General features: G+C 34.7%; 13 protein-coding genes and 5 long non-coding RNA genes across 48 annotated transcripts in view; 7 read left to right on the top strand and 11 right to left on the bottom strand.

Moving 5' to 3' along the window:
- Nucleotides 1–965: 965 nt before the first annotated feature.
- LOC122528600 (synaptic vesicle glycoprotein 2B-like) lies at nt 966–8,050 on the bottom strand. The gene is made up of 7 exons (XM_043653910.1): nt 7,694–8,050; nt 5,608–5,664; nt 4,062–4,223; nt 2,690–2,852; nt 2,429–2,550; nt 1,531–1,769; nt 966–1,334 (listed from the first exon to the last, which is right to left on the bottom strand). The coding sequence occupies exons 1-7, from the start codon at nt 7,695–7,697 to the stop codon at nt 981–983; spliced, it is 1,101 nt and encodes a 366-aa protein (XP_043509845.1). The 5' UTR covers nt 7,698–8,050; the 3' UTR covers nt 966–980.
- A 12,293-nt stretch (nt 8,051–20,343) lies between these two features.
- On the bottom strand, nt 20,344–24,024 carry LOC122528609. Its single transcript, XR_006306616.1, has 2 exons — nt 23,979–24,024; nt 20,344–23,788 (listed from the first exon to the last, which is right to left on the bottom strand). It is a non-coding gene; the product is annotated as an uncharacterized LOC122528609 (long non-coding RNA).
- A 1,947-nt stretch (nt 24,025–25,971) lies between these two features.
- LOC122528591 (synaptic vesicle glycoprotein 2B-like) lies at nt 25,972–29,359 on the top strand. Its single transcript, XM_043653881.1, has 4 exons — nt 25,972–26,209; nt 26,868–27,027; nt 27,651–27,778; nt 28,288–29,359. The coding sequence occupies exons 1-4, from the start codon at nt 25,972–25,974 to the stop codon at nt 28,341–28,343; spliced, it is 582 nt and encodes a 193-aa protein (XP_043509816.1). The 3' UTR covers nt 28,344–29,359.
- Nucleotides 29,360–29,796: 437 nt separating this feature from the next.
- On the top strand, nt 29,797–31,884 carry LOC122528603 (ubiquitin thioesterase OTU1). The gene is made up of 3 exons (XM_043653917.1): nt 29,797–30,504; nt 30,610–30,926; nt 31,002–31,884. Exons 1-3 carry the CDS (start codon nt 30,108–30,110, stop codon nt 31,218–31,220), a joined length of 933 nt encoding a protein of 310 aa, XP_043509852.1. The 5' UTR covers nt 29,797–30,107; the 3' UTR covers nt 31,221–31,884.
- Nucleotides 31,885–33,962: 2,078 nt separating this feature from the next.
- LOC122528610 lies at nt 33,963–34,505 on the bottom strand. Its single transcript, XR_006306617.1, has 2 exons — nt 34,281–34,505; nt 33,963–34,183 (listed from the first exon to the last, which is right to left on the bottom strand). It is a non-coding gene; the product is annotated as an uncharacterized LOC122528610 (long non-coding RNA).
- Nucleotides 34,506–34,873: 368 nt separating this feature from the next.
- LOC122528598 (protein Lilipod) lies at nt 34,874–43,505 on the top strand. Its single transcript, XM_043653905.1, has 9 exons — nt 34,874–35,275; nt 40,313–40,577; nt 40,934–41,037; nt 41,122–41,248; nt 41,315–41,383; nt 41,657–41,786; nt 41,872–42,220; nt 42,321–42,552; nt 42,857–43,505. Exons 1-9 carry the CDS (start codon nt 35,090–35,092, stop codon nt 43,093–43,095), a joined length of 1,701 nt encoding a protein of 566 aa, XP_043509840.1. The 5' UTR covers nt 34,874–35,089; the 3' UTR covers nt 43,096–43,505.
- A 441-nt stretch (nt 43,506–43,946) lies between these two features.
- Nucleotides 43,947–46,571, bottom strand: LOC122528605 (yrdC domain-containing protein, mitochondrial). The gene is made up of 2 exons (XM_043653919.1): nt 46,437–46,571; nt 43,947–46,159 (listed from the first exon to the last, which is right to left on the bottom strand). Exons 1-2 carry the CDS (start codon nt 46,476–46,478, stop codon nt 45,395–45,397), a joined length of 807 nt encoding a protein of 268 aa, XP_043509854.1. The 5' UTR covers nt 46,479–46,571; the 3' UTR covers nt 43,947–45,394.
- On the bottom strand, nt 46,439–46,834 carry LOC122528607 (DNA-directed RNA polymerase III subunit RPC10). The gene has a single exon (XM_043653920.1). It carries the CDS (start codon nt 46,763–46,765, stop codon nt 46,439–46,441), a length of 327 nt encoding a protein of 108 aa, XP_043509855.1. The 5' UTR covers nt 46,766–46,834.
- Nucleotides 46,835–47,286: 452 nt separating this feature from the next.
- LOC122528601 (39S ribosomal protein L39, mitochondrial) lies at nt 47,287–49,054 on the top strand. 2 transcript variants are annotated; one of them, XM_043653912.1, is made up of 3 exons: nt 47,287–47,502; nt 47,678–47,849; nt 47,970–49,054. In XM_043653912.1, the coding sequence occupies exons 2-3, from the start codon at nt 47,839–47,841 to the stop codon at nt 48,943–48,945; spliced, it is 987 nt and encodes a 328-aa protein (XP_043509847.1). In that variant the 5' UTR covers nt 47,287–47,502; nt 47,678–47,838; the 3' UTR covers nt 48,946–49,054. The 2 variants fall into 2 exon arrangements, with proteins under 2 accessions (XP_043509847.1, XP_043509848.1); XM_043653913.1 differs by lacking the exon at nt 47,287–47,502 and adding an exon at nt 47,571–47,588.
- Nucleotides 49,055–49,338: 284 nt separating this feature from the next.
- Nucleotides 49,339–52,891, bottom strand: LOC122528608. Its single transcript, XM_043653922.1, has 4 exons — nt 52,394–52,891; nt 51,282–51,701; nt 50,747–51,050; nt 49,339–50,127 (listed from the first exon to the last, which is right to left on the bottom strand). Exons 1-4 carry the CDS (start codon nt 52,594–52,596, stop codon nt 49,705–49,707), a joined length of 1,350 nt encoding a protein of 449 aa, XP_043509857.1. The 5' UTR covers nt 52,597–52,891; the 3' UTR covers nt 49,339–49,704.
- On the top strand, nt 50,109–51,717 carry LOC122528612. Its single transcript, XR_006306623.1, has 3 exons — nt 50,109–50,228; nt 51,336–51,526; nt 51,601–51,717. It is a non-coding gene; the product is annotated as an uncharacterized LOC122528612 (long non-coding RNA).
- Nucleotides 52,892–53,162: 271 nt separating the features above from the next.
- Nucleotides 53,163–57,008, bottom strand: LOC122528599 (zinc finger protein 567-like). Of its 4 annotated transcripts, none has more exons than XM_043653908.1 (4): nt 56,280–57,008; nt 55,230–55,477; nt 54,607–55,155; nt 53,163–54,120 (listed from the first exon to the last, which is right to left on the bottom strand). In XM_043653908.1, exons 3-4 carry the CDS (start codon nt 55,147–55,149, stop codon nt 53,521–53,523), a joined length of 1,143 nt encoding a protein of 380 aa, XP_043509843.1. In that variant the 5' UTR covers nt 55,150–55,155; nt 55,230–55,477; nt 56,280–57,008; the 3' UTR covers nt 53,163–53,520. The 4 variants fall into 4 exon arrangements, with proteins under 4 accessions (XP_043509843.1, XP_043509844.1, XP_043509841.1 ...); XM_043653909.1 differs by having other exon boundaries at nt 56,303–57,008; XM_043653906.1 differs by lacking the exon at nt 55,230–55,477.
- Nucleotides 57,009–60,963: 3,955 nt separating this feature from the next.
- On the bottom strand, nt 60,964–65,074 carry LOC122528602 (chymotrypsin-like elastase family member 2A). Of its 3 annotated transcripts, none has more exons than XM_043653916.1 (5): nt 64,947–65,074; nt 64,100–64,346; nt 63,346–63,491; nt 62,525–62,796; nt 60,964–61,233 (listed from the first exon to the last, which is right to left on the bottom strand). In XM_043653916.1, the coding sequence occupies exons 1-5, from the start codon at nt 65,035–65,037 to the stop codon at nt 61,051–61,053; spliced, it is 939 nt and encodes a 312-aa protein (XP_043509851.1). In that variant the 5' UTR covers nt 65,038–65,074; the 3' UTR covers nt 60,964–61,050. The 3 variants fall into 3 exon arrangements, with proteins under 3 accessions (XP_043509851.1, XP_043509850.1, XP_043509849.1); XM_043653915.1 differs by having other exon boundaries at nt 64,100–64,349; nt 64,947–65,070; XM_043653914.1 differs by having other exon boundaries at nt 64,100–64,364; nt 64,947–65,056.
- Nucleotides 61,122–82,197, top strand: LOC122528611. Of its 5 annotated transcripts, XR_006306622.1 has the most exons (14): nt 61,122–61,243; nt 61,651–62,049; nt 62,162–62,327; nt 62,465–62,736; nt 63,400–63,474; nt 64,020–64,540; nt 64,704–64,833; nt 64,949–66,341; nt 66,434–66,529; nt 66,628–66,885; nt 67,536–67,714; nt 67,855–68,760; nt 72,769–72,936; nt 81,652–82,197. It is a non-coding gene; the product is annotated as an uncharacterized LOC122528611 (long non-coding RNA). The 5 variants fall into 5 exon arrangements; XR_006306621.1 differs by lacking the exons at nt 72,769–72,936; nt 81,652–82,197 and having other exon boundaries at nt 61,651–61,691; nt 61,782–62,049; nt 67,855–70,246; XR_006306618.1 differs by lacking the exons at nt 72,769–72,936; nt 81,652–82,197 and having other exon boundaries at nt 67,855–70,246.
- Nucleotides 75,232–89,622, bottom strand: LOC122528596 (transient receptor potential cation channel trpm). 8 transcript variants are annotated; one of them, XM_043653896.1, is made up of 22 exons: nt 89,069–89,622; nt 88,059–88,223; nt 87,155–87,262; nt 86,912–86,994; nt 86,260–86,316; nt 85,114–85,300; nt 84,825–85,038; nt 84,567–84,726; nt 84,359–84,495; nt 84,127–84,283; nt 83,878–84,040; nt 83,490–83,798; nt 82,750–83,296; nt 82,470–82,681; nt 82,191–82,358; nt 81,224–81,283; nt 81,083–81,130; nt 79,750–79,962; nt 79,324–79,672; nt 79,088–79,233; nt 78,245–78,835; nt 75,232–78,171 (listed from the first exon to the last, which is right to left on the bottom strand). In XM_043653896.1, exons 3-22 carry the CDS (start codon nt 87,233–87,235, stop codon nt 76,924–76,926), a joined length of 5,130 nt encoding a protein of 1,709 aa, XP_043509831.1. In that variant the 5' UTR covers nt 87,236–87,262; nt 88,059–88,223; nt 89,069–89,622; the 3' UTR covers nt 75,232–76,923. The 8 variants fall into 8 exon arrangements, with proteins under 8 accessions (XP_043509831.1, XP_043509832.1, XP_043509833.1 ...); XM_043653897.1 differs by having other exon boundaries at nt 87,155–87,258; XM_043653898.1 differs by having other exon boundaries at nt 87,155–87,239.
- Nucleotides 89,623–90,262: 640 nt separating this feature from the next.
- On the bottom strand, nt 90,263–92,719 carry LOC122528604 (polyglutamine-binding protein 1). Its single transcript, XM_043653918.1, has 6 exons — nt 92,208–92,719; nt 91,798–91,907; nt 91,483–91,658; nt 91,217–91,397; nt 90,967–91,130; nt 90,263–90,885 (listed from the first exon to the last, which is right to left on the bottom strand). Exons 1-6 carry the CDS (start codon nt 92,275–92,277, stop codon nt 90,693–90,695), a joined length of 894 nt encoding a protein of 297 aa, XP_043509853.1. The 5' UTR covers nt 92,278–92,719; the 3' UTR covers nt 90,263–90,692.
- Nucleotides 92,720–100,710: 7,991 nt separating this feature from the next.
- LOC122528613 lies at nt 100,711–104,760 on the top strand. Of its 2 annotated transcripts, none has more exons than XR_006306624.1 (2): nt 100,711–101,243; nt 103,416–104,760. It is a non-coding gene; the product is annotated as an uncharacterized LOC122528613 (long non-coding RNA). The 2 variants fall into 2 exon arrangements; XR_006306625.1 differs by lacking the exon at nt 100,711–101,243 and adding an exon at nt 103,148–103,280.
- Nucleotides 104,761–106,074: 1,314 nt separating this feature from the next.
- The window catches only part of LOC122528592 (myocyte-specific enhancer factor 2), a 39,279-nt gene continuing 14,158 nt past the window's right edge, over nt 106,075–131,195 (bottom strand). For 3 of the 13 annotated variants that reach the window (XM_043653883.1, XM_043653889.1, XM_043653890.1), the window contains exons 2-8: nt 116,881–116,994; nt 116,138–116,341; nt 112,873–113,031; nt 110,520–110,655; nt 110,067–110,323; nt 109,443–109,627; nt 106,075–108,696 (exon numbers count right to left, since the gene is read on the bottom strand). In XM_043653883.1, coding sequence (XP_043509818.1) covers nt 108,246–108,696; nt 109,443–109,627; nt 110,067–110,323; nt 110,520–110,655; nt 112,873–113,031; nt 116,138–116,341; nt 116,881–116,934 — 1,446 coding nt within the window. In that variant the 5' untranslated portion in view covers nt 116,935–116,994 and the 3' untranslated portion in view covers nt 106,075–108,245. Of the gene's footprint in view, nt 108,697–109,442; nt 109,628–110,066; nt 110,324–110,519; nt 110,656–112,872; nt 113,032–116,137; nt 116,342–116,880; nt 116,995–117,112; nt 117,134–123,601; nt 123,836–124,294; nt 124,754–131,195 lie in introns of those variants that run through there. The other 10 variants (XM_043653893.1, XM_043653894.1, XM_043653891.1 and 7 more) reach the window with 10 other exon arrangements.

Raw genomic sequence — 131,195 nt, 5'->3', positions numbered from 1 at the left:
CTCTATTTTTGCTTTCTTTCTTTTCGTTGTTTTTCTTTTTTTTTTTTTTTTATGTAGAATACTGCGTTTTATGTTTTTACAATGTCCCTAATTATATCGCCATTATTACAATTTTATAGTGTCCCTATTATAGAATGCTATGGAAATTTCACAAAATAATCATAAACTTTCGAACGTAGGAATGACACTATCAAAATTCATTCATTGATTCATAATCAATTATCTGCACCAGTTTTCAATGCAATGGTTAAATATTTCTTGTACGCAATAAAATTAATATCTCATAAATTCATATTTTTCAATGTAAATCAAGTGTGCTTTCCAGACGATGTAAGAAAAGCAAAGTGCAATAATATGGCATTTATAAAATGTTCATGCTTTTACGACGCTTATCATCCTAGACATTATAATGTTCTTTTGCAAAATATTAGTTATTAAAAATTGTAACGTTCGACGTTGTATTTTATATTGAAATTTTCTGTGACATTTTAAATAAATTAATAATTAGGAATACTATAAAAATGTAAAACACAGTATTCTACATAAAAAGACAAAGAAACTTGAAAGAAAAAAAAAAAAGAAAACAAAAGTAGAGATGGTACAAAACAACCCTGGAACCTCCGGATATGAATCCACTACACTATCAGTTTCGCTGCTACGTTACTGCTTGCAGATTAAGAAAAGAGTTACATCTCTAGAGTATATCTGTAGAAGATTGAAACATTAAATATCTCTGTAAACAATGACTATTGACTGAAATGCTCGGACATAGTCAAATTATATTTGCTTTGGAATCGACAGACCAAATTTCATTAAAATCGACGACCCAATAGCTGTGACTTCTTCTTGTTAACTGATCGCTAGTACCACTCCCTCCACTGCATTGATCTCCCCACTACATTGAATCGTAGCGGTAGTGCTAGCGATCAGGAGAGTGGGGCCAAGGACCGCCAGTTAGCCGGCTCTGATTTAGGTAATAATCAAAATTCCAAAGAAAATTTAATCTCCTTTATCCAAACCGTGAAATTTATTTTCTCCGTGTATATCTTCTGAATGAAAAGGAGCGAATGAAAAGCAGTCGTGCTGAAAGTACGTACATATGTGTGTACGTACCTGGTGAATAATTCTGGAAACCAAACCATGAGTGTGTAATAACTGCTGGTAAGACCAAATTGAATTCCGCAAGCGAGCAGTGTGTTTCTTAGGTACGGTGATTTGCAGAGAGCGGTCGTTAGATCTCGTACCTCCTTCAAAAGTACCTTTAGATCCTTTCGTTTGTGCAACTTCAACGACCTCGTGCTCTTGTCTTTCGTTTTCTCTTGCAGCGTCTTCACCTTTGAATGGAAAGAGGCAAATCAACGATTTTCGACGATTTTCAATGCTAGAATTATACCAAGCTGCGGACTTACGTGCTACGTTTGTAAACAATTTGTCTCTAACGAGCAAAAGCAAATGTTTGAAATTCGAATTCCGTGTAATTAATCTCAGCGATTGGAGAAACGCGAAATGGAAAAGTAAAAGGGGGTTTACCGGGTAAGAGTCGGGGTCTTGGCCAGTGTTCTGCGCGTAGATCCATTTAAATACCTCGAGGGCGGCCTCCGTTTCCCCGCATTCCAAGAGAAATTTCGGACTCTCTGGGAACGCGAACAGCCACAGACCCAACATTATCGAGGGTAGGGCGCACAGCGCCACGAAGAGATTCCACGACTTGAAGTAAAACGTGTCCGAGACGTACATGAAATTCATCGGTATGATCAGCCATGCGATCACTGAATAATAAAAACGGAAAGAAAGAGAGCCAATTAGTAAAGCAATTCAGATTTCAGATTCAAACGCAGATTCGAATTTCAGTTCCAATTCAAATTCGAGTTTGAGTTTAAATTCAAATTGAAGGTCAAATTTTTCTTCCACGCCCCGTGTCACATTGGGCTGGTTATATTACGGGATCGTTGAACACTTTCACTTGTTATTTAATCGGATAGATATACATGATACACTTTTCATTTTATTCCCGATATTATGTCAAAACTTGTCAAATAACGAATATAGCAGACTTTGCACGATATGTTTATTACCGTACATATCACTTATATTAGCAAGGAAATCAGTATAATTTGAATTATATTCTGATGATTTCAACCCTATCTGTACAAACTTAACAAGACATTAATATTAATAGATGGATACTCGCACGAAACAAATATGCAAAAGCTAGTCTTTTAACTTTTTGATTTGAATTCAGTTCACCAAAAATAATAATCGCGAGTCTTCCATATTTCAATTGTTAATTAAATATCTCGATCGATATCTCGCAGGTGAAGTTAAACCGATCGAGCTTTCGAATTTGAATTATGTCCGCGAATTACATCCTCTTTAGAGCATTCGCTTGGAAACACTTTGAACAGAGAAAGAAGAATATGAAACTTACGTGGCAACACTATGACTCCGACTGTCCAGAACATTTCCATCCAACAAAGGCATCTCTCGCGATACTTTGTCGGCTGAAATTCCCCTAAATACGGAAAACAAATTCCCATAGCTCCCGTAACGCTGTATGTATAAAATAAAACGAAACGATCAAAATAAAAACAAAAACGGAAAGAAAAAAAGAAAAGTAAAGTAAAGAAAAGAAAAGTCTAAGGACGAGTTGGAAACGCGTGATAGAGAATACACACGCGTGTATACTTACGCAAATCCGTTCAAGAAACGGAACACCAGGAAGATCGAGAAATATTGGACAAATGAGGAAACGACGCCCACGAGGCCGTCCATTAATAAAGTAGCGATTAACACGACTTTTCTTCCTTTGGTATCAGCCAGGCACCCCCATATGTAAGAACCAATCACCATCCCTATATAATAATACATACATACAATTACAATTATATAATTATAAAACTGCAAAATTATTATAAAATTACAAAATTATTATAAAATTACAATTATAATTATACAATTACATATAATATTTCTATTAATATTATTCACAGTTGTACAGTTGCATATAATATTTCTATTAATATTATTCACAGTTGTACAGTTGCATATAATATTTATATTAATATTATTCACAGTTGTACAATTGCATATAATATTTATATTATTATTTATTATTATTAATATTATTATAGTTATATAATTACATATAATATTTATATTAATATTATTTATAATTGAATATAATTATATATATAATTATATTTAATTATAAAATTACAATTGTAATTATATAATAGGATAATCGTGATTAAATATAATTGTAATTATTCCATTAGGATGAACTTGAAATGCATGGTTTTCGATTTTCAAGTTTCTAAAGTTTCCATTTGGCCAAACATTTGGTCTTATTGACCAATTGACAATTCAAGTTTTGTTCATGGTGTAGGTAAGGTACTGGCGAAAGAATTACGGAAATTAAAAGTGGCACTCGATTTCGACTTGAAGCGCTCATTGTCAGCGATAAAGATTCGAGTAGAAGAGCGCGATATGAGTCAGACAGTTTCATTCGTCAAGAGATATACCGGACGAACAGATATTTTTCCTAAAGTGTAATTATAACAATAAATCTAATCAACGTGCTCCCTCGTGCTTTAAGAGTCCGTTTATTTATGTATTATGTCTATTTGAAGAGTCTCGTTCGATAAAAATTTTAACTAAATTTTATCAATCATTTTCTGGAAAGGCAATTAACTAATCGAGATTGAAAACACCGCGATAAAGCATTTCCTTTCTTGCGGAAACAGAAAATTAAATATTCAGAAACGATTTTCCACCAAAGAAAAAATTTCTGTTTCCTTCGAACAAATTTAATAGTTGTTTGATTTGACTGACGTAAAAAAAAAATAAAAAAAAAAAGACAAACTTTTTCAAAAGATGGATGGGAAATTTACAAAAGGAGGGACCACTATTTACAAATGAAAAGTCTGATCAAGGAGTACGGGAGAGAAAAAAGATTGGGAAACCGCTGCTCTAGAGAGAGTTGTAAATAAATTTTTCAAACGAAAAAAAAAAAAAAAATCGAGACAGATTTGGTAGAAAGATTAGCTTTTGAAAAATCTCACCCAGCATTGGAGACGCTGTCAGCCAGCCCTTCGCGGTGGAATCCATTTCCAGATCGCATTGTGCTGCTGGTAACACGAACGAAAGTATCGTGACTCCAATGGCGGTGTCCATATAAATTAAACCGCAAATTGTCAGCAGCATGTAATGAAACTTCCCGAATCCTGACCGGTAAAATACAATCTCGTAAATGTTTGTTCAGAGTTTGAAGAAATTGCAAGGAATTATTTGATCATTTTATTGTTGCAATTAAGAAATTAGCTGATCTCTGATTCACGCTCTAAGCCCTCCCTCCGTTGTAAATCTTTCAAGAGTCAACAAATACCCGCTGAAAATGTCTTTCATTCCTTTTTTCTTTTTCTCTCTCTCTCTCTTATGCGCGTTCATGATGACACTACGAATGATAAGGCGATTGTTTGCAAGATTTTTACGGCACGTAATTTTAACGTTACGATTACATCTGGCTCGAAGTAAGCCTATTTTCGCGAATAATTTACGGTTTGAAACTCGCGTGTCGCGCACAGTCAAACACACGTATTAAAATTTTTTTTGCGACCGTTTCATTACGAGTGCTTCGTTGTTACTATAAAAGGAAAGAAAAGAATCTCCCTGACTTTCTGGTGTGTATGGAAGTGTCAACGTCTTGCGAAATGATTAATTCAGTTGTTAGTTCAATGATTAATTTACTTGATTCTTCTTCTCGAAAACACTTTGGACAAATGTTTACACAATTTTGGTCATACAAATCGAGCCAGGGGTATCTTTCCAACGCATCAGACAACAATCGTGTCTTTGAATTTTGAATTCAATCTTTCCTCTTGTATTTCGTTCGTCGAGAAGAAACGGGCGCTAACTGGCGGCCTGCGAGCCCTTGCCCCACTTGAATTAATGCAATGGAGGGGGAAGCGCTAGCGATCAGGAAGGTAAGAAGGGGGGGGGGGGGAGGGGAGGGGCCCGCGAGCCGCCAGTTAGTCCTAAAACTTTTCTTTGCTTTCGACACGAAGAAATTGGGGGAAATAAAACACGGACTCTTCTTCATCTTCGTATTTTACGATCTTGTCATTGAACTGTGCCATCGGCGTGTTTAATCGCGATTAATACTAGAATTATCAACTATCAATGTAGCAGATACGTATGTGCACAGTGTATTTTAACGATTTCATGAAAATCATTTTGTACTAGTAAGGTAGTATCAAGTAAGTACAACTGGTAGCACAATAGGCTTGACTCAGCTGGCTCAGATTAAATTAAATTGTAATTAAATTCAGACAGAAGATTCAACGGGAAGTTAATTCGGTTTTCAGTTCGAGTCGTAATAATCATTCGCAACGGAATATTGCCGATTCAGATAGAGAGAGAGAGAGAGAGACTAGAAATCAGACAGACTTGTTTTCGTGTGACGGTGATATATTAATCAAGATCGAAGGTGCGTATTTATGACCGAGCTTTCAACAACTCGATGATTAATAACTCTTTCTTATATCTCGAGATAATAACGCGGGTGCAAGCGCGTATTAGCGTGTTGCCGTGCAAGACGTGGGGATTTACCTGTTACGGTGATTGCATGCTCGAAATCGGCACCTCCGTCTGCCAAGAAGTCGAGCCCTGTCAAAAACCAAAAGATTTATTATCGTCTTGAAACGCCTCTTGTTTTCTATCGTTATACGCGCCGAGAGATCGCGATAGTATATCAGCGTTGTTTCATCTGTTTCGGGCACGTGTTTGCCATGGAATTTTTACCGTCAATCAGACGATACGAAATATACCGAAGTTACAATTTTTCATGCTATATACGGCACGCTAGGAGATACATACGTAGCACGAAAATCGCAACTTTCTAAAAACCATCAGATTTTATATAGAAAATTGATACTGCAACCATCGTCGAAGTAACTTTTGAAATATAGTTGGCAATCTCTGCCAAATAACATTGTCGCGTGAATCACCCGATATAGTGGAACGATTTTCTTTTCTCTTTCTTTCTTTATTTTTTTTTTCTTTTTTTGTTTTTTGGAACAATTCTGATTCATATTTTTATTTACAATTCGAACGTCTGACTTGTTATCTTGACGACGATGTAAACATTTATATCCCAATGCAGGAAACTATTTGCAACAGAATCTTCTTGCAAGATTTTCATTTTATTCCTACGATCGCGGATACGTTGTGAGGAAAAAAAATCTTATCTAGCGAATAAATGTAGCGTTTCGTACAACGTGATTGGTCGTTAATGTTACTTTGACAGAGATCGCCAACTATATTTCAAAAGTTACTTCGACAATGGTCGCAGTATTATATTTCTATATAAAATCTGGCATGAAAAATTGTAATTTCTGTAGTATACATAGTATCCAACATCGTCGCGTACAATTTCCGAAATAAATTTCCAAAGAATTCATACGAAAGATCGAAAACGAGAAAAAAGGGCGAAGTGATTGTTCAACGTTTCTTCGATGGAGACCTAGAAATAATACGTAAAATCGGCGACAGCCCAAGAATTCCATTGCAGGACACGTGGCTCCTAATTGAAACACCAATTAGTTTGTTATCTTTATCATAGCGAATATCAAATCGATACGATCGAAGCGAATTCGATTCATTTGATCGAGTGATTTTATATTAATAGCAACAACGATATCGATCGGCGTCGATGATATCGTAATGACAAAAACAACGATAGCAAATGTACAATGTATCGATAGTATTAATAGATACCGATCCATCTGTTCTATAATACGCGGATACCGACGATTATACATGGATCGAAAGATACTCGTAGATTTAAGGGGGTATTCTAGTGTGAAGTGCAAGTTTTTTAACTTTGTCTGGAAATTTTTTGCAAAGAAACTATTATATGCACCTTTTTGCAGTGAAATTGACAGGGATTATTTGCACGTGTTTCAACGACGTTTTAAAATTTTTTGGAACAAAAAAAAGTTAAAATTAATGGTACTGAAATATAGTCAATTTTAGAAAAAGATTGTCTCACGGTGTCCATGATTCCGGCCATTCTGGTTGTCTAAAATAAAAAAACGTGATAGTTTCTTAATTAGTATGGATTTGGCTATAGCCGAAACTAGAACAAAAGAAAAATGTCGGTAATTAAAAAATTGGCGATACTTTGAAGTTCGATTATCGATTTTTGCACGTTTTTGTTAAACTTCGGAGGCCTAAAAAAAATATAAAAAATAAAATTTTTTGGTTGATTCTGGCAGGGGCTATAGTCACACGTATACTAAATGCGTACTTAAAATTTTGAGACAATTGGTCAAGTAGATTTCGAGATCTCATGGACACTATTCTGAAAAACAGTTTCCTGAAAAATGCCTGTACTTAAAGTTTAGTATTTGCGGTAACAATGACGCTGGTCGTCGCGTCCTTCAATAATAATTTCGTTAATTTTAAGAATTCACGTGTAAGTTTCCACAGATGTATCTTTGAAATTATATCCTTTAAGAATATGCAAAAAAAAAAAAAAAGAAAAAAAGAAAATCGATTTTTTTAAAATTTCACACTATAATACACCATTAATCTACAAGGAATCGAAAATAGTCTACGTAGAATCGAAAGTAAATGTGTAGTAAATTGTCGGCGTGTATCGCGGATATTTGGAATGATTCGGTGGAAAATGTACCCATGATTGAGGATTACGTTGCGAAGGTAATGCGGGTCGGTCTCGCGCGAGGTGATGAAGTCAGGTGGCGTCGGTGAGAATTCGGGACTGTGGGGGACCCCGGTCGCCAAAGTGCAGCACCCTCTGTTCCTCGTGCGTGTTCCACGGTTTTGTCCTCGCCTGCAACCACCGTACGCCACGCTCATTGGTGAACACTCGGTGGTATTTGATCGCCGTTTTTATCGCCCCGTGCGAATATCGACGATGCCCTTTTTTTTTTACTTTTTTCCCTTTTTCTCTTCACCGAGGGACGAACTCTGTTCCTCCTCAAAACTTCTTCCTCCTCACTTTTAACTTTTTCTCTTCGCTTCTCTTCTCTTCTCTTCTTTCTTTTTCTTTTCTTTTCTTTTCTTTTCTTTTCTTTTCTTTTCCTTTCGTTTCTTTCGATCGAACGATCAATCGATCAATGCGGATTTCTTCGATGAAAATTTCTGCTAATTTCTGGAACGAAAGAAACGACAAAACATTTCACTTAGGGTTGTTTCTTACGATCTTCGTGACCGATTGTCCGCGACGTGTTCAAAACAACACGATTGACTTGGCGGAGAGTCAAGGAAACGACTGTCCAAAAAATCGATCGCGCCTCGGCATATATGTCTCTCCTCTCGTTTTGGTTGTTGGTCTTCTCTTCAGATAAGATACAAAGCTCCCTCTCCTCTCTCTCTCTCTCTCTCTCTCTCTCTCTCTCTCTCTCTCTCTCTCTCTCCATCTCTTACCTGTCCGATAGTACATATCTCGCTCTTTGTTTCCTTTTCTCTCTCCCCCCCCCCCCACCACTCCATCTGCCAGAAAAGAAACCTGAAAATTTTCATCTTTGACAATTGCACGCAACGAGGAGAAAGAGAGATTTTTAAAACGTTTTCTTCGCAAAGTCCATTTCGTGGTTCTGTTTACGCAGGGATTACTATCCAAGCATGCAATTACACACATGTATGCGCGTATGCACGTGTAGACGTTGCGTTTAGAGGAATTTTGCAATATAATTGTTCCCGCCACGTTACGATGATCGCGCGACATTCTACTCGATAAGACAGTTGAAACAGGTATCAACTTGGCGTTCCTTTAATTGCTTTAGATTAAAATGGTTAGCTGGTTTACTCTTACGACTCTTGCTTCGTCACGTATGTAGTATGTAAAATTTTTGCTGTCAAAACTCCGACCTACTCTCAATTTTTTTTCTCCAACCCCTGGCGCAGCCGGCAACTGATTCACGCGTGACCAAACCGTGTACAGTAATAAATTTATTGCTCGCTTTGCCCTGGTTGTAATATGTTTTAAACATGTTATAAATTATTAGAATTATAACGTTAATTTTATATGATAATTTTTGTAATATAAAATTACTTTATTATCTACTATATTTTAAAATTATATTACATATATATAATTTTATAATATAAAACGTATTATAAATTGTAATATAATTATAATATTAATCTTATATTATAATTTTTACAATATAAAATTATATTTTAAAATCATATTACACCAAAAATATATATAATTTTATAATATAAAATATATTATAAATTATTAATTTTATATACTATAATTTTTGTAACATAAAATTATATTATAAAATTATTTTATCATCTATTATTATATTTTTAAATTACATTGTATATGTAATTTTATAATATAAAATATATTATAAATTGTAATATTAATTTTATATTATAATTTCTATAATATAAAATAATATAATTTATAATATATTTTATATTTTAAAATTATGTTTAATTTTATATTTAAAAATATTTTTTTACATTGTATTAGAAAAGACCTTCAATCTCAATAACTATGTACTTTAGACTCTATTTGGTGTAATACCTTTTTAGAATTCAACGCTTTATCCGAATTCCGGGAAGAAATATTAACTATTCTATTTAAAAAACGTGACCTTTATATCTTGATAAAAAAGCAAAATAACATACAACTGATTACAATACTCTATGTCCACCTGGAAGCCATGCAACTTCTGTCTGAAACATTTTCTCGTACAACGAATATTTTATGAGTCATTTGATGTCGCCACGTTACGAGACTCACCCAGTATAATTTATAGTTTCGAGCTGACGATAAAAAAAAAAAAAGAGATTGTGCACGTGCATGAATGTACCCAGATTGCATCGATATTGCATTTCAACGTTTGCCAAATTTAGTCGATCCTAAATGGATAAAGGATAAGAATTTGACGAAACGGTTAATTGGAAGTTCCACCTCGGATCGTTCACTCCTCGCATTATTGTACATAATCGGTTGTAGTCGGTTGCGATCGGTTGTAGTTGGTTGTAATCGGTTGTTCTAGGAGACTTCAAAGTTCAGATTTACGACATATACGACACGCGCGAGAGCTACCGCCTTTGCACTCCTACAGATATTGTCCGATACAAAGTGGCTTGCTTCGGTAATTGGAGATTTCGAGAGTCTGAGATTACCAATCATTCGGCAGCCGTGTGCTTTTCCCACAAGCACGACTCGTACGTAGCTGGTCCCCTTGCGTCGTTGAAAGAGATAAACATACACACACTTCGAAGTAGGACAATGTCGTCTCAAAAATTGTAAGATTCAAAACACTACTCAACGTACGTCCGTCTGTGTTTGTAAAAGATGACACTTCTTCCGAATGAAATTCCCAAATAAAAGGCACAACAACTTTTCGGCCAACCAAAAGTGTTTTTAAAAATTGATTTCTTTTTAAAAAAGAAAATCAATGCACGCAACAGAAGCCGAGAAATCTCGTACGCATGGAAGGATGAATCGTTATTTACAACGATACGGTATTATTTAAAACGGCAAACAACAATATCTTCAGGGTCTGTACGCGCGATTTTGTCCAAACAGCAAGATTTGCAATAGTTCAACAAAATGTTTGCAGTCGCGAGATTCGGTTAGATGTTAGGCGAATTAACGTGTTTGCCACGCTGGCAACCTATCGTATATATCACCCTTGAAGCATTACATATGTATATATGTGTATATATACGATTACTTTGCATTCTTTCTTGCCTAATGGTACTTCTCACAGCTTTGATTTAATGCTGTATTTTACGCCGAGATTAAAATTATTTATGGCGTTTGTCGCGTGGAAATGAATATCACACGTATCATGTATCTCGATATAGTTACATAATAACCTGATTCGAAAACGAAATTTTGGAAAACTATTCAAAACTATGATTCTATTCGACCACGTGACGCTGTCGAGTTTTAGTTAGCTAATGAAATGAAACACAAATTCCCTTTTTCCTAAAAGTTGGTTTCCTTAATCAAATTTTATCTTTTTTATCAATTGCTAATGTGAGAGCAAACTACCAAATCTGCAATTCACTTGGACTCAATTTTAGTTTTAGTTAGCTAATGAAATGAAACACAAATTCCCTTTTTTCTAAAAATTGGTCTCCTTAATCAAATTTTATCTTCTGTATCAATTATTAATGTGAGAGAAAACTACCAAATCTGCAATTCACTTGGACTCAATTTTAGTTTTAGTTAGCTAATGAAATAAAACACAAATTTCCTTTTTCCTAAAAGTTGGTCTCCTTAATCAAATTTTATCTTCTATATCAATTATTAATGTGAGAGCAAACTACCAAATCTGCAATTCACTTGGACACAATTTTAGTTTTAGTTAGCTAATGAAATGAAACACAAATTCCCTTTTTTCTAAAAATTGGTCTCCTTAATCAAATTTTATCTTCCACATCAATTGCTAATGTGAGAGCAAACTGCCGAATTTGTATTTCACTTGAATTCAATTTTAGTTTTAGTTAGCTAATGAAATGAAACAGAAATTACCTTTTTTTTTCTAAAAAGTTGGTCTTCTTAATCAAATTTTATCTTCCACGTCAATTGCTAATATGAGAGCAAACTACCGAATTTGTATTTCACTTGGACTCAATTTTAGTTTTAGTTAGCTAATGAAATGAAACAGAAATTACCTTTTCTTCCAAAAATTGGTCTCCTTAATCAAATTTTATCTTCCACATCAATTGCTAATGTGAGAGCAAACTGCCGAATTTGTATTTCACTTGAATTCAATTTTAGTTTTAGTTAGCTAATGAAATGAAACAGAAATTACCTTTTTTTTTCTAAAAAGTTGATCTTCTTAATCAAATTTTATCTTCCACATCAATTGCTAATATGAGAGCAAACTACCGAATTTGTATTTCACTTGGACTCAATTTCAATTTCAGTTTTAGTTAGCAATTTGTAAATTTGCAAAGTCGAGTCTTTAGTATTCTCGTCATTCGCGAACTTGATGATTTATACTTTGTTTTCACAAAAGGAAAAAGAAAAGAAAAGAAATTGAGATCGTTATCGCCAGATCGTCCCGAGCAAAGTCCTCGAATTGGAGAGATTTGTTCAGACTGTTATCGAACTGAAATACATACGCTAACGAAAGTATTTAAACAATACGTACAATAGACATGGACACAAGAATCTCCATAATATTTGTTCGCGCGCGTGTCGAGCGGTACGAGATCTGAGAATGTTTTGAGTTGTGAACTGTACATCTTTGACGCGCGCTTGTATATTAGGGTTTTTCCCTCGGTGTTAATTGTAAATATCGCGAGACAACTACGCAACTTGGACGTCGGACTAATTCTGATTCGTAAACCGAAGGAAAGCTCTCTCTGTTCCCTTTCCATCGACTTTTGGAAATCGCGGGCCCAAGGTGGGGCACAAAGGGCGGATGGTCTTGTCTCCAGTGTCTTCACACATGTTCGGGAAAGCTGATTCTATACTTCAGTCCACGGTTGAGGGCTTTGTCTGACGTAAGACAAAGCTCAGCCAGAAGGACAAGCGTTAATGGCGATAGTGGTATGGGCCTGCTAGGAGACTCAGGTCATTCAAAATATTAGGTCGAGTCATAAATAACTTTCGTTTTTTTTTATCAGACATTTATTTTGCTTTCATTAAATAACAAAGTTATATTAATTTATTATGTATTCACCACTATTACGTATGACCTTCTCCCATCTTCCTGGCAGCTTATCAATTCCTTCCTTGTAAAATGTGGTTGGTTTGAACTGGAAGAAATTTTCGACAGTCCGACTAACTTGTTCTTCAGAATTGAAGGTTTTCCCATTCAAAAAGTTTTGCAAAGAACAGAAAAGGTGATAGTCTATTTGGGGCAAGGTGGGTGTAGTAAAACTGACCATCCAAGTTCGAGAATTTTTTCTTGAGTCACCGTTGCTGTATGTGGTCGCGCGTTGGCGTGTAAAAGAATGATGTTATGGCGATTGACGAGTGCAGGACGCTTTTCATGGAGTTTTTCTTTCACTCTTTACAGCTGCTGAACACATGTATCCGCAGTAAAATCGTTAAATTTGTGATTTAAAAAACTCGTGATGAATTATACCTCGACACTTCCACCAATGAAATCTTCTCTCGACAATTACACACAATGAAATCTTTTTTCCATGGATGTTTGCTTTCGGATCTAGTAGGGGTGGTTGATCCTTATCAAGCCACTGTCTTTTACGGACGATATTGTCATGGGTAACTCATTTTTTATTGCTTGTTACAATCCTGCCTAAAAAAGGCTCGATTTTTACCCGTGATAGCAAAGCGATAGTGAGTAAATACGAACATAGATTCTACCTAGCTGCATCGGAAGTTATTTATGACTCGACCTATAGATAAACTTTCTCCGGCGAGCATGCACCCAGACCGTGGGCACTGTGGGATGAAAACTCTCCCGAACAATAATATTAGAGATGCTCATAAGTGACCAATTTTTGTTACAAAGCTCACTTGTTAGTTTTGCATTGATCGTACAAGCGAGAGAAAACGTTTCTCTTTATACTATCCATAGAAGCACCCTGTTGCTTCTAATTATTGCGAAAATTTCTTTATTATCCTGCGGTAAGCATAAAATGGCGGACATTATGCTACTCTCGAGAGTCATCTTCGTAATCGCGTATTTTTTCATTTTCACGTGGTTGTTTCATTAGTGCTGCAAATGATTGAGTTTCGCAGATACATTTGTTGTTAGCCGAGTATAGACCGATGATTGGATCTTATCTGTGTCTATTATATTAATATAAAAAATATTTTTACAATTAAACGTTAAATCATTAAAATAAAGTAATATGGCGGCCTTTTAATCTTTTTGAGGGAAATTTGTTGTTTAATTTGACAATTCACGATAAGAAATACTTAAATTATATTTATGTATTGTTATTATAATTTATGATGTATAAAAATTATATAATTAAAAATTACATTTTAAATCAAAATGCAGTATATTTAAGAATAAATCAATTATAGAAAATTTAATTTTTGAATAATCAATTTTTAATATTAATTTGAAAGGGGATTTAATAGTAACTTAATTTAATTATTTTAATTGAATTAAGTATTAATTGGTGTACAAATTGCCCGTCAATTTCTATAATCTTGACTGTGTATCATTATGTATAAAAAATCAGCTCTCAAAGTGAGTCCCACAAATTACGAAACACCCTGTATATAAAATCATTCTCTTCCAAGTTGTTCGATTTTAATGAAATTGAAAAACCTACATGCAGAACCTACTTAAAAAATTTAAAAGTATTTGTCGTCCTAGAGATTCTGTGCCCATTTCCATTGTATCAAGTGTATCATTTGTTTTGAATACTTTCACGGAGCAGTGTATGTATGTACGTACGTACGTACGTACATACGTAGATATGTATCCATTCGGTTCGATAGACAGAAACGAACGAACTCGTTCTGATTTTTGATAAACGAAGGCCGTCCGCTCGAGACGTGATCAAGAAAAAAAAACTTGTCAAGTTCGAGTTCACTCGAGTCGATACGTACACTCGAGAAGAAATTGTTGTTTTGGGAATGGAGTGGCAGGAACAATCGAGGAGATATTGGTCAAGTGGCAATACAATCGTTGATACGTATTTGTTATTTTTGAATCGTCTCTCGTACGATATATTGTGTAACACTTGTGTCATTCCACTCATTGTGTGTACATACGTATGTGTATCTTATATAGACAGGGTGTCACTGATCTGACGGTAACAGCCGAAAGTAGGTGAATCTACATATGTGTGTACGTATTTACGAGTGAATGTACGTATTTTTTCGTGATCGGGGATTCCCGATTGTAATTTTTAAGAACGAGAAGCTAAAAATTACCTCAAGGGGGTATTCTAGTGTGAAATTTTGAAAAAAATCACGATTTTTTTTGGCATATTCTTAAAGGACATAGTTTCAAAAATACATCTCTACTAACCATACGTGTGAACTCCTAAAATTAACAAAGTTATGGTTGTTTGAAGGACGCGACGACCAGCGTCACTGTTACCGCAAATACTAAACTTTAAGTACAGGCATTTTTCAGGAAACTGTTTTTCAGAATAGTGTTCATGATATCTCGAAATCTACTTCACCAATTGACTCAAAATTTTAAGTACGCATTTAGTACACGTGTGACTACAGCTCCTACCAGAATCAACCAAATATGTTTATTTTTTATATTTTTTTTTAGCCCTCCGAAGTTTAACGAAAACGTGCAAAAATCGATAATCGTACTTCAAAGTATCGCCACTTTTTTAATTGCCGACTTTTTTTCTTTTGTTCTGGTACCTGCTGTAGCCAAACTCATATTAGTTAAGGAACATTCACGGTTTTTTTATTTTCGACGAGCAGAATGGCCGGAATTATGGACACCGTGAGACAATCTTTTTTTAAAATTGACTATGTTTCAGAGTATGCAGTACCATTAATTTTGACCTTTTTCTGTCCCAAAAAATTTCAAAACGTCGTTGAAACACGTACAAATAAATCTTGTCAATTTAACTGCGAAAGGTGTAATAGTTTCTTTGCAAAAAATTCTCTAACAAAGTTAAAAAAAAACACGCACCTCACACTAGAATATCTCCTCAAACGATAAAAATCGGAAATCGAATATCTCCTTCTTGGGTATGTCCGAAATGTAACGTGTGTTCCCTCCTCGAAAGGAAAAGACAAAAATTCGCGATACAATTTGTACCAAACGAGAAAAAGGAAAAAAAAGGAAAAAAAAAGCACCGAGAAAGAAAAGAACGGTGTTGGAACGGAGATAATGAAATTGGAACGATGACAATTTCCACTTCTCGCATTGTCAACTTTGACATTTTCCTTCGAAATTAGCGATCATCCTTGCCGTCAATCGTAACTCGTCTGTTCGAGTTTCTTCTTCTGTTCTTTTTTTTTTTTTTTTTTTCTTCTTTTCGTTGCTGCTAGAACAATACTCACGACGGAATTAAACTCGCGACCGATTTGTTGACTCGATTATCGCGGCCAACCGGCCAGTGAATGAAAACTGTGGCCATTTGTCTCGGACGGTGGCCAAGACTCTCGGGTTATGTAATCGGGACGACGATTTCAACGTAATCAACGTCTGTTTTTGTCAGATGCACGTGCACATGTTGTCGCCATGAGAAAACGATCCAAAAGATCGAATCGAAGCGGGGGTTTTTCGCGATTTCTTCGCGAAAGTACGGGAAAACTCGTCCGAACTCTCAAGACAAATTTATCCATTTGTAGAAACGACGTTGAAATTAATATTTCTATTATTAGCAGACGAACATGCGCACCTGTTTTCTTTTTTTCTAAATCAATTACATCCTTATCAAGTCTAAAAAGTAGGAAACAATTTTATCTGTCGCGAGAATTACGATCTGTAATCCTACGATCGACTATCTTCGACAATGTTTATACTCGTTAAAAATTCCATCGATTATCGCGCTTAAAAGTAAGATAAGCCAATAAAGTAAGATAAAAAGTCTCGATTCTGATTGAGAAAAATTTCAATTCGTGTAAATGTACGATATATTCTAAAAAAAGTCAGGATAACAATGAAAACAGTGCTTCGTTCTGCATGCCTGTTACATTTTTACGAAAAATTTGTAAGAAAAATTTAAAATACAAGCACTTTTTCTCCAAAAGATATTTAACACAATACAATTCCGTCAAATTTAATTTCTACAATAAACTCTGTATTTGTTTAGCAAACTCTTAAACTCTTAAACTCTTAAACTCTTAAAATCTTAAAATTTTAAACTTTTAACACTCTTAAACTCTTGAGCTCTTGAACCCTTAAAATCTTAAAATCTTAAAATTTTAAACTTTCAAACGCTTTTAAACTCTCAAATCTCTGCACATTTACAATTAAATCCTCTATTCTGCATCTGTTATCTGTATCTTGTGTGGAATTCTTCTCCTCACTATACTATCAAATCCACAAGCTTATTATTAAAAAAAAAAGACAAAAGAAACAAATGTGCAATCCAAACTACATACGCGTATCACGCATTGTCGAGATTAATTACCGTGATAGTACGAAATCGTTGCGTTATTCCCTCTCCTCGTAACACGAAGCGAACGCAGACGTCCAAGATGCGTGCATGCGTGTGCGTGTGCGTAGTATCGTATCGAAGGGGAAATGAACAAGAAGAAGGTGGAACTTCGCGCGGAGAAGTAATGGCCGCGTCAGGTATAAAAACGAAACTAAGCGTTTAAATCGCGGATCGACAAAGCGGGCCTGTAATTTTCCTTAAGTTTGTATATCGTGCACACGCGCGATCATTATGTTGGCACGCTGGTCTGGTCGATGGGTTCGCGCCAAAAATCCGCACCGCTATCGCAATATTTCCGTCATCGACGCGCCCGCCGAATAATTGCCAATTATTCCATCGTCCAAACATTTGATTTCACGTTTTCAATTCGTGAGAGAACGAAAGCGCAAAGACAGAAAGGGCGACTTCGTTGGCCTTTCCAACGTGTTGTTTTTGTTGATATTGACACGGTCGATCGAAGAAACGAAGGAGACGCGTCTTCGTTCGAAAATGGACGTGGTCCAAAGAGCAAAACCAGCCACTTAGGCCTCTTTTCAATGTCAACAACGCCGAGTGGACACGCAGTACGGACGGTGAAACACTGTCGCGAAAATAGTAGTTTTTCGTACAACGAGTAGACTTCTTCTTTTTTTTTTTTTTTTTTTTTTTTTTTTTTTTTTTTTGAGATGAGGTTTATGGGCTGCAAGTGGCGCATGTGGAGCATGTTTCGTAAGAAAGATTTATGCAAAATTCTGTGTGAAATATCAATATAGCAGTAATAAAAATGTTAATTACAAATTCCAAGCGATCAAAATATTTAGTTCATTGTATTGGTTTAATTAAGTACAGTAATTCATCTATAGTAGTATAGTATAGTAAACTTTGTTAATTCGCGACTTGTTCGTGTTCAATATAAAGTTATCGTTCCAAGACAGAGTGGGCTAACTGGCGGCCCGCGAGCCCTTGTCTCTACTTGTCTTGCTAGCGTTAGCCCCCTCCACTGCATCCATCCCCTCCATTTGCTCAGTAGAGATTGAAAAAGTGGAGCTCATGCACGGCGAGGAAATTTCAATGTAGTGGTTATATACATATATATAAATATGTAAATATATTTATGTGGCTAACGATCAAATGAGCAAGGTTTGTTCTCTTCGTTCTAGATCGGATCGAATCGGGGACACGATTGCACGAAACAGAACAGACACTCTAGATAGATCAGGGTTTCTCAAACTTTTCCACTTCGTCCGAGTGAATATTCTCACGATTCTGGATCTAGAGCAGTGACGGCGAACCTTTTTGAGAAGTAGGTCAAATTTTGTTCATTATTTTTTTAATACTGGCTCGTGGGTCACTAAGTCAGTGGCGTCCCACTTGGAAAGGGGGAGAGGAGGATGATTAAAAACTACTTTTTTCTGATTCTCATTTTTATAATCCTCTAAAAAGTTTACGTTTCCTTTTTGTTTTACAACTTTTACGTTTGCAAGTGAAGAGCGAAAAATAAATGTCGACGTCAAAAAATTGATATAAAAGGGGTGACATCGTGCCCAGTCACCCCTGCACTATACGTTAGATATATATACTTTATTTCTTGATATTTTTTATTGTCTGTTCTCTCTTTTATTATATAAAAAACTAGCAAAGCTACCCATTTTGAGAATGGGATCTAGTGTGTTTTTTAGTGTTTATTGCATCTGTTTGATCGTAAATTTTTTGGATACAACTGACTCGTATAACATTTTAAAAGACTTAAAATACCTATATGTATACACACAACCAAGTCGTAAATTCTCCATAAAACACAATTATGCATTTATTTCTCACTTTTAAGCTCTTTTTAACCGAACACTTGTAATTTTCTCAACATGTTTTGAAAAGAGGGGCTCGAAAAGTAATTAAAATTCTTTTATATATATGATGATAAGTTTATAAAAATCAACGCGCGGGTCATTTAAAAAGGTCAGTGTCTGACCGTCGGGTCATAAGTTCGCCATCATTGGTCCAGAGGTATATAAATTACGGTACGGTACGGAGTCAAAACACTTGCTGATAATAAATCGTAAAGGAAATTTATTCGAAGAACAATTCTTTGACAAACTGGCTTTACGAATTAATTTTCGGTCCAGAAATTGTTTCATTTTGCCAAAGCAGGGGTCGCCCACATTTTGAGAACCCTCGCTCTAGATGCAGGTTTAAAATTTACTTGCCAATTCCATAGTGTTACAACGTTGTAAATAGGTGCGTTTCAATCGGGTCAATATACCAAGATGTTTTTGATCCTGACTGAAAATGAGATGTCTTAGTCGTCACATTTGTTGTGTAAATATTGTTCCAGAATGATTGTCACGTATGTAAAAAAGAATAAAATGAAAACGAAATTCGGTGAAAATGCAAAACTTTATCTACTTGAATGAAAACCTTTTTAACCTTGAATAATTTCTCATCTAAATAAACAGTTTCATCTTAAATAAATCTAAACGGTTTTCAGCCTCAGATTTATTTATAGTTTCTCTTTGTTCGCGTGCCTTTTATTACCTCGTAGTTTCTGGATGACATCATTACGTTTTTCATACGAGTTCGCAGTGTTCGGAAATCTAACACTTTAATCGCCTTTCTCTCCTTGGAGATTCTACCAAAGATGGAATCACAATGTAAGGTTCTATTCGTATCTCAAGCCTTTTGACTTTAACTCTCAAATGATGGTCTACTATCCAACATCAATTTCTTCAGCGCTTTTAAAATGACAGCAGGTGTGCAGTTTTGAAAATGTCATACAACAATGATCGTTGTTTTGACACCAGCCTACTTTGATAAACGAATGATCGGATAATTTTGTTTAGCTGGTTAATAAACACAGTAATTTACTATCTTGAAACCAAATATTTAGACATCAAGTAAATAAATAAGAACCGTATCAATAGTCGGATTAAAAACGTGACAACCAGTTTGGCACAAATTATCATCTACCTGCTTTGATAAATAAATAAGAATCGAACGATTTTGTTTAGTCGGTTACTAAACATACTAACCTGCTATCTTTGCCAAATATTTAGATATCTAGTAAATAAACAAAAAACCGGTTATCAGTGATCGGACGAGAAAAGAACCTACAAACGTGACAATTAATTATCATCCTGCAATTTTACACGAAATATAATTACGATCTTGCAAAGACCAAGAGGGCCGAGGTCGATTGGTGTTGCAGTTTTATTACGGCATAAAATTTTCTCGTTAGGTTTATGACGCGGATGATAACTGTTTCGTAGAAACGTTAGGAAGGGAAAATTAGCAATCGATTTGGTAAGAGTACGTCTTTTATTGTACTTGAATGGCCGGCGTATAAACAGTCTACAATGTTATAAAAGTCTCGTGCATAGAAAAATAGAAGAGTAACGCGACAGTTGCGTTTGACATTCCGTTTTGTATCTACATGTTTATCCATATAAATTTATATATAGTCTGTATAATCCATATATATATAGATATATGCATATGTAGATGTCGAGACTGATCGATCAAATTAAGTTTCGTAAGAAGATGCCCGCACACGATCGATGCCCATGGATCGCGCATGAGCCTCTTAAACGTTGCAACTGCATCGTCAAAGCGATGTCGTAGCACTGCGTTAACAATACAAAAGATCGTCGCGTTTATCGTTTGTATTTATACAATTGAGCATTTGCTTCCTCTTCGGCTTCTTTTCAACTAAATATCAAATACTAAATACATTCGTCGATCTCTACTGATTCGTTTGGAATCTTCTTCTCTCGTTGCGCGTAATATAATGCGTTTCAGAATGTGAGGAGAATTATCTAAGAACGAGTGTAAAAATTTTCAAAATACATACTCTCTCAACAATTGTCCGTGTATAAAGTATATCCTATCGTCGATAGAAAAATAACATTTATGTGGTATACAAAACATCAGCCAACACGAGCGTGGTATACAAAAGTGACGAAAGTCGGAAACTGTTTGAACTGGATGTAAGTTGAAGAACTGTATAACTGAGGCATAAGTATTATTAGCGAATATAGTATATAGTATTGGTATAATTTACGAATTATCGTTCCGTGACGGTAACAAGTTTGGTAGTAAAGCAAATTCAATTTTGCAAATTGCGAGTCACCTGTAAGCCATGAGAAATACTAAAAAATTCTTCAACTTGTACAATTTGCAAATGTCGTCGATATTGGCAAATAATCGTCTTCGAAACTTTTCCACGTGCCTTCTCACAGTACCGTGTGTATTCGAATTTTGAAAAATAGGACAACAGCCATTTTCCTTCAACTAACTGATTCGTTGAAATTAGAAGAATCAAGTACAATATTACAAATACGCTACATACGTGTTACAGAGACTGCGACTAAACAAGAAATTTATCGTAGCTACTTTCTGAATTAGTCGGAAGGAATTGCCGCATAAGTACGATTGATGACATTGACATTCTAGAAACGTAGAAAAATATCCCGTATACATATACGCATCGTACGTACATAGGTATATACTTTCGTCGTTGTTAATCTTTCGATCCTTTGAGTATTTCGCTCGTTACACGAAGCAATCGCGCACAATTTTTCGTATCAATCGCAAGTACACTACCACCCAAAAGTCAAAAGTATCTGGATACTTGCTTACTTTTGACAAGGCAATTTGACAATCAAAGATAAACTTAATCAGAGTCAGAGTCGGGGCTAGCTGGCGGCCCTTGCCCCCACTTTCCTGATCGCTAGCGCCTATCCCCTCCACTGCATCGATCTCTCCACTTGCTTGGTGGGGGAAATTCAATGTAGTAGTAGTAGTGGAGGGGGTAGCGCTAGCGATGGGCGAAACTAGGGACAACGGTTCGCGGGCCGCCAGTTAGCCCCGATTTTGAATGACAAAGTCACAAGTAAAAAATAATGCGTTGTCAAATGACGAATGTACCTACATTCTGTATTGTACAATTCAAATCACGGATTTTACGTACGTATTCGTGCAATTATGGAAAGTTGAAAGACGTAAATACACACGCACAGAGTGTACGAGTATAAACACCTGAGAAATATCTAAAATATAGTATTCTTTTATGAAAATTTATCGCGTCGAGTCGGTCCAATTTTCTTCAGAGTTCTTCAACAGGAAAATAGAAATTTGCGCAAATAAAAATTTACGATCAGGTTAACGACCTAATATAATAAAGACGATTTTTCTTTTGTTTTAAATCTAATGAAATATTGCTGTCTGTGAAACGAGTTATGGCACAATTTTTGAACAAAATTTCCAACAAAATAATTTTCTAACGAAAACCGGTTGATTACCATCGATGATCAATTATCGATCAATCATCGAATGTCGACATTAAACGAGCAATTAAAAGTTTGTTATTTAATGATTTTATAAGCGGACGATTGCACGTTTTATCAATAACCGTGTGTTCGTTGCTATGTATTCGTTCGAGTGTCCAGATATTTGTGATTTATGAGTCACGTCGCAAAATATATACACTCGATCAACAAGCATTCTCTCAAAGTACAGGTATAGCACATATAAGTACATGTACCTATTAAGTTATTCAAGTTTGTATTAATTCCGACTTTGATTAATATTAGCTAGTATTTCCGCCACGCGGAAAGTACACAGGCACCATACTTTCATAATTAGAAGATCGTGTCTCTATATACAGATGTATAGATAAGTACATACATTCGTTGTGTACATAATTCATTATGAGAAAGAAATACTGTAAATTTAACGCTAACATTTTTCTTCTAAGTTCCTCTAACTGTAATATTACGTCGTATGTTATATCTATCTATCTATCTATCTATCTATATATATATATTTATAAGTATAATATTCTTTTTCATACCTAACATAACGAAACTCATACGGAAGAGTGCAAATGTTTTAACACTAGAAGCACCATGATTTCCATTTGACTTCTCCAAGCCTACGTATATCTTGAAAGTAAAGTTACAAATTAATTTAAACTTGTTATAATATTACACTGTACATGCACATATTTATCTGTAATATCTTTCCTTGAAATACTCGTTACAAGAATCGTTGTAATTTTTTGTGGAATTTAACAATACTTGTTCACGTTGACCACCACAATTAATCATTGCTAATTACAATCAAAGTCAATCGAAATTGTAATTTTAAGGAAATGTCGATTCGTTTCAAAAGTTTCGGCAGCTGAAAGATTTTAACTTATTCCCGCGTTAATGTACAACAGTAATATCTTTTTCAGTATACGTAGTCACTCGGTATAACGTTAACGGAATTATATTTGTAAGTACTTGCATCGTTGTATCGTTAGGTTAAAAATCAATTTGCTATGTGAATACTATGTAACTATATCTCGAAATTCGCAGCGAAACATTCCAGATTCTCGAAAATTTCAATTACGCTATAACCTAACTATTGATCTAGGAATTCTCATTTCCATCGATTCTATCAACTTTGTTTACTCGATCATTCTGCTGACTGGACATTTCTAGTGTTAAAGAGGAGATCCTCTCGTTATCAGTTTCCTTATACTCCTTGCTTCCAAACGAAATGCAATTTCACGATGAAAAAAGCAAACTAGGGTTGCTTTTTACAAGTATAAAAATGTTTCTGTAAAAATTTTTTTTCTTTTTCCTTTTCCATTTGTCTTACTTGCTTTATTCTAATCCATACTTTCGTTAAGATTTCTCAACGTCTGCCGCCTTCGGTCTCTTCCTTCCCGGCGTGAACAGGGCAAGTAAACCACTCACTGCAACGTAAAAACGTAATTGTGAAAAAAAAAAAGAAAAAAGAAATGACAGATGGTAGTTTAAAGATCAAGTTTAAACATCTCCTTCAATGAAAATTCCTTTCAAAGTTCAAAGATTAAATTTCGATCAATCGGATTATTAACGAGCTAGTTTCTCTGTTACATCTCACCACCAAAACACAGGTAATACATATACACATGTGTATTACAGTCAAACACGTTGATAAAAAATTTTTATAGAGATATTTAAAAAACATTGAAAACTGAATTATGCGTATGAAGAAAATGAAAAATGACATCTATGTAATAATACAAGCGTGAAAAATTAGAAAGTAGAAAGTAGAACGAATATGAATAAATTGATAGTCTACTGCATAATAACTGCAAAGTGTAACAAATATTGTCACGAAATGTTATCGCTGTTTCAACACGACGAATCAAACAAATCAAATGTACGCGATACGAAACATATGTATCGAGATAACTCTAAATCAAAGCCGGAGCTAACTGGCGGCCCACGAGCCTTTGCCCCCACTCTCTTTGCTCTCCCCACCACCGTTGAATCGATGCAATGGAGGGGGTAGCGCTCACAAGGAGAGCTGTTGCGTCATTGATTTTAATGAAATTTGATCTGTCGATTCTAAATCGAATATAATATACATATATATATAATTTGACTATATATATCCGAGCATTTCGGTCAATACTCATTGTTTACAGAGATATTTAATGTTTTAATCTTCTACGGATATACTCTAGAGATGTAACTCTTTTCTTGATCTGCAAGCAGTAACGTAGCAGCGAAACTGATAGCGTAGTGGATTCATATCCGGAGGTGACGTCAAATCTTTCTAGAGAAGAATATTATTGTATCATCTCTATTTTTGTTTTCTTTTTTTTCTTTCAAGTTTTCTTGTCTTTTTATGTAGAATACTGTGTTTTACATTTTTATAGTATCCCTAATTATTAATTTATTTAAAATGTCACAGAAAATTTCAATATAAAATACAACGTCGAACGTTACAATTTTTAATAACTAATATTTTGCAAAAGAACATTACACTGTCTAGGATGATAAGCGTCGTAAAAGCATGAAAAGCATAAACTATATCTGGCAGTATGAACATTTTATAAATGCCATATTATTGCACCAATACTTTGCGTTTCTTACATCGTCTGAAAAGCACACTTGGTTTACATTGAAAAATATGGATTTATGAGATATTAATTTTGTTGCGTACCAAAAATATTTAACCATTGCATTGAAAACTGGTGGCAGATAATTGATTATGAATCAATGAATGAATTTTGATAGCGTCTTCCCTACGTGAAAATTTATGATTATTTTGTGAAATTTCCATAGCATTCTATAATAGGGGCACTATAAAATTGTAATAATGGCGATGTAACTAGGGACATTGTAAAAATATAAAACGCAGTATTCTACATAAAAAAAAAAAAGAAAACAAAGAAAAGAAAGAAAGCAAAAATAGAGCTAATAGAAAAAAAGTTCTTCTGTGGGAGGATTCGAGAACCCTAAAACTTCCGGGTATGAATACATTACACTACAGCTTCGCTACTACATCACTACATCCAACTTTAAGAAAAAAAGTATGTATAGCTGTGATAGAAGATTAAAACATTAAATATCTCCGTAAATAATGAGTATTGACGGAAATGCCTGGACATATATATTAGTCAAATTATTTTTACTTTAGAATCGACCAAATTTCATTAAAATCGACGACCCAATAGCTAAGACCTCTCCTTGTAAGACCTAAAACGTACATAAATCGTATAGGTAGAAACAGCACAAATTTAACGAAGTGATTTCAAAATAAATAGCTTGTTAATAATAATTAAGTAATCAGAAGGAAAATTGTGTAGGTCCAAACACGGCGATGAGAAAAGATGATTACTTGCACGCTCTCACGACTCGCTACTATAATTTATAATTTCCCACGAGGTCATGTATCCCCTCGTCTGCGCCGAAATTATTACCCTCAAAACTTTCGTCTTCGCCCACGTATATAGACACAATCATACTGTCAGATTTTACGTCCTAAGACTTGCGCGGCCAAAACAGTCCCAAGGCTGTGACAATCTTCACAAAATTGATTTGACTCACTAGAGACTTTCTCAATCCCCACAATAGTTGATTGATTGTACGATTGATTATTCGAATGTTTCGTTGCCTAAATAGGTTCGAGCAATTTGAACACGAGAATCCTGGCGAAACCACGTCGGTTTGCATAGTGTCGTCCTTACCAAACAACGGAACCGTAGTCGACGCTTACGGATGCGACACGGTAATAGCGCCTTCCGTTTATCTGCACACGGTGTATATAGGACTCGCCTGTATCCCTGGCTCTATCATTCTACCGATTTTCGTACACAAACTTGGAGCCAAGTTCTTTTTGAGTAAGTATATGTATCTTACACTTACTTGTTACACGCGATGGTGTAATTAAGTGCCCACTTACTACTTATGCACATATACCGCTTGTAAACAGCTAAGAATAATAAAATAATTTCTTGTCTGGTTTTGTCATATATCGTGGAATGAACTTTAGTATAAAATTAAGAAGACACGTATGCACATGTGTATGTGAGTTGGGATGCAACGCAATGGAAACGATTAAAATAGACGCGAAATATGTGCGTGGATGAGGGTTTTAATGCCAGCGGCTAATGGTTTAAAAAACCATTTTGTGAAAACTATTTATACACGTGGTTTAGATTTAATTGGAAAGAAAGTCTCCCCTTAGGAGAGGAAACTTTAGTACGATTGACGCTATAGTCGAAACCGAAGCCCATTGTACAGGATGGAAAGAAAAGTTTGTCTGTGGCTGATCATAGATGAATTTTACATCTTCGATTTGATGGAAATACATATGAAGAACCTGCAGGATCAATTTTGTAGCAGGTTCTTCCTTCTCTGTACATACGTTGAGCACCAATGGCGACCAAACGCTGTGGCACTAAAACTATTTCGACTCGAAAGCTATCGCGCTGCATGGCACTTGATTCCATTGTCGTGCAATTGATGAAAAATGATAATTCTGTACTGTGTTTTCAGTCGTGTCGTTATTGGTATCCGGCGCCGTGACAGTCGCCTTCTATTTTGTGATCAATTCAACGCAGAACCTGATATTGTCGTGCGTGTTCGAGGCGCTGACGTCTCTCGGTATCTCGCTGGTCTATTGCGTAATCGTCGACATGTTCCCGACGAATCTCAGGTAAGCAACCACGCTCACCTTTGCCTGCAAGCTTTGATTTACTGTCACTTCTAATCCTAATCTAATTGTTAAAGCTGCATTCGTAACTTGTTGTATTAGATGCTCGTAGCAACGTGTGAAAATAATGCACGCGTCAAATGCTATTTGTTCGTTCACACTGTCGAATCGTTATCACATAACAGATATAACCAATGTAAAGAAAGCCGGTGGTATATAAAATTCAAAAGAGCAGACAGAAGAAAAGATAGATGAGCAGACAGAAAGGATCCTTGGACCTTCTGGGAACTGCGAGACGCCTAGAAAGCATAAGGATGCTACCTAAAGAGTATGAATGATACTCAGAAGTAGACGAAAGGAAATGCAACTCTGTGCAAGCTATGGAACCAGTCGAACGAACTAAAGCTTAATCAAATAATCACAAGATTTGTCTTTCCACTCTGTAGCCCTTCTAGTTTAATATTAATGTGCACATCTTCCCTTTATTTTCATTTTTATGGAAAATCATGCAACACACCCTGCACGAGTATCTTTTTTATATTTATTCTTGGAAAAGCTTTATTTCTTAAACAACTTTATTTCTCTTTCGCGGGTAATTGCAAATATACGAATTGTTAAATTTTCAGAGTAATGGCTGCGGCTCTATCTCTTACCATGGGTCGATTAGGCGCGCTGGTTGGCAACTTAGTGTTTGGCTACCTGATTGATTTAGCCTGCGTGATTCCAATAATTTTATTCGCAGTATTTTTATTCAGTAAGTGGATATTTCTCTTAATCGCATCTCTATAAAAATCATCCAGGAAAGAAAAATTCGAAAATTGGAATACGATTTGGGTCAGATATGGCAAAAATCGTATCAATCTCTTTTTTTTTTTTAACTTTTACGTCGCTTGATATTCAAAAAGATATTGAAAAAATTCGAAGACATACTTCTAAAGTGTACCTTTAGAAAATAAACGATACATATAAGATGTTTTTTTTTCAAACAAGTATATAAATATGTATGTACTTTGATCGATATTTATTAACATTATGAATATTATTTCAATGTTCTTGCATATTTAATTGCAAGATTGAATCGAAACTCTTTTACTGCTATTTGTTTAACCTAGAATAAATTTTCAGCGTGCGAAAGATTATTAAATTTTAAAATTGTATAAGTATATTCTATAAAAGCACATTTTATTTTCACCATAAACATCAGGACGCATATCTACATGAATAACAAATATACTAATTAATTTTCTACTATTTTCCTTTCAGTGTGCGGACTTATGTCTTTCTTGTTGCCGAAAACAGGGAAAGAGACACTCGCATAATCGAAGAACGACTCACCTCTGGAAGTGAATCGCGCGATAAAAACAAAAATATGTATTTCCGGAAGTGGAAAGATAATCGAAACGCCTTTCGATTGTCAAGAATCGCGCTCCTGCAAAAGAAGCTCGAGCTATAATCTTGACAAACATCAGCGTGTATATCATAAGAATAAACCACAAACACTTTGGTTTTCATAGGATCATGAAATTTTCAACAACGAAAATACGTTTTTACCTCGAGCAGCGTGTAAATTCGTGTAAATATGTAATATTTATTTTATTTTGTTTTACCTTGCGTATCATCTTGAAGATGAATAGATATTATAATTATAAATTATACAGGATAACTTATAGATGTTGTTAACCAAGGTTTGAATTGCGCGGCAAATAAATCGATTGAATAGTCGATAAGATGTCTTGCTTGCAACAGATTGTAAGACTCTAGTAACAAGAGGCTAAAAGATGAATTTATAATTCCTTTGTTCGACTTAAAACGAATAGATGTAATTTTAGATTATACGTGTTCAATTTTGAGGTTATATTATACATGTTCAATTTTACTAATTTTGAGGTTATGTTATACACGTTTAATCTTACTGCATGCATCTGAGTACATATATGAATATGTGTACTTATATATGTATGTACTTCAAACTATGTACTTATTAGTTGCCAATCGTTCTCCCTCGTCAAATTTGCAAGAAATATGTGAAAGGATAAAATTTCACTGATTTTGTTTAAATTGTATAACGCAATAGTCCGAATATGTATATTTTTTTAAATTCGTCTATTTAATCAATAAGACTGTAAATTGAGAAAGTCTGTAAATTGAGAAATAATTTCTTTTTTATATGACAGCGAATATTGAGATGGATTGAACAGTTCAAAGTTATTGATAGATGCAGAAATTGAATTGAGTTGATACTTTAGAGATTTTGCAACGTTAAATTTATAAATATTTGAAGGGTGTGAATCACAAACTCTTTCATACGAAGCGAAATAAATTGCAGATATCAATGCGAGGAACTGTTACGTAAGACCAGCAATATTTTAAATAAATCTATTTATACTTCGAATCGCGTTTAAAAAGAGCATCGTGAATAGCGACCCTGTATTCTGTATAATGTATATTATAATACGTACGAAACGTTCTTAACGCTGATGTCGAATAAATAATTTTCCCTATTAACCGATTGTCAAATGTATTATGTAATCCATCTATGTAACGAATACCCATAAATAAAAAAAAAAGTCACAAAAAAAATTTTAAACTCTCACTTTCAGGTTGCAGAAATTTGATAAAACGAGTCTCGACTGAAATTACGCGTCGGTAATGTCAAATCCACTCGTCTGGACCAGAAACGTAATTCATTCTTTATTGCCGGAATTATTAGACAGAAAAAGAAGAAACACTGCCAACGTGACAACACGAAAGTCCCTACATTCGCGAAAATTATAACCAACAAGCAGCTACGCTGTTCGTACGGTGGTGGAAATTACGATACGTGCCTGGTTGTGTGTCAAGTGCAACGATGAATCGCAAAAGATAGTCGATATTGGAGAGAGAGAAAAAAAAAAGGAGGAAAAAATACGCGACGTATGTGATCGCGAGTGATCAACGCCGCGTTCCGTCCTATGATATAATTCTCAAGTGAGAAACTCGAGGGAAATCATCCTGTCGCTCAGTGTTCCAACAGCCGATCCGATTGGCACGATCCTCCAGGCGAAATTCTCGTTTCTAGTCAGTTAAGTGGTCCGCGATAAACGATGGCCGGATATGTTTTGAGAGTGAAAACGAAATCAGGCCAGAAGGTCGTGAATGGACTGCTCCCGCAGGATAAACTAGGCAAATTGCGGTCGAAACTAGTTGAAATAACAGGAATACCAGCTGAAGCGCTTCACGTCCTCGGTGGTTTCCCACCGAGTCCGATCAATCTGAACGACGAGACGAGCTCCCTCGAGGCTTGTGGCATCATCTCGGGCGACACATTGATCGTCGAGGAAAAACCACTTTACAATGGGAAACAACAGTCCGATGAAGATATCGGACGATCTCATATTATCGACGAGAGAGATTTCACGAATACGCCTGGCGTACTGATGAAGAAGGTCGTACCTGCAGATAATTCTTGCTTGTTTACCAGCGTTGGTTATGTGCTTAATGGTACATAATGTAAATTGTATTAATATACTCTATACTATATATGTGTGTATATATATATATATATATGTATATATAAATCACAATATACTCAGAGGATATTTTCAGGCAAAGTTGATCCTAGCTGTGCAAGCTTTATGAGGGAGATCATAGCGAACGCTGTAGCATCTGATCCTGTAGAGTATTCTGAAGCTTTTCTAGGACGGCCGAACTTTGAATATTGTAAATGGATCTTAAAACCAGAATCGTGGGGTGGAGCAATAGAACTGTCGATATTATCTAAATTCTATGGATTAGAAATAGCAGTGATAGACAGTATTAATGCTATAATTAATAGATTCGGAGAAGATCAACATTATGCTCAAAGAGTCTTTCTAATATTTGACGGAATACATTATGATCCTCTATATTTGGAACCACTCGATGTAAGTACAGTATTAGTTGGTATTTAGTTTCACTGCCCTTGGTTTGAGTTCTTAATTTTCTGTGCTTGCGTTCAGGGTGGCAGTATTCAAACAATCTTCCCCGCAGAAGATGAGAAGATATTATTCGAAGCGGCTGAACTAGCGAAGGAAGTAAAATCTAGTCGTCAATTCACAGACATTCAAAAGTTTATGTTAATGTGCAATGATTGTAAGATCAAATTGAATGGTGAAATGGAAGCTCGGCAACACGCCAAGGAGACAGGTCATAAGAACTTCGGTGAAGTAGCCGTGTAGCAAATTAATAAAAATCAATCCCTCGGCAACTATTGGTCATCTTTCGAAGAGGACTGCTGTTTGAGAATCCTATTAAATTCAAGTCTCAAGCAGAATTTTCTACTTAAGCGAGGCTTGTAAGCAGATTAGCTATTTAATACTGATACATTGTTGTTAATGTAAGATTGTATGCAGTGCACTATGAGGATTGTTTAGACATGTAATATACACAGATTTTTAATTTTGACTAAAGACCCTTAAAACTCTTTTTTTTTTGACTAAAATCAAAATTCATGTAATCGCTTTCGTTTAACTCTAAATACAATGCAACCAGCTATCGTTTAATGTAATCGAGCATGATTTGTCTTTACCCAGTATATTTTTGTGTTTATTTTATTAATAACTACAAATAAATTTATTGAATTTCAAATCAACCCAAAATTCTGTGTATTTTGTTTAAAGTAGTACGATTGCGGAAAGAAAAATTAATAATTGTACGATCTTACCGCTCATTTTGATTTACGATTTAAGGGACTCGTTTAATGTAAATTTGTTGTTATTGATAATACGTCAAAGACTTGCACTCTTTGGCAGGATTAAGAATCTGTGATACTTGGTTAAATTTGCCTAAGCGGAATTCATAGCCTTACTGGCGGTAAATGTGTTCCACATCGCAAATATACATATATATATATGTATAAATATATATATATATATTTAAAAAAAAAAGGAAAAAAGTAATAATAATGAATAAATCGTAAAGTTGACTATATATAAGGCGAAATGGAGTTTTACTTAGTTTCGCTTTTAATGGCAGATCAATTTAGTACCGTTAATAGCGAATTTTATATGAGTAAACTACTGATCCCAGAAGGAAAAAGAAAACAAAAAAACGAAACGCTAATGTTAAATGCTAAGTGACATCCCATTTTATTAATAAAGAGATGTTGTTCGATGAAAAAGCTACAAAATATTATCGTAACGAATTTGATCTCTATTGCGCGTTTAATTTACAGTCTAAGTAATACAACAGAGAAATGAAACTGTATAGTTGTATAACAGTCTATTAAGCTTATATATAATTATGTATATGACGTATATATAACATTAGGATAGTACAATTATTTTTGTTATTGCGATTTTTACATGAATAAATATGCACTGTACAAAAAAAAGGAATATACAAATTTCGGTCGGTGAGAGGAAAAATGAAATTTAATTTCTTTTAATAACTATGTATGACATTTATCGAATATTTCTAGCACAACTTTTTTTTTTTACTTTTAAATAATTTACTATAAATTTACTATATCATCGTATTATATCATTAAATAATCTATAACAAACAAATTCGGAAATAAAAAAAAAAAGAATTTCATAATTACTTATACATACTACTTAAAAAAGAAATTCATGATTCAGATTTAAATTTATACATTACGTATTTTGTAAGTTCTATCTATCGTTTGAAAAAACTGAAATAAATCGGCTATTTATATTTCGTATCTTTCTCATGTAATTTTTGTTGCGTTTCAAATAACGGAAAAACTGAGATTGCAATGGCCGCCATTCAAAGCCATTATTGAGAAACAATTTGAACGAGATCTTTAAAGTTCGAAATCAAATTACTCACCAAGTCAGCAAGATGAATCAGCGTAAAATTATCATTGCTGCACACTGAATCCAAATTAGAAGAAATTAACTTTGTAACAACACATTTTCAAACGCATTTTGATAAAAGAATATGCGAAGTTCCACGCGCGTCGCGTTAGTTATACTGGAACTACCACACTGGTCAAATTCAAAATCTTTTATTGAAATTTTTGACTTGCAACGATGTAATTTTTGCAAGTTTGAATCAAACTATATGGAAAAAACATGTATCTTCTCATAAATAACTTTAACTCTTTTTAGTATGAGTTTTATATTTACTATTAGCATGCAGTAATTTATTACAACGTTATAAATGCAATTTTTTACGCGCGTCACGCTAGTAATACTGGAACTACCACGTTAGTCAAATTCAAAATTTTTCATCGACATTTTAGACTTGCAATGGTGTCTATTTGAATTTGAACAAAGTGCAAAGTATGTACATATGTAGCGACGACTTTACATTTACACAAGCAAATAATTTTGCATTCTTTGGATGTACATTTTAAAGTCAGTATTTACGCTGAATTTTGATCTAAACTTTCAATAATTTACGAAAAACTAAATATTTCTCAAACGGTCTATTGAAAAATGTCTACATCGATTTATAACGAGGAAAATTTGTTTTTATACTTGTTTGTGATTTAAATAGAACATAAGAAAACAGCTGAGAATCTAAAAACAAAGATGCAAACTGCAAAATTTCATAAATTAATATCCCTAATTAGTTTTTTTTCTTATAAATGAAAATTTGATTAATATTTTTTTTTATTTAATAACTTGAGGTCTATGCTTAACCTGTATGTTACATAGTATGTTACATACTATGTATCAGTAAGCTACATATTGTTACATACTATATAACACGTAGTTCTGAAACATATACATACATACAAGAAATAAATATGTGAATTAATACGAAAAATTAATATAATTTAAATATAAAAAATAGCTTGTTACAAAAATAAATACATTTTTGATATGTCGTGTCATACATCAAAATTATGTAGCAACTCTTTGGTTAATAATCCATACAATCCATGTTTAGATATTTTTTTGTTGTAAATGTGTTGGATATTTTGCAGTAACGTTGAAAATAATTGCCACCTGTTATTCTAGTTTGTGTTTTGAATTTATTTTCAACTTGTGATTGTATTTTTTTTATTTTATTACTTGTAGCAATTGGTATATGAATAAGTGTACGTTGAGCATTTATTTTTGCAGCCGTTGCCTTGGCTTCTTTATCTGTCCATTTCCTCCAGCATAAGAAGAAACTCACAATGTCAAGATACTGCATTTGCCCTTTTTCTGTTGTTTATTATGTATTTGTCCTAGATTAAAGAGACAAGGTTCTTAAATTTTGGACAAACAAAGTTCTATGTTTAAAGTTTAGTCATTATTGATGTAATTTATTGCCAATTCAACTACCAAACATTCTGTTGTAGAGATAGAGGCCATTGAAATTGTAATGTTTTGCTTGTTCTTTGGAATAACGCAGGTTGCAAATTGATCAATTTATAGCATCGAAATGTGTATTAGCTACAAGTTGCGGCAAGATGGCGATGACTATGGACATAGACAAGGTATATGAATAGACCTAACGTGCAATGTATTTTTTTGTGCCTTGTTATTTTCATGTCACATCCTGTCGTAGCGTCGCAGCGCTACTAGTGATGAAAATTAAAATCAAAAAGTATGGACACTGTTGCCATGTCTGCTCCGAGAATTATTGAATTGACGATATTCCATCAATAAAAAAGTACAATGATTTTGAACAGCGATTATTTGGAAATTGAGACGAAGAATTTATTATACATTTGATTATTTACGTCTAATTTATTACGCTATATTTTTATTAATAACGTAATTCGATATGAATTAAATATAGCGTTTTCTTTCTATTTATTTCAGTGTTAGCTAGGGAATTGGGAAACAGTCGGTAAGCGTGAGTATTGGCGTGGCGTGTGGCCAGAGCACATGTCTAGATGGCAGGGTGCGATTAAAACAGATACAAGGTACGACGCACCGTATTTAGTAGGCTGCCAGACTGCCAGAGTGCCAACTGCATTCGGGGATCGGTGATCAGTGATTGTATATTTCATTGTCGCACGAGAAGCAACGAGTTAGGAAATGTGATCCGTTTCGCAGGGGGATGGCAATGGTAGTTTCCTGCTTTTAATTTATAGGGGAAAAAGAGAAAAAACAGAAGCTCTTGTCCCAAGACGAGAGTACGTCCTATGTCAGTCGTGAAAATCTGGGCATGGTGTGTTACGGGAAAAGATTATCGGTATAAAAAAAATGTCGTTATTGCTGCTGACAACGATACGTTCAGCCAAAAGGAATTCACTGACAAACAGGTGAAGATGGAAGATGAAGCGGACATTAGAGAGCAATTATTTCACAATACAGTACGGGAGAATATCGTGAGTAAAAATCAAACAGATGTTTATAGTCGTAGTGAGCCTTGTTTATTGACTACATAGTAGGTTCTTGAAGTTTCTTGCAACGTTCCTGGCAAATAGACAATTGCCACGTTCCCCGCGATTAAATTCAACGTTTCTTTCTGTTAACCAATATTTCAACGTATGAAATTGAATTTTAGAAACGATACAATAAATCCTGATCATTTGTTTCCTTATCTAAGTGAAATTCTTTCGTTCTCACTTTGTAACTGTGCGTTTTGTAGAATTCGAGAAGTAGAAGAAATAAAATTAAAGATAGATTCTTCGTTATACGTGAGATAACAAGTGAGAATTAAATACACACATTGCGTTATTTATTAATTTTATGTAACAAACATTTCGTACAGTAAAGTGATAGTGTGATGACTCTAGCATGCTTATCTTGGAATTTTTATTTTTATGTCGAAGTTAAAAGGAATTCGCATGAAAATGCGAAAAGAAAAGGAACAAAGAAATCTGCAGTTGCAGATGCATGTGCATATATAGCCTATTATAGTTGACAGTAAAAAGTAAAAAATATAACTCTAAGACCTCTCTGTCCAATTAGTATATCCAATATTTATAAATTTTTTAAAAAATACTACTACATGTGTCCATGTTTAATTGACTATTAATGTTGAGACTGTCGTATATATTTACATGAAAATTAATGGATTTTAATTGTTTCTAATTTCCATAGTTGATACTAATCACGCATGCATCTGTTTTTCGATGATCTGTTTTGCATATCAGGTTGTGTAACAAAGATAGAATGAGATTTTAATTTATTTCGTTTATTGGTATATGAACATTTATGGAAACTTTTTCTTTGTCATATATTTTTTTATACAAAATTATACAAAATGTTAAAATTTCATTAACACTTTAACGAGATTCGGTTTTCTTCATTATTATATTAGTAAAACTTGAAATAGATCTAAAAATGTAACAAGTAAATATAGGGTTATAAAAATATTTGTAATCTTTAATATTCAGTGGATTTAACAGGTATTATATGCTAGAAATAGCTATTCATGTTGTATATTAAACCTATACACCTATGTTCGCAATAAGTTTACATTAAAATGTTTTGTATAACACATAATGCACAAAGTGAAGTTTAAATACTTTCGTGGGCCGTTATATGTACAGGGTGTTCCAAACTTAAACAGACAAACTGCAAGGGCTTGATCTATACATAAAAGGAAGAAAAAATACGATATAAAGTTTGTTGGGAAACACTTTGTTACAGAGTTAGAAGCAAAAATGTATCTATGAATTTTTTACCATTTAATTTTTATTTATGAAAACTTTAAACCAAAAAATTTATTCAACAGAAGTAACGCACACATGGAGAACCAGTGCAGGGATCACAAGTATGTAATGCGTGGTCAACGACTCGGCGAGAAAGTATCGAGAAAGAAAATATAAATTAAGAATGAGAAAATTAGCAGAAAATTAAAATGTAATTTTTTATTGAATGGAAATTCAGCAAAATTCTCAGAAACTTCTTATTCTTAAATAATTTTATTATTCACCGAAGCTTGATGGAGTTAAAAATTATTTTTCATTCTAATTATTGTGTTTTATTACAATTAATGGATACGAAATTGTCATGAGAAAAAACATATACTCAACGACGCCATCTCTGTACCGTAATGAAAAATGCATTGCTACTTATATATTTCATGTATACAATATTTCTTCATAACTCTTTAATGTCGAATTTTATGTACTTTTCTTCTTCTCTTTATGTGTAGATTAAGTCTTTGTTTAAGTTCGGAACAGTTTGTGTATAAATAAGCAAGTCCTTATATACATCGTATCGAAAAATGTATGAATATCACACGCATTGCGTTTATGATGTATCATCAGTATATCTCCTCTTGACTTTACGTCTTTTTGTTCAATACATACAACTGGTTGATTATCATTAGTCAGTGCACGAAGGAATGTGAAAATGTGCTCCTTGCGATTTATTCTTTCTCGATACTTTCTCGCCGAGTCGTTGACCACGCATTACATACTTGTGATCCCTGACCGGTTTTTCCTTCTAGCTTGGTTAATCGCAAAAAGCGGTTTCCAACTAACTATACAGCTTCTTCAATTGCTTCAACGATCTTGTCCACTTTGAACATAGTTGCATAGATTTCTCCTATACTTCCTAGAATATTAGTCTTTATTATTGTTCCATTAAGCTCATTTCGATTACGTGCATGATAAGATGCAAGCTTTCCCTAATGTTCTTGATAAAATATTCGAGAAATTGCTTTGAAATTTTAACGTAGATCTCTTAAAAAATATTGGAAAATATGGTGTAATTTAATTAAAAAAAGAAAGCAAAATAAGAAAGAGAAGTTATTCTTTTGAGTTTTCTTTCAATAATAGTTAAGAAAATATTTATTATATTTTAAGAAACGAAAAGTGTAATATTTTTTATACTTCACATCCTGATAATATAATTTTTCTGCTTATCCATGCAAGTTTACGCTATGTATAGTAGAAATCAATATCTTTTTTACTGACTGTACAAGATGCACATAAATTTGTGGGACATTCTGGAAAGTATTACCTCTCGCCATTTCTAGGTACATTCTACATTTCTAGTAACGGACAAATAACGGTGAGAAAAAGACCTGCTTTAATAGCAGCTATTGCATAGAAATTTTTCTAGTAAAAATATCGCCAGCATTCTTCGTTTAGAAAGGCCTTTTTTTTCGTTTTTTCTCATGTTCAGTTCAAACTGATATATACAGTACATAACATATTATATTTCCGGCGATATATGAAAACAAAACATAAAAGACAAAAAGTAAGAACCTGGAAAATAAGTATGAAAGTAAATAAATACGTACAAAAATATAAATGAAAAAATGACTCTCTTGTTAGGGGCAATGAACTATAGAATTAGTGGTTGTTTTCTCATTCGTTTCTCTTCCAACTTAATCGTACCTAATAAAGTTAATAGTACGTTAATTAGTACTGATCATGATACTTAGTCACCAAAAACAGTAGCTAACAATACCTTAAAGTGAATAATAAGATGATAATAGTTCTAGCAAAAAGAGCGTCGATAACATTACATTTGATATACTGCTATAAAAGATATACATACATACTTTAAAAGAACAAAGATTCATTTTTATCTATTCAGCCTTTATTGAAAGACTCAGAATTTATTTCTGTTCATAATTAAATTTGTTTTCCAAGACTAGGATGAATTCTTATTTAAATAGCGCAATTAATTTCAAAATATGTATATATGCAATGAACTACAATGAAATAATATTTATGTTTTCGTAAATAGAACTAAAAATTTATCAACAATAATTTAATATCAATAATATTACGTAAAATCGATTGGGACGTTTGAACATTTTTATCGACAAATCTATGGCCGATAAGTTATCAATATTCGATTAATAATTGGCATTGAATCAATATCGCTCTTGCAATAACTACTGTTTGTATTTGTACGTGCATTGTTCGTGTACCGTTTAAAAAGAAACGCCATCGACTTGTTATAGGACACGGTAGGGAAAAAGAGAATGGAAAATTAATGCTAGCGTTCGATATAATCAGGTGAGGCACACGGAAGTATGTTATGCCGGAAGTTTCAGCTAATGATAGTGTTCTATCGTTCTCTCGAAAACGACAGGTTTACATTTCTAGTATCGTCAGTACTGCAGTAAAATTGTTGCAATCATGACGACAATTTGTTGAATATTTAAATTTAGGGCGACAGCTGTTGATGCATTATATCATATCTGTAACTCGAAGTAAATGGCAAAGGAGTTTGGCAAACAACGCGTATTCAACAAATTCAATTTTTAACTCGATACTTTTATCGCGTCACATATCCTAGTAAAATTCCATTGATTTATGAATATCTCTATCTATGATCCAGAATTTCTACTGACGCGTAATTACGAGGAGCAAGAGATCTTTCGACAAGCGTAAAGTACGTGTAACTTGACTCCGAACCTACCGACACACGGTACATCTACCGTGATTCCTACCACGGCCGGTCAAAGTTGTTTCTACTCATTATTTGTGAACCGCATTTTTTATTACATGAATACGGTATATCTACATATTTAGCCTGCCACGGTTTTTTTTTTCAATCATAGTAAATAAAACGGTGACAAAGATCAAGGCATATTAAAAATAAACATATCGGGAAAAATAAACATATCGGATCATTTTTCCTTCGCATGTAAATCCACGTCACGATTATCGACAATTGCTTGAGATTACGTATCATTTGATGTAACATACGTTTTCGGCTAAAGTCACGCCATACTTGCATTACCTTTTGTAACAACTTTATATTAGTTTCCGAATTGTGTCTTCGACAGACTACTATTATAAAAAAAATATTGGTCTACTAAACTGATCTATTACTAAATCGTCAAAACTGGTCAAATGACCGGTCGTGGTAGGTTTAGTATTAATATTGACGTCATTAATCATATTCAACGTAACGTTTCGTCACAGTTACACTTCTAAAGCTGCAATTGATCCTGGCATTTATTTTTAGTTTTGCATGTTTTAAGACTGATTTTTTACATCGGTGTGTAGGACGTTATCACGGACATTTTTCATCGTTATTCTTGCTCTTCGCATCTAGTATTGCTTCACAATGTACATTGTGTGATTATTATCGTAATCATTTCTCTGTTGGATACGATGTCAAATGTAACAAATGATGAAACACTATCAAAAACACACATTCATGAGTACAAACATTCTTAGCCGTAGTCGTATAAAGCTGATTCTTTGGAATTTATTTTTTTTATAAATAATCGAATATCTTCTATGTTAAAGACACGTGGCATATTGTTTATTAAGAACGACTCTACATATATACATACATACATTTATTGATAAATCGAATTTATTAACTAAAATATTAGTTTCCAAATTTTTTCAAACACACACACACACACACACACACACACACACATATATAAAGAAAGTATAAAAGTGCGAAAAAAAGACATTTTGTGACTGTTTCAGATATTCTTCCTTTTATTTTTGGTTCTTTACGTTTCGAGCTACGCGTTGATCGCGAAATTTCGCCGAAAAGACCGCGAGGATTATTTTTCTGTGGACGAAGATGAGGCTACGGTGTACAGGACCAGCCTTTGGTTATGTACCGTTGCCCTGACGGTTTCCGTTGGAGCAACCTTGCTGCTTCCTGTTTCGATTGCAAGCAACGAAGTGCTGATTTTATACCCGAACAGTTATTATGTCAAGTGGCTCAACAGTTCACTCATCCAAGGTACGTACATACATGCGTGTATGAGCCATTCATAAAAATCAGACCTCCCCACTGTTTGTTTCATTAGTCCCTCAAGTATTCAGAGAAGTAACAGTGGGAGATCCTTTTTCTAGATATTCAAAATAACGCTATGGAACGGTCATTCAGCGTCAAAATCGTTGTTACATGATTAAAATTATTAAAATATGTGTATTTGTGATATTTCTTATTGATTATTTTATATTTCTCTTAAACGTTATTATTTTGTATTGTTTTCCTTCCTTCTAAATCTTTAAATATCTGGAAAAAGGAATAGTTGTCATATCTTTTGTACGAGATAATTGCAATTATTTATAATTATTGTTATTTACAATTAGGTCTATGGAATCATGTGTTTCTCTTTTCAAATTTATCTCTCTTCGTATTTTTACCGTTCGCATACTTGTTCACGGAGTCAGAAGGATTCGTTGGCTATAAAAAGGTAAAACCAAGGGATTAATCGCGTGATATTTTGAATGCTTTAAAAAAAATAAAAATAAAATTAAAAAACATTTTTTAATTGTAGGGTGTAATGGCTAGAGTCTACGAAACTGTGACGGTTCTTTGCCTATTAGGAACACTCGTATTAGGAATGACATATATTTTATCAGCGCTCATTGATCATCAAAAGTCCAGCCTTCATACATTGCTCAGTAAGTTTGGAGTGTTTCAAGTTCAAGGTGCATTTACAAAGATTACCACTATCTTTATTATTTCAGATTTATCGACTTACTATTTACCTTTCCTTTACTCTTGCGTTTCTTTTGTTGGAGTTGTTATGTTATTATGTAAGTATGACTAAATAATTATAACAAAATTATATAGTGAAATAATCATTGTTGTTAATTCGACTGATAATCATAGTGACATAAATCAATTAATTGCTATCTTTATATAAATTCAAACAGCGATCTATATTTATTCTTGTAAAAAGTTTATCTTATTTTTTAAAATCATAAAAATGTCAATGCATGATAAAAAGTAAAATTACGATTTAATTATAAAACAAATGAAACGATACTTTTAAGAGTTTAAATATGTGACTAAATCGAAATTTACAGTATGTACACCAATGGGATTTGTACGATTGTTCGGAGTAGTTGGCTCATTTCTGGTAAAACCGCAGTTCCTAAAAAATTTAGACGAAGAGTTTTTTGCGTACAGACTAGAGGAGGACTGTATTCGTAGAAGGTCAGTTATCGATTACTGTTTCCACCGTCCACAAATTCATGAACATGCCTATAATCACTTCATAAAAGCATTATTACATATATAGACTGCAACACGCGAAAGCAACGGGAAAATCGTACGTTTCGCCAGTGCCTATGTCGATACCAGCTTGCGGTTTGGTGTTCGAAGATGATGAGTTTCTGAACACAAGTCCGAGCTTGATGTGCTTGAGAAACGGTGCTCTTCAGCGCGGACTGGCCCAGCGTTTGGAAGATATTCAGAAACGCAGGGGTACTTTGGATCGGCAAAGGCGGACCTGGTGGGTTCGCAGGACTTTGCTGTACCCTTTAGCCATGCTGGCGCTACTTGTACTTTCCACTGCCACAGCTCTATTAGCAGTTCAAAACACACTAGAGCTGCTTATTGGTATTAAAGCGTTGCCTTTGAGCACAAGGGTTAGTATGCAAGTTAAATATAAATCAGAACAAACGAACGAAACTTTTACATCGGATTGATTTAATAAAAAAACGATGAACACGTTTTATAAATGTTTAGCAATTCACTCTAGGCATCAGCTCGTTGTCAAAACTAGGTCCTATTGGAGCAACAATTGAAGTGGCAGTAATTTTGTATCTAGCTGCTACGAGTGCAATAGGTCTGTATACACTTCCTGGTGTTAAGAGCTTTCGACCACGACTTCATTCCACGCCACTTACACACCTTATTGCGAATTGCGCTCTCCTTCTTGTACTGAGCTCAGCGTTGCCGCTGTTATCTCGAATATTAGGTAAATCTATTCATTTTAAGACAATTAAAGATCACGCAAGAAAAGTATGATAAGCTCCCTTTTCGTTGATTTTGTTGAAAAGAGAATTGAATTCGAAGGTACAAGTCCTTTCAAAAGGACATGTGCGATAAATCTGCAATCCCAAGACCAAATAAATTTAAAAATTGTTCTGTATATTGTGTAAGATGCCAAATGTGACTTATTATGTTTCTTAGCCGTGGTTTTCAATTGAAAGCGAACTAGAACGAAGTAGGTTTATCATTGATTTTTTACTCGTAATGTATCGTTGAATCATTTGTTTCAGGTATGACAAACTTTGATTTGCTCGGCGATTTTGGTCGTATCGAATGGCTTGGTAACTTTGAACTTGTACTGTTCTATAATTTAATATTTGCCACGGCGGCGATTGGTTGTCTAGCGACGAAGTTTACGGCAACCGTTCGCAAAGAAATTTACGTGAGATTAAGGAGCAGCTTAATAGGAATCTTCAAGAGCGAAAGTAAAAGAAGTTCTCTAGGGATGTTTTATACAAAAGAAGATTAGACTGACTTACGTTATAGGCAAGAGAAAAAACAAATATTCTGCGTTGAATAAAAAAACAAACAAACAAGATGAAACTTAAAAATAAACAATTATATTCACGTAATGTTAATCATGTAGACGTATAAAATAATTAATTAGGTAGTGTGAATGTGTGTGTGAGTATATTTAGAACTGCGCATTCATGAGACACTATTTTAATTTTGATGGCACGTGATGCTGGTAGAATATGTTTAGGAATTCAATTGAATAAGGCCAGTCACAGACATCGAGCATGTTTGGCACGTATGGCCACCATGGGCGTATAGCTACGTTAATTATTTATTATATGATCACTATTTTAATAATTATTTATCGAAAGTATACATACCAATCTTATATGAATGAGTTTACTTAGAATGTGAACTCAGTGTAAAAACAACGCAGTATTGTGATAAAGACACGCGTATGCAAATGTAGGGGAATAAAAAAAAAAAATTCTCAATAGAATTTTTTACTATTTTACTATTTCTGCGAATGGAAGAAAAACATTACGATTCCTTTTTCTAAAATAGTGATTACTGTTTGAATGTGTATTTACTTCAAGATACGAGTGTTAATACGTTAATTAAGCATAAATGAACATGTATAATACACTTTTAGGAATTCCAATAGTTAATCTTCGTTCTTCAGATAGCAAAAATATCCAGGCCACTAAAATGTGCCTAATTGATCATTTTAACCGGATAATATATAAGAAATACAATTATATTTACATTGTATTGTGTTGTGATAGTCTTCATTTAATAATCACGTTTGAATGCATTTTATTAATTTATTTTTATTAATTGACTCGTTTGAATAATTACGTTTTATAGATGTCGGATAAATACATTTGTAACGAATGTAACAATACGCATTTTAAAATGCATGCGAATTACTTGGATGATAACAAGGGATCTTAAAATGTTATCATCTCGACTGATTTGCCTGTCATTAATTCATTCTAATGTAAAAATGGCGTAGATTATTTATTTAGCTTAAAATGAAAAACGAACCCTCTTTTATCAATTGGTTGCGTTTAATATTTAATAAGTGAAAGGAATAATACTACTTCACAATAATATTATGTGATATGTATCTTGTCAAAGAGACAATACAATATTGTTAAGAAACAAGAAACAGTGAGGATATGTTCACTGATGAATTATTAATACATTTAATCAGAACAATATCTCAGGATATAATATACCGCTTAATACTTGTTAATATTATTACCACATGCATTGTGGATTTGTTTATAAGATTGGAATTCTCGATTCGAGGATTTTTTGTATGACAAACTCTTTGCGGTCGGGCCCTGGCGAGGCTGTTTTACTGTTGTAGTCGCATGCCGGCACGGGTATGCGACGATTATTTAAACAGTCAAACTTAACATTATTTTGTCGCGTTATGCACTCATTTTTAAACACTGTAGATCCTTTGACTGGAAGAACAATCGTTCTTTCAATTAGTTGAGATTGTTCTTTCCACAGAAGCAGCAGACTCAGTATTACTGTAATATTTACTAATTTTTTTTTTCATTGTTATTTATCTGATTTTTTTACAGTTGTAAAAATTATACTCTGAAATGTCTAAAAAGAGACGAGAGCCTAGTGATTATGAAGATGTGCAAAGCAGTAGTGATGAGTTTTATATGAATCATAATTATATTGATGATTATGATGACTACACTGACAAATCAGATAATGGTAGTGATATTATAGTGCCTAGAAACCGGGATTATATATCGAGGATTGCTTTGAAATACCAAAGAAAACTATAGATCTGTATAAAATATCGAACACAAAGATAACAAGTAATATGCACACAGCTTAAACATACTCGTTTGAATAAAATTTATACGTTTAGACAATAATAAATTGATTGAATGTGCGCCACTCAAAAATAATTCCGACCAACACGACTATCATGTCTACAAAAAATACGACCGCAAAGAGTTAATAGCTGCGTAAATAAAAGAACAAAAAATGGAATAATTTAATGATGTATTTGAGATTTAAGGAGAGTATTTGTTATTTAGTTTTTTACAATGCTTTAAATAATACGTAAATTCTTATATACGTAAATCATCATTTTCAACATACTACATTTTAGCATGCAATATTCATGAATTACACGATTATCAGAATAAACAAATTATAATTTATTTGTATTAGTTTATTTCTTTTTATTAAATACTCGTCTGTCTTATTTCATTGTTCAAATACAACATCTATGGTGTCAAAATACAAATAACATTCAGATTGCAACAATAATAAATCTAATCTACAATACTTTGTAAGTTGTATTTTTTTAACGCGTAATTAATTTCATGTGCCCCAACTCCAGCGCGAACAATTTTGTAATAGCCTGGTTTGGATAAATCAACTATCGTCGATCCACGTCTCAAAGCATTATATGATTTACCAAACTTTGTTGTGTCGTAAAATATCCCATCTAATTTCTTCCATAAATTTTGAAATTCCGAAGGGTATAAGCAACTGGATTGATTGCTTAAATTAGCACTCGTTAATGCTAATGGTCCTGTTACTGCAGTGACATTATTTATAAATTCATAATCTGGAATTCTAATGCCTACAGTGTCATGATCAGGATTCAAAGCAGGATTCAATGCTGGCGTTCGTTTCAAAATAATTGTATATGGCCCTGGTAATAATAATGTTAATAAATCGTATGGCACATGATCGACGACACCCCATTTCTCTATATTTTTCACGTTACTGACGCAAATAGATAATGGCTTGTTTGCATCACGTTTTTTAATTTCATAGAGCTTTTCAATAGCATCAGCATTTGATACAACACAAGCAAGACCATATATTGTATCTGTTGGAAGTGCTACAACTTTATTTTCTAGCAATAATTTGCTAGCTACTGCCACGGATCGTTTTCCTTTGCACATCCAATGATTACTATACTTTGTTAACACCTCTATCTCCTCTTCAACGGAATTTAATAGAACACTCATTGGGCCCAATTTTTGTATTCTTGAAATTGTTCTCTTTCCATCAAGTAAGAAACGGCACTGTTTTACAAAAAGATAAATTTATCAATTAGTTCTAGAGTTAACAATACATAAATACAGTATAAAAATAAATAAGGCTAATAAAAGTATTTAAAGTTATTAGAAAACACTTATGTATATGTGTGTTTAATTTCTTCTACCAGTATTGTAAAGAAATAACATAAACGATTCTAAATTCCAAAATAAATGGTAATATACTTAATATCGTGAAAAATTCTATATGTTCAATTTCGCTAAGAACAACGTTGAAAATGAATGGCAAAACTTATCAACATGCCTTTATTCGCGCCAGTTGTGGCCACATTGAGGATTGCAACATCTGTAGAACGTCGTCATAGGTTCGTCGGCGGATCTCGTTTGAATTTGCATGAAATACGCTCTAGGATTAGAGCACTTTGGACACCTCTCTTCAGTGGAGTCGACGTTCTCCCAAGCCGCGCTTCCGCCTAACACATCGTCCACTTCTTTTAATTTCGGATACGTACGACTGCTCACTTTCCTCACGACGTTGAATACGTACGGGCACGTGTTGCACGCGAAACGCAACGCTTGCAAAGCTTCCTCTATACGAAGCAGATTGCCGCACGTTGGACAAAACAATAACATCGTGTAAATACAGATCGAATCATCAAAGGGCGAACTAATCAGTCAAATTTGTATTGAATTACCAAGTTTATCAAACTTTCAAACAACATGCAAGTTTTCAACCGGTTCAAATCAACATGTATAACATTAGTCAATGGTAAAAGTAAGCAGCCGATGAAGGCTCAATCTAGGTGCAATATAAGACCCTATTTTCATGAAAATAAAGTTTAGGTGCGCTCAATTGGAGATCAATTCGATAGTACGCATAATTTATTCTCTCGAAGACGAAGTGTTTTATGAAAGTATTTTATTCTACGTTTTTAATTTATTTTCGAATACGCATGTAAAAATATAAAATAACCTGTTGCTCAATTATTCGTTTCTACTCTTGAGAATTAATTAAAGCGTACTTGACAAATTTCCAAATTCGTCTTCTTATATTTTGTTTTTAGTTTTTCATGTAGAATGGCAAAAACTCTTATGTAATCTTTAACTTGTAATTTAAAGTTTGTACGTAGATTTTTCATGCGTATGACGCTGAATATTTCACAGACGTCACATAAGTATCCGCCTTTTACGATACGATGAACCATGTGTGAATCGTCTTGTAAATTTTAAAATAGCTGATCGCTATTAATTTAAAAAGAAATTGTTGCAGATTTCAAGTGGTTTTATACACTTGTACCTATGAATGATGATTTTAGTATAAGTTACTTATTAGTGACATAGTATTCAAGACATAAATAACTCGTGAGGAGGTAACAACTCGGCTGCATTTACACTAAGTTCTAAGATAAATTTAGATAATTTACAAAAAAGAGAGTGTAAAGTTTTAACACTCTTTGTGTTAATAACTTGTCGCGTAGATCATTCAAATAATTTCGGCGAATGAATGCACGGGATATTTCTCAAATACTATATTACTATTTCTAGATCTCCAATGAATGGTTGACTCGTTATTTAAATGACTTTTCATTAATCAAACCATTAATTGATAAAGGACAAAGTAAAGCCACGACTTTCGTAATATATGTGTCTTCGTTTTCTGCAATATACTAGGCGTGTAAGATTTTTACTATATATTATATCTCAACATGTATCAACGGTACGTACATAACCTATTTGAATCGATGTTGGTATTAGAAAATGTTGATTTTCATGAATTAATATGGTCTTAATTGTTCCATCGTATTAATTTTTAATCAACGTTTTATGTATATTTCAGTTGTAAAAGTCTATGTTTTGCGCCAAACTTACAATCAAGGTATAAAAGTATATTATCAAAAATTGAAGCAAAAGAGAAGAGAAATTTGCTGTTTGAAGAAGAAAAGAAAAGACAGAGGACTGCGGTGGGGAGAATTGAAAAGATAGAAGTTAAATATCAATCACCTGTAGAAGAAGTAACGCTTATAATGAACAAATGCATATCAACTCCTATGGATTGTGCAAAACATATTTCTGAAGGTGTATCCAAAGTGTCTGCTATTGCTATGGTTGATGGATCACCATGGGATATGAATAGACCTTTATCGTCAAACTGTGAATTAAAACTGTTGAATTTACTTAGTCCAGAAAATAAAGTAGTGAATACAGCCTTTTGGCGAACTTGTTCTTTCATTTTGGGAGCTGTTGTAGACACAGCCTTTAAAGAAGATGTAACAGTTCATCTACACAGCTTCCCGGTACCAGTCATAAAATCAGGTAGTTTTATATACGACGTGTATCTTGATTTGGACGACTGGAAGCCTACGGATCAAGAAATGCGTGCATTATCTGCTCAGTATGTGAAACTAATAAACAAGGAATTGCCTATAGAAAGGATAGAGATTTCGGAAAGACTAGCACTTGACATGTTCCAGGATAATCCTATTAAAATGACGCAAATACCAGATATCGCAAAGTCAAATAACAATAAAATTATTTTATACAGAATTGGTGATTATATAGACATTAGCAAAGGACCTATGGTTGGAAATAGTTCATTAATAGGTCGTTGTACAATTGCTGCTGTCCACAAAATTCCAGAGAAGGAAAGTTTATATAGATTTCAAGGTGTGGCACTCCCCAAGGGAATTATTTTAAACCAATATGCATATGGTTTGTTGGAGAATCGTGCTAGAAAATTTAACAATACAACTTGGTCGGTCTTTTCGGAGGAAAATAACGAAGTAGAGGACGTTAAAGTATTTGGTAGGAACTGAATTTAATATATTAAATATATAATGTAAATAAAAATGTATACTTTCGGTACTCATTGTTGTAATTCGCTACTTGTACGATATGTTACAATAAAACACATTTATATAAATATCAATGCTTCGCGCTTGTATAAAGTATTTTTTTATCTTCTACCAATACCTACTATTAAATATTATACCTGTGTGTGTGTGTGTGTGTATATGTATATATACGTATATACGTATGTATACATATATACACACATATACATTAAAAATTAATATAAGACGTATAATTGTATGATATCAACGTATGTTAATGTTAAAAATTGTTAATAATTAATTCATTAATTTTGATATATTCTTGGTGGAAGAAATATGCATACATATATATTGAGGTCAAAAGTAGTCATGCTTGGAAGTACGCAAATTATGAATGTTAAAACAGAATAAAATTTAGGATGATCTGAAAAAGTGAGAATTAAGAGCATAAACTCATTAGGGATATAAGATATGAAATCAGGTTTAGCTTTTTCTTTGCAGCTGTGGGTCAATGTTTATTAATGCAATAGTTATCACGGTACAAAAAATGAAAAAAAATTGAAGGGAGTTAATAATACAAGGTAATTTTAGCGAATTCAATTTATGAATAACCATTCAAACAATCTGTCAAGAAACTCAGGATATTTTTGTTACATTTTAGAGTACTTTGTCGAATTAATAACGTGCAACTGCGTGCATCCTGAACGTTTAGTTAATGACCTCAACTTATGTTTCAATTTACTATACATCTTCCACCATAAATATACGTCGTGGGCTGCGTAATTCCCACACAAAGTTACCAGGTAATCTATTAGCTAACGACGCTGGGCATACGACGTTCATTCGTAAGTGTAGTTGCTGACTCCTGCAAGTTCTCATCTCGTGAGTTTTGAACTCGTCTGATTTCAGTATCGATCTAGCAGCAAGTGGTGCCAAGTCCGGCGTGCATTTCAGCTCGATCTCGATCACCAGATCGAAAGACGGCGGCCTCTGCACCTGTTGTTCAGTTTCAACCGTCAAGTTTGCTGTGTTTACCGTGTGCACGAACTTAGTCTCGTACGCGTATTTATTCATATTCCCGTAATAAAAGAATCGTCCACCATACTCTCCGTATCCCGAGTAAGTGGAAGCTGGTGGTGGTCTCAATGGAAGTGTCAAAGGAATCTGCAAATAAAAGAAAATATCATTCGAGTTACTTATTGATAGTTGTGTGGCATGGAGAGCGTTCGATGGTTTGAAAAGATTGTAACATTTTTGACACAATCGTACGTATATGTATTACCATTTGATGCTTGTATATGTATGTTATAAATGCTGAACGTCAACTAAATTTAAAAAAGAAAAATCTGTCGTATTCAATTCAAAGAATGTCACTTTTCAATAAGAAAGATTGGTCTTATGTTTTTGGTAAAAAGTACAGGTAAAAGTAAATTCGACATCACTTATCAATATGAACATATTTATTTCGTTTTACTTTACATTCTTTCTTAATTTTTAACTTATTAATTTATTAAATTTAATTACTTTTGTTTCTCTTTTTCTTATTGCCGAGAGAAATAATAATCTCTCTTTCTCTTTCAGAGAATGATCGTAAAGCTACTCAATAAATTAAAAATTGCTGAACTGACGCTGTATATATTGTTCAATGATCTGCTAATTTTACAAAGATGTAACATCTTCCAAATTTTTCCCCCCTTCGATTTTCCCTTTACGAACTTTTCGAACGGCACAACGTCTGCTTCAGTTTTCTTGTGTATGCATGTAAAAAGTAATTGGCAAGTACCTGTAACAGCAGTTGGTGTTCGTAATGCAAATTTTCGAAGAGATGTTCGTTCACGCTGCCCACTAGACGTCGTAATCGAAGGTACATGAAGCGTTGTTCGTCTCTCCAAGAATTTTCTTCGATTTTTCTGAAAACGTCCAGGCAAGTGAACCAGGCGCGTTTCATCGTGTATCTTAACTTCATGCTGACGACTCTTCCGGTGTTTCGTTTGTTAGTCGAGACTTTGAAAAAGAGTACCTGTCGACCTTCTACGAGACAGTCTAGGACGTCTACGATCTTGCATCCGGAAATCAGGGCCGATCTGCTAATATTATTTCGGCATTTCAATACCCACGAGAAACAAGGATGAAATTTTGAATTTTAATCGAAACCCTATCTCGTTGACTAAGTACAATATAGTCTCAATAATTATTTATTCTGATTTCTAGGAAACTCGTTCAAAGGACGTAGTAGAAATTGTAAGATTTAAAGGAACTAATTACTGAAATGAATGTTTCAAGAGGAACAGTTGTTATTCCTTTAGAAAGCGATTCACCTGTTCACCCTGCGCTCGGAGATCTTTTCGAAAAAGTTCATGAATCGTTTGCAGATGGCTATAAAGGGTGAGATACTCGATTCTGGTGCACGAGGACCGACGATGGACGGATGATACTTGGATATACGACTGAGAAGCTCGTTCAGATTGTCGAGCAGACTACCGGCGTAGAAACAAAGTCTTGGAAACTTTTGCTGCTTTGTCGGAGGATGCGTGTACCTCCAAGTCACGGCTCGTAGCATTTTGTACTGTGCTTTGATCAATTCCAGAGCGTTCAAAGCTTTGCTACAGGCCAATAATTCGGTGTCTGTTTTTGCAGATTTCATGACGCTCTCGTTGCGCTTTGTTATGCTCTCCAGCTTCGTGTAAGCCGTCAGGAAGGCGCCGTTTAAAACTGCCGCTGCCACCATTGAGCAATGTCTAACACGAACGAAAGTGATTTTCAATGTTTTCAAAATGAAACGATAGATGAAATTCTTTTTTCCCTTCTTTTTCTTTTTGCGCGAGGAGAATTTTAAAAAATTGGAAATGTTTGGGATATTGTGTGATACATACATAAGTACTTGAGCAAGCAGAGCACAGAATAGAGAATAAATATGAATCGGAATACAGAAATCAAATTGACTAGCTCTATTAAGATCATTTTTCAAGAAATAACAAGCATATACATACATATATGTATGATAGCTATATAATATCAAAACCAAGAGATTTTAAAGAGACTTAAAATTGGTTCTTTAGGTTTTTGAATGATTGATACATCAAAATTTGTGCTTAATTATGCGTGTTAAATTTGTGTTTAAATCGAAATCTTATTGATTGACATAACCAGAATGTCCTCTGTGATTTTCCTTTTATTTATCTCATGTTTTATTTTAAATTTGACGTGGAAGTTATTGGAGATACGTTAAAAACTCTATATTCAGGAAAGATTAAAGACATACTTTATTGTGTAATCTCTTAATTTATTTTTTAAGGAACAGCAATAGGTATTCGTTTAGAGAATTCCAAAGTTATACAGCTTATAATTCTTATAAATTTTGAATCGTGAAATATCGAATTATACATAAATTCACATGGAAAATATTGTTTAATGGTATTTAGGAAATCACCTAGAAACCAAACGCACGGACGTAGCAACATCATGAAGAGGCAGCAACCGAAAAATCATTTCCAGAACTTCCGGCGGAAGCGTGTCCAATGCATAGCCATGGCAACTCCGCTCTGTTAATAGGGTTTTTTCTGGATCCTTTTCCAGTTCCTGGTACTGATCGCATCTCGTAATTGGTATTTTTGGTCGCTTGTTCACGTTCATTTAAAATGAGAGACTAGTCATATAGAATACAGAGTGTAAAAGAAATTTTCCTTCGATATTAATGCTGCTCTTTTCTTCCTGGCTTTTTTTATTTTATTCTTTCACGTCGTTAATGATCTGTGGAATTATTTATCATGTAGATTTTACGTTACAGCATTACTCTTTGTTTTTTTTTTGCCAATTAAATCATTTGCCTCTGGGTAAAAATTTAATAAAATTAAAAATGTCAGATAAGGCGAAACAAAACAAGCGATAAGTAGATCTCGTTTTCAATCGAGTTCTTCTTTCGATAATTGTTTCACAATTTTTATATACACAGGGTGTTTCAACTTTCGTATACTCTCTTATATATTTCACGCTGAGTGAAAAGCATGTAAGTAATGATTATGAATATCGAAAACATATCGGGGTGTCTTTTCTTGCAATCGATTTATTAGAATCGTTTTGTATGTACAGGTTGTACGCTATTTTGCAGTCGAGATTGTCTTTGATTGAGATGTCGGTCCGAGAAATAAAAATATGATGAAAGCACGGCTCTGACTGATAGAATCGATAAACTATGGATAGAAATTTAAGATCACTTTAATCGTATACAGTCGAAATTACATTATAATAAAATTATATATAACAATCGTTTTTCGAGTATCAAATAATAATTTAACAATCTTCCTACTATAAAAGAACAGCATCAGCCCTTTGCCAGTTTTTCCTCGTCGAAACTCCGATTTCGTCAATTTCGTTCCACTAAAAAGATCTAAAATTTTCATACCGAATTGAATTTGAAAATTTGTTGACGTTTGAGATGAAATTATAGAATAGATGAAAGAATAGAATTAAGTTAGTTAATTGTAAAGTAATAAAAAAATTACACATTCGTCTAATCACGTTGCATTATTTTAGGGGGAAATCAAGTTAGAGAAGACTCTAGACAGAGAAATTAACCGGCATCAAAAGTGTGAATTTTGTCTGGTCCACCGGCAATTCTTCCGACACGCATGGACTGATGCTGTCCAACAGCGTTTGAATCGCGTTCTGATTAGTAGGATGCTTTCTCTTAGTATGTTCCCTCCTGTGCTTCAGTTCTTTAAACGTTTTCCCGCATTGTTCACAGACATAAGGTCGCGCTGCTTCGTGAGATCTCATGTGACCCTCATAGTGACTCTTCCTGACGAATTTCTTGCCGCATTGATGGCAATCGAATTGGAAACGGCCCTCGTGAGCTGCTACATGGGAACTCAACGTCCATTTGGTCTTGAATGTCTTGGAACAGTAATCACATCTTATCTTTGACGCTGCATTCGTATTATTTTTCCCTGATTGCGTAACTCTTCGTGGATTCTTATTCAAAAGTAACATCTCCTCCAGCAGGAAATCGTCTTCTTTGTCTGGCTGCTGTTTCTCACATTTTTCCAATGCTGTTTGAGCTTCCAACATGTTCGCCGTATGTTGTTTCATGTGCTCTTGTAATTCCTCCTCATTCCGGGAACAGGTTCCACACAAAGCACACACATTCTTATCTGGAATCTGTTGGATATTGATGGACAAAACGTCAGAGATAGATCTATAATACACGAGTCAAGTGCAGAAGTAATTGATAAAGATATTATATGAGAGAATCCAATTGATTACTATAAATTGCCATCTATTATTTTATTTATAAGTATTTCTAACTAAAGGTTAATCTATGTATGTCAGAAAGAATTCAGTTGATTATTACGAGTTATTATTTATTACTTTGCTATTGCATAACGAATTAGATGCGAACTTAAACAATATTAAGCATGCTTGATAGACTAATTATTGATGAACCGGACAATATTTTCAATTAATGTAAATGATTGATATGTTTCGTGATAGATCAATTTGAATTTATTCTTGAGTGTGACTTCTAATTATTAACTTGCCGTTGATTTATATGTAAAAGTTTGATAGAACTTGTTAAAACTCAAGTTTTCGAAGGATGGTATACTTTAACGTATCCATTCGCATTGAGATACAACTCTGACATACCTTTTCGTGAGAGTTCATGTGAGCCTTGAGCTTGATCTCACTGGTATACTTCTTCTTGCAATGTAAACAGGAGTAAGATTTGCTCTCACGTGATTCGTCATTCCAAACCACATGTTGTCTATCAATGATTCCATTTGTTACATTCTCGTTACTTTCTTTCCCACCTTGCTGTTGCTTATTGATCACAGCACAATTTTCGTAATCGGACAGCTTTTCTTTCCTCATTTCATGACGAGCAATATGTCGTTTCAGATCGTGGGCTCTGGAGAAGGCTCTTCCGTACCTAGTGCAACCAGGATAAGGACATCCTTTGGTTTTATCATTCCTTAGCCGAGGATGTACATTATTGGAGGACTGTTTGGCATCCTTGGTACAATCTTTGCAAGATTTCTCAATTTTCTGACTGGTAACGGTAGCCAACTGAGCTGATAATGGAATAACAATAGAGATGGTTTCGTTGGTTGCTGGATTCACTATAGGACCAACATGGATGGCTGGAGGTGCCGTCAGGGATATGCCATTTTCATTATTTTTACTCATCATTGAATACTGAAATGACAAAAAAAAAAAAGAAAAGGAAATTTTCATAATTTGTTCTATATCACAGGAATTGAAGAACTTGCCTTGTTAAGATTTGATCTCAACCTATGATTAAACTTGTGATTAAACGTTTTAGCATCCTGTTAGCATCGCAGGCATTGGACTTTTAAAAATAACTGACAAGTTGATTTTGTAAATTTTGTAAAAGCCAAAGGTATGGCAAACAATATTTTAATATATCCGTAATATTTGAAAAATTTCAAAGAGATGAAAAGATACATGCTTAGCTCCAAGATCCAAAAAGACACGTGTTGAATTTCGAAGCAGTTTTCTGGTAAAAAAAAAAAAGAGGAAATGATTTTTGCAAACTTGAATCGTTTTCTGAGAAAAGGAAATAGAATAAAGCTTTAAGCGAAGAATTTAATCATAGGTTTATATCGAACGAATCGATATCGCAAAAATATAGTCGGATGACAATGCCAAAAAAAAAAAAAACCGTGAAACCGGTAGCAAAAGACAGGTATTTATACTTTCGTTTTTAATTTCCACATGGGAAATTGGCTGTTCTATAATATAATGAATTCAGATTTGTTATTTACATTGTACAGAGTGTTTCAATAACTATCATGTTTTCATACTCTCGCTAAAATAAAAAGAAGATGAAAAGAAAATTTGTATCTGTTAAATTCACCTGTAGCTTTTGCGCTAGGTAAATTACCAACCCTTATGAAATCATTCTTCACACGTCGTAAATATTTTTGTCGAATAATTTTGTTTCAATCCTTGCAGTTTCAATCAAAAAATTTTGACGAGTGACCACGATAGTTGAACCACCCTGTACATGGAAACGTAATGATCATCGGCAAAAAAATCGACTTGTCCAGACAAACTTTCCCCTCGAGCTATAGCATCGAACAAATGTACGACGTGTGCATAACAAAATCAGAGGCCATCTTGAATCAAAGAAATTCACCCTCTGCNTCTCTCTCTCTCTCTCTCTCTCTCTCTCTCTCTCTCTCTCTCTCTCTCTCTCTCTCTCTCTCTCTCTCTCTCTCTCTCCCTGAATGAAACGAAATTCGAATACTACAAGTCGTGTGTTACTATATTCATTCATGTTTCAGGGGAACACGAACCTGTTGTAGAAACGGGTTCTTACTTCTGTGGCTTGCAACCTTGCTCCGCTTTGACTCCTCGTTGGCCTCCCTCTTTTATTCGATGCGTCAGAGACCGTTTCAATGATTCATCCACCTCACGCTCCTTCGTTTGGAAAGGGCGAGTCGACACGCGGCTCCGCGTATCATTTCTCTATCCAGCGATTATTCAACGACGTTATTTATCGGACGTTAGATAATTTTGTTCGCTATCAAACGATCTTTGTTATTTAGGCACGTACGTATACGCGTACGCAAAGATGTATATTCGTATATAAATGCGTTTCACGTATCTCTATGAATACAAGCCCTGTAATTGATGATGATTGATCTTTTTTTTTTTTTCTTTTCAGACTTTCTCGAGCAATTCGTTTTCTTAACCAGCACCCCACCCTGATCTACACCCTGATCCACACGGGTAGAAAAAGACGACGATTGTTCGCGAATATCGAAAGGAATTCCAACGAGAGAGACGGTTTCTCCCTTTCTCCGCTCTTGGCCACCTCTCTTCTCCTCTCTTCTGCACAGCCTCTCTATACCTCGTGCACACGATCTTTATGGACACGCGCGCACTCCTGTGTGTTACCGTGCATTATACACACGGCGTGGATGATTCCTCCACGGCGTGGATCAAACGACTCACTTGGCTCGCTCACTTTCCTCGTCACGATGAAAGTGTGCTATTACTGATCAGGAACGCGCACTCTCCCCGTTCGTTTCACGTACGCGGTACCTCGCGCATGTCAACTCCTGCCTCGCTGATATATTGCTCGATGAGAGCAATTGTTGTGATATTCCACTTCTGTAAATTTATTTTCCGTACTGGTTCGTTTCTCGCTGAGTTTAATTTGGATTTCAGTTGTATTTACGTGTAGGATGTCTACCTTTTTTATGTCCTACCTTTATTTTATTTATTTGTGGGAATAGTGTATATATTAGTTACTTATTAGTTATAATATTTGATAGATGAAAGAAAATGTTGATGTTAATTTTGCTTGTAACATTCTACTAACATTCGAAGTCGCTAAAAATTTTGAGTAGATGGGATGAATTGATTGACTTTATTCTAGAATGACTACTGATACTAATGAGTTGAATTTGAATTAGCTCAAGTTAACTGAGAATTAAATTGAATATAGATTCAAGTCTAGTTTTATTAAATATTACGTATAAATTTGATATAATATTTCTTATTGCCAATAATGGTGCATTACTTATTATTATATTAGGTAGTAAATTATATTTTAATATTTTAATATATTTTAAAATTTCCACAGAAAATTAATATAAAATAACAGTTATATTAAAATTAAAGTAGACGAGGTAGAACAGCGATAAATTAAAAAAAGAAAAACACTATTGTATCTGATTAATTGTAATGGGATTAACGCGTGCGAGTAATCCTTCTATCTTTTATGTAATCGAATCATTCTCCATTTTATCCGTATCTACATACACATATATAGATATATAAATATTCTACGCGCATATATAAATATTCCATGTACTGCTCTATATCTAGAAACGGTATAAAGGTTGAGCAGATCGATTAGATGATCTTAATCAGCTTCGCGCATTCTCCTACTAGTGCATACAGCATAAAATAGTTCGAACATAATTCTCTTATACTCTCTAGTTGTTGCAGAAGTTTTGATGATTTTCTTAGAGGCGTAACAGCTAAATAAATATTTTTTACACAGATAGGTAACACTTTTTATTAAAAATACAGTGTAATAAAATTTTTCTATGATCATTTTTTTAAATACTTTCTTCTTTTACATAATTATTTTCTTTTCTTTATTCTTTTACGTAATCATTTTCTTTTCTTTATTCTTTTACGTAATTATTCTCTTTTCCTTTTTATCCTTTTACACAATTGCAATTGAGTTTGTAGATATGTAAATTTAGTCTTTTTATTTTTTTTTTCAGAAATATTGTACCAATCCAGAGTATATACCTATTTAATTACATGCGTGTATTTACAAGCACACGTTATAGTACAAGAATTCTTGGATTCTCTAACTACACTGTGTCATATAATACAATGGAAACGCTTTTAAACGACTTAATGTCAAATGACACACCCTAACTTCCCCTGAGATTACACCAAGCTTAATCAACTAATGGCGCGGTTAAAGGAAGCGTGCAAGAAAAAATGATATTACATTGCGTACGTGCGTGAAGTAACTCACGATTTTTAATCACTTTCAACGAAACGTGCAAATAAGTATAATATAACACAATGCAAAAATAGAAAGTGTTGGTTTTATCGTATTATATTCGCAACGATAATGTATCCGGAGATTGTCAGAGGTCAACGAGAAAATTTCGGGAAACAAAATATACGATTTAATTAGACGCCATGAACGCCCGTTAAATACGAACACGTGCACTGACAACGACAGCTGTACCATTGCGTTATATCAGAGAGCTAATGTAATTAGTAATGTAATTAGCTGCTAATCAACGCAAGTGTGACGGACACGAAAGGTCTAATCTATTAGGTAAACTGGATTCCATCCGCGCTTACTTGATGGCCATTCTATTCTTCTTGCTTTTCTAATAATATTTGAATTACTAGACTGTGAATGTTTATACGCAATATTCCTGCTTTTTAGGAATGTAACTGGAACACTAAAACCCAAGCAAAGATTTATTTCATTCATTAAACAGAGAATTATTTGATTCAGCCTGAACAATTTGCAAGCGATCTACGTTTGAAAACAGCTATTTAACTCATTACTAGTGGCGTGATATGAAATACGCTGAAATACATATTTATGTCATATATGTACATTTACTGAGGTTTTACTCGGTAGAAGGAAGAAAGGAAATTTATTTGATCAATGGTAATATTTCCAGTTTTAATTATCATAATATAATTGCATCGTACGTGTATATCTTTGTATTTTTGAATATCATAAATACATAAATACTCGTGGTTTAATAGCGATTTCGTTCTAGGCCAGAGGATATCAAATGCATAGAATAATAGTGTTTATGAAACTTGTTTGTTCGACTACTTGTCGTTGCTGATGGAGAAGTTCCTCCATCCTCCTACTAGTCCCCTTCAATGTTCTCTTGTAAAACACTTGTCCTCTTGTGAGTAGCTTGTTCTTCGTTGAATAATTAACAACTTTATTTAAAACACCCCCTTAACTATAGACGAGCAGATTTTAATTAAATAAATTTCAATTCCGTTTTAATTTTTAAGATCTAAATATATAAAGAGAGCAACAGGTGCGAGAGGTTAATGAATTATATAACTTGTAACTCATGGTTAATGGTATGATGTGTACAAGTTATATATGCACATGATGAAGAAATTCAGAACTACAAAGAAATCGACAAACGGGTGTTGTAAATTCTAGGCAAGAGAAACACCAGCGAGTAGGCAGGTCTGTAAACGAAACTCGATCAGAGGATGCTTTTGTATGTTAAGTGGCTGGTATTAAGTTAATTAATAGATGCACCTTGGCATAATTTGTGTGCTCAGGCTCTCTCTTAGTTGCCATAATGTACGCGTTTCTCTGCGATAGATCGATACTTCTAATTTCATCGACTGAAGAGGCGTAGAGAGGAAATGAGTACGGTGGGAGAGGAGAGGGAGAGGAGAGAGAGAGAGAGAGAGAGAGAGAGAGAGAGAGAGTAGGAGAAGATAGAGGAGATGCAATCGCTCTTCGCTTGTCATATCCACAATCGTGAAGTTGCGTAACGTCGAATTTACAATCTACAACGTTCAGAAAGGGTGAAGCAACTTTGGATCCTCTTCCCCTACGAGTGTCGTATAAATGCAAATATTCCTATTCCGGGATAGAAACGATCTAACGTATCGTTTCCAACTGTACATGCGGTAGCTCGCAAAAGTATTCCAACGCTTGTAAAAACTTTTTTAAAAGAATATAGGCAGCGTCCCACTTGCAAAGAAACTTTGCAAGTTTCTCTCTAAATTAATAACAATAAACTGTTCTAGGGGGATTCACAAGAATCATGTACATGATGTATAATTGCTCGTGACAACAAACGCTTGAATTATGTAAAATATTACACAGTCGCTAACACAATCTACGCGCATATACAGTCTGCATACGTGCAACATGTATGTACACAATAATGTTACTCGTTAACAGCATTAACGAACTCTCGATTTTCCTATATATAATAGCGTTCGAGTAATTTTGTGAGTTACTGTATATTACAAGTATAGTAAGTAAATGTGTATATTGGTGTACGTGTGTGTATAGAAAATAGAAGGGTATCTTAGCCCCTGGCAAACGGCTCGCCTTTGTAACTTTCTAGTGGTTGTGCTTTCATTTCCATAACATGCCGGCAGGTTGTGTACACGTACTACACTTGTCCTATTCCTATTGAAATCGAAGTTTTATGGTTTTCAGATGCATCGTGTTCCTATATTCAAGATATACGGATTTTGCGATTGTGTCTGGAAAATAATGGAAAATCTGAGCAAATGAGAACAAATAAGGTCGATAGGGAATTCAGTGTAGAAAGGGAAGAGTTAAGGAAAATTTCAATAAAAAAATTTGGATCAATAGAGCTAGCTGTTTAAAAGGCATTTCACGGACCAGAGCAGAGAAAAGTATTTTTCTTTATATAAAAATCATACGTTGAAATATGAATCATACATGGGTAAATGTATACGCATATGTACAATGGTCTATTTGCCTGTTTGAATAATATTTACATAATTGTATCTACATTTCAAGGTAGACGCGAGTTAATATACTGATTACAATTATAAAAATTGCGTGTCATCGTTGTTGCTCATGATATTTCTTATCCATTTCACGTAATACTGTATCCTAGTGTAGACATCGGGATATCCTGGTCTAGCACATCCTGATCCGAAAGACGTGACACCTGCCAATTGCCACACTCCGTCTGCGCGGCGACATTGCAATGGCCCTCCAGAATCACCCTTAAAAAACGTTATTATTTCATCAGTTGAAATGTTATTTACACAATTTATTTACATACTGTAAATTCGACTTACTGGGTGATTCACGTAACTTGCACACTTAAATCTAATATCTCACTAGAACTTGAAGAACCAATGTGGCTTAATACTTATTTTTTTGAATATTCTTTCAATCTGTGATGAAAAAAATATATGGGTCGATTAAAAAAAAGTGAAGATGACCTTGGAAATTTCGACATCCCTCAACATACACAAAAAGGCCATATTTTACCTCGCTTAAAACCATACAACTTTTTTGTATTAAACAATCTTTCATTAGACGCAATTTAAAAGTTATTTCAGGCGTGCAAATTACGTAAATCACTCTGTATATACACATCTTCCTAAAGATAATTGTAATTGATTATTGAAATATAGATATGAACTTAATAATCGCAAAAGGAAAGACATTGAGCATGGTATGTGATAAATAATTGAAACAGATTATTAAAACTTAAGAGTGAAAATTTCGTGGAATAAATAGCAATTCTGTAAAAAAAAAAAAAAAGGTTGACGATTCGTCTCGAGTGAGCGTTTGTCGAATCGAATACCAAGTTGAAAGCAATTGTAATAGGAAGACGCGGAGATTTCAATCTAGTTGAGTGGATTTTGACGACGTTCGCTACGTATCTTATGCAACGATGAAAATAGCCTTACGACTTCGAATAACCTTATCAAAGGATCATGAAAATGCTTTTGAATTCAAACGAAGGAATCATTATTTTCAAAGTAAGAAATTTGATGATTTTGACAAGTTGTTAATGAAGTCAACGATAGGTATGTATTATTTATTTTCGGTGAAACTGAAATTTTAGTAGATTCCGTCTTTTTTTACAAAATCGTATGAAAATAAGTGACTAATTTGCTAAGGAAAACTATTTTTCGTCAGATCCTCGAAGGATTAAAAAACCAGTGATGAGATACGAAAAGTATCTGTACGTATTCTTATTTCCCAGTGAGGTGCTTTTTTAAATCAGATTCTACACATTGGATACGTAGCATCAAATTTTTGTACAAAAGTACCGCGAGATGAAATGATATGAAATTGAACATAAGTAAGTATCTGAACTTGATTGATACAATGATGCGCAAACATTTTTGTACTTTCGTATTGAATATTATATTTTATTAAATATTAAATATTAAATTATATTATATTATATTATAATCGTAATATTAAACAAAATTCCAGCTTAAATTCCAACTTGAGAGGAACTTGGGAGTTAAAGTAATACGAAAGTTAGTAATTTACCACGCAACTTCCGGTCGAACCATCAGTGTGACCAGCACAAAGATGGCCGCGTCGGAGCGGTACTGATTTTCCATAAGCTTTCATACATATTTCAAGATCTAGCAATGGCACTGAGGCTTCCAAAAGTGCAGTGGAAAGTGACTGAGAGGGGCCGTATCGACCCCAGCCAGAAGCAACGCATTGTCCATTCTTGAGCTCCTCTTCCGGCTCCGGTAAACATATTGTTCGTACTGCTTTCGACAAAGGAGCTGGTCTGGCTAACTTCATCAGAGCTAAACAAAACATTTTGTTAATTTCTGTTAGTTTCTCCTTGCTTTATTTTCTTCGTTTGTTTGCTAAGTGTGTGTTCGATAAAAGAAAGTAAAATACTTTTACTTTTACTTTTACTGAAAATACATTACAACAGAAGAACTGGGAAATTGTAAGGGTTCGAGATACTAACTTTCGGAAATCTAAGTCGAAGAAATAGATAATTTCAAGGTTGTTTTTCAATATCGATCATTTTATCATTGAAATTGTTCCAAATTTTTCAATATTTTCTTCTTGGTATCTTTCAACAAGGTACAACGCGTTCTTTAATAGGGAAAATAGAACAAAGATGATCTTAAAGAAAATTACACAATTTCTCAAAAATTACAAAAATTACAAAAATTAAGATTCAAATGAATTTTGCAAGGAGAGAAAGATAAGTTATAATATTATATAATATTATATTGTTACAACGTTAGACATCTTTCGTTTGAAGTAGCGTTTCCGTTTTAAATATTTTGAATTTTTAACTAGAACACATGTCAAATTGTGACTTTAAATTGTTTACATACCAATGTCGTGTAAGTAATTGTTGAATCTCTCATGGAGGATCACCCGTTCAACAGGTAGTCTTGCCGAGCCACGTCCACCAGAGTCTAATTCCCATTCGCCGACCACCGCCGTCCATAATGCACCGATTGGTAAATTGAAGAGCTCGCTGTAAATGAATATCGACCAATTGTATTGGTATCGAAATATATTCGTGTCTATTTTTTAATCCTTTAAGAACATTAGATACATCTAAGCTAAGATAAAATAAAATGTTATTCTATTATAAAAGGTAACGTTTAACGTTAGTTAAAAGTTAAATTAATTTTGACAGAATCTATATTTCTTATTGTCTTGCAATTAACACATGCAACGAACTTTAGAAACAATATATTCTGTGTGCTAATTTTCTTACTAGATATTTCCCATGAAATAAACTAGTAATCTTGGAATATCCTTGCAACTTTTAATATTGTTCCCTTCATAATTTAATTCATATTTTCATTTTATTCAAATTCAACTTTATTTGTTATTTTTATGATAATAATTACATATGTATGTAAACATATGTATGTACATACATTTTTATAATGATAAATTTAATTAGATAAATACGTTTTATATTTGTATCAATGATATTTGTATCAATCGTAAACAATCCTCCGCTCAATCTTATTAATTCAATAAATTTTTCCAGACACCCTATACCGATAATCTACTGATAATCTCAAAACTGGTTGCTAAGCTCTTATAGTTGGAATGAAAAGTGAGACCCACTTATGAATGCAATGAGCAGCTGTGACGACCCAAGTGGGCTCAATGAGAACACCGCCGCACCAGTGACCGATAAATCCTAACTTTGGATGGAGGAGCTGCAGGGACACTTGCCAGGGCCAAGAGCCTCGTTTGCTCGGCTTTCCGTTGAATATCCGACCTGTCGTTCTTCCGGCGTCCTTTCCCTCCGCCACGGAGGAGGAAGTGACATTTTTCACCGATAGAATCGCACGTGGCTGCCTATGCGACGCTGCTGGACATCCGCACGCTGTTATTCAAAAACTCAAGTTTCCCGATTCGATGATTTTTCTTTTTTAAGATCTACTATATCTGACACAAATGAAATCTGATAGAAACTATATTGGACGTTTAATTCAAGAAATAAAGATGATCTTTCAAAAGTTAAGAGAGCTTAAGAAGCTTCGAAAAAAATTTGCAATAATTGTAAGTCAGCATTGTGAGAATTATAAATTCAATTGTATTTTATAATATCGGCTAAAACAATTAAATATCAGCTATCAGTATAATATAATATGATATTACTTTAGACTATAATTTCTATGATGAAAAGTAATTCCACAATTTTTATTTGTATTGTACTTTATAGAGACAGACTTAAATGATTTTTAACTTGCGAAAGAAAGACGTCTAAGACTGTGATCTAATTGTGTCTAAAAGTGCACATTCATTGCAAGATAAAAGTGACCTTTTCTCTAATCGCGGAAGATCTTACCAAAGTAAGGAAAGCTTTCTATAACTAACGGGAATATATTTTAAAATACATTGTGATATTTAAAAGATAAGTATAAGATAAAAAAAACTTAGTAGCTTAACATCGAATTATACTTACAGAAATGATTTTCCTGCACGATCCTCAGGATCGTGCAATCAACATCCGCGAGAATGAAGAAAAGTACCGCCAGGCCACCGCGGAGATTCATTTCCAAGAAGAGACGCACACCATGTACACAACTGTCTTCTGTCAACCCCGTACACTTTTACTAGCTCATACTCTTCATACTCCTTTAACATTTAACTTTTACAATGTACGCAAATTCAAACTTCTCGTCTTTGATTAATCAATTTTTATCATTTCTCGGTAACATCGCGACGATATCGAACAGACACGCATATTTGGAGAAAAAAAGGATGAAGGAAATGCTTCAACGAAGACGTATTTATAAAAATTTGCAATATTTGACGGAGGCAAGTAGCAACAGCACGAGTAATCCTTGTGGCGGATCGTTCACTAGAACGAGTAAATCCTTCGAAGGAACTCACTTGGAAGAAAGTGATCGTTGACGATTCCCATCGAAGAAGGGGGATATACTTACGATCGCGACGAACCAGTGAAAACTGGCAGCTCTTAAACAGACGAATATCGCTCTCACTAACGAAAGTTACCTCTCTGCCGTCACTATTTACTTATCTTTCTCGTTCTTCTCATACCAATTAGAAACGTCCATTTTTACGAATCATTACGTGCAGTAAAGTCCTCTGACCAGTGGGTTCCGTTTTTATAATACTAGTTATTTAATTCTCAGTTAGAATAGAAACATTTTTCAGTAAAATTCAATGATTCTGTATTTGAAAAAAGAAAGTCTTCATGGAGGGGAAAAGAGGTGAAGTTTGATGTTGAAATTTTGAAAAAGACACTGTTTCGACTCTATTCTCATTCTAATTAATGAGATGACCAGCGATTGTAATTCAAATTTAATTCTATTCAGCCTGATCGTAATAAGTCAGACTCAACTTCAACGCGATATTTAATTTAGTACTAATTTTAATTTCATCTTAGACTTGATACATATACTATCTAAAAGAAACGATAGATTTGGGATTGAATATTCAAGTTCCAAATTAAAGAATGAAAATGTTTTCACAGCCTACTCTGGATCTAGAAAGCTGAGACTTCTGTTAAAGATGCTTTCTGTTACAGATCTCCCTTTCAATCTGTAACATATAATCCGTTATGAATCATTTAGTCGTAGTTTCTCGTAATTACGCATCATCGAGGCAAAAAAAAGAACAAACGTTCTTTCTTTTTTTCTGCTTTTTTTTTGGGCTGACGTCAAATTACCCGATGCAGTAGCGTGATTATCAGCAAACTTGTTAATCATTCTTTCGCGAAGAACGGGTTCTCGCTGAGAAACACACGTACAGCTTGACTAGATGAAAAATAGAAGAAGATATCAGTTGAGCAACGCTGAGCAGCGAAGCTAGAGGACTCTTCAAAAATTAAATCGTAAGTTTGTTAACGGTTACGGTTGATCTATCAGAGTTGAAGAGACAATTCTTACAGTTTTCAAGTTTATTTTCATATTCATTCTTTTGTAGAAGACAGGAAAAAGAGTTCAAATTTTCTAGAGACGACATTGATGCCTTGGAAACATACAGTTGCTATATTTGTTGAAATATACGTGACTCAATAATGTAAGTATTAGGAATAAGGTAGATTAGAATACGTAGATCATTGATCAAATAAAATTGAGGATCAAAGGACGATAAATTGTTTTCTTTTTTTGAAACAGCTTGTAGAGTTGCTGTTATCGAGGCCATTTCCACAGCGCCAGCGAGGAAAGCGAGGAGGAATGCAATGTGATGTCGAGATAACTATTTACAAGTTGAACACGTTTCGCGAGAACATTTTTTTCACGCTGCTAATTCGTTCGATGGCAATTTTCTAGTGTCATAAATTACGAAATTCCACAATGAGCGAGTTTTGGTTGAAACAAGACAAGAAGAATGTGAACGAGATTTCCTCTTTTCTCGAAAGAAAGCGACCCGAGGTAAAATTGTTTTCTACGAATTTTCCTTCGTTATTTACCTATCTACGGTGCAATTAGTTCTTTCATCTTTTACCGAACAATTTTTTTTTCTTTTTCTTCACGTATTATTGCCTTTAGAAACGATAAGTAGTAAGAGTGATACTTGTACAGAATTGGCTATAATTGTGAAAGTGAAGACAGTAAAAAGCGATGAAAGCGATCCTTTTTTTTTTTTTTTTTTGCAAAGCGATTTAACATGACCGTAATCTCCAATATGTTTCACATTCAATTTAAAATTCCTTTACGCAGAGAATGAAAACAATTTCATTTCTGGTTTTTTTGACCATCACCAAAGGATGTCAGAAGTTGACTCTTGTTTCTACAGAGTGTAGACACAATAAAGAAAACGTTTCTTCGTTTAACGATCTTTGCATTCAATTGTAAAATTATACGTTTTTGACATGAAAGACCGATGCACATTTTCACTCATTAATTACCGCAGAGAGAAAGTTTTAAAAAAAACTGCTTTCTGATATTCTTAAAGAACATAGCTGTCTACTGGGTATTTCTCAATTTTTATCCAATTTGTCGCATTTTGAAATCTGAAAGATGTAATACAAATTTTAAACAAATTAATTAATTAATTAATCAAGTATCTTTTTGTCATGTAGTTAATAGTAAATAAATACAGGAAGTGTTGTATTGCACAAACATAAGAAATTAGAGAGAAGAAAGAATCGCCAAGGGAAGATGGATTTGTGAAATAGTGCAAGAGAACGCATCAAGATCAAGTTGTTTGTATTTTCAGTATCAATCAGCTATGACGTTGGTATACGTCGCTGTACTATTGGTGTGTATAAGTGTGTATTTTTATATAGGTATATTTATTTACTTAGTTATTTATTATTCCTTTTTTATTACAATCGATTGCTTTCTCTTAACAATCAAATTTCAGTCGATACAGATTAATTGTAAGATTCGAATTTACAGCAATGCATCGTGAGTAAGCAAATTAGCCTAATTGATACTGCGTTTCTCTCGAGATCAAGCAGACTCGGGTGAATCGTAGTTACATGTATACATGTACAATTAATAAGCGTGCTGAACGTGTAAAAAGACGGAATAGATTGAATCCATATAGGAGATAAAAATCGCTACAAAGTATCTTATAAAATGTAATTGACAATACAATGATATATAGTCAATCAGAACGTCTCCTATTAAGCAATAAAAAACAAAAAATTGTACCTGTCAATGTTGGACGATTGCAAATATACTTTACACAGGTATACATACATACCTATGTGTTGATAAAAAATTTCCAAAGATGACAAATGCTCGAATCTTTTTTCTCTTCGAAGACGTTTCCAAAGATCGTTTCAACTCGTGGAGATGCCGATAATAAACATCCGCAAGAAAATATCGAATGAACATTGACAAAGTTTCTCACCTGTTGCAATCATTCAGCATTTTTTTTTGAAATTGCGTTTGATCATCGAAAGACCAAGCAAAAAGGAAAAAGGAAACGACAAGAAAGAAAATCGAAATACCCGCGCGTTCAACTGTGTGTCGTGGAACAACGAACAGTTCGACCTCTCTATTAATTCCACTGCATCAGTAAATCGGTATACAATTGATCGATGTGCGTAAGTGAATAAACGAGTGTATTTACAATATTGATAGAGACACTATTTATAGACGTCGACAAATTTTAACAAACAGTTTCTCGTGCTCTTTCAGATTTTAATCCACGTTTCAATTACGACTTTAATCCTCGACGACTAGTGATTGTAACAGCATTGCAGGGAAACGATCACGTTGTAGTTACGAATCAACGAATTGCATAATAAAGGTAATCCCAAGCGGACAACGCAAGAAGACGCGAGGAGTCTCAAGGTTTATTGCTCTTCACAATTCTTTCCATTCAATTCAAATCCATCGAAGATGAGGAAAACCTTCAAATTTGTAACGCGACATTTCCCTTTACAGACGATTGCTTTTTCTTTTTTTAGAACTGTTCTTTATTGTCTGATTATTGTTTCGCTTCGCACAACGTTCCAGCAGTCAATTCACTTGCCTCTTTCGAAAAAATTAAAAGCACACGATCGAAGGGTGGGAGAGAGCAACTTTTCAAGAGAAATTTTCATGATCCGTTTGGGTCGTGATTATTTAAATTATGCGTGCTCGTCATTTCTTATCGTCTCTTCGTCTAGATACACATGCGTGCGTAATCCTAAGAGATCGTTATCGTTAGTACGTTGTACAAAGGTAACGAAGCGGAGGAACATTGTCAAACGATATCTCATTGTCAGCTACATCCTAAAAATATATATTCCTTGCGCAAAGCTTCTTTTTCTCTCGTTTCGAATCCTGTCCTCGTCAATACATCGTTTTACGTTTGTACACGAAGCACGCGAAGTACGTTTTAACCCTTTCATAGGAACGAGAATTATCCTTCCATGTCAATCAAGATCTACCCTTGCTACATGGATGAAGCAATATGAAAATATCGATATCCCCGTTTTTTTATAAAATTATATTACATTTAAATATCGTTAAATATCGTTTCAATGAAATACCTCCAATGCGAGCAGCGCGTGGTAGCTCGATCAACTCAATTTGTAAAAAAATAAATAAATTGACTTTACTAGGGTAAATTTATACATATACATACATACATAAATGCATTCATACATACATACATACATATATACGTCCTGTTCAATATTCGTATTGAAATTTTTTTACTTTTTCGTGAAATTCAAATTGTGCCTACGAAAGGGTTAATCTTTCCCACGATCAATTACATTATACACGATATATTGATGTTAATCGGGTCGTGACGCAGTGTAAAATTTATCGTAATACATAGTCACAAGGAAGATCGTCGTATCGTGAGATAGACTTACACTGCTCAAAACAATTATCGTACGATATTGGAATTAACAAATCTTTGTAATTACGCCATTTAAATTTCATAAACCTAGATATTAAGAAGAAACAAAATATACGTATACGTACGTGTGTATGTACATATTTGTTTACTGTATATTAGTCTACGCAAATGTAATAAATGTATGTATACGATATATATGTATATGTATTCGTTTTCCTTACATTGATATATACATTACAGTATTTTATAATATTTTGATTAATAGTTTGATTTGATTGGTTACATAGGTTTTGAGCTTGTGTTTCTTGATGGCGTGTAACGAATGATTTGAAATTGTTCTGAGCAGTGTATATAAAAGGGTAAGATACTGTGACAATAAAATATTCTACAATATCTTACTTACAAACATGTATTCCGCATCAATCGCGTAATTTTGACGGACATATGTGAGCAATTAATATTTTCATAACACCAAGTAAAAAGTCGGGGGAAATTGTTGTTAAAACGTTCGCGAAACTACTCAATCTCAAAGAAGGAAAAAAGAAAACACAAAATAAAATTAAAATAATTTTGACTTCCGAATATTTTTTATTTTTATCTTCTTCTTTCAACATAAAAGAAAAAGAAAAACGCGAGTAAGCTTGCATATGTCCTACCTACACACAAAATATGTTGAGCAAACTTGACTTTGTACCGTACGAACGTTCAAGTAGAACCTAACTGTCATTACAATCTAAAACACGCTGACTTTAAATGCTAGATAAAGATACATGCATACGTAACATACGTATATAGGTAAATAGCGACGTGTCCGAAACATATTCGACGATGATGTGTGCAAGGAAACGCCATTTGACACCCGTTACACAAATTTATACTTACTTTCATCAGCTTTGTACTAGCCAAAATTACAACTCACTTTGGATTATCCCTTAAGTTACGTTGTTGCTACGACTCGGTTCGAAGCACCGATAAATCACGAAATTTAAAAACCTTCCCCAAATCTCGATCGTTTGACTTCTTTTCGAAGCTTCGTGTCTTCAAGAGAGAAATCAAATCGAGCTGGCGTACTTTCTCAAATACAAAAATTATTTTCTCGTCTCTCCTCTTTTCTTCTCGTACATTTACTCTCTCATTTTGCGAAGATAAATAAAAATATCTTTCCCAGTTTGATTCACGAAATTACGATTCGATTTGGATTGGCTCTCGATAAATTTCTTTAAAATTGAATATTTCATAAAATTTCTCTCTGTACTGTTGGCAGACTGCACTCGAACAGTGAAGATTGGGGGGGGGAAAAATCACCGAATCGTCGTTCTAACCTCTCTTTGTTTCTCCCGCCAATTTGATTCGCCGATATTCGAAATATTGGAAGCTGTCGGGGAAATAATTTCAATAGCAAAGCTTTCTTTTTTTAGTGTTAACGTTAACGCTCCACGTGGAAGATAAAATGGAAGGAATGAGACGCATTCGAAAGCTTATTCTTGCGAACGATTCGACGTTCGTCGAACGATCAAATCTGTAACGAAGCATTTTACTAAGGAAATATACATTTACGGCACGTACTATATCATATTACATTGTATATCGACGACAAATTGCAAGCGTGTTCGTTGCTTAATTCCAATTTATCGATCGTCTTACGTAAGGCTAGATTTATACACGATAGCACCTTTTCGTTTTACTTCGCAAATCCTTTTTCTTTCTCTTTTTCGTGGATGTCATTTTGATTCGTTGGACAATATATTAAAAGATTCGATTGGTTAATTCCTGTTCAAGTGAAACCGATAATCTAATATATACAATAATAATAATAATACTATTAACGATGTCATCATTAGCCATTCATGGAGATTAAACTTTTAACTTTGAGATTAAGCTCCATCATCTTACCGGCACAACCAACAAAAACAACGTGGTTTTTAAATAAAATTAGCTACCGCGACCGTACTGTTACATTCGACTCCCATTTCGAATTTAACAATCGATCTAACAATTCCATTAAATACAGACATTGCGTCGCCAGTTACGTCGGACTTTGTATTAACAATTCATCGTGATTGGTACGCCTGTCTCTTCGCCGATTCTAGAGTAAAATAGCGTTGTTTTCTCGTGGTACACAGTCTTAAATTTGTCTCGTACTACTCTCGCTCTCTGTTCTCATCTTAAAACGTTTTACTAGCCATAGTCACACACTTTCTTTTTTTTTTTCTTCTTTTTTTTCTACGCAATTAGGCATATTCGTTTGTTTATGGTTTATCGTTTACGGTTTTCTCGGTTGCTTTTACACGATAAATATTAAATGTGGTTTTTTTTTTTCGCTTGTAAGTTTTGCATATACCGTACGTACTAACACGGATTCTGACTCTTGTTCTTACGAACAAATAATTGTATCCGCGTGATATGATTCGCTTTGTTCGTATTTTACTTCTTTTTTTTTCTTTTTCATTTTTTCTCTTTTTTTTTCGTTTTCTTTTGGTTCCAGTTCTTTTTTTGGTTTCTTGGTTTCAAGTGGTCCGTAAATTTCGTGCTTGACGCAATAGACAGTGCGCGTGATAAGGCCCTAAATGTACATTCAAAAAATTCATAAAAACTTCTCGGCAGTAACGATGGATAGACACGTACGAATCATTCGATAACACATTTCCCGTTTGTGGTATGCTCAACACACACGTTACGTCGGAACAGTGAGACATATGTGAACCAGAAAACACGTAAAATATGATAAATAATAGTAAAACTACACTCTTGCTGGCAAATCAGTGAAATTTATAATAAAAAAAAAAAAAGAGGAAAAACAGAGAACAAAGAACAGAGCAACAGAAATAAATAAAAATAACAGTAGAGTAGACAGAATCGAGGTTCTTAATTCCAGCTTAATGATTTAAAAACGCAATTCAGTATTCTACTTTGAACTCTATTAAATTCAGTGTACTCCACTTTAAAATTTCCACTATAAAATTCAATTCAATTTAACGTGTATTTTCATTAATTTTCATGAATTTCAGAGTTGTCAACGCGTCAAGGAGAATTCGATTTGAAGTGTTCAAAATTCGTTGACACCGATCCCCATGCAACGTATACGTGAAAGTGTACAAGTGAAAAAGTTCGCGAGAGAACTTCATTCGCGGACTACGTTAACAGCAGGAGAATGGTGAATATAGAAGACGGTTCTGGTAAGTATATCTTTGCAAAAATTCTACAAAGCACAATTATTGTGCTTGAATTATTTCGGCGGTTATCTCTTCGCGTACACAATATGCAAAACCTAATTTGAGGACGGTCATCGCTAGAATTGAAAAAGCACCTCCACTACAATATGGTGACAGACACTGTAACTTTGAAATTTTCTTTCGTAGTTCAATAATTCTACTCGTCTTACTTTCAGTTCAATTCGCACGTGTCTGAAAGATAATAAAGCTGCATATTACGTCGCACTTTTGCATGTAATCGTTGGGAAATTATTTACATTAAAAGTCGATCTTGTTATATATATACCAGATCCAGGTATAACACATCTCGGATAGTGTTTAAGTTCACCGAAACGAAATCGCATCTAAAGCCAATATGGTTCTTCCTGTAAGTTTGTAATTTATAGTACTGTCCATATCTTAACTGGCACGACTGACTATTGCTGCCACCTCCATTTACTCCACACTAGAACTACCAAAGTGGTGAAAATGACCAATTTATAACTTTTGTTAAACATTTTATAGGCGTGTGTTTTTAAAGAATTAAATAATTTTTCGTAAAATATATAAATAAAAGCTTGTACTCTCCATTGTATTATAAAGTTTCCCTATTTTTTGGGCTTCAATGTCTCTGATGGAAATTTTATGCTTTAATCGCTGGTAGCTCTACCTAGTCCAATCAACGTCTCTAGTGTTAAAAGTATAAATATATAATTTGAAAGCAAATGTTAACGTAATGTGGAGTTGTAATATTATATAAACTATTTAGAAGTCACCTCGTTGATTTAAAAAAAATATGGAATAATGTTTTAGATATTATTTAAATAAAGCGAAGTGGACTAATATATTTACCATCAAGTTGGATATTGGATGCCACCACGGTTTCATACTACATACACGTTTATTTTAAACAAAGAGAAAATTCTTGAGAAGAATTCTCCCTTGCCAGCCACTCAGATTTGAGTCCAACTTGCCTGTTATATATAAGACAGCACTATACATTACTTACTTTTTTATATTACAAATATTCAATTATTCGATTAAGCATCGAGCTGGTTTTTGATTTCCTTCGGTGTGCTTTTTAATCGTACGGTTTTTTTTGCAAACACGACCTTGAAAAAATGTCTCTGGTGTTGTTCAAACATCACACTATACACGTGTGTGTATGTACGTATATCAAGAACTTCGATAATCAAGTTTCACCTAATTTTTCGACTGTGAATCTCTGAACACAAACTGGCATCGAATCATCTTTTGTATAATTTGTATTCTTTGTTTTCCTTTGTTCTAACATTACTCTTGTAGTTGATGTTCTAAATGATATTCTAAGTCCTAAAGTAATGTTAGTATAAAAAAATGCAAAATGTTCTCTCTTGAAAAAAAAAAAAAAAATAAGAAAAAAAAAATAATTATGAAAACTAGGTGAAACTGCATTATTGATTTTTTTTTTTCTTTACAGTTTATCATTGTGTGAAAATAACATTTAGTTCATTGTGTGTCGGTGTATGTATATATTTACAGAGTATAACAAAATAAGCATCGTCTAAAGTAATTATTTTACATAATAATATATTTCAAATACAAATTACCATGAAACGTAATGAACAGAAATTTATTTGATTTAATGATCTTGCAAATAAGATATTGATTTTGATCTCTTTCAAATATTAAATTTGCAAATTACTACACACTTACGGATAACTTTAACAATTTTGTCGCGTTTTCATGATATTAAAAATGAATATACAGTGTATTTAGAATAAAAATTCCACTGCATCTTTTTCTACGTTTCTTCGCTGCTCTATAATTATTTTATACGACACTTTTTTTTCTTTTTAAATACCTTGCATATATATATATATATATATATATATATATATATATATATATATATATATACACATATATACTGTGTATATACATACATTTCTCGTGTATGTATCATACACAGAGTAGAAGTTGAATTCTTTCGAGCTAACGAAAGAATCGAAGATACGGAAATTAATCTCATCGATCGAGGCGTAAACAAGTTCGAGAAAAGGTCAACGCTTTCAACAACGACGCCTCATTCGCGTTATTGTAACAAGCAATAACAAACGAATTGCGTGTATGTGCGTGTACAAAATTGAAAAATACACAATCCAGAAAATGGAAGGAACTTGAACAATATCTGTACAGTATGTACATACATTACTCCCAGTTTACAGAAACGCAATCTTCCACGAAACGTATTCTTGTTTGAAAAACTTTGCATGCAAGTATGTGCATTGAGTCGGTTTGTACAAATCAATTTGGTGAATTTTAACCTACATCCAACTATGACTGGATCATTTGGGATTCACAAATGAAACAGAAGATATATTATATGAATTGACAAGCTACAACGTACCTGCTTGTAACTTGTCAATTCAGTTATTGTACAAGAGGACTCGAATGTATGTTTTCAACATGCAATAATTTTTCTATGATTTTTCCTACAGAAAGAGAACATAATTTTTTTTTTTTTTTTGTACTCTGATAATTTCACAATTTCGAACAAAATTCATAATTATTATAAATTCACGTTTTATCAACGAATTGTATAGTAACGATGCAAACGTAGTTTACAAAAAACAAACGATGCTATGATCCAGTCATCCATCGTTCCAAGGTTAAAAATGTTCACAGCGTTGTGACTCGATTGGTAAGAAAAGAAATAACGTACAATAATACGTGTTTAATCTTAAGACTGATAGTTAGAAAACGTTTCGACAGCTGAATATTCAAACTTTATGATTATTTAGCTATCTTAGCTTGAATATTTTTATTATTGATTATATTAACGAAGATCGAAGCGTCGAAGCAGTAATATTACTAAAGTAATAATTATCATCTAAAGGAATAATAATCGTTTTATCAATATTGCAAGTAACTGCCACGTGCCGTGCTAAGTCAATTCAATTGTTATTAATATTAACTGTCATAAATTATTATGCACATAAATATTGTAAGTAGCAGTCATTAATAGCAATAACTGCGTGAAAATCTAACAAAGTATATATATGTATATATGTGTACGTATAATTATCTGTACGAAATCAAAAATATTATATTCCTAAAAAAAAAAAAAAATTGTTGAATATAATAATTCAATTCAGCATTAAATTCTGTTAGTTGTACGTTTGGAACAAATATATATTAACAACTAGATGGATCGTACGTACATCATACTTGTCAAGAAATTAATATCGGAAGCTTTATAAAGCTGATTGTTAAATAAGTTACGATAGAAACAGACATATCAAATGTTACGTGAATTTCTCCAAGTATAGAAATGTGTCTGTGTTAATAAATTATTAAAAAAAAAAAAAAATTGTAATGTAATATGCTTGATGCTTGTTTAAAAATTAAATGGATTAAAATTGCCAACAGCAATACGTAACGTTTGACTTAATTAATTAATAGTCAGTTTAAGTATGAGCAAGCTTAATGACTTCAATATTTATATGTACATATGTACTCGTGTGCATATTTATATATACAATATTCTAAGTACTTTACGGCTGGGAATAATTAAATTATTTACACGGACAACGCGAAAAAGAATGTACAAAAATCGTAATAAAAACTTGCAATTGAAATATTGTAAAAATCGTTAGATCTGAGCTCAACGATACCATATTGCACCATAAAGCAAGCAATTGAAAGGATGCATGGCATTTTACTATGATTACGCGCTACAATGAAGTAGGAAGTTCGTTAAAAATATCAAACTGTACAATTTTACGATTTACTCTCTCCGTTTTTAAAAATACTGTCTCCGTTTGACTTTATATTTATACGCATTCTCGCATACGTGAAAATTATAAATACCAAGTGAAAGAATACATCTTCCATTGTAACCTCGACTTGCACAGTCTCATTGAGTCAGATCGACACGTGTAAAGTGTGTAAATTGAGGTTAGGTTTGGATTACCTCGAGGCGTATCTCGTTCAGCACATGGTCTCGGACGCCGGGGCAGGTACCGTGGTTAGATTCTTGTCGTTGGGATCGGAGCTTTCCGAGTCCCGGATCGGCGGCCTCGAGAGCGTTTGCTCGATCTCTCTAGTCACGCAAATCGTAGGCGGAGGCCTCCGAGACTCTTCGTCGATGGCGGAAGCTCTTCGAAGCTGATGCCTGTGCTCGTTCGATATGAATATGCTGGCTTCGTCCGCGCTGTGCAAAGGCTCGTCTTCGTCGGCGAAGTACCTCCTCTGTATCAAGTCTTCCATCTGCTGGTAATCGCACTCCTCGGCGTCGCGCAGATGTTCGTTCTCGATCTGCCAAGCCATCTCGGGGTTAGACATTTCCGACAGGTTCCGAACTCTCGAAGGCGGTGGAGAAATTGGCGGTGTTCGCGGTGGACTTAGGAGGCCGCAGTAACTCTCCAACTCGTCCGTTATGCTTGTATACTCGGCGTGCATGGCTAATAGGATGGATCTCTGTGTGCTACTCGTCGATGATGACGGAATGACCGCGACACGTGGCTCTGCCCAAGTTACTCCTCTCGGTACGCCGGATGGATGGATCATTACATCGTCTGACTCGGAACGTGTTCTGCTGGTCTGTCTGGACGGTCGTTCCGTGGAATCCTGTTTGGGAATAGATTCGGAAGGTGGGGCTTCGCTGCTGGCCTCTCTGCTTGGTTCCTTGCTCGTTTCCCTGCTTAACTCTCTGCTCGTTTGTCTACTTGGGTCCGTGCTTGGTTCCTTGCTGCTTGGTTCTCCGCTTGCCTCTCTGCTGGTAGATAACGAGCTCTTTTTTAAAGTTTCTTTCTCGCCATCGGCCTTGCTCACTTCGGTTTCCTGGCTCGTGGTCGTCTTTATGTCGTCCTGAATAGTGTGGCCATCTCCACTTATAGAGGACTCGTTTCTACTGAGGTTTTCGCGTGATGCAGCGGTGTCTGAATGTTTCAGCATGACATCGTCTATTGACGGACCTAGATTAAGAAACGTGCCGTCGGTCATCGATCGGACCAGTCTTTTGCGTTTAGCAGCGATACTTGGTAGCTGTGTATGAGAATCTGTTTCCGAGAGAACTTCTGAGCGTTCCGACACTCTACGCTGACGACCGTCTATATCGAAACTGGACAAGCCCTCCATGTTGGGCATGTGTGTGGCCATGAATCGATGGATGACCCCCAAGTGTGCCAGAGTCTGTTCGTTCAATTCTTCCAGTTTGCGGATACGAAATTCCACTGCCTGAAAGATTCGTCGCAAACTATTGTAATATTATATGTAATGTAATTATCACAGAAAATGTTAGCGTGATCACCTGAAGGGAAGCATTTTGACTGTTCTCCTTTTTGTCGATATCTTCGATCTTCGAATGCATATTCTCGACCCTTTCCGTGGTAATTTTCACACGTTCCTCCGTGGACATTTGCAGCTTCAACTCTTGCTCGCGGAAGTATCCTTCGACACAGTCCTCTTCGAAATCGTAGAGACGCTCCATATCGTCCGCCTCTAAGAACAACTTCAGCCCGTTGTCGTAGGTTTCGCCAGTACTTGCTTTTCCTTGTGTTACATATCGCAGCAAATATTTCACCACCAGATATATATGACAAACTACAATAAGCGGAGGAGGTAAAACTGGCTTCTGTTCGTACTCCATAACAACAGTAAAACGTTGGAACATCCAAACTTGGTGCGCCACCGCGTTTACCTCATTGAAAATATTATTGAATACGGCAATCAGAAGATTTATCAGTAATATGTTTGCAATTAAAAGATAAATTGACATTACAGCAGGTGTGATCCAGCGGCCTGGTAAACAAGCGATCATTCCTGGCTCGTCTCCGCAATCTGGATCTATGTTATCTGCATACACCTCTCCGTACAACATAAAATACGGTTCCATAAATATCTACAAAATAAATATACATATTTTTGTATACATACATGTAGAATATTTAGAATGGAATGAAAAAGTATAATATAATAGACAGTTGAGAAATTGGCAGTTGGGACGTCGCAGAGATAGGAAGAGTACTCGTGCCGGTTCACTTTGCCTGCTTCTATATTACCTACACAATTTTCAGCCAATATGAATGTTTGACATTTACTATACAGTCTAACAGAGCCGACTGCCATCTTCTCAACCGCAAATAATACATACGTCGCGAATAATCCTGAGTTTTGGTTCAGCATTCGGGTTCAAAATTGCCTGTCGGGTGACTCCAAAACTCATTAATACCACTACCAAAAGTACTACAAAGTATGTCATATTTTTTACCATTTTTCCCATCATAGTGACTAACGGACCTAAACACGGTAATACACAATTTATATTTACTGTTCGTGCGTGTTTGATCTTAAAATGTGTCGATTTTTCATTCAACTCGCATCACGTACCAAAGTATTTGTTCACACCAAGAATGTTCAATATCCTTAAGTACCAATAAATACTGTCGACGCAATAAATGACACGGCCAACATCAAGAGTCGAGTGTCTCAAGCGTAAAGCCAGACCAATTTGAAAAAAGATAATGGCAGCCGCGTCGCAGGGGTTCCACATATTCCACGCCCAAACGCTGAATTTATGCGAGAGAGTAGCTGGTTCAGACGTTGCTATTTCTCGTACTTTTTCACATCCTAATGTGCAAATGTATGCGATGGCATAAATTTCTGCTAATGATGGATCATCATTCATCTGGATGAGAATGCAATACGAGAAAAGTACCAAGAAAATAATGTACGCTATCTGTAGAATGAAAGAAAAATGTATAAGTTACATAAGTTTAGGAATAATAGTGCACATTTGAACTTAATGAAACTTACAGCATTAGCCCAAAATTTTGTGATAGGAGCTGTAAAAAATTCGTACAATTTTTTCCTCAGTCTCAATGGCCTGCTGTTCTTGATGTCATAATAGTCAGAGTGTATGCCGTACGCACGATGAATTCCATCGTCGTTATCTGTCAGTACTTTGCCATTTTCTTGTACAATTGTCTCCTTGATAACAGTAGTAGTGTGTTCGTTGCTGATCAAAGCCTACATGAAGAAACAGAAATTCCAGGATAATGTGTACTAGTGTCAAGAAATAAACTATACAGGACATTGACACATAAATAGGAATCATTTAGGTATAATCAGACGACATGTAACAACACTTGTCTTTACTAATTTTTGATCATTCTCAGAAACCATTTACAGTACGAATGTTGCCAACAACAAAATAATCACATCAGAAATTATTTTAGACAGAATGACACATAGCATGTAAGAAGCAAACACTAAAGGGAAATGTTCTCTCTGGCATTCTACGACACTGTGGAAAGTAGGGGCAGATAAATTATACACATTCATTTCTGTAAAAGTACATAATCATTTGTCATCATATGCTATTACTATATGATCATGTGGAGTTATGAACGAAGTGTGCAAGCATGATTAAGTTGTAATATATCTTATGAAAGGGAGAGTAACTATCTGAGGTGTTTGTAGTCCAATGCAGAGATTCGTGTCAGGTATTGTGATAGAAAAAATTAATTCAGTACGAAGATATTTTAATAAATTTAAGGGATTAAAAGAAAAAAAAGGAAGTGTAAAGAAATGAACTTATTCAATAGCTACAAGACTGAGAAATAAGAAATGATAGAATAGAATGCAGGTAGTGTTAAAACTTATGATTGCGTGGAACATAAATTGTAAGTGCATTTAGATAATGTGAAGAAAGAAAAACGAAAATTTAAAATAATTACATCACCGAACGGTACTTTGTTTCTTCGTGAATTGATTGAAAACAACTTTCCAAATTCGCTGACATTTGGAATACATGAAGGTTTTACAACAAATCATTGAGAACAAATTGTCAAAAACATACGACTGACAATGGTTGGAGACTATTTAACCGCTAAATGAAAAACATCGGTATGTCGTGAGGATATTTAACAAATGTAAAGCCGATATACATGTATAAACATAAACATACATCGAATAGTTGCGTTATTATTTGCGTAATTATTGTTTTACAGGAACTATACCGATATTTTCTTTTTTTTTTTTCTTTTTTTATTCAACATCAAAATGGACGATTTTTTTTTTTAAGTATTAAGTATTATGAATACAACACGACTTGTTTTAGAATAGAAGCGTTAGTCATCATCCTCACCGGTACGGATTCCGATACTGAATAAATAGAAGTTTTCCTTGATGATAACTAATAACATAAGAAAGATAGTTGAAAAGTGCACCGGAAAGTGTGAACTTATTTGTCATAGAATCATTGCATTTCAGGTCATTATAGATATACCTTAGCGCCTTGTTGGCTGCTGGATTTGTTGCGTACGCTCAGGCTCCTGCGCTGACGTTTCTAAAAAACAATTCATACGCATACCCACATAGTCTATGAATCACAAAAAACATTTTCAATACCTCTAATAGCGATTGATACACTATATGCCATATAATATTGACCAATTACTAAACATACAATACCTTTTCCAAACAATATATGCTTAACATATTATATATTGATAACAAATGAAATAAAGTTATATAACGTATATCTTTATTTGCCTACGCATACAGGAAAATAAAATTTGAGGATATAAAAGACACAGTTCCAATGTAATAATAATCTATCGATAATATTTTATGCTTTGTGTGATATTCTTAAATATAGATTTAAATGCATGTAAAAAATTTGTAAAACGTTTCTTTTTTTTCTCTCATATACAGAAGGCAGAACCTATATGTGTATACGTCTCTACATAATCGTTCAAATAACTATTCAAAACCAGCAACCACGTGTACCAATATTGTGTTACTGAAGATTATCTCGAGAATTATTTGTATTCTAAATAAATTATTAACACTGATTATATTTCGCATCGAATGAAAATTTGTTATTTACAAATGACGATAATTTCTATAACTGGTATAATGAATGGACGACATTTGAAAACGTTATTTAAAATAACAAAGCAGTGATTGCCGCTATGTTCAAAAATAATAATTGCAGCGTGAAATGTGTAATGATGAACTCTTATAAATGCAATGATAAGATGTACTAATTAATATACCAATATACTACCAAACGTGTTTTATTTTTCATTTATTTTATTGCTCATACTGAGTGTAAGTTCATACTAAGCATAAAAAATCAATATCAAAGATTTTCATAAACCTTAATGTTCTTGAAATACCAACAACTAATACGTAATTAGTTAAGTCTCACATTATTAAAAAAAAAAAAAAAGCAAAAAAACATTTATTACCTCAACGTCTGGACCCGTTGGCATACCATGCTCTGAATCGCTATCTTCTTTCTCATCCTCAAGAGCGATCAAATGTTCTTCCTGAGTTTGTGGCATCAGCTGCAATTCCTCGCGACTTTTAAATTCCAAGCACACTATATAAAATGGACAAACTAGTCCAAGTATGACCTAACAATAAATTAAAATAACGTTACAAAAAAATAAAAAAATATATTTATTGAGTGTTAAAGAAAAAAACAAAATAAAACATATATCTTCTAAACCATATTACTCAGTTACCTTTAAGTTCGTATTCTTTCTCGTGCGAAGACCACCCATCCACAGATCGGCTAAAATAATCTGACTACAGGGGTGTGCTAAAAGTGGTCGATGATTAGCCGTGACTGCCAACGAAAGACACGTTTGGCCAGACCAATTTTGAAGTTCGGAAGTCAATAGCTGTTTCGTTTGATCGTCATCTTGACGATAACAATAATCTAACAATTCCAAAGCTACGAAAAAAAATTACGTTGTAAAAATAATAAAAAAAGACGTGATAAATCAGTCGACATATTATTACCAATATTTTCAAATTCTTTTCCATAACTCCGCAATTCGTCGTACACTTCTGTTTCAAGATCATCCTCGGCAGCCTCGTGCGCCATGGCTTTGTACAATTTAAGAGCAACCAGTGCTTTTGCTAAAGCTTCTTCTCCATGTTGCCACATCAACAGTGCCATTTGTTGGCGTTTAGTCAACACAGCCCATATGAGTAACTCATTGAAAGGATAATCGAAAAGCGGTGTGTCTCGGTTAGCTGGCAAGGTCTCAGCGAGCAAACTCATCGTCAGGCTATCCTGTTTGCTGCCAGATCCCGAGTAGTAACGAGTGGTGTTGCCCAGGACGCAGCTATTTCGATGCATGTGTTGGGGATGTATACCGGATCTCTTCATCACTTTGGTATAGATCATGCGGAACCTTCTACGCGTGTATTGCGATCGGTAAGCACCGCCCATTAATTTATTTATCACGAGACCGATGTCGTGCAGAGTATACATGTAACCTCGTGGGATATTTGGTCGAACGTCACGGAGAATGTAGCCCAGTGTATTCGAAGGGCCTTCTTTCTAAATAATCGATGCATATAAGAAAAATGTGCTCGTCGTATGATAATTGTGTAGGCACAAGATGTCTCAGAATTTAATCGATTTACAATCTAATTATATATACACATTTTATCCATTTTCCATAGGAAATATCGAGAGAGTGTGGTTGTTAAATCTTTAATCATCCTGCCTAACAAGAACATAGAGAACTTACGGTATTGTACAGTTCCTCGAGGCGAGGTATGGATAAGAATTTACGCATAGAGACTCCATTTTCCAAGAGAAGTTTCACAAAGTCGATTCGGTCGTGTTGCAAAGCTTGCATCATTGCCTGTTCCAGGGCACCCGTTGGCCAATTCTGCCCGTACACGAATATTTCACAGCGCGCTATGTCCACTCTGTTCCAAATTAAAGACAACGATAATTGCTCGGCAGGGGATAATTGTTTGGACTTGAACAGAGCTGTCAGGATCGTTTGATCAAGTTCCTGTGGCCGTTCTTGACTTATTCTAAATACTGTTATCTATGAAAATTAAACATAGTATACGAAATAATTGGCTTGTAATTACTATACGAGTAATTTATCTATACTGAATACTCACCAAATGTTTCTTACGGGTACATTGCAAAAGTTCGGAATATAGTTGTGTCGCCTGTTCGACAGATACCTTGAAGGTGCGCTTGATAGTATCTAAAAGATGTCCTCTCATACTTTCTAATGGTCCCTCGTTCTCCCCATTCTCTCCATCTCCTTCAGACGCGTATCTAAATTTTTCATTTGTTATCGCTCATTGCCAAAATACGATTACATTAAGAAATATGCAGTAATGAGGCTGTTGTGCCATTATTACTTATGCATAAAAGCGATGAGATCTGCCGCACGACCTGAGCCATCACAAACTACTACAGGAACAGGCGGAACGTCCGTAACATACTCTAAAACCGATCGAATCGTATTCGTTCCCCCTTCTATTACCAACGCTACGACAGGAATACTGCTATGTGTGTCTACAATAATAAATTTACCATTCGTTACGAAGATTATCTGAATTGAATGACGTTCATTTACGTTTCGACACTTACACGGCTGCAATTTTAAATTAGAAATGTATTTTTCTAATCTTCTGCGTAACACAATTTCTGCACCGTACCGACCACCAGTGCCATTATCCACCAGTAAAAAATATGCGTGACGGTTGTTTAAAACTGCGTATTTAGACCTACGAAGTTGAATGGGTACTGAGATAGGTACTTACGAAAAATTGCATTAATCATAAAAGTTGTATCTTACCAGGGGGACGAAAGACAATCGTAAGGTACTTCACCCCCACGGACTACAAGTTCGTGACTTTTGTCTAAAATTCCCCATGGCGCTATGCCAATGCTCACAACTCGACCTTGCCTTTGAGACTTTTCTAATAGCAACGCATCTCCCACTTGCCTTGTTACACCTGTGAGAGAGATTGAAATGTAACATTTATAATGAAACTCTGACATGACTGATGCTAATAAGAAATATTAATTTAATTATTTATTTGTTTCAATTCACCTGTATTGGTTCCTCCTGTGAATATCCACGCGCCAGTTGTCTTTGCAGCTTTTAACAAACCTTTTCTTAAAACCTTTTTCAAAGTAGGTTGCAGTTCGAAGTTGGAACGACCACCATGCACAGTTATTAATAGCTTTGGTAGTCCCAAATTCCATTCACGACACAACAACTGTACTATTGGTTCTGGCCTCGTGTCGTAAGCAAGTCTTACATACTAGAAGTAAAACATTAATACAGAACGAGGAATATATCACGTATTTCACGATATGCATGTTTCTTATTTATTTACCTGAGCTTTAGTTGGATGAGGGCCACCTTGAAACTCGATGGTGCCATATGCATCGGTAGGAAATGGACGTGTATTTTTCCCAGGAGACCATTGTTCTCTATCTTCTTCTTTGGTATTACTAGGAGTGTAACTTTGAACATCTATACCAGCTCTGCAGTGATGAGTATAAGAATATCCACAACAACATCTATAATAATCAATCATTTATTAATACTTTCACTGTAAAGAAAGGACTAGATGCAAATTGGGTACAAATAATTTTCAAATGTTAAAGCAAGTCACGGTTTCTTTCATAAGCAGAATATTGTAGGATATTGTTACATACAATTGTACCCTTTTGCAACTAATCTTTTTTCTCTTTTTCAAAAGGATACCCTATGACTGTACACAATATATTTCTATGTCTGTTCAACACAGTTTTCTCGTTATATAGGGAAACTTTTAAGTTTACAATTTCGGAGTAACTATTAACTACTATACAAGCACAAGTTTGACACACAATAGATTAATTGAGATTATTTCCACGACAGGTTTGTTTGACATAATTGTTATCCAAATACTGTGAAGTATAATATTGTTATAATAGCTTCTATATAAATATGATCTGATTACTTGACCGCATGGTATGTAATGAAATATGAAGGAAAAAACTCTAGGAAAAAACGAAGCATTTTATGAAAAGCATTAAACAAAAGATAAATTTAAAATAAAGTTTTATTAGTGAACTTTTTTAAAAAGAAGCGATTCAATGATTATATAATGCAATTTTGGTGCAAGATTTTATGTACACTATAAAAACTTAGCGTTTAACAGCTCCTTTGGTACAAACCATTATTGCTGAGAACTGTATAGAATGCATGTAATGTAACAGTATTTTATTAATGACTATGACTAAGGTATGATAAAAAGTATATAAGTTATTATTTTGTCTTTGAAACTGAAAAATTATTCAACTTACAAGTAAGTAAGTGAAAAGAAAATGGATATGATATTATTTCGAAACATAATTCTAACATATGTATATATATTTGCAGAAGCAATACTTGTAAAATACTTGTTAAATCACCTATCATCTTCATTTTTGTTTTCTTTTCCATAAAGAATGTGAAATTTTCAATTACGACAAAACCCACAATGAATTCTCACCTGGAAGTGGTGATCACATCATACTCTGCATTCTTATCTCCCTTTACTTGCATAAACCTATAAATGGAATGAAAGAAAAAAAAAAGTAAATGAAATGAAAATGAACATAAAAAATTATGTTAGTAATGACCTGGAAAATTTCAGAAATAAATTTTTTATGATAGATATCTAAATAGTAAAAAATATTAATAATTGTAGCTTTTATAAAAATGCATATTGCATAAAGTAAAAATTAAAAAGCAACATCTTACAATATGACGTTAACTATAGTCTACGACCGTCATCGTTAAAAAATTTTGCAATTATTCTGCTTGTACATATTGCCTCTGCAAAAATATTGTTTCTTCAGAGAAACAAAATACGTATTTGTAGTTATTTATCAATATGCAATAATCATGTTATCAAAAAACTAAATAAATAGATAAACATAGTAATTGAATAAATGCATGATAATGATGTCAAAAATGGTACTCATTGAAAAAAGAACTTATTGTACTCCGCAAAAACAGTATGTTTGAGAATTAAAGGAAATTTTTAATTCAGCTCATTTTTAATATTGTAAATATCGACTGATCATTATGTGTAATATGTCAATGCAGTTTGTAAAAATATCTAAATAACAAATTAAAAATACAATAAACATTGTACATACTTGTGTTCATCATCTGCACTTGGAATAAACTTTGAGCATTCCCTTTTTTGAAATGTAGCCTCTATCCAACTGCGTTCAGTTGTCTAAGATTTGAATTATATATTATTTTTGGGATATTATAAAATTATAATAATTAATATTTTAAGTATATAAAAACATATTACGTGTGTTCAAAACGGTGATCAAATAAAATGTGATGTTTAAATAAAATGTAAAAAAAAGATAAATGAAAACATAGTATACCTTTGCCTTTTTTCTCTTCATTTTAGGAGTGTTGGCTCCACAAATAATACTTCCGATTGCCATCTTGATATGTACATGCATTCACCTTAACATTGACCAATATACTAAAGAACCAATGTTAAAAAAAAAACTAAATACAAATACAAATACAAATCAAGATAAATGATAATAAAATATACACATATTAATCCAATATTCATTGGTCATTATTATTTACAAAAATCTCAAAAGAGACACTAATACAAAAACTTGAAATAAGTCGTGTAATGTGTAAAATAAATTATACTTTATACATTACATTACAAATTAATCACTAGTAATTATAAATTACTTAATTTAATTGTAAATACTAAATTTAACTGTAAATGAAAATTATACGTAGTAAAGAAATAAATTTTTGTAATAAGACTTTTATAATACAAAATTATAGATCTGCTTTGTAAAGTAACTAATAAAACAAAAAAAACAACAAAACTTACATGTAGGGTAGATAAGATAAGTGATATAGATAAGTGATATAGAGTCTCTATCTTTGAATGTGTACCTTCTATGCAAATCTTAATTACACACAATACAAGTATACTTTTATGGCAATTGAAGTTCATTTATTTTACTTATTATACATAAACTATGTATTCTTACAGCTTTACTACGTAATACAACAATTCTTACAATACATCTACAGAGTTCATCATTTGATTCAATATCCATTTCATTTCAATTATTTCACATTCATTTCAGAAATAAAACTAATGAATCATTAAATAATCTATAGTAAGAGAAAAGGCAACAAGTATGTTTTCTGAAATAATGTCTTGGATAAAAAAAAAGAACTAAAAGTAACATTGTTAAAGCAATGTGATAAAAGTTATATTTTAAGTTAACAATATCCTATAGTACTTACCATACGACAACTTTTGGTTTTGTCTATCATATCTACATAGAACTGCATGAACAATGTCAATATGTTTTTAGCTTAATGAAACAACGAAAGTTGCAGTTTAAAATGATTTCAATTGGTTACTTTGGACAGATATTTCACTGATACAGGCAAATTAAATTTAAAGATCTGAAAGAAAGATTAAAACGTCATTCAAATGCAAATATACACTGTACATGGTAATATAAATCATGATACTATGGTACATATGATCTATTAGGTTTGTGGTTTTTCTTCAAGTAAAATTTTAACTATATTAAAGCATCTTATTTTTTACATAAAAAATTATTCGGTTATGGAATTAAAAGATTAATTGGAATAATTTCTTCCCGAATTAATTTCTACATAGCAAAACTTGTTCAAACAGGTCAGAGAATGCCTTTAACCTTCGCCAAATGCCAAATTTATATGCATTTCCAGCCAACGTGTGTGTGACATTTTTTTCCAAATCCAACACGCGTAGAGAAAATTACGCAGACATTTCGACGGCAAATCATTCACGACGACCAGCAATTTAATTACGATGCTTTTTGCTCTCTAAATTTTCCCAACGTTGCGTAATTTCTAACAAATTTTTTCCTTTAATGCGCGATCAGCAATAATTAACGACGAAGCGAAATTACTGCTAAATTGACTTTTTAACTAGTTGCAAGTGCAACATTGTGTTTCTCCTATCGTTGCTTACGTTTGACACGATTAGCGAAACTAGTTCGAACAACTGGATATTGTTATCGTCGACTATTAAATAATGCTTGTTGTTCAAGTTCGAAATCGGCGGGAAAAATCATGATCTGTCATGTGCTTGTAACTTAACCTCACATTCTCGCAGGCACGATCTATGGGTAATTTAAACGCCTCGAGGCTCAATTTTAATGAAAAACAACGTAACCATTGATAAATTATTCAGATCGTACAGAAGATAAATAAAATCTTGTAATGCCGAACGGAGGATGACAATAATAACATTTACATACCTTAAACGTACGAAAAATTTTTAAGTAATCGTATTCATCGTGGAAAATTAGACTCGCGTGTATCTCTGTTAGTTTGTTTGCTGCGATATCCCTTGCGATTCATAAGATCCTTTACACCGATTTTTTTTCTTTTTTTTTACGTCACGCAAATTAACTGCTCGATATTTACGTACGGTGTTTGCATTTTTTTTTTTTCTTTCTCACAGAAGCGTTGCAGAACGTTTCACTGTTCAATCTTGTGTTCTACTTGTCTTGACTCGATCCACGTTGATGGACTCTAGATGGGAGACAACGTGGTGATACGTCCCGCACGGAGTTAATTTGTCCCATAATCCGTGTATCATCCCTTGGAAATATCGAGCTTGCTCCCCTGCATCGTTCTGACAAACTAGGCCAAGAACAAGGTTAACACTCGCACGGTCGATGGGTGTCTTCTTAGACTTAGCGGTGGATTTTCTTTCTTCATTTTTGACATTTTTTACGCGTCTGTACGCGATAATTTGATATTTGATAACGTGAAAATTTGGAGAGTTACTTTCGACTTGATTAGATTCTCAATCGTCAGAACTCTTGGAAGAAAGAAAGAAAAAAAAAAAAATCTGAAAGAAAAAAAAAAAGAAACTCTCTGGAGGAAGAAAGAAAAAAGAAAAGTTGAAACTGAAAGATTTGAAAACTATAATAAAGTTTTTCTTAGATCCAGCAATGAATTTTCTTTTTTCATTTTTGACATTCTTTACGTGCATGTACGCGATAATTTGATACTCGATAAAATCGTGAAAATTTGGGGATTTACTTTGGACTTGATTAGATTCTCTCAATTGTGAGAATTCTTGAAAGAAACTTTCAAGAAATAAAAAAGAATTTGAAAACTGTAGTGAAGTTAATTGAAATTTCATTTTATCTGTGAATTGAGATTTTATAATTAAAAGCATTGGAGTATCGTGCAGAGTTCATAGCGATTGATTTTCTGCAGATACGCAAATTTTTTTTTATTTAAAATTTGAACATTGCTATTGATATTATTGTCCATATTCGAATCGATATTGAAATCAACGCTTGTAAATAATTATTTTAATATCGGTCTGTTTAACTTTTATGATAAGGCTTTCAATAAAAACACCGCTTTGAAAAATTTGGATCAAAAGATTTTTAATTTAAAAAAAAGGAAGAAACAAGTAAAATTCGAATGAAGTATCACATATATCAACTTTTTTATATTTGACAAAATTTGCAAACGCAATTACATCGAAGAATCCCAACGTTAACATGGATTTAAGATTTGTTATCATTTTTTAAATCAAAGAAATACATTCGTGTCATTGATCTTCAAATTAAATTTGACCATAAAAATTTAGTGATTTGTTTAGTTAAATAAAACTTTCTCCTTCTGATCAAATAAAATGTTGAATTATAATTTTTAATAAAAAAAAAATAAATCAAAGTCTTGTTAAGAAATTTAATAAGTGAAAATGGCAAAATTTTGAACTTAATTGTTCATTTACACGTTCACAGACGATGTAGCAAGTAAAGTATTGGCAAATTTCACAAGTTATCCTATATTTACATTAGATGTGTACAATAAACATAAGCATATAATACACCGAAGGTATAGAAAAAAAGAAATTTATTCCGGTTTCTCTGGACACGATACTTTAGGCTTGTTAGATGATTCAGATTCTATCTTATTGGCCCTATTCGATCGCAGAACCGCACCTGGACTAGGATACGGTCTCATTTGATAAAGTGGCCCCGAAGCAGTTGTATCTGCTCCTGTTTTAGCTTCGTTGTGCCTTGCTAAACCATCGGACCATTTCCCTCTACAAAAAGAGGATAAATCATTTAAATTGTGCATTTACGCAGGTACATATTTACAAAAAATTAATAAAAAGAAGCCATACCTTGGAATATCGCTATAAGATGCTGGATCCATAGGATCCAAAGTTTTGTCTTTCTTCTCTTTACTCTCGGATCTTTCTAACCTTTGATTTCTTTTATTATCTACCGACTTATGTCTCGATCTGTTTTCTGACTTTTTATCCTTCTTTATCTCCGGTTCCTCCACCTACGCCATTGAATAATTATTAGTCATAGCAATAAAAAATACATTAGACATCAAATTATTTACTAAATTGAAAAATTGATATTAACTTCCATCGGTTCTTGTTCACTGCCACTATCGTCACTGGACATATTGTCATCCTGGTCTGCTGCTTTCAGATGCAACTCTTCCCTCAATTGAGAAGCTGGCTGAGATATCTGACACTTTGGATGACCCGGTGGTAACCAAGATACCAAATCGGACGACCAATCCCAGTAATAATGTTGACCACTGTTGGCAAATTAAATAATTACATTAAATGAATTCAATATGAATATATTCCAAATTAGAGAGGAAAACAAAGACTGAAACTAACGATCCAGGATCATAAACAGCTTTCCAAGTTTCTGGCAAAGGATACCTCTGTATCAGTCTTATCTGTTTCTTCAAGTATTTGTCAGAGGGTTGTACATGTCCAAGACCCCACAATTCCTTGCATTTCTTTGTGCATTCATGATAAATATTATATTTATTAGGGCAGCCACTGTATCCCTGAAATGAGAAATATATTGTTCAACTTTGACTTGTGAAACATTGTTCAGATATTTATGTATTAAAAATGTTTATTTATATTATTTGTTATTACTACACAGTAAGTGTTTTATAACAATAGTTGACGTAATATATTTACCATAAACTTTTGTGATATGTCTATTTGATTAATGTCGTCCTTTGTGCTGTCATAATCTTCAGCTATTACTTCTTCATGAATCTTCTTCTTTGGCTCTTTCTTCGCACAATCTGAAACGCAATATTTTATTAACAAACAACTCATGAACAATTGTTAATCAGTAATTAATAATTCATTAATAAACAACTCTTTTCCGTACTTCTTACATATGTATTCAGATTGTAAATTTGTACTGTAAATACATTTTGAGGTTAGGTTTTGTTTTAACATATAACAACGAAATTTCTGTAACACTTGTAAGATATAAGACAATAAAGTAAGAGGCACGACGAGATCCTCGGTTAGATTATTAACATGCTCAACAAAATCCTTGATCACATTTTATGCATAAACAAATGAGATTATTATACCGTGTTTTTCAGAGCCAGTGATGAGTCCTCTTTTAGCAAGCCGTGCAGCCAATGCAGCTGGAAGTGGCATTTTAAAATTTTTACTTTCTCTTTTCACTTCTCGTGCAGCAATATTCGCACGATTTACTACAATTCCCTTATTCAAATCGGAAGTGAGATGCGAGATTCAATCGATTGGTACATGCTTGAACAATGCTTGTCGATGAAAGCGCAAACCACGCAAAATTGCTAGCAGCGTCTGTGTTTAAAAATTATACTGTGCACGTTTCCAACTATATTTAAGAAGAAAGGCCCCAATTTGAATTTCAACTAAAATTTGCGAGAAAATAAATGTCATTCGAGTCAATATTTTGACATATAAAACAGACCAGGCTTCGATCCATTCAGCAGAAATTTCAAATCTTTATTAGTGTTATTTTATAGGTCAATTGGAGTGTAAGGAAAAAACTAAAGATCTGAAAACGAAAATACAACTGCAAAAATTCATAAAAATCCTGTTAATAGGTTTTTTTTGCAAATGAAAATTTGCTCGATTCATGGACACTGAAATGCTAGCGTCACGTAGCGGTGAAACGGTGGAACTAAAATCTATCGCTGTCCTTGTCGCTCACTGGTGCGCTCCTTGTCTGTTACACTGCATAAGTCTGTCCTTGTCCCACATTGTTGCTCTCCTTGTCAAGCCAATGAACAAGCTGGTGCTGCCATCTATCGGATTTTTCCTTTTTCTGCTTTTAGTTCCAGTTGAAAATGAGATGGCTTAGATGGCAGCACCAACCGTAGACAAGGAGCGCACTAGTAAGAGACAAGGACAGCGATAGATTTTAGTTCCACCGTTTCACCGCTACGCGGCGCTAGCGTTTCAGTGTCCATGAATCGATTAAATCTGCATTTGTAAAAAAAACTAAATTAAGATATTTATTAACTTTGCAGTTGTATATTCGTTTTCAGGTCCTAAGACATCTTTCTATGTTCCATTGAATTTGCAAAATGCGTGTACGACGATTTACAAATTCTATTCAACAGATCGTAATATTTCAGACCGGATATGTACATATTTAATTTCTCACGAGCAACATTGTCAGACATTTGAAAGTTCGAAGAAATATCGTATTTTTTCAAATAGAAGCCTTCAAATAAAAGCCTTCATATTTCTTCAAATAAAATGTTAACTTTTTTAAAATGAGTTTCATTTTGTAACGGCGAAATGAATTAAATATAGCACAGGATTTAATACGTACGTAACTCACTTTGACATTGCCTCTCGGGTGAATCACGCGTAAGAAATTTACTATTTGAAATAATAAAACGAAATAATAATAATAATTTGAAATAATAAAACGACACTTTTATAATTCTCAAGTACATTTTATTTAGTAAAAAAAATCTGCAGGAAATTCGTTTAGAAAATTGTAAAATAAAGCATACACTTTGTTTGAGAGTAAAAATATTTTTCCATTTTCCCACTTCGAAACTTATTATTTAACAAGACGAATAAAATTTTTCTAAACCATGCTCGTTGAATTAATAATTTGGAAAATTGTTCATGCGAGTGAAAACATATTGAAGCAACGACACGAGAAACGAATAAAGAACCGATGTAACGTAGAACTCCATAAATGCTCGATTTACGACCATAAAATTCCCTGTTTCGTAGTTTATTTATAACCTCTCAAGGAAATTTTGTTTCGATTGAAACTATTGCTAAATATACATCATCGATCGACGATGTGTACGCAGGTGCGTCATCGTGTATGCATGTACCTATTGAATCAAGTGACCGCGAAAACGTTGATCGTTGGGACACGATGAGGTCTATATTCTGTCCTTAAGAAACCGTATTGGACACTACCACGCGGTGCGATAGCGCTTCCTCGAATATAACTGAGAAAAATGCCAAACAAACGATAAAGTAGATAAAGTATAACAAAAACTGCCTGTTTATGCACGTGGTGTTTAGATGTAATTGAAACGAAAGTAATTAGAAGAAGAAGTTTCAATATAACTACGACGACGATACGGCGCTATAATCGAAACTGAACACACTGTAAATTGAGCATCGCGTTGAGCAAACGTTGTGACATTGTTCGACGCGAAATCTGAGACAGAGCGATCGCGCTGCATGACACTAAAAAACGGTTAAGCAGGTGTATACACAACACGTATAGATGGATGTACATGCGGAAGAGAATGGCTTTGAGAATGGCTGGAAAATTAGTAAAAAAAACAGTGTAGTTGTAGTAGGTACAGTATAGTCGCAGCACAGAGATATTTCACAGAGGTTGAAGCACAGTGTTGAACAGAGGCGGGTGGGAGGGAAGGCAGGTAGCGGGAAAAGCGTAAACAAGGGTAAATCTCGAGAAAGTAGTCAACTCCATAGACGACACATGGTGACAATAATCGTTCAGAATATATTTACAAGAGCAGTACAAAGAATAACGCGATATTACACGTACATATTTGTTGATACGTACACTAACAAGTAATTGGTAAGCAGGTGAACAGTTTAATTGTTAATCGAGGCACGTGACAATAAGGCATTTCTACAGAGGACAAGATACGATCGTGCATATGTAAGATACCTTGTAAGATACACCTGTATGTATGTATATATGTATGTATATATGTATGCATGTATGTATGTATGTATGTATGTATGTATGTATGTATGTATTTGTTTCTCGATACTCTTTGGAAACTGACTGGTTCGTTCATTTCGCGCGTTTTGCTCATTGTTCGATCGTTTGATCGTTTGAGCCTCTCAAGCTTAACGCTAGAACTACCGAAATGGACAAAATGACCAATGTCTAATTTTTGTTAGAGATACAAACAGTATGTTTTTAAAGATTTAAATAGTTTTATGTAAAATGTACGAACAGAGAAGCTTGTGTACTCCAGCTTGTGTCATAAAGTTTTTCTGTTTTTTTTCAACTTTAATGTTTCTGATGGAAACTTTATGTTTCAATCGTTGGTAGGTCTAGCGTTAATACGTAATTGTAATATTTGAGAATGTGTTGGCGACTGTCGGCACGTACGTACGGTACTCACATACATACACATATAGTATATATCGCGCGTTTCTTTTGAAAAGCTGACAGAATCATATACGTATCCTATACGTGTATGTATGTATGTATGTATGTATGTACGTACATAGGTATTTGCTATTTACATACCACACGTGATTATCAAAAAATCTCCAACGCGCACGTAGGTACCCTGGTTTTTGGAAAAGATTTTCTTGTATTTTCTTTTTATTAAGAAACGCGATTCAGAGAGGAATTTAATTTTTTTTTTTTTTTTCATCATTGAATTGACACTAATTATCGTACGCGATACGTAACAACAGAGATGGAACGATCTGCAACAACGTAAACTTGGAATAATATTAACTAGATTCAAATTAAATTGGCAAATATCTGTTTTAACTTTATTGTTAGAAGACGCAACTGACGAACTGACATGTTCAAGGTTATGATCGCAACATAAATCACACGGTCGGTACTCTCCTTTACCGACAAATATTCAGATCTTCTTTCCGAGGATCGTGTTTGAAACTCACTCGTCTACGTACTGTAATTCATCATCGATGATAGACCGCGTTTTATTTACGCACTGGCGGGAGGTTTAAAGCTACAAAAATCATCGGGAATATACAGGTGTGACACGTACCTATGACTTTTTTTTTTCTTTTTTTCTTTTTTTTTTTGTTTTGCTCGTTACGTCTCGCAACGAAAGAACACAGTGTCTATGTACATTTTACAACAAAGTTTACGACGAAGTGAAGCGAGGAGTCGATTAATCCCCTCCGCTTGAAAGTTCGAACGTTTCGCATAAATACTTAGAGTCTAGCAATTAACGACAACTCTTTCTTTCTCCTCCCTTCTTTCTTCTTCTCGTTTTAAAATTATTTTAAAGCAACAAGGGCGTTCGAGAACACTCTCGGGGTGTGTTTGTCACGCACACAAGTGGCGTAGAGATACCCATTGCCAGTATCGGCCACCAAGTGTTCTCTCGCTCGCTTGGAACGGCTTCGAATCTCGAAGTTGGCATAATAAACAGTGTCGCAGGAACGGCTTGCTCGCCTTACATGTACACGATCGTACGAATTACATTAATGGACGTCACAATGAAAGTTGTGTTAGTTAGTACACGTCGGTGCAAAAAATGCGTATCTGTGTGTTATTTATCGCTTCTTCGCGTATCCTCGTTTACACCGATTACATAATAGTATACAGTATACCACAGTATTCGTTTAGAATGTGTATGCGTCGTGTCTGTGTCTGTGTCTGTGTCTGTGTCTGTGTCTGTGTCTGTGTCTGTGTCTGTGTCTGTGTCTGTGTCTGTGTCTGTGTGTGTGTGTGTGTGCACAGATTATACAAACGTGGTAGAAAGATTTATCGCTAGAAACTTAATTACAAATTCGAAAGAGTTAAAGAGGCTCGAGATCATACACGAAAAGTGTACGTTTATCCGTGTATACGGTACGTATGTATATGTATATATGTATGTATGCACGTATATGTACATAGATTAATGACGATTGAACGATGATCCGATACGGTTTGTACTTGCACGCGGCAAATAGGTATATAATATGATGTTTCAACGTCACATGGTAAGAACGCGTGTTTCCGTTTTCTTGCTGAGAAAATGGAAAGAAAAAAACTATGGTGGGGGGAGGGAGGGAGGGAGGGAGGGAGAGGAGGAAAGAAACGCATTTTTTGCCGACACGCAAGAGATACGGTCAAACAGGATGGAATTATTTAAGAATGTTTTTTTACGTCGGGAACGACTGAAAAACGAAAAATTGAAATTGTAATTCCACAATCTCTCTGCCAAAGGGATCTTTTTCTTAATCTGTAGCACGCACTTTTGAAAATTCTTTCGCAGTTGGTCGAGATTTTATCCAGAGAAAAAACACCGAGTGTACAAGTAGCAATCGTACGCGCGTATGTATGTAGATAATACGTGCGCGTTTGCTTTTTTTTTTTTTTTTCTTTAGATCAAAAATGATCAAAAATACGAAACAACAAAGATGTACATAAGTGTATATATATATATATATATATATAGGTACTTTTGGACATGTCTTAAGCGGCGACAGGCCTAAACACGAGCTGCATAGTCCTCGATCAATGCAACATCACCGAACGAAGAGATTACAATGACCACAGAGATAGCTGGTACAGTAGTCCCCACTTAAGCGTCCGTCACTGTTCCCATCAATTCCTGGAATTGGGATCGTCTCACTCTAACGCTACCTTAGCGTGCAATGTGCCGAAGGTCGCGTGAAACTTGTACAATGCAAAGCGAGTGATACACCTTCACGGCTGCGGACGCTTAAGTGGGGAGGAGGCTACTACTGTAGCAGCTTTATCACGATCGGTTTATCGGAACGTGTCGGAATTGTATCCTCGTCTCTTTCGTTTTGAAACAACACGACACGTGATCTACGAGAACAAGTATCATCGTAAATTTCAACGAATATTAAACAGACGTGACGTCTTCTTTAATTTCGTTCGTTCGATTCGGACATGTCCAATGAATCGACAAAGACGCGCTACATATTGTGTACGAAACACAATTCACGTCACTGGATTGTAACGAAGATGAAACACAGATATTTCAATGTATACTTTTTATAGCTTTGTCGATCACTTTCTCGAGACGAGTTTCATCTAACGTTTCCACTGAATCTAAAGGAAAAGAAAAAGAAAAAAAAAAAGACAAATAAATAAACGAAAGATTTTAGAAACAGGAAATGTTTCGAAAAGATACGCGTTACGATCCAATAACTTTGAAGAGGAGACAATGGAACAGGCAATGTAGATATGTATGTACGTCGATATAATTTTGTGTGTACAGCGAATGAATAACTCTTTAGTCCCACGTGTTGTACCTCTCGACATCGTATCCGGTATTAATTGAAACTCGTTCTCTATAAAATTTCCTTCCTCCTTATGGTTAACATGTGTACCGCGCGTGCGTTAGAAAAATATTTCACTATCAATTATATACCTATTATGTATTTTTGCGCTTCTCAAAATATGGCACTTCCTTGAAACGTATAATGTAACGTGATGTGATGTGATGTGATGTGATGTGATTCTTGTGCAGGAAGTAAGTGTAGATCGCAGATTGCGGGTCAATCGATTTTACGTTCGAAGAAAGTAAATTTCGCCAGTTGCGGGGGGAAAGGGCAATCGTCGTGCAACTTTGCGAGTTAAAAGTTGAAATGAATGTTAAAAGGAAATGTTAAAAGCGTTTCGAACGTGTGACCTTCGGGCAAAGAACTCGTGATAAATGTAAATTACAGAGATCTGCCTGTACAAGCTCAATTAAAATTGGGCTTAATAACAAACCAATGCGTACGTGTTGGAAACAACAATTTACAAACACGTGCGAATTCGACAATTCTTTTCACGCAGATTTAAACGTAATCTTCACGTAGTATCAGACGTTCAAATCTCTTCGTAACATCCCTGAGCGTTTTATTACGCTTCCCTCTCTAAACTCTGCTGCGCTCAACATTCTCAACGCTTATCTACGTTTAACCTCTTGCGCTAGTAACTTGGTTTACTAGTCGCGGACCATAACGAGTGACCAAACCGTATAAAATAATTTTCCGTTTTCTGTTTTGAACTCGTCGGTATGATATCACTGGACAGAAATTACTAAGAAGCAATGAATTTATTATTTGTTTCGCCTAGATTATATTTCAATATACTTAAAACTGAGGAAAATATTGCAATTTTGGGCCAAATATTCTCGACGTGCGTGGGCACGTCATTCCAGCGCAAGAGGTTAGTCCAGAAAAAGAAAAAAAGAAACAACTGTCGTGATGTGAGTGAAAAAGAAGTTGTAAAAATTTTCGTCAAGTCTTGAAATAATATTAAAAGGGCGTTAGTATTCTGCGATAAAGTAATCTTAAATAGTATCGTTCACAAAAAAATATATATCGCTATCAGTATCGATAATATCGTTATCGTTATTATTACTATCGTTATCATTATTATTATTATCATTATCATTATCATTATCATTATTATTATCATTATTTTTCTAACAAATTACCAAATTTCAAAATTTACTTAACTCATCTTTCAATCATTGGATCGATTCGATTCGCACACGGCTCGAGCGGCGTTTAAATAAAAATACTGCCAAATAGAAAAAAAACCAAGTAAAATGTATTCTATGGGAAACATCATATCATATCATATCATATAATATATCATATCATATATATCATTATGCTGATACACTGAAACATAACCACAACGCGTTTACAATATTTTCGCGCGCACAAGTGTGTCGTGTACATACGTGTGTATACGCTGTCGAATGTTTTTTGCGTGTGTAGTAGTATTGGTGTAGACACGATGAGAGAGAGAGAGAGAGAGAGAGAGAGAGAGAGAGAAAAGTTTTGTGATGTGCACAGAGACCCAGAGTTTAAAATATGTATAATGATCTCTCAGACAATATGCAACTGGTTATACTGACCGAGCAATAGGCGCGGATGGTCGTCTATGAACGTAATAGTAATAATAATAATAATAATAATAACAATAATAATAATATAATATTAATATTATTTTTATTATTATTATTATTAATATTAATTAAAATTATAACGACAATAATAACAATCGTATTAATAATAATGATGATAATAACGATGATATAGCAGTAGCAATAGTACGAATAGTAATGATTGTGGTAACAGTAGTTAATAGTTTATAGTAATAGCAAAGAGTAGTGTGACCGTTATGACCGATGAATGATGGATCTTGATAAGGATTCACGATGATTATTATTATTATTTGTATAGTATATTGACAATAATATAACATGTAACAACGACCGGATATGTCGAGCACCAAAGAAATTACGCGTAATCTATCTATCGTTACGTTCAAATCGGGCAGTTGCGAGCACTTTCAAACAAACGTGTGATTCCGTCTTCTCTGCGTTACAATAAGGTAAACGAGAAGGTAATATTGGGAATATCGACGATTCGAATAATTTTTTTTCTTTTTCCGTCGACAGTTTGACCACCACGGTGGCCGCTGTCGCTGAATGGCGCCCGTTTCAAACTGAAACACAAGGCAAACATCGCGAACATTGCAGAAAAATCCATTGACTCGCGAAAGTAACAAAATGAAAAATGCTCTGTCCTGGACACGTTCGTGGTAACGCGATGTTTTGTTTGTTAAAATTAAATAGGGACATTTAACCCTCCGCCTGCTGTGTCGGAGTCATAGTTTTGAGTCGGATGTCTGTCACTGTGTTAGTACAATATCGGTGAGGACCTCGGTCTCGAGCGACCGTTACACTCTGTACAGTACGACCCTAAATATGTATTAGTGGGATATTCGTGTGAGTCAGAAATGACTCCAGCACTGGACTGCTGAGGTTCAGTAGTCGCAGGGTTAAATGTATGCTACGTACATATATATATATATATATATATACACACACACAGGGACATTTAAATTTCGCGTGGCCGGATAACCTTTTGACTAGCTGTTAACAAAAATTCTACTTGTTAAAAGAAAGGTAAAGGTTTACATCCAAATTCGTTTCGTGTAGTTCAACGAGAAAGTGAACATTGGAAAAACTTCGAGAGGAGAAGAAAGTGACTCGCGCGTGCTCGATTTTCACGCGACAACAACTGCCAGTACCATTTCTACTCATTTTGTCAGGCATGTCCGTTATTGTGATCATCCTTAGAGTGTGACGTTTCTCAACCGTGCATTACCATTAACGAACAAACAAGCCTTGTCCTTCGTACGATAAGATCGGATCGCCCCGCAAGTTTCATGGACAAACAACCATCTTGGCAATCAACGTGACGAGAGTGACGAATTACAATTACAGTTACAGTTACAGTTACAGTTACAGTTACAGTTACAGTTACAGTTACAGATTCGGTTACAGTTACAATTACAGTTACAGTTATAATTATATAATTACAATTACGAGCCTTCGATAGTCCAAGAATATCGCCAGAAAAAAAGAACGGATAGAAAGAACGTAAAGGGCAAGGGAAGTGGATCGAATATAAATAAAAACGAAGAAACGACAACGGGATACGCAAATCGAGAAGAGATGATCGATTTCTCTGTCGGTGAGAAACGTTGACGACATGACGACGCTATTTATCAATTGTTTAGGGTGAAAAAAAAGAAAAAGAAAAAAAGTAATAAAAAAAGAGAAAAAAAGATCACTTTCCCCTCCTTGCCTTTGCAGATTTATCGCTGGCTACTTAATCGCACAAATACTATGATACGCCGTAATATATTTTCTCTGGTTTCTGTTTTTTCTTTTTTTCCTGCGTTTGTCTGTTTAATAATAATAATAATAATAATAATAATAATAATAATAATAATAATAATAATAATAATAATAATAACAATAATAATAATAATAATAATATCTATTACGTTACGTTATTCGGTTACTTTTTTTTTTTTCTTTTTAACTGCGGTATAATTACATGTACAGTGGTTGTTATTTCTTTCTATTGTTGAAAAATCCTTTATACATTTCTTTCCTCTTTCTCTTTTTCTCGCTCTTCGAATGGGCCGCTCTCTCTTTCTTTCTATCTTTGCTTATTGGTTTTGTTTGTCAACAGTACAACGTAAACGATTTTCATTTTTCTTCAGTTGTCTCTTTATGTGTGTATATATATATATATATATATATCGTACAAATAATAGTATATCGTTACGTAATAATATTTAAAATGTATGTTAATAATAACCATACACGCGAATCCCGTGCGTCTCGAAACTATCGATCGATCGATCGATCGATCGACCAGTTCAAACACCGTAAGAAGAAACCTCTTGGATCATCTATATATATATACACACACACACACACACGTTTTTTATTTTTCCATTTTTTAACAACGTTTCTCTTTTTTTATTATTTACCAAAAGAGAAAAAAAACGACGTCGAAAAAAAGAAAGGATCGTCATCAATCGGAGGATGAGTTTCGACGACAGACATACGGCCGCTGATTAACAATAAAACGGCGGTATTCTTGAGTTTTATATCATTAAAAATGTGATGCTATGTGGCTTTACAGATATGTTCAGTATTTCTTTTTTTTCAAATTTTTATCTTTACATACGTGTATATATATATATATACACATATATGTTTTATATATATTAGATTCACTTTTACTCTGCAGTGAAAACAGTTGTGGCTAGTACATTTATATATATATATATATATCTTCGTAATATTAATTATAGTTCGGCTTTCCTTCCCTTCTAACGCCATTTTTTTTTCTCGTCACCCTATTTTTTCTTCCTTTTTCTTCCTTAAGCGATCGCTTCGCCGTACTACTTCATTCATTCGAAAAACTGGTATTTGTGCCGTGCATCAAGTTCTCGACCATTGTTGTACATTTATACATTATACGTACACGTCAGTTTCACGTTTCTACCTGTACTCGGATTTTCAAGCCGAAATTGCAACATCGATTTCGATTCGGATACTCGATTCGATTTTTCGCGATCGATCCGCGAACGACGGTCAGAAAGTAGCAAAATATGTACTTCGAGATAGTTCGAAATCGTACGAATATGGGAACAGAGAGAAAAACTGTTGAACTTTCGAGATATTTTCAACTTTTTTTTTTTTTTCTTTTTAATTCTCCTAGCAGTATCGTTATTTTGTGATAGTCGTGATTAACAGTTAAGCTCGGTAGCGTTACAAAATATCAGCTAGTTTTGCTACGTGGTAATTCTACGAGAAACGCTAGGAAAAATTTACTCTTCACTTGATGATCCTCGAGTTTTTTTTTTTTTTTTCTTTTCTATCTCGTTTTCATCTCTTTTCCTTTCGCGAGCCACAAATAAATAACTTGTCGAGGAATAAATCCTATCTCCTATTCGACGAGAAGATCCAACACGCGTAATTCTTTCACTTTTACAATGTCGATATAAATCGATCGCGCAATATCTCGCGAAATGTCAAATAAAACTGATCACTTGTTCGAGAAAATCGATTTGGTTCCCAACAGTTCACAACGATTCGTTTTTAAAGGCACGCAAGGTTAATAAATCGATTCGTCAACTAAATTCTTTTTATATATATTTACAACACTTTTCTTGTCACGTGTGTATCTGTATATATATATATATATATGTTTTTTTTTTTTTTTTTTTACACTCTAACAAAACATTGAAGTTTCAGAGATATTCAAACGCGTGGAACAACCTCGAATGTCTTGACTGGGAGAGTCATCAAAATCGCTTTGATGCTTTCACAGTCCACTGCGACGTAACAATAGCGCCACCACGGTGAAACACATTTCAAAACGAAAATTTCGAATATTTAGACCTCCCTCGGTACATACGTATGTACAAAATATCCGTGTTCAAACCGATTGATTAATTTTCCAATCGTTTAACATTCGACTATCCAGAATTGCACGGAATTTATCGTCTTTTACTTCAAAGAGCAAGAGGAAGTTGTGAAAAAGAAAAGAAAAAAGACACAGGGAAAAAAATCGAAGCGAGCATCCATTCAAGTTTCACACGTGACCAATAAAAACATGGTTTTCTCAATAACGGTCTTGTCCCAACAACTTTGCTCCCGTACAAAAAAGGCTTTAATTCTGTTTCTCTACATTTTTTTTCTTTTTTGTCTTCTTTTTATACTTTTTTCTTTTTTTTCATTTTTTTTTTTTTTTTCGTTAACTCCTTTGTATGTCCTATAATTTAATGCATACGACAACATTTTTTTTTTAAATGATGGTCCATTTCGTTTCACAGCGTTTCCAATAACTTCGATAATAGTCTCTGAGTTCTCAACTACTATATAATAAAGCCGACGCTTTTTACACACATTTTTGCGATCGAATATTTTTCCGTTCGACGCTCGCGCGCTGCAGCAGGCACAACCGTTCCACTAATATCGGAGGAGAGGTTAGAAATTATTCCACTTGAATTAATTCGATCGATCCAACTTAGACGATGGTTGTGAACTCCCTCAAAGAGTAAATCGAGCAATGATAAAAACCACTTTTTATCTTTCTCTGTTACGATAATATATTGGCAAACATCAATTATATAACGTTATATATAATATGTATATATAACACTTAACAGATAAGTAAATAATCTTTCAACACGTTTTAGAATCGATGTAACAGCTTAACAAGAGGACCAAACCATCTAAAATGATATTAGACTCCATATATTGATTTCTCGGTTGTGCCACAAAACAAGATAGATACAGACTGAATTTGCTCGCGTGTATTCGAGTGTAACTTACACATACGCTTCTTCATCGTCATATTAAAAATATACATTAAAATGGTACGCACAATCGTGTCGTTAACGTACACCATTTAACAATTTCCCTACCTTAAGAGATACCACTACGTATTCCTTACTTTTTTTTTTTTTTTCACGTGGATTGTGTCTTACAATAAAATAGATCGGTAAGCAAATCGTAATCCTTGCCCCGTTGTATGAGACCATGAGTACTGGTGGATCTAGTTAGAACGATTATTCTCAGGCAATCTGGCGTTAAAAATACGTCTAACAATCGGCATTTAAAATGTAAAAGAATGCATATTACGTGCTTCACAACTCTGTATAAATCATTGAGATCGCAACAACAACAGTTTGAATTTTAGATTTTGTGCACTGAGCGAGGAAACTGAATCTTACATGGATTCACGATACGTACATATTTTTTTCCATAAGTTTGAGATTAATAAATTAATTTCTTTATTTTATATCTATTTGACATACTGAAATATGAAATAAAGAAAGATTTTTGTTTCAATCGAGAAGAACGCCCATATTTCATCCTTTTGAAATACAAATACAAACGTATTCGACTTGATTTCTCAAACTTATGATCAATACTAGTTGCCTCTTGTGCCAAACTTTCTTGTTGAATCTGTGTGAGACTCTAACCATCTAAATATTATTATTTAAAAGTTTGTGCAAATTGCTTTGTCTTGTACAAACAAATGAAGCACGTAATAACGTTGAAATCCTTTGAGACACTGCCGAGAAATGGTCTTGCAATATTAAGTAAATGAGAGATAACACAATTCAGATGTAATGTAATTGTATCATTCAATGCGATCCACCTGTAGCGACTTAAGAATCAGAACCAATGTAATTGTATCGCAGATTATCTTCCAAGGATTTACTTCAGGCATTTACACTCAAGTTCAGATATATATATATAATATATATATATATATATATATATATATATATATATATATATTATAAATTTTGTGTCAATAGGAAAATGTTTAATAACTAGTGGAGACATATATATATATATATGTACATATATACATACATACATACATACATGCATATATATATATGTATATATATATTTTGTTTTTTTAATACATTAAATCTTACTTTTTTCGTTATGAAAAATAACAATTTCTTTATATTTTTTTTTCTTTGATAAAAAAGTGTGTTGGCTAAGAGATTGCACTTTGTGATCATCTTAAAAATTTGTGATTATAATCATTAGTGACTACATAATATATCTTATGTTTCGCACACCGATTGTTCGTACAGTCATTAGATACGTTTCTAATTATAACGTTAGTAAAGAAACAAATTAATCTCTTCTTCCTTTTCCTTCTTTAACGTACGCATAATATAATCTTCTTGGTTACGATATAACCAAGACTGACTTGCCAGGTTGTCGACTCACCGGCAGCAGAACGTTGCAAAACAAAGTCTACAATTCCACTAATGTACGTAACATGGACAACCTTACTACTCTTTCACTCTCTCTCTATTCTCCTTTTTTTCTTTTTACTCACTCTATTCAACATTGTTTCATTTTACTATTCTTAAATTCACTCTTTTGTATCTCTCGAATACGATACACACTTTCCTTTATCTGTGACTTGTCGACGAGTCACTTTGTGCAGACAACGTGAACAAGTCAACCTGAAAGAGGGCCACAAATGGTGCCAGGCACTATTTAATCATATACCGTTTGTGTGTTCCATTAATTATGTTAATTAATTACAGTAATGTACCAAATACGATTCTCTTGAGAGCAGCTCACACCAGGACATATCCTGAGATTGAGTAAAGCATAGGCTGAGACCATCCCGAAAACGGTTTAACTTAGGAAGAAGACTTTTTGTTATTTTATAATTGCAACCCTATCATGCCAACTAATTATGGATTCCACTAATAAAGCATTTTACATCATGGTGTACTATATATAATAAATATTCTTTCTCTATACTTTATATTAAATTTAAACGTGTATTCCACTGATGTAGAAAAATTGTGTGCAATGAATATTTGGCTTAAATGCTGTTTAAATAAATTTCCTAATTTTCATAGATTAGTTGAAGGTAAACGCTTGCAGAAATTTACAAGCTCTCGTTGTGTATGACTTAGGCGTTAAGGGTTGCAAAGTTTCTTCCTTTCGTGTCACCTTTTTATTTTTTTCTTCATATCAAATGTGCAAAATACTTGTGGAAAATGTATATAACGTATGTATATATGTATACATATGCAAGTTCGTGTGTATATACCTTTCTTTTCTGTCTGAATAATCAACGCTATATTAGATGCTTATTTCACATATAATATGTATAATATCTCGTCTATTACCTTATAATAATCAATATATTAATTTCCGATCGCGTTTCTTTTTTTTTCTCTCTCTCTACACAATATCGTAATTATTTTGAGTACACCAGCCGATTAATCATTCGATACTTTTTTTTCTTTTTTTTTATTAGCGGACATAGACCGTTAATTAGTTCGCTAAGAAAAAGGATGAAAGAAAAAGAGGAAAAAGAAATTCCACTACAGTTTAAAAACAAGCCAACGCATACCTAAAAAGATTTAACGTCAAAACGAAAATTCGAAATAATCTAAGACACATGTGAGTGCACATTTTCTAACAAAATGTTCGTACGATTTCTCGATCATTTATAAAACAATAGTATTTTTTTTTTTTTTTTTTTTTTTTTTGAATAAAGGAAAGAGATATTGTAATTACAAAAAAAAGAAAGAAAAAGAAAAAGAAAAAAATGTAAAATTACAATTTATATACTAATCAAATATCATTATTTTCTGACTAGGAATTCAATTAAGAGAGAAATTATGTTCATTGCTCTCGATACACATTATGTGAAACCATCAATTAACGGATTATGCCGCGGACTTGCTTATCTACCATTATAACGCACAAAAAAAAAAAAAAAACAAGTAACAAAGTACAATTATTTGAAAATCTCTAAACTGCAAAATTATTAAACGTTCTCGCAAGCTCTTAAAAATTCGGTTGTCGATTCACTTTATTATTTCCCGAAATATCGTGCTCCTGATTCACATCATTTCTCAACACCAACCTTAAACGTACTGCCATTTCCTTTCTTAACTCGGAAAGCGATAAATCTTCGCCATTAGCGACAAGTATCAAAGACACAATATGCCATATCACGAGGAAAATGACAATGAATTAATGACATATATACAAACAACTTTCGCATTATATACATGAAAATATATATACATATACATACATATATGCATGTCTATACACATATATATATATGTATATGTGTGTGTATCCATCATATATATATAATATAATATATATATACGTGTAACGCTTCAACATTATGGCACCGTTATTTAATTGTCAAACAAACGTATTTTTTTTTTATATATACGTGTATATATGTATGTGTGTATGTGTACGTGTATTTCTGGGCTTTTTTTTTTTTTTTTTTTTTTAAATAGAAACAAATTTGTGTTCTCTGTCCAGCTAAAGTCGGACTCCTCGCGAGGATCGTTCTTTGTTTTCACGCGCGCACCCGATCACAAGAAGAGAGGGGAGGAAGGAAAAAAAATAAAAAGAAAGAACCGTGGCCGAACGTGTGTATAATAATTAACGAGTCTTCGACTTCGAGTCCCGGAACTTTTCACAAAAGCACTATACGCCGTTATACGTAGAGGTATGAAACGATCGAGCGATTAACCATTACGATTGATATTAAGTCGCCCACCCCTCAGTGATCCTGGAACGCTTCATCAGCGGTCCGTTCTCATAGTCTGAGTTGTTGCCCCCGTTTCCACCGGCGTTCGAGTGACTCGTTCGGATATCTGCCACTGTGCCGCTTCCTGGTGACGGAAGATTTGTCGGTGTTATACTTCCAGAGTGAGATGGCGGTGGATTACTGCTCGGTCTGCTCGATACAAGATTCAATGACTGTGGCCCGGGATGAGGTACGTGGTGTGGAGGTGGTGCACCGGTACTGGACGATGGTCCTACGTTTAAAGTTGTATGATGAAGATTGCTGGTGGTCGGCCCGCTGCTGTTTGACCCACTGTTGCCACCGTGAGGATCTCTAGGTGGACTGATCGGTTCACTCTTTATTTTCACCGGTAGTGGCGACGTGGCTGGCGGCGGTGTACTGCTCGACACTGCTAGATGAGGAAGACCACTGTAATCAAACAAGGTTGAACGAATGTTAGATTCGATTACAAAAATTTCAACAGTTTACTCCATGCTTTCGATGAAAGTATGTTAGTTAAAGTTGTAAGACAGTTGTAAACTGTGTACAGTGACTAAACTGAAAATAAATCAAGACGTAAACTGTATACAATGACTAAGTTGAAGATAAGCAATTGCCAAAGATAAATGAAAAGTTAACTACAATGTATGTAAATGAATTGCAGTCCTCGTGTATTTTTTTAAATTAACGTTCTTTTATCATATTTTAGATTTGCCAACGCACGTTGATTGTTACAAGCTTTTTACCAGTGTAACAAAAAGCAGTGAGTAAAACAATGAGCTAGTTTGAACAGTCAAGCTGACAAATTGATTAAAATGTTTTTGTTTCAAACTCTTGTCTCTTCAACTCGAAGAGGTTTAATTAAATTAATGCGAGAATAGTCTTAGTTATATTGAAATGGATGAATAAGCGTGGATTAAAGTTTAAACGGATGGAAAAGAACTTTAAATCGTGATGGAATATTGATGTGATATAGTGGTATGCTACAAACTCCTATCCAAATAAGAAAAAAAACTATAGATCTTCAGTGGACGTTGTTTTGTTATTTTTATCGCCGATTCAAACAAATACTGGAAGATACTGGAGTGACTTGTTGGAACAAGTAAAAAGAAAAACTATACCAACTGGATATATAGGTTTTTTTTTCACAACAATAATTATGGAATATGATTTACCTGATGCTGGACATGGTGGCTGCCGAATACATTGATAAGTCATCAACGTACCTCTGATGAGACCATGCTAGACTCCCTAGATCCGAGGAATAATCCGTTGGTCCAAAACTAGAGTATCCGGCTGGAACTGACGGTGTTTGTAGTGCTACTACTGGCGTATTTAATGCGGATTGTGCATGGCCACTCTGTATATCAGAGAAAAAAAAAAAGTCAACGATAAACTAAAATGAAATATCGGTTCAACTAGTTTAGGGTTATCCAAAATATAATGAAACTGCGCGCAGTTATAATTGGACTACTAAGTCTTCTAGAAAATTTTTACAAAAAATTCTAAATTACATCCGAAAAACGAAACAAAGTTACAAATGACACAGTACAGTATTAATAAAAATCCGGAATTTGAATTTTCATAATCCCTTTCAGATCAGAGTTGAGATCCCAGATTAAGAGAAACAAAAGTTTTTGCAACTTCGTTGCGAAAAGTTAACAACGCAGAAAGTACTCGACGCAGTAGAAGAGAAACGTAAAGCGGTAAAGTTAAAATGACTCGGTTCTCTAAATTCGAAATAAAATTTTGAATGCACTGGATAAAATGCATTGAAGTAAAGCACGGTGCGTACTAACATCGTAACTAGTGTCTTCGGAGAGAGGTTGCGTAAGGGGTGTTGGAATAACTACTCGAAGATTAGTCCTGTGAGGATGAGGTGGCGGTGGAGGAGGCGGAGGTTGTGGTGAATGCCTAGACGGATTACTGCCTTTGTTTGCGCTGCCTCCTCCGACTCCTAGCGCCGGCGAAGGACCTGGACTAGGTGAACCTCCTAGTGGTGATGCTGATGGTGGATAACCATTACTCATTTCCAACATCCCTCCTGGTGGATATACTAAATAAAAGAAGGGGAAAAAAAAACAATGAAATTAACTCGCATTGTCTTAATGGGGACTAGTACAGAATTGTATCAATCTACTAACGATTTATTATATCAACCTACTGTATTATTCCGTAATAATGATCATTAACGTGTTAATATTTTAAAATTACTTTTGCATATTATGAATTATGATTTTACAAATTGATACCTGAGTCTGTTTCAGAAGATGACGGTCTTGGAGAAATGCTGGTATGCGCCATTTGAGGACTAGATCCAAGTAGAGATTCGCCGTAACTATTCACTGGTACGGATACAGGTAGAGTGTAATTGGATTGTCCCATTGCCTGAAATCGCAGTAAATCAACGACGACATTATTAATAGAATGTTCACCAATGACGGGCTTCAAGAGTATTGGCAAATTCTGATAAGATCTTCATTTCGAGACTACATCTTCATTACGCCCTTGCCCATTTCCGCTAGATAAAATTCAACAGCAAAAATAAAAAGAAATATAATATGTACATTCATGAGATACTCGGCTAAACAAAGTAAACACACACACACATAAAAAAAAAAAAAGAGAAAAAGAAAATTCGTTTTCATCATTTGTATAGATAGATAGAAAATATACATATACGTGAAATTTATTTCTATTAACAAGATTTCTACAAAAAGTTAAATAAAAGTGTCATATTTATGTAATTTTCAGATATATGTATATTCATATAAAAAATATTAAAAAAGGAAAGAAGAAATAAGGACACCTCAACCATATTTTTACATTCATGTTAAAGACTATGAACAAGATTGAATCTTTTCACAGTTATACAATATCCAAGGTTTCTTAAATTCTTAAGACGCTCTATTGCTTACTCTGCTTGCCAAAATAATTATGAGTGCCACCTTAACTATTGCCAGCTGAAGCTCGATACAGTGTATAGCGCATACAATAGTAGTTCCAGTAAACGAAAATAAAAATAAATTAACAACTGACCAGGGATACACGAGTACAGCCTACAGTATTTAAATGCCTGCCAATGGCATGGCTTAAAAGTAAACTTACGGGCACATGTTGCGATAATAAATTAAACGAATTAAATAGAACCGCGTCACTGACAACAAATTGCTTGATGGCAGTTTGTTAAAAGCTAATAAATATAATCAGGAGGACTAACTGACAACAAATTGCTTCGAGTCATGTGAAAACTCCGGACTGGAGGTTCCCAAAGTGAAAAACCAGGAGGACGTCCCATTGTAAATTTAAGTCGCTTAAATTTGCCAAACTGACAAAGAAGAAGAACGAACCATTATATCGTAAATTTGTTGTAGAAAATGTTTAGCAGTTACTCGAAGAATATTTCTTCCTTAAAGTCATCGTTAAGATTGATCAAATTCTAGAAAGATGAAGTTATACACATAGGTCAAATTCATGCTTGTGTGATAATTTAAGTGATTTTAAAACATAAATGTATGTTGTACAAATATTCAGAGAGTATATTAATCACATCTTTGAAAAATGTATATGTATTGTCATTTTATTAGTTTCAATCATAATTTAAATATGAGCATAAAATGAAATCTAATTTTTGTCCTGAAATTTTTTTAGCTTATAAAGGAATTAGACTTGATCCAGAGTCAAAAATCTCTATAATTTTATATATATTTTGTATTTGTATATTAAAATGATTAATTGGAGTAGAAAGTAGTATTTTGAATTAAAGTCAAATGTAGTTTTTGAAAATCTTGAACTATACAATTCCAACAATATCTCTCTACACAAAAAAAATTCCTAGAATCTAAATTATTTGAACAATAAATATTTCAATAACAACTCACAATAGTGAATAACAGAGTTCTCAATTTTCTATACTATCTCTATCATTTAGTGGCAATGTACACACTTAAAGTGTACCACAAATGTCATATGGCACATGTAATAAAGTAGAATAGAAATACAATTTCTTCATATACAGAAGAAAGAAAATCCCTAGCACCTCGAGTATTCTAACAACAAAAATTTCAACAATTTGAAATGAATTTCAAACACACGTAATATTTGACATATTAATATCTCAAACAATATATTCTTTACATCAATCCTCTACACCATCAAATTCTAACCAACCAACCAAATTAACCAAGTATTTATAGCAAATGCCAATTTGATAGATGTAAGATGTAAAATGTAGAGGAATAACAATTTCTCCATGTACAACGGGGGAAAAAAGTCCCTAGAATTCAAATACTCCACCAACAGTAATCTCAACAATCCCAGTTCAATGTCAATCATGTCCCACGTACCAATTCCCAATGTTCTACACCATCAAATTCTACAAAACAAAAATCAAAAATTCCGAGCAACGCTGTACGCCTAAAATGCCCAAGATCGACAATACCTATCACCGACGAACCGTCGTTGCGAGAGAGAGATCCACGCAATTTTTCCTGCCGTCCGAGGTACATCATATTCTCCTGGCCGGGACTTTTTCTCTTTCTCCCCCGTCTGTCCTCTCGACGTCAGTCGGCCGTCGAATAACATCGAACGACGACCTCCACTTACCCGAGTGCCGTTATGTTGGTGCCTCTGCATCATCAGTTGAAACTCCTCGTCGATCTTCGTGTATTTGGCTTCGGTGCGCGGAGTGAGATTGTACTCGATCGCGTCAGGCTCCGGACTTTCCGGGGACATGGCGCCCTTATGTTCCTTCTTGTTGAGTGCCTGCAAGTGTCAGCAGACAGGTTCACGTGACCACACCGCCCGAGGGCACTCAACCTTCGCATGCACGTTAATTTAACCGCCTAACGTCACACATACGCATATACATATACATATACATATACATACACGACACACAGTCGACCAATCTCTCTCTTAGTTATTTCTCCATCTCTCTGCTCTTACGTATACAGTTTCGACGTATTGGTTATTCGTGTGTGTACTTTTACCATTTGCATAGTAAATAATGTTACGTATGCATTTATATTTATGGGTGTGTACGAGAGGAAGGAGGGAGAGGAGGTATCGCGTGTCACGCGACACGATGATTGACGATGGATTCGTGTGGAGGATCCATGAACGACCCTGACCATTATTATGCTTGAAACAATTAGGGGACTGGGTTAGGGAGCCGATGGATTAAACGATGCTTTAAGGGTTGCGATCGTTTTAAGTCAGGTGTCTTACATACTTAATTATTTAATAAATAATTATTTTATCACGCTACAATTAATTTTGTTAGCTTCATTAGACTGCACACGTATTACTCAATTTATATTTTTGAAAAACATTGAAGAATTTTCAACGGAGTTTACAAGGTCGAATTTTTTTTCTCAAATTTTTTTCAAAGAATTAAAGAAGTAATAAATTGAATAAAAAATTATTAATTTGGGAAAAAAATCCTGTAAATGTTTCAAACATAATACATTATAAAATTATAATTCTTCTACAAGAAGTTGAATATATAACAAGTTTAATCTACGTAATCTGTCCGGTATTATTTTCTACTCACCATATCAATTTAAATATTGCAACAAGATTTAATGTATAATTTATATTGACACAATTATTCTCTTCCAATCGATTGGACATGCTTTTACTACTAACTGTTATCGCTGATATACTTGAAAATATAAGAAAAATGCATGTGTCTTCATTCTACAAAATTGAACTAGTTTTTATATTTTATATATATAAGTATAAAATACTGTATGCAATTTTTTATATCACAAACAAATATGTTGTCATTACTACAAATAATAAAATAAAGCCAAGAAAGTAACCAAAAAGAGTACGTAAGAAATATCAATATATCCTAAATCAATATACCAGTATCGGACACATAACCTTAATATTCATAATAATACAAAAGTACAGAAAAGACACAAAAAGAAGTGACCTCAAAATGAAAGTTTCTTGTACGGTAATTATTGTATCCAGTTATTTGTCTTAGATCGTTGAAAAATACACGTCTTTTTCCCCAAATATATTGAACAATACACGCAGTAGAACCAAGCTTTACTAATGTACCACCGTGTATATCACCGGTGAAAAAGAAGGCGCGCAAGAAACAAGAGAAACTTGTAACGCCGCGCATGTAGATTTGCCACATAATTTCGATGATCGGCAAACTTGAAAAAGTTAATAACCAATGATGATACGCAAGAGAATTTTTTTTCACTGTGAAATCTCTCATTTACCGGTATATCAGCGATACTTCGAGTTATACTACCTGCCTTCCGGCTAATCCAGACACGACAACTTGTCGTGCTGGCAAAGCAGGTTATTTGAAAAGTATTGCCAATTCGATGCCGTATGAATTCCACGGTTTTTGAAGAATTCATAATAAAATAATTCAGTTCAATGATTATTGTAAATTTTCAAATCGACGAGAAGCAATATTTGTTTAATTTTTCTTTTTTTCACTTTATTTAGAGAATTTGAAAATTTGAAAATAAAAATTAGGGATCTCCGTGGAGTATTAGGCCTACTGTTACTAGGAGATTTTAAATACTAAAAAGTGTTACTTAGTACTAATTACTTACTGGTTTTAATTCTTTATAGTTCTTTTTCATACTGTTAAAATTATTCTTAAAAATCTTTAAACGCCTAAATGCTATTTATTTTGTGAAACAGAAATTTTTTTGCATAAGAAATAATTCTGATTAAAAAAACTTCTATCTAAAATAAAGAAAGCACATTCCCAAAATGAAACCCTAAATATTAATTCTTAAGCAAAAGCGAGAGCGAGAGAGAGAGAGAGATTAAATTAATTGAAAAACTCATTTTTAAACTAACCAACGTCCAATATATACAATTCAAAATGATCTTATTTTTCTTCTGCATATTTAAAACATTCTTTCTAGAGTACGCCTCTGTAACAACGTAGCAATGAAATAAATCATAGACTGTAGATAGTTGTCGTTAATAAAATGTTTTGGCTGTTACAACAGAAAATACGAGAGCAAATAATATATACAGCGGAGTATAGAATCTTCAAGATAATTATTATTACGGTCGCATAATTACACCGTATGATTTTTATTGATCGAGGGTAGTTTTCTGATTTTTTTTTCTTTTTTTTCTTATAAAATGCTTTCCAGTCTGTTCAACAGGCTCGGCTTGAATAACTTGAATGTTGTATACATAGTACCTTCTGGAACAGCCTAATCGACCTTGGAGATGCAGAGACGCGCTTCAGCATACTCCGACATATTATTTACATGAATGTGAGACAAGTCTTTCGGAAATGATACTCATTCGGATTTGAAACACGTTCACCTTAATTTTAAAGAAACGTTTCCATTATCTAGAATGAAACGTTATGAAAAACTTCACGAGGGACACACAATTCCAACTCGGAACTAGATCATAACAGTTTTTTCTTTTTTCTTTTTAGGGTAAGAACGTGTATGGTTATTTTATATCCATCGCAAATAATGTAAAAATGAGTTCTTCAATGTTTTAAAAAATATTAAAATACGTGTTCTTGACAATTGCAAAGATAAATAATTTAAAAGGCGTGCCAATTCTAATTTGTGACTTGCAAAATTTCACTGATATTGTGCAAAAAAGTCCAGACAATATATTCTCTGCAAAATGTATTACCAGTAATACATTTTCTCCATTACAAAAATTAAACTCACAAAATTTGTCCACGATATAGGAATCACCTATATATACACTTTAAACTACTCTATTCGTCAGTGAAAATTCTCTAGATGATAGTCATTCTTTTTTTCTACCAATCCATCGTCTATTTACATGTTCTCTAGATGGTGAAAATTCGGAGAGTAGCTTGAAAATCACTATGGAGAAATCGGCTCACCTCGATGATATTCTTGTTGGTGAGGGACTCGTGGGGTTCGTTGTACTCAGTGTACTTGAGAAGAACCTTGTCCATGTCGGTGCTCGCATACTGATACAGTTTGTTACTTGAACTGAAGATAATCAGGGCGATCTCGCAGTCGCACAGTACCGACAACTCGTATGCCTTCTTCATTACCCCAAACTTCCTTTTGTTGAAGGTCACCTGTTGGGGGGTCAATAGAAATCAATCATCTTGTTTGTTTCCGCCATCTTGAATTATTTGTTAATCAATCAAAGATAAACTTATAGTTAACTACTTCGATATATTCCATTATTGGTGAAATATCACGATAATATTTATATTTTATATTTTATGACAGACTAATTTTTAAATTCAATGCGCTGATGTTATAATATTTATATTATCATTCATGCTGCAATGTCTAGTAAGATCCTTCAAAGTGAAGTTTTGTTCCGAGCAATTGCCAACGTAATACGTTGAATGAATGATTATACAACATGTATTTTTCACAAAAAGTGATTTCAGCCTTAGTAGTTTTTTACGATTATTGCTTAGAATATAAAACATTCGACAGAATACAAACGATTAGAATATGTTATAATGGAATTATTATCAGTCTCGTTATATTATCGGCTATTTGTATCGACAAAAATTACAAAAAAACACACAAATTGCATTAGAAAAATAAACTCTAGTAGAAGAACTTTCGTTTCTTTTTTTTAATAGAAGATTATAGTTACCTGACGATTTCGTTCGTCCGTGATGCGCGAAATTTGAATCTTTTTTCGACCCATTGTTGCACGGCGTTGTGGAGATGGGACAATTCTTTGGAACCACTGGATGGATTAAAAGCACTGTAACAAAAAGAATACTCTTGTTTCATTTATACTTTTTATACAAAAATGAAATCTCAATAAATTGCATGTACATAAAAAAAAAAAAAAAACAATTTAATCTTTTGATGGAACGTACTTCTTCTGTAACATAACCTTTTACCTACTTTTGAAACACCTGCTATATAATGCTATATGCTCTTTAAATAATTTAATATTATGCCTGCTTATGCAGACACCTTCACTCCATCCCGAACAAAATATTTTAATTCTGAAGGAAACAAACCTTCAATACTGTATTGAGGTTATGTATAAGATATGAATGAATCGTTTGAAAATTGGGAAATTGAAGAAAAGAAGATACAAGAAAGAGTGGGAAAAAAAAACAATTCAGACAATGTATTTAACATACATTGGCCATAAAGATAACTATTTGAAAACGAATTACTAAACTAAAGTCAATGAAGCTCGCTCATTGGATAGAAATTTCTTGACAACCGAGGAAAAATGAAAAGAGAACATAACCCCCTAACGTCGAACAAAAATTCACCAGACAGATTTAAGTTTCGACGTTCTAACGATCGTCACGATGAAATTCAAGTTTGAAATGGCGGCAACTTTCGAACGGCGAACAAAAGGAACGCGATTTAACTGACGGTTTGGAAACAAAAAGCGCGCGGCTACCCATAGAAAACTAGAATGTACGCGGCTCGCGCGCGGCACGTATATCGCGCGATGCAGTTCGAAATGTGCGCGACAGAACTGGACCATGCGTTTCAAGTCTAATGGTGAAACGTATATAAAGCACGTGTTGTCGCGTTGGTGTATCGATTAACGTCGTCCGGCGAGCCAGTCAACTAACTTCGATGACACATTAAATTCGACGGAAAATAGCGGACATGTCTCGTTCGTGTTTCCTCCATTGACGCCAACTGAAGTTCCATTATCATTCGACTAACCTCACTTTCGATTATCGTTCCGTTACGCGGAAAGCATCGCTTGGCGGGAATTTCGAGCAACGTTACGCATGAAAGTTGCAAATATTATATTGCGTGCGCAAAAAATTCTTGTCTGAATTTTTGAAATTAAACTTAACGTCGTAAAATAGTATTTCACTATTCGTCAAGCATAAAAGGAAAGAACGGTGGAAGGATGAAAATGATAAAGTATAAATTTTTCGGTTAATTTACTTGAATCGAAATTAACCAAAACAGGCTAGCCTAATTTCGTTGTCCCGATGAAATCAGGATGGAATAAGATATAACGTGATTAATTACAACGTTACTGCCATTATTACGGGTAGTATGACGCGTAATGAACGATCGATCCCTTTCCATTTTATAGTTAACGTACGCAATAATCGACTTTGTCGCTTGAGTTTTCCTCAAAGTGTACAGATACATCGAGTTACGTGCCAATTAATAATGGCTAACGAGGGGACACCCATGAGCTCATTAAAACTGATATCATTTGGGGAAATTTTCATTGGCACTGACATTTTTAGAATTATCTATCTGAATTTTTTCCTTTCAATGCTCGCTCCCACGTTTCAATCAACAAGTAAGAATATCTTCTTCTTTTTTTTTTTCCTAACTTGGTTTGGAGTTTAAATTATTTTCTTTTTAAAATTCCTCGTTAACGAAAATAGAAAATCATCACCGAGTATAAATTGCAATTTCAATTTCAATTGCACGATTCGATTGAATTTGAAGTCAAAGTATCCCAGTCAAGTTGATTTAAAAAAAAAATTTTTACACATTTTTTTTTTTTTTTAATTAAATCCATTGAGAAGAAGTTGCATGAAAATTTTAGAAACCAGAATGATTTGTCAATTGACATAACCGACGTTCGAATGAATCTGTAGAAACAATTTGCAATGTTCTCAGACTGAGGTGAATTGTAAGAATAATACAACTAATGGTATGTTCTTCTTTCTTCTCATCATTTTTAAACGCCCTTTCGTCTAAATTACAGATCATTGTCATAATCGACAATTGCCAGGTACGTCACGCTAGTGTAATCAATGCTATTGTAATGTCAGCGACAAATGAGTAGGAAAGTCGAGTTACGTTTGCACCAGTAGCGATTAGATAATGTGTGTATGGTTTTGTATCTCGGCGGGATCGTCTAGTCGAGAAGCTTCTAATATCTCTGCTTCTCTTTATCTAAACTTGCCGTAAACGCGATGGAACAGATACACGTACCAACAAATAATTAACTTTCACACGAGTACGCGAGCAAGTGGAAAAGAAGTACCGACACTCTCTTTTCAATTCTTGTCGAGTTTGAATCTCGAATGCTCGCGACTCCTGTAAATCGACTAATGATCCCGACTTTGTCGATCTAGTGAAATAATTTTCCCCTCGTTTGGCATTTAATTTAACGGCTGAACTGAATTCATATTTTTGATAAGAGATTCGACTCGATTGTTATTCGACAAGTCGAATCGTATCGAGCGACGATACAGTGAGGTACACACTGAAAAAGAAAAGAATGTCGATTCTCGTCAAGGATCAAAAAAAAAAAAGTTGCATCCGACCGAATCGATTGATTGATCGATCGATCGATCGAAGACCATTTTGATAACTTTCCCTCGATCGAAAGAATTCCAATGCTCGTACACACCGGAGGAGAGCCCGGTAAAAATACAGGCTTTAATGTTGTTCTAATTCTAAGCTCCATCAACTATATTTACCGAGCCTCTCCCCCCCCCTCCCCCTCCCCCCTTTCATTCATTCCGAGCACGCGATCTCTCGCTATATGAATTAACGCGCGTTTCACGGGCAAACGTTATTTTTGTCGCGCCTATCTTGTGCATCGCGAAATTATATTGCACAGTCACTGTGGATCGTAATTATATCACACTCGTGAATCCGTCGGTTTTTTCACGATCAAATCAAAGTCGATTTCAATACCCCTCCCCTCTTCCGCCCGCTGCTCCGGCTGCGGCCGGCTTCAACACGCGGCGCTCGCCTTTACAAGGACGTTGAACACCAATCGCGATTAACCAATCCGATTACTTTCTGTATTTTATTTTATTTTTTTTTTCCCAGCTGTTGGCTGGGCTCCGAAAATCTTACGATTTTACGAACTGCGTAAAACACGCCTCGTTGTTTTAAATCCGCGAAACCTCGAGGGGAACATGCGTGCGTATAATTGGCAAGTGATTTCCGAGATTTTCGTTTAATTAGACGAAATGTTGATATAGTTAGGTATTCAAATGAAACATTTCCAATTCGATTGAATCTACATAAACAATACGCAATATGGAATAATTTGACTTTTTTTTTTTTATTCAATAATTGGAGCAAAAGATACAGGGCCTTTCAGAAACGGGTGACAAACGTACAAAGTTGTGCGAAAGAAAGAAGGAAACGAATTGATGAAGAGACCTGCGTCTAAAACCTAAATTAAGTATATGTATGTGACTTCGTTCGAAACATAATGATCGAGCCACACTCTACGCAGGATCTGCCAGAACGAAATGCGACGTCGAGCACACTCGAAGCGAAGGGTTAACCCTTTTACTGCCGGCCTCACTCACGCAGATACTTGCGAAAAATTGTCACGGCCGATTTGCCGATTTCTGCTACGAACATCTTTACGAGGAGAAAAATGCCGATTTCCTGGAGGAAAATCTGTATTTATTCTTTTTCAACTGTATTTATGTATCCTTTTAAACTCAAACGATGTAGATGAATTTTTTTGTAGCTCCGAGTTTTATTAATTTAACAATCATTCCCGTCGATTATCATTAACAAAAATTATTAAATAATTTTCATTAATTAATTTATATTATATTATATTATTTTCATTAATTAATTTATATATTATATTATTTTCATTAATTAATTTATATTATATTTATATTATATATATATTAATTAAATAATATATAATAATCAATATTTCAGATGTGGATCATCATCGGCCCGCTGGCAGCGAAAAAAAAAAAAAAAAAAGAAAAAGAGGTTAACACCGTGCCTAACACGTGTACTGGAAATTTTGGGACGTGATAAAGAAGGACGATGATCCAACTTCGGCCGATGTGCTTTTCATCCATGTATTACCACACGATTGCGCGACAAGCGTGAAGTTACGACCAAAGACAAAAATTCCGTCGCGAATTTATCCGCTTGTTTGTTTCGAAAACGGGAAAGATAACGCGAAAGGAATGAATCGTTCATTCAGCCAAAGCCGATCGCACGTTTCTCGCGTTGTGAGAACACCGGCGAATGAGATTATTGGCTATCGGTGTGCGCGATGGGAAAAGAAGGCTCGAGCGAAAAGCAATAGAGGGCCCACCGCCCGCCCGATGCCACTCTTCGCAAGTGACAATAAAGAGAACACTCGCGGGGAGTGAGAGAGAGAGAGAGAGAGAGAGAAGAGGTTGTCGCTCGAGCCTGTCGCCCGATCGAATTCGGTTTATTATACAAGAGCGTAGAACGCGAACCGAGGCGAGGGTCAGCGACCACCACCGCGTATTTCTCTATACACGTCGTATTTTGCACTCGCGTCCACAAGCTATTCCCTTATACCCTGGGCTCTACTATCGCGTCGAGTAGAAGTCTCGCTGACTGTGCATTACGAGCCGCTAGTCTCTCTCTATTCTCTACCCTCTGCTGGAAATAACAATCCTTGGTCAATGGATTTTATAAATTGAATCCCCCCTCCGGTCTATAGGTGTTGACGTGCGCGACGTGAAGTTTGGTTCCAAAATTTCTTCAGTTCCTTCGCCGGTTGTAATTTCTTTCTTACATGGTTCCGCACGTGCGATCTTTTTATACCTTATTTAGTTTCTAGGGTTTGTTACAAGCAGATCCTGCCAATGACTGACACTTTACTTTCACGAGTCGAATTATACCTTTCATTAACGATATCACGTATTGCTTTTGTCCAATGCGTTTTGTAACGGCAAAAAACCTAAATTTGATAGAATCACCTTGAACTTTACGATGGATATTACGCACAGAATCCACAATCTACATTTGACAGTGATAATGATATTGATATCGAAGGAACTATCACACTACCACTTTTTACTAGACGCAAGCCATCTTTACATCGTATTAGGGAAAGTTTCCAGAATTTTGCGAGAATTCTGCGACCGTTAATTACCAAGTACCAACGATCAAACAAATGTCTATTCATGATGGCGTCGTTTCCCTAAATTTCTAACCTAATACAAACTCTACGCGAACTCTATTTTCCACGGACGGTCGTCCCAATGATACACGGTTATCAAACATTGATAACTAACAGAACATTTAGCGCCTGGTTGCAGACATTGTGGCAGTTGTACCAACGCTGCTTTTAATTCTAACGGTAGTGTATACGCAACATAATGCGGATTCTCATGTCTGCCTCTGTGGAAGCTCGATATCAACACCAATACCGACCGATGTTTAGACGGTGACGGTGCTCCAAACATTAAACTAGTTAATTAGGCTAAGTTGCAGATGGGCTACTTCAATTTCGTGCGCCAATTTCGTTACAGGGGGGCAAGGGGAAGGGAGAGGGGGGGGGGGGAGAGAGGCCTCGCTCGTACGAGCTGTGATAACGTGTACTTTATCGCATTGAAAGCGGAGCTCGTCACGCGTACTTACAATTAGTACACAGTGCGACACATTGAACTTTGTCAAACCGTTTCCTTCGCGTAGTTCGTCCGCAACCGGGCAAAACGTTATCTCGATATCGCGGCGAGTTTGATTCGTTCGTCGATCCATCATGCGATTGCGTCGTCGTTCGCAAGGAACGCGCGAGTGAAAAGAAAAAAAACAAATACCCTAGGGACATTTTGGGCAAAATTGTTTCCCTTTCTGTTCAATGCTTGTAACATCCTCTATGTAATATTTACGTATACTCCTCCGTAATAACACCACAAAACATTTGTCTACAAACCAAGGACATGAATATATGTACATAACCTACAAAACATTTCTGCTATCCAATATTCAATGTTACGTGGATCATGATTTTTCGTATATCGTTTATTGTAAATTAATACGCGGTGTAATCGAAAACGTTTACATTTATTCTTTTTTTCTCTCTAATTTAATCCTACATTGGATCTTTTATCGACTCGAATAAATCGTTTCAATAGAAACGCATCATTTTGGAAACTCCTCTTACTGGAAAGGACATGAGAAAAGAAACTAGAGGTTGACCCGATTGTTTGAAAGCATATGTTAAAAAAATGTAAGAAGACGATTTTTATAAGAACATTACACGTTGTTTCAGTAAATTTTTAATTTAACTATTATATAGAGTACGAATTTTGGTAATGAACAAATGAATTGAGGAAAAATTACGCAACAGATTTTTTAAACTTAAGAATCGTATGATCAATCAAATCGAAGGTAAGAGATGCAAAAAAATAAAAAAAAAACTAGAAGAAAAAGTAAGAAAAATGAAAAGAAGTATTATGCTAATTATACGTATTCCAATGAGCCAATTTGTAGAAATTGCCACGATACGTATTAAGTAATTTTTCTTCTTGCAAAATTTCAAATCAAACTGATTCTGGTCATCTAGATATCTTTACGAAATTTTTCAAAATCTTTTTGTACAATTCAAACGAGCGAAATTCGCGCGGAATTGACATAAACGTTAATCTCGATAAACTCACCGACTCGAAATGAGCTCGATCAGTAGAACATCTCGACAACCCGTTAGCCAATCGATCGATCTTCTTGCGCGCACTGAATCGATATCAAAACAAAGATGGCGAGAGATCGCGCACTCTTCACAAATGTTGTTATCACAATGTAATTGGAGGATCCCCGCTTAGGCACTCGATCGTACAACGTTTCAAAAACTCGTGTATGTCTGTTATTTGTATCAAAATTCCATTCGCGTCTGGCTAAAAATTTGGATTCGTAAATCGCGTTATGATCATAGATGGAGAGACAGAGACAGATAGAGATATACAAGATAGATAGATAAATAGGTAGATAAATAGAGAGAAAGACGTATTATTCAAACGATATAATATTTGCTTTCAAATCCATTTCCCGTCTAGACAAAACTAGAGAAAATTCGCGGAATAGCCTGCATCAATCACAAAAACAGTTTGCCTCGTTTTTTCAAGTTTTTTGAAAACTAGCCAGCATCTGATATACATTTGTACGTGTACATACAAAGACACATATATGTAAGAAATATATGTATGTAATGGCGTGTATGTTTGTATATACGTATGAGCGTGTGTGTGCACATATGCATGTACATACACACGTATGTATGTGTATATATATATATATATATATATATATATATATATATATATATGTATGCACGTATAATACACGTAGCTACATACGAGTGAGAAAATACAATTATCGAGAGGTTAGCCTAGTCAAAGGTACGAGGAGAAAAGCTCGTTCTCCAGAACGGACGTCAATGGTCCCACGATCGATATCTCCCCACTAACACCCTTGCAAAAGGTACAACTTTAAGATCAAAACAAAACTTCTTTCCAAACCGATTACGCAGAAATAACACACGAGACTTTGGCACGTACATTAACTTGCACTTGTTCTTTTTTTCTCTGGCAATTCGATCAACCACGCGTCACTTGGTTCGCACGCTGAATTTCATCTGGGATTCGTCAAACATCGACAAGCGAGTCAATCAACATATCCCATTCGATAACGATAATGTTATGTACACGAACACAACAACTGTAACTGATCGTTTCTTCTTCGTCTTCACGCACAATCCTCGTCTCTTTCTTTCTTTCTTTCTTTCTTTTTTTTTTCTTTCTTCGTTTTGCGTGTCTCTCGATATATGAATATATATGTATGTATGTATATATCGGTGATATATCGATATATATATATATATATATATATATATATATATATTTCTCCTTGCGAGCTCTCTCTGGTCACACTTTTACAAGCTCCGAGTCAGTCTTGCCGTGTTCGTTAAACGTAATACAACCGCGGTCACCGACGACGATAAACGATTCTTCCAAGGATCCAGCTAACCAGGAAGCTAGGTTAGCTAGGTTAGAATTATCCTGGTTGACTAGAAACGATGACTAGAAACGCGCGTCCGTGTCTTAAAATATATTTTTCTTTTCTTTTCTTTTCTTTTTTTTTTCACGTGCGGCAAACCGTCGATTCGCACACTGTGCCTCCCGTAGAAGATTCAAATTTAGAAGCGTCGTATCGGACGGTAAAAAAGCGGGCCGCGCGCGCCTCGACCAGTTCGCGGTCGAGCCTGAAATAAAGATTTGAGGAAGTCGCGTGGAGAGCACGGGAACGAAAGAAAGAGAGACAGAGAGAGAGAGAAAGAGAGAAAGAGGGTGAATGGAGAGGAGGAGGGAGGGCCTGGCCGTGTTGCACATACCAGTCAGTCCACCTCGCCTCTGAAGTTTGCCTCGGCACGCCGAGTTAACGTCGACGAGGTTCGACCGTTGATTGGCTCTCGCGGAGACCAACGTCAGACGCCGACCCGCCAATTGCGCGTCGTCGTACGCGCCGCGCATGCGCACAACCTCCAGCCTCGACGATCGCGCTGACATTCCAGCTTCGACCGCGCATTGAACGACGTTCACTTCGGTTTTGTGTAATAATTTTCAACTGTCAATTAATCCTCTTCTCTTTCCTTTTTTTCTCTCTTTCTTCTCTATTCAATATTTACATCGAGTCTTTCGATTATTTTCACAGACGAATTTCGATATTTTGGAAAATTAAGTAATCTCGATCAAAAATAGAAGAGGAATTTTTTTTCTTATCGGGAAAGCTACGTGTTTCCTTTTGCGTCTTTTCTCAGCTGTTCGTGTTTCTCCCCAATGTCGGAACATATTTCAGATTCGATCTCCTTTCGTTTCGTTTTTCACACCGAGGTTTCCTTCAAAATGTTAGAGGTCGTCCCGTTCAACGAAGCAAGAGCGAGACTTGCAAACGAGAGTTTACGAATCACGGCAAAGTCAGAAACTAGATAAAGCACAAAAGACGGTAAAAATTGACGAAACGTAACGTAAGGCATTAGAGAGGAAACGAAACGCTCGAGCGTTTATAAATATACATATGTGATGCGATGAAAAATGATCAATCTTTTCATGTTACAGACATTGTTAATAAAGATGTAAATTTCAACAGACGGAGCTTTCGAAGCATCAATGCACGATAGAATAGTTTAAACGTAAAGAATTTTAAAATAAAACAACTTACACGTAACATCTATACCTATATTTTCTCGAGATTACAAGAAAATAATCGAAATATTACCAGCCATTCATAAACGGTTCTGCCATAATAGTTAGTCGGTACCGTGAATTATAACTGTGAAAGTTCAAACAGCCACGCGTAAAAATGGCATCTTTACACTTTATTAATATTTCGCCGGCCAGAAATAAACCGGCGCGGTTAAAGAATTTAACAAACGTTTTCTACATTGTGTCATTTGCGGCACTCGAAGCGTACGTTGGAGCTCTATAAACGTGCGAGCAAGTACACGTTTGCTGAACTAGGATTATCGATCGATATACGCGTGTCCTATCGATCGTTCGAATAACAAATCGAAGTCGAATATTTCTATTGAGCGAGAAAAAGATGCTCTATTGAGTAAACTGTCGTAATTAAGAACGATATATTCTGACTTTAATTATCCGCAAATCGATCTCGATTCGACTCGACTTTAATATAAAATGATCTAAATTTCATGATCTGTACGTCATAGAAATTTGATTTATAGATTCAAGCCCCGGGCACAAGATCCTTGGATCATTGAGTATGAGATCATGTACATAGACACGACGACACTGTGCATAATGGGAACGTCGCTTTTACGTGTCGATAGCTCGGCACGAGTACAGTACCAGTAAGTATAATGTCACAGCAGAACTATCAATGCAGCTATCTACGTACATTGCGTTACATGTACGTTAGTCTCGTTTATTCTCCGCCTAATCCGTTACACAGGTACACGACACGAAAATTTTTAATCGTACGCGTCTACTCGTAACACGATGTGTATTAACATTTCTTAAATATTCATCGAGTACGCTAACTGTCAAAGTCATTAACGAGACAATCATTTGGATATGTTTATATCTGTCTAGAAATTTCCATAGATGTCGTTACGTAGATCTCCGTCGTTTTTATTAATCAGTTCTTTGCTTGTGTTGTCTAATATAAGGTTATGTTAATCGTTGCCTGTGATGGCCGGTTGCACGCAGCACGAGAGGAGAGAATACGATACTTTTTATCGTGACAAATGAAACATTAGGAGAAAAATGTGGACGCTGGTCGATCGGTATCCGAAAATTGACAGGACGACTGATGGAATATGATGCAGCGAATACGACGAATTATGGGGTTAGACAAACAGAGGCAACGGGTACACTACCGGTAAACTCTCGAAAATCCAACTAGATAAATATTAAACGAGCCGAGACGTTTGCGATGGCTGCTAGCGACTAGCTTCTATCAGTTATTCGCGAATCATCCGACAGCCGTGCAAAATGAAATTGAATCGAGACAGAGAGAGGGAGAGAGCCACATCCAAGTCATGTGAACGCTTCCAAAACCTGGTTATATAACATTTCGAATCGATCTCCGATATGTGTTAGGCAATGATTTAAGAAAATGGCAATTGTCGCGTTCGAGTGACAACTGAATTTCAGCATTTTCATTTCATTATGCTAATGAAATATGGTGGCTACGTGTAATTCGAGCAATCGTAGAAGATGGATGTAAAATATTAACAAGACGAGTTGAATTTAATCGGACGATAAAAATGGACAATTTCACGCAGATTTGGATACATTTGGAGGGTAAATTTAATGAGTAAAAGGTGTAACAGCCCTGGAGGCGTAGAATATTCTTATTCTAACGCGCTTTTAAAATCTTTGAAAATTATTCAACGAATCGAATGAAACAGTTAGTAGCGATTAAATAATGAACTTAGCTCGACCGAGAGGATTATTTTCTTGGAGGAATGAGTTCATCGTGGAGGGTACACGCGATCGTCACAGTGACCGGAATTTCGGGCGAAATGAGGGAAAAAGAGGGAAGGAAAATCAATTGACGCGAACAATCGTAATCTCGTCGAACTGCGTGCACCGCGATGAAATTAAAGACGATTGGCAACACATGCCTTTACCAAAATTCCTCGATGTAACGATGAATTCTAAGGGGATTTCGTTGATTATAGAAACGAACGATTAACAAAAGTCTCAGAAAATCATTGTAACGAAACCGTTGTGACAATTGGCCATCGATAGCGAGTGTCGCAGCGCTGAATTTCAAGTTCCCTCTGGAAACTAATATAGAAACAGCGAGTGAAAATAGAGACACTCGTTTTAAGAGAGAAAGAGAGAAAGAGAGAGAGAGGGAGAGAAGAGGAGGAGGAAAGAAAAGCAAAGACCATCTATAAGACTGACAGGGTAAAAACGTCCTGTCGAATCATCTTTGTGCGCGAAAAAAGCTCACGAGCAAGAGCTAGGCAATGCCTGTCGATATTTAACGAATTATCCCAGGTGCGGGTAAATATAAATCTACTCCAGGTCGGATCGTATGTATTATGCATGAGCTGCAATGTAGCTGTCCCCCTACAGAGGTCGGATAACCTAACCCGTCGAGAGAGCCGGCGAGTGTTCAATATATCCTAGCCTATCGATCTCGTCGACCGAGCGCGAAAAGACGCGAGAAACGGGATAGCGGATAAGTAATTAATATTCTCCGGATGTGGATAACGATAAGCGAGTTAGCAATATTATAGATTGTACGTTGTAGACTGTAGACTGTAGACTGTAGACCGTGGACTATGGACCGTAGATCGTAGATCGTAGTAAATAGGTAGAGGAGAGCGAGACAGCAGGCAATTTCGATGCACGCGTCTCTCTGCTCGTCTCGTGGTATTTACTCTTGACCCAAAGAGAAGGCGACGCGCGCCATTTTTGACAGATAGCTATACACAAGCATCGAACTTTTGAATTGTAATGTTTTTTGCAGGAAACTTGTGTACTGAGCGCGCCGACAGAATAAAATAAAAATATCAAATTTCTTTAGACTCTAAATCGAGGTGCCAACGTCCGATCGTTGTTTCATCAGAATTCAATTTTTCAGGTAATAAAGACTTTTCCACAAGATCGAGTTGAACGTGAAATTATTGAAAATGCTAGAGTCGTTTTGTTTACGAGAAATATGCGGCTGCAAGAAAGAACCAGCCAACCAGATAGGATTAACTCTTTTCAGACCGAACGCGGTGTTATTGCGTTTGATGACGTGTAAAGATGTTTAACTGTTGTAGAGAAGACAGTGTTGTTGCAGCGAGTTGGCTGATCGATGGCAATTGTGGCTGTGCAACAATGGCAGATGTCAAATTGTCGGATGATCTCCGTTGAACGCGGAACGTAAGCTACTTTTGTGCGAAGACACGCCGATATACATTATGCATTCTAGAGCGTGCAAGTTTACGCGAGATGCTTTCGAGAGGTTTGCATTACAAAAATACCTTGCTCGAACCGCTTGAAACTCTGGATAACTCGCCGCTGGCTACGCAACTTTTAAACGTTCGCGTAATATCCGCCGGTAATATGCGAGATTTTGTTTCTTCTCGATCGCAAGAAAAAAAAAAAAAAATGATCGAGAACCTCCGATATATATTCATCCAACGTTACGCCGATATTACGATAGATGCGCACGCAGATACATTCTCGTAAAGAGATTTCTACAATGCCGACCTTAACTAAAAAGTCACGTGATTAGCGATCGCTTTCTCGTTCTTCTTCTTTCCCTCCTTTTCTAACCTTCCTACGTAACTTTGCGAATTGAACGCGAGAGTGGATTCGACGAGTGTAACGGCAATTAGGTGCCGCAACCTATCTACGGAAGATGGTCCAGCAAGGTGGAGAGATAATTTTGTGGCGAAGACAGAGAGACGCGGCGAGGTAACGCAAACACAAAGACGAGGAGAGGAGACGGAGAGAGACGGAGAAAGCCGGAGAGAGCGTTTCCATTTCATCGATTGCCCGCGTCGCGACTCGATGGGACGGAACGTGTATCGGGTAAACGTCAGCGTGGCAAGTTGCGCGGCCGGAATAATCGGCCCGCTGAAACGTAGTTAATCATAATGCCGATTATTTCGCGGATTAGTTTGCAGGAACCGACGTCTATTTCCGTTTCACCGTCCGTCTCGTTTCTGTCATTCCCGATGCGATTCTATTTGCGCGAGGATCGACCGGGTCACACGGTTAAGCGTCGTTCATCCGATAATGAAGATGGACTTCTCGAGATTTTCCAGCAGAATTTAATATCGGATTGAACGTCGGCACCGATCCCGTCCCGCCGACGAGCATCGGGAATCGGATCCACCAATTCGGATCCGAAACGTTTCCAACGGCGTTTCGACGACGCCGCTTCCCGATCGATCGAGAATGACGGTTTTTCGTACACGTGAGATTTCCAACATGGCCGACAGCCTGTTTCTAAAACGAACGAGGTTTGCAGGTTAGAAGCATCTGTCGGATGGTCGGTTATTAACTAACAATATATACCTAACTAAAAAATTGACCAGTTTAGAGCAGATTCCGATTTGTATGAAATTTCGTTGCGAATTTCGATACACAAGGTAAATAGAAAAAAAAAGGATAAATGACAGGATCTAGCGATAAAGTTTGTATAACCTATAACTTTGAAACTATTAATTTTTCGACCCATGTTTATTAGAACAGTTTTTCATGTTTCGACGAGTAGTATCTACCCTGAAAGTTACGAACCCTTTTTTCTATTCATAAATCAGTGCATATCAGTGACAGAACAAGAGGGGGAGGGAAAAAATATTAAATTTGATACTGGATACGTAGGAAACGTTCGATCGTGTAATTAAAGGATTTCGTTTGGATAAGCAAATTTAGAATAAGCCGTGTGACTAATGGCAGACTGCACATTCCTCGCTAAAGTTTATTTATAGGTTATGTAAGAGGGCAATAAGACATTTTAACGGCGAACTGACCGGTGGTGCGTGGTATAACGGACTATTGGTGCACGATGCACGGTGCACAGGCATAAATTCACGGATGATTACTAACGGGGGTCCTTAATTACGAAAGGGTTAACAACAAACGGTTCTCTGTCGTCGTGGGTCGCGCGTACATTGGATTTTTTTCATTCGGACCTGTTAACACTGGAAACTGTACCAAAATGGCCAATTTATAATTTTATAAACAGCGTGAAACAGCGTACTTTGAAATATTTCAATCATTTTTC

Source organism: Frieseomelitta varia, unplaced genomic scaffold (assembly GCF_011392965.1).
Source record: "Frieseomelitta varia isolate USP_RPSP 00005682 unplaced genomic scaffold, Fvar_1.2 scaffold_253, whole genome shotgun sequence".
In the NCBI taxonomy this organism is placed as follows: Eukaryota; Metazoa; Arthropoda; class Insecta; order Hymenoptera; family Apidae; genus Frieseomelitta; species Frieseomelitta varia.
The sequence above is the reverse complement of the archived record's forward strand: the minus strand, read 5'-3'. Positions and strand labels throughout refer to the sequence as shown.

Bases quoted from the DNA above. Each gene is read 5' to 3' on its own strand.
- LOC122528599 (XM_043653908.1), bottom strand. From the start codon at position 55,149: ATGATGAGTAAAAATAATGAAAATGGCATATCCCTGACGGCACCTCCA. The intron at 54,121-54,606 runs GTATGTCAGAGT...AATATCCAACAG, and splicing joins ACATGAACTCTCACGAAAAG to ATTCCAGATAAGAATGTGTG.
- LOC122528603 (XM_043653917.1), top strand. From the start codon at position 30,108: ATGGCCGGATATGTTTTGAGAGTGAAAACGAAATCAGGCCAGAAGGTC. The intron at 30,505-30,609 runs GTACATAATGTA...GGATATTTTCAG, and splicing joins CGTTGGTTATGTGCTTAATG to GCAAAGTTGATCCTAGCTGT. The intron at 30,927-31,001 runs GTAAGTACAGTA...GCTTGCGTTCAG, and splicing joins TATATTTGGAACCACTCGAT to GGTGGCAGTATTCAAACAAT.
- LOC122528604 (XM_043653918.1), bottom strand. From the start codon at position 92,277: ATGCCACTTCCAGCTGCATTGGCTGCACGGCTTGCTAAAAGAGGACTC. The intron at 91,398-91,482 runs GTTAGTTTCAGT...ATTTGCCAACAG, and splicing joins GCTGTTTATGATCCTGGATC to TGGTCAACATTATTACTGGG. The intron at 91,131-91,216 runs GTTAATATCAAT...TCAATGGCGTAG, and splicing joins GTGAACAAGAACCGATGGAA to GTGGAGGAACCGGAGATAAA.
- LOC122528602 (XM_043653914.1), bottom strand. From the start codon at position 65,037: ATGAATCTCCGCGGTGGCCTGGCGGTACTTTTCTTCATTCTCGCGGAT. The intron at 64,365-64,946 runs GTAAGTATAATT...TTTGAATAACAG, and splicing joins CGTGCAGGAAAATCATTTCT to CGTGCGGATGTCCAGCAGCG. The intron at 62,797-63,345 runs GTATGTAAACAA...TGTTTTGTTTAG, and splicing joins CAATTACTTACACGACATTG to CTCTGATGAAGTTAGCCAGA.
- LOC122528600 (XM_043653910.1), bottom strand. The intron at 2,551-2,689 runs GTAAGTATACAC...TTATACATACAG, and splicing joins CGTTTCTTGAACGGATTTGC to CGTTACGGGAGCTATGGGAA. The intron at 1,770-2,428 runs GTAAGTTTCATA...TTTATTATTCAG, and splicing joins CGGAGTCATAGTGTTGCCAC to TGATCGCATGGCTGATCATA.
- LOC122528596 (XM_043653896.1), bottom strand. From the start codon at position 87,235: ATGCATGTACATATCAAGATGGCAATCGGAAGTATTATTTGTGGAGCC. The intron at 84,727-84,824 runs GTGAATTGAAAC...TCTCTCTCACAG, and splicing joins CACAGGAGGAACCAATACAG to GTGTAACAAGGCAAGTGGGA. The intron at 84,284-84,358 runs GTAAGTGTCGAA...TTATTATTGTAG, and splicing joins TAATTTAAAATTGCAGCCGT to ACACACATAGCAGTATTCCT.
- LOC122528591 (XM_043653881.1), top strand. From the start codon at position 25,972: ATGTTTCGTTGCCTAAATAGGTTCGAGCAATTTGAACACGAGAATCCT. The intron at 26,210-26,867 runs GTAAGTATATGT...CTGTGTTTTCAG, and splicing joins TGGAGCCAAGTTCTTTTTGA to TCGTGTCGTTATTGGTATCC. The intron at 27,779-28,287 runs GTAAGTGGATAT...TTTTCCTTTCAG, and splicing joins ATTCGCAGTATTTTTATTCA to TGTGCGGACTTATGTCTTTC.
- LOC122528605 (XM_043653919.1), bottom strand. From the start codon at position 46,478: ATGTTGCAATCCTCAATGTGGCCACAACTGGCGCGAATAAAG. The intron at 46,160-46,436 runs GCATGTTGATAA...TTTGTAAAACAG, and splicing joins CACAACTGGCGCGAATAAAG to TGCCGTTTCTTACTTGATGG.
- LOC122528607 (XM_043653920.1), bottom strand. From the start codon at position 46,765: ATGTTATTGTTTTGTCCAACGTGCGGCAATCTGCTTCGTATAGAGGAA.
- LOC122528598 (XM_043653905.1), top strand. From the start codon at position 35,090: ATGTCAGTCGTGAAAATCTGGGCATGGTGTGTTACGGGAAAAGATTAT. The intron at 41,249-41,314 runs GTAAGTTTGGAG...TTATTATTTCAG, and splicing joins CAGCCTTCATACATTGCTCA to ATTTATCGACTTACTATTTA. The intron at 41,787-41,871 runs GTCAGTTATCGA...TTACATATATAG, and splicing joins GAGGACTGTATTCGTAGAAG to ACTGCAACACGCGAAAGCAA.
- LOC122528608 (XM_043653922.1), bottom strand. From the start codon at position 52,596: ATGAACGTGAACAAGCGACCAAAAATACCAATTACGAGATGCGATCAG. The intron at 51,702-52,393 runs GTGATTTCCTAA...CGTTCGTGTTAG, and splicing joins TCCGTGCGTTTGGTTTCTAG to ACATTGCTCAATGGTGGCAG. The intron at 51,051-51,281 runs GTGAATCGCTTT...AAATAATATTAG, and splicing joins TCCGAGCGCAGGGTGAACAG to CAGATCGGCCCTGATTTCCG.